The sequence below is a fragment of the Corvus kubaryi genome, unplaced genomic scaffold (genome assembly GCF_017639235.1).
Source record: "Corvus kubaryi isolate FWS band 111438036 unplaced genomic scaffold, C.kubaryi_AGA036_p1.0 76, whole genome shotgun sequence".
NCBI lineage: Eukaryota > Metazoa > Chordata > Aves > Passeriformes > Corvidae > Corvus > Corvus kubaryi.
The window spans coordinates 10214478-10329797 of NW_024582063.1; the positions used below are offsets into that span (position 1 = coordinate 10214478).

The window sequence follows — 115320 nt, forward strand, 5'->3', positions numbered from 1 at the left end:
AGCGGTCTGGCCGGCAGCCCCTCCTCTCAGGGCGGTGAGCGCAGCGCAGGTGCCGGGGCCACTGGCGGCGACCTGTCAGCGGCTCCCGCCGGGTCGGCGGGGTACGGGCGAAGGGGTGCCGCGGGATCCCGCCGCATGCCGCAGGGCGGTGGGGCCGGGGACCGCTCCCGCTCCCGCCCGGGCGGCGGCGCCGGGGGACGACACCGCGCCAGCCCTGGGGCCGAGGGGGTCCCGCCGCCGAGGGGCTGGGTGGAGGGGGTGCTCCCCTGGCGCCAGGGGTGTCATGCGGAGTGGGGCAGCCGTGTCGGGGCCGGGGGCTGCGGGCGCTGTAGCCCGGCCTCCCCCAGCCCCGGGGCGCCGGAGGGGAAAAGTGGCCGCGGTAAAGGCGCGCTCTCTCTCACCCGGGAGCTCTCCTGCCCTGAGCGGGGAAGGGCTGCTGCGCCTGCCGGGGCCGCCTCCGGCTCCAGGGCGGCTCCTCCGCTTTGGGTTAATTTAGAAGTTAATTCTCTAATACAGCGAGCCATGTAGGAACTTGCTCCTGTGGTCACTGATCGTTGCCACTGGTAGTCGTAAATGATTTTTTTTTTTAATTCTACAGAAATATTTTGGTGAAATACCTCATCGGTCCTGCTTCCCTTGGGCTCAGCATTTGCATTAGATTGCACCAAAATGTTCCCTCGCAGGGAAAGATTTTACATCTTGAGGACAGATATGTGATGCATACAGCTTATGCAGTGCTCTGTTTAAGCTCATGGACAATGACAGACTGTAAGAAACCATAACTGGTAAGAGAGAAACTGAAACGGGGATGGTTATAGGCCTACTTCTGCCTTCAAAGAGGGAAAAAAACCCCAACAGACAAAACTCTTAAGGGTTATAACTGGAACAGAAAAAGGTCTTTGGTGTTATGTTAGCATTTGTGATTCAGCCTTACATTATAATGGTTACCAGCAGCCTCATTTTCTTTTTATGGTCATCCTGGTTTCCTGGTTGCATGACACTTCCATCGGGCCACTGTTCTTAATAATTTAACCTTTTATGAGATTGTTTTGATTTACAGTGTAGATTAGAGCAAGAATGAAAAAGTATGATATCACCCATTGGCTATTAAACTTCTTTGAACTATACGCAAATGTGAGAAAGGCTTTTTTTTTTCCCCCCAGCCAGCTACTAATTTTCTAATTTTATTTTTACTTAAGTGAAAAATACCATTCAGATATTGTAGGTTCTCTGTGCTGAGCTATGCAAAATCTGTGCTGAGTTTTGGATTCAATGGTTGGCTTGTTTGCTTGCTGGAGTCCTAAGTCATATAAACTATGTTGCAAATAGAATTAAAACCACAACTCAACATGTGCCTTGCCTCTGTTTGTTTTTTGTGTCTAGTCTGAAACCCAGAATAGCCCATATTACTTGTGATTTCCAAAATGACCTCTGAAAATAAGCAATGGAATTTAACAGTCTTTCTAGGTTTGTCTCAGCATCTCTACTTGTCCAGTTAATCAATACAAGCAAATCCCTGTTGAATCAGCTAGGTGTTACTTGATTTACCTTAAACACAAGGGTTTGTGTTGTAACTCAAAATAGAAGCAAATGTCTAATTTAAATTTGAACAAAGAATCATTAGCTCAGTTTGTTAGAGCATGGTGCTAGTAAGGCCAAGATTGTGTGTTTTCCCCCAGTATGGGCCATTCACTTAAGAGTCAGACTTGCTGATCCTTGTGCATCCCTTCCAACTCAGAATATTCTGTGATTATCAAGCAGCTTTCTGACATGCTATAAATTGGACCCATCTTACTCTGCCATAACAAGTATAGCTACACAAAACTCTTAGCTCTGGACAACATTTCCACAAAATTGTGTGGGCTGGCTATAGCCAGACTGCATTCTTTGTGTTTATCCTGCCAGTTATGAGTTGGTCTCCATCAAAAGCACAAAGCCTTAATTTGTGTTCTCGGTTTTCCTGATCCTTCTTCTAATCTTTTAAGGATTTGAGTATCAAGCTTCCCACTTTTGAATAAAAAAATCAGACTGCTTTTTACAGTATTCAACCTCGGAATAATTCTATGAGCTTGTCGTGGTGTTGTTCAAGGATTTGGCAGTGATATCTGGCGAGTTGGTGAGCTGGGAGCCCTCAAGCCAGGGTGAGGTCCTGGCCAGCCCAGCCACCCGCTTGCTGCAGTCAGAAGAGGGAGACCTTGCCCTCTCTTCCCTGCTTGCCGAGCTGGTTCAGCTCTCCAAGCCAGAATACTCTTCCCTCCCTGGGCTAAGTTCCTGCCATTTTGGTGAGATCCCTGGGAGGTCAGCACAGGGGGAGCTGGGGGGCCATGGGATGGGGAGGGCCAGGGGAGCCCTGCAGCAAGCTGGCAAGGTGGCTCAGCTGCCTCCAAAAGCTCCCGCTGCTTACAAACACCACAAAAGCAGCAAATGTCTTACGGTAACTGCCATCACTCTGTCAGAGTCTTGTTAGCAATTAATGCGTTTTAATTTTTTTCTAAGTGGGGCTGTTTCAAAAATGAAAGCATTACAGAAGTTTAGAAGTGACAGAGGTCTCTGATCATCCTCCTGGTTCATTCTTTTCTGGCACAGAATTGCTGTGTCATTGTTTTCCCAAACGCCTTAGTTTTTATTCGAAGGCTTTGCCTTGCATTTGTACGCTTTCCAAGAAAGACAACGCTGAAGAAAACATAGTATGGCTGTAGGAGGCAACATATCTTTGTTCAACAACTGGAGTCATTAAAATAAAACCATTTAAGATACCTTAAAAAAATCACATTTATGCAAGTATCTTACTGGTCAAAGTCGCAGCAGCCAAAATACGGGTGTTCATCCAGTTTCTTGGTTTTAGATGCCTGCTTCCAGGTTGAATTTTGAATTGTGGGTGTTATTCTAAAACAAATAATCAGACCACAGTTATCTGAGTTCATTGAACAAGACTAATGACAGGCTTAGATTTGTTTCAAGGGGGAGCTTTTGAGCCATAAAGTGTACTGATAGATTCAGGTTTAAAAACAAGTTCAGTTTCAGAACCTGACATTCGACATAATGTGGACATTATATTTGTAATTGAGATTATAACCTTATTTTCCAGAAAAAATAAAAGCCATTATGGAAATTTCAAGAGATGACAAATATGCCCTTTGCTACCTGCTATTTTGGTGTAATTACTGATCCACCCCTTGGTTAAATGCTTGACCTTGATTTTTCTTTTCAATTTGTGAGTTTTCTAGCATGAAGTTGCTTGTTCTTTCCCTTCTAAATCAGTTTAGTATAATCTGAATCCCATGGATTTAGTCAGTCATTTATCACTTTCTTGTTAGATGCATAAGACACACTGGGGTCTTACAGGAATGACACTGGCAGGGCCAGAATAGTTTAAAAAGCCAAACGTGTCTTTTCTGTGATCACATTTCTGTGCATCAAAAGGGAAGTAGTCACAGCTTCCCATAACCCGAACACAGAAACAAGTATGTTACAGTTGGTGATGGGCTTGCTCAGAGAACAGCAAATGCATAATTCCAGCTTGTCCTTGTGCTCAGAAACAGTATCTCGGCTTTGTTTCAAGGTCATGTTAACAACCTTGCTCTCGCCTTGGTGCTCTTGCCTTCATGTATGTTGGGGTGTGGTGTTTCTCCCTCTTAGGTCCTCTCACCAAGGAAGCTCAGGACATGGAGAGCTTCCAGAATAAAACAGCTTGCCCTCTTCGTGTCACTTCTGACCACATCCACTGCGAGTTAGAAAAAATGGCCAAGGGTTGAAATGGAACTGAATAATTTTTAGTAGAAACGCACCAGGACCCCAGCTGCTGCAAACTACCACGCACTTCCCTTTGTCCACTTTCACCACGCAGGTGAGGAGCAGACCTGTGTCAGACAAGCAACATCCCAGCCTTGCTGGTCCAAGTTGCCTCTTGTCCAGTGAAGTGGCTGCTCTAATTCCAGACATGAAGTGAAGTCACGGATTTCACCAGCAGCCTAATCGGATCTCAGACCATGCTGCTGCCATTTGAAAACTAATCCTGGAAGTAAGACTTTTAAATTTTATTTTTCTCTTTCAGCCAGATTGCTTTGCTGATTGCAGAGCATAAGGAATGGTGCAGGAAATGTGCCAAGGAGGGAAGAGGATGAAAGCATGCTGCTTTCGTTCAGACTGCTGGTGAAAGCCCTGCTCACAGGGTCCCTCACTACAGGAAAAAACTGAGGTGCTGGAGCATGTCCAGAGAAGGGCAACAGAGCTGGTGAAGGGTCTGGAGCACAAGTCTTATGATGAGTGACTGAGGGAACTGGGATTGTTTAGCCTGGAGAAAAGGAGTCTCAAGGGAGACCTCACTGCTCTCCACAACCACCGGAAAGGAGGCTGGAGCAGGGTGGGGGTTGGTGTCTCAAGTAACAAGCAATGCAAGTAGAGGAAATGGCCTCAAGTTTTACCAGGAGAGGTTTAGAATGGGTATTAGGAAAAATTTCTTTATGGAAAATGTAGTCAAGCATTGGAACAAGTTGCTCAGGGAAGTGGTGCAGTTAATATCTCTGGAGGGATTTAAAAGATAGGCAAGATGTGGTGCTAAGGGAGAGTGGTGGATTTCGTAGTGTTAGGTCAATGGTTGGACTCAATGATCCTAAAGGTCTTTTACAACCTAAATGATGCTATGAGTCTTTCCATGAAGGCTAAAACAAAAGTGAGTTGTGATGGTTAGGGTCCTGCTATCCCTTATGCAAGTTACTGCCTCCAGCTGCATGGGTTTGCCTTCTGTTTGCACCCAAAGCTGACACTGCTTCCCTGGTGAGCCAGATCACCTCCCAGTGCTGGCAGAAATTCCCTGTCATTTTTCCCATAGACAGCTTCACTGAGTCAGCCAGACAAACAACAGAAAAGGAGGCAGGACTGTGTGCTCAAAAGTGGGATTTGCAGCCACACCAGTTTAAATTGCCTCTAATTGTCACAAAGCCACAGCTGCTATCTCATCTGGCAGATAAGATGCTCTCTAAGAAGGTCCGTCCAGGTAGTGGACAAAAAAAAAAAAAAAGGAAAACTGATTCTGCACAGCTGTTTGCACTGCAGTCAGCTCTGGAAATCCACAAGCACTAGTTTTCTCTCAACTTCAACCTCAGGAACCTTTTAGCAAAGCTTAAAGCTGCCCATCTATAAGTCCATCACTGAGCCACTGAGCTGCTCCTTCAGCACAACCTGCAGTAGGTGCTGGTGGAGCCAGGTGCTGCTGGATGAGGGATCATCCTGGCAGCTCGTGGTGGGACATGGCCTTGACCTCTCTGCATCTCCCTCTCTGCAGCTGGGCACACGGGAGATACAACACCACTTCATAGGGATGCTCTGAAGCAAATCAAACCATGTAAAGTGTTTAGGAATGTTTTGGTAAAGAAATTACAGATAGGCAAGTGAGAAACAGTGATGACTTCAAGACTTTTTTTTCAGTAGCATTATTAGTGTTTTGCAACTGTGTATGAACCCTAGAGAGGAAAATGAGCTAGAGACATTCTTGCTTCATTTGGTTTGTGCCAGTTCCCATTCCTCTTGGAAGAGTTGCTTATGCTATTATGCTATCAGGAATAATCTGTGGGCATGTACATTTGCACACAAGAGATGCAGTGACATGGGCCATCTTGCAAGATCTTGTCCTAGTGAGCAATGCTCCAGTTTGTGTGGCTTTTTCACATGCCAGAAAAGAGGAAATGTTTTATTTTATACAATAAACTGACATATGTATTTGTAAATTTACAAATTGTTTAATATATACATACTATGTAAATTATATTACATGGACTTGTAAATTATGAATGCATAAACATATAAAACTCACGTATCTTTATAAAACTAACATGAGTAAAAAGTTTTTTTCAATAATTTCCAGATTTCAAGTTGATGGTGTGGCTTGAGCTATTCTACACTTTAAAACCATTCACTGTGGATCTGAGCTGGAAATACAATCAGGGGCCAGTAATACTGTCCCCATTTTACAGATGGGTCAAGTAGAGAACAGAGGTGGTCCAGTGTCATCCAGGAATGTAGCTGCAGAGACAAGTATGAAAAACATTCCCCTAAGTCTTTGCACCTTGTTATGTCTTGAAGACTGACCAGTATTGTTCAAGTAAATTTTATGCCCAATTTGAAATGTTTGGAGCTTTGGCTGACATGCAAGGAGCTTTATCCCACTGGTTTTTATGCTCTCCTGGTGGTAACAGCTGAAAACCGCTCTATGAAGAGGCACACCTTACTCTAAATGTGCTGCTGTTGTACTACTGGAAAGAAATACGTAGTTCTGCTTGCAGACAAAAATTCAATTCAATTACACTGTTTGATGAAAACTGCCTTTACAGAGACACCATCAACTTGAAATCCAGTGAAATCCATGGAAATGACAGATTTAAGGTACTGTCTCCTACTACTTATGTTGAATGCCCCCACCAATCTTTCTGAATTGTTTTCTCTTGGCTTTAAAAATCTGTTATGTGGTAAAATTTATATATAAAAAAAGAGGCTTTAGGATGGCTTGCTAAAGAGAGTGGTAATTAATTTCTAATGTGTTTGTTGAACAAGAAAAATCCTATTTTTGAGTACGGGAAGGAAAAATGAAGCTGATTACAATAAAGAGTTTTCTAAAAATAAAAGTTATAGAGAAGATGTATGATGAGAGTAGAAGGAAGCTTGGCATATTAAGTTACAGTTAATCTAAATAACTTTCTGTAACAGAAGGATAATATCTAAACAGATATGATTGAGTCACTGTGGTTCTCTATTGTAACGTGCAATGTGTCTAAGTCCACACCGACAACTGAGATCAAGATTAAAGTTTTGTTCCTTTTTCAGAATTTTGTCTGTTGGAAGTGGATGCAATATTGGCAATAGCACACTGCATATTGTGTGAAAGAGCACAGACAGCCACCTCTGATCAGAACTATCCCTGTCATCCCGTCACCCTACTTTCAGCCATTTCTGTTTTCTATTTCTCCTCAGCACAGAAGCAAATTATTTTGCTGATTTAATTCAAAGTTGAAGGTACTCTGTGTAGGTTTTGTTGAAGGAGTTTAAAACAGCCATCCACATCTTCTGCTCTGAACTTTCCCATTCAGAACTGTAATCTGAATTTTTACACAAGTCTTTTATGGTCATATACATCCCAGTTACTTCAAGTTGTCACTGTGTCTTACTCATTTGTTTCTTACGTATGTGACAGTGGGCAGATATGCATTTAAACTGTTGGGATACAGCTGTCAAGATTTAAAAATGCTATTAACTCACATGGCTAGACTCATACTGTATATCCAATATATATACAGTATATTCTGTTTATAGTGATGTAGGGCACTTTACATCATCAAATAGAAATAAGCTGTATCGTTTCACATTTTTACACTGATGGAAATGCACTTACAGTAGAAGACAAGCTCCTTTACATTTCTGTGTCAGTGTTTTTGTTTGGTGGCCCCAAAACACTTGAGGAGGTGAGAGCTGCCCTGAAAAACAGAAAGCAGAAAATGCAGTGGAGTTACTGTACAGCTGCAGTGAAACAGGGAACTGCAAGGAACCCCTACAAAGCAAGTTAGCAAAATTAATAATAGAGGAAAAACAACTTGCTCTATACCCGACAGAGTTTTTCCAGCAGCAGATGAAGGGCAGCAGATGAAAAATCCAGGCATATGTAAATATGTGAAGTCTTTCTATGGACCAATTCTGCCTCTAGAGAAGAAGAAACTACCTCCATCACATTCAAATGGCCTGTGAATCTCCAAATTAATATGGAAGTTGGGAAATTAAACAGGGGATCCCCAAAACAATCTCCTATAATGCTCCTGATGCAAGCTTAGGTCTGTGAGACTAAAGGTCTCAGACTTTTCTGTCTGTTCTGTTGAGAAAATAGGCAATGGTGAAATTGGGCATGAGATTTTTTTCAGAGGTGAAAAAGAAGAGACCTTCTTCTGGGTCACTAAAGTGTGGAATTTTCCAAAAAAAGTCTCCAAAGGTTTCTTCTAGCTGTGGGCGGTACAAGCTGGTCCTCCCATATCTGAGAGCTCCCTGGGAACCCACCAATAATGACTGGACAACCTAAGGACCAGAAGGCTCATCTCTGGAATCTGCAGTACCCACAGTATTTCCAGCTTGCTAGAAAAGCTTGTAGGAATATGGAGAGGGAAAAGAGGTTTCTCAAATCAACTTTTGCTTTAGTTGATGTGTTGGTCTGCAGAATCCATTTCACTTTATTCAAAAATTCTAACAACAAAAAGGCATACATTTGTGTTTCTCTGGGTATATATTTTACAGCTTTTGTGTCCTCTTATCATGCCAACATATACTCTAAACCCACTTGGGAGGACAAGTACAGCTCCATGGATTTTTGATTCCCATGTCATCTGACTAATCTAGCAGCTAACAATAGCTGAAGATTGAGGCACTGATAATTCCTCTGCACCCCAGACAGGGGCAAAGGGGAGCTAATTATACATTGATTGTATATCAGTTGAGGAAATCCCCAAATGAGGAGCTGTGGGTGTATTTCACTTTTCTTGCACTACTTGAGTGATGTGCTGGGAACAAAGGAGGGCAAAAAAATAAATTCAGCCCTAATTACTCATACTGAACTTGTGGCCTTCTTAAAATATGCTCAACCCAAGAAGAAAACCCAGGGTCGAGTGAGACTTCTTCCAGACTTGTTTCAAGACTGCGCCATGAGAGGCTGTTCTCGCTGAAGTGTCTGCCAAAAACCTCTTGAGTCTGTGTTTAAGGAGCAGTCCTGCATGGAGGTCCTTCCCTGGTGGTGTGCCAGTGTTTTTCCCTTCCTATTAGAAGACTATCTGAAGATCTTGGAACTGTTCCACACTTAAACTCCAAGCATCTTTATTGTCTATCTGTCCTTGCAATATGATAGGCCAGAAACTTTTACTGGGTAGTACAAATTTCTCAGTTTCCCATTTCCACTTCTGTAATGTTTGTTATATTCAATTGTATGTCTGTCTTGGGGTTCATTTCTGCAGCTCCTGCCTACATTTCATGCAGTTCTTCATCTTATCTGCAATTGCTATCTGTGCTCTCAATCAGCTCATCTCTCTTTATTAGTAATAGATCCAGTCAGTTCTTATGTTTGCATACACTCTAGGATGGTAATGTTTTGTCTTGCCAGCAGACAGAGATTTTAAAGTTGTGATAACCTATATGCTTGTCTGAGGGATGTGAAAATAGTGTTATGAATGTTGTTTATGAAAACTGGGGTTTGCAGCCTTCAGTTGTTTTCACACACTGTAGCTGACTGTCCTCAAAGAAGTGACAAACAGAATGGACAGCATGGCAAGCCCATCATTCACATCTGACCCTAACTGACCACGAAAATCCTCAGCATTTTCCCTCAGTTACTTCTATGTAGATACCACTTTGAGGACAGATTTCTTTAAATCATTCTAAACTTTCTTTGCTCCATTTTAAACTCTGATTATACCTTATTTCCTCTTCTAATTTTTTCTATTACTGACCTTTCACTATGCGTAAACATTCTTCATAGGGAAATCAGTGAGCTATTTGTTGTTAATTTTTTATGTCTTAGATTTTTTGCCCAGTACATAATGATCCACTTACATCTCAACTTGCATGCTGTAACCTCTGCTTTCCACTTCTTCTCTCTGCTGCCAACAAAGCAAGTTTATTTTCTAATAACTTAAAGTACCTCCTTTTATCCCTAACTTTCTAAAGATGCTTTTCTCCTTCTTTTTAATTAATTCTCTCTGTTTCCAAGGATCCTCTGCTAGGATTGTGCCTGGCTCCATCTGTGCCATGTTCTGCTCTGAGATGGAAAGTGACAGGTAGCTGCTTCTGTCCCCCTCCCATTCCTGAGCATCGCAGTAGAAGGATGCCAGCTTGCCCAAAAGGGGCTCTCGGCCAGTTTTTGAGCAAGTGTTTTGAAAACTAGTTAAGCAGTTTTCCCACTGTAGACAGGCTCATGGAAGGACCATTAATTACTCAGTGCAGGCTTAACTATGGGCAGAAAAGGGGGCTTTTGTGCAATTGTCAAACCCTCACCATTATTTGTACATGTTGGTTTTGTATTTAATAGGATTACATGACTTCTTTGCTCTATATGCCAAAATTGATGGTTCCTTTCAGTAATAAAACAAAGCCAATAACCTGAAAGGAACCACGGCTCAAAAGCACAAACTTGACCTCTGAGTGACCTTGACATTTACAGACTAAAAAGAACTTTTCTTTGAACAGACAGAAGTCAGGGAGCCAGCAAGAACCAGGAGAAAATGGTTTTGTTGCTTTCTGATTACATTGTTTAAACCAACATACTACATGGTTTACAATACTTCATTACAATGTATTAGGGCCTGGAGGTGATTTAATGTCTGTTTATAACTGAGACTAATCTTGAAATAAACAAATGAATGTTTGGAAAATGGATGAAGCTGTTCTGCCGGAGACAGCGTTAAATGCATCTCTGAAGAGTAAATCATGGCTGTAGAGCACTTAAATGCTTTTTATTTCTACCTTCAGTTGTATTTCAGTAGTTTTATCTAACAAAATTAATCATGGTGCAGTAAAAAATTTCTAATTGGTTAGGACTGCCTAGCAGCCATACATTCTATAACAAATCCACAATTTAAAAACTGTTTAGCCCGTTAAAACTGGGGAAAAAGATAAACTAGAATATGCTGTAGCATTATACTAGGCACCATAGTGATCTAAATTAAACCTGTTACAACCTGTTCTAATTTAAAATTGCTCTGTTGTGTGAATGAAGGGGAAAAGAAGAAGAGTTAGTTCACTTGTTCAAAGCATTTTCATATTCCTAGATAAACTTTCATCCACCCTGCTTTTGCTTGTGGGCTGAATGTTCCCATTTCCTTTGTGCATCCCCTGCATAACGGCACATAAATGTGGCTTTAGATGGAGTCAGGAACTCTCTCTCCAGCGGTCCAGTATCAGTTCTGGTCTCCATCAGCCAAGAACAAGCACTATCACCGAGTGTCACCATCGGATACTCAGCTGCTCACGACACTCAGAAGCTCCTCTGCAGTGCTGTAAGCAGGGATTTTGCTACAGAAGGTTGCTCCAGTTTCTTCTCCCAAAGGATGACTGCAGCACTCGTCTTGCCATCCATCTCTGCAGGCAACTCCCTGGTCACTTCTGTTCTCTCCCTCTCCTGCCTCTCCTACCACCCAAAGTCCTATCCATGGACCCCATGCATCGCACAGCACATATCTCTTCTTCAAACATTTGACTCATTCCAAAAAATAACTTGCATTTCCCGAAGGATCAGCCACTAAGCAGTTAAAGCTTGATTTGAGACGGGGGGAGAAAAAAAAGAAAACAAAATGAAGTCGCATGGCTGCTCCAGCCCCACCAGCCACCCACACCCTTCCGGTTGCAGGCTGGAGGGAGCGGGAGCCGGGAGCGCAGGCTGGGAGCGGCGGGAGAGCGGCGCTCCTGCACCGCCGCGCCCGCGCCGCCTGCCGACACCTGGCGCCGACAGCGGGAAGAGCAAGGAGAACCGGGCTCTTCGCTCTCCTCCCGCCCAAGGCTCCTGCGGGGAGCCCCCACGGCGGGCATAGCTCAGGAGGACTGCTTAACCTGCCTACCTCACCATATCCTACACCCGCTGGAACGGCTTTGAGGCTGCGAACTTTGACAGTGCACTTCCTTGCGCTGCAGTGGATACTAAATACCGTGACCGCTCTTTCTTAGTGCAGGGGCTCTAAAGGTCTGGTCCTGCGGCAGCACAGCGTCACCAATTGCACTTCATACACTTCATAAGGCCGACTGCCTATCTGCACACCCCCCTTCCTGCCGCTTCGTTTGCCACGCAAACACAAGTGGCAGAAGTCTCAAGGACAATTGTTAGTCCAAACTTGAGAAATAGTCAACCACGTGAAAGAAAGTCCTGCGAAGGGGAAGGTTGCAACATAACCTGTATGTTCATTGGCATCAATAAGCGCAGGAGAAGGGCGTTAGCTACGCACAAATTTCAAGTGGTTCTTGCACATTCCTAGGTGTTAAAGCTGACCACCCCTGCACCACAAACATAGACTTTATTGGTACCAGCTCACAGACGTCTTTGTATCCTAAAATCATAGAATGGTTTGGGTTTGAAGGCACCTTAATGATCATCTAGTTTGAAACCCCCCAGTGTTAGTAGGGACACCTTCCACTAGACCAGGCTGCTCAGAGCTCCATCCAACCTGGCCTTAAACACTTCCAGGGATGGGGCATCCACAACTGTTCTGGGCAATCTGTTCCAGCGTCTTATTACCCTCACAATAAATAATTTCTTCCTAGTATCTAATCTAAACCTCAGTTTGAAGCCATTCCCCCTTGTCCTGTCACTGCATGCTCTTGTAAAAAGTCCCTCTCTATCATTCTTGTAGGATCCCTTCAGGTACTGGAAGGACACAATTAGGGCACCCCAAAGCCTTCTCTTCTCCAGGCTGAACAATCCCCATTCTCTCAGCCTTTCCTCATAGGAGAGGTGCTCCATCCCTTTAACCATCTTTGTGGCCTCCTCTGGACTCCTTCCAACAGGTCCATGTCCTTCCTGTGCTGAGAACCCCAGAGCTGGACACAGCACTGCAGGAGGGCTCTCACCAGAGGGGAGCAGAGAGGCAGAATCCCCTTTCTTGGCCTGCTGCCCAGGGTCCTTTCCATGTAGCCCAGAACCCGTTTGGCTTTCTGGGCTGCCAGTGCACATTGCTGGGTCATGTCCAGCTTTACATCTACCAGCACCCCCAAGTCCTCAGCAGGGCTGCTCTTGATCTGTTCATCCCCCAGCCTGTATTAACTGCTGTGTCTAAATACACACTAGCAGTGTTCTGGATTTACAGTGAAAACAGATGAGATCAGGCACATTTTTGCATGTGTAGTTTTTTTCCCTTTGCTCCCATGTTAATTTTCCCCCCTGTGCAACTCATTAGAGACTATTATCTTAGCTCCCATTAAATCTCTTTTAGAGGTTGGTGTTTTAACTTACCAGCTCGAGCTCTAGACTGTTGGCACGTTAAGCTGCAGGAAGCAGTGAAATTATCATGGACTGAGTTGGCACTGTATTTTTTCTAAGGCACTGCGTGATGAGAATAAATCATATTGTCACCCTGACCTGATCTACTAATGAAGATGCACATCCTCTTGCCCTGCCTTCTTACTGGATGTTAAGTGAGAGCCCTTCCTCCGTCTTTTTTCTTCATTTCCACTGTGGAAGAATCTGTCTGATTCTGCACATCAGTTTGCTTAGCAATATTGCTGTTGCCTAATGCAATAAAAATCAGTTATGTAACTGCCTTTGCTAGACTTGCAGAGAGCATTCACCAGACGGGAACATGGCCACAGTATCTTTATGCTTTCATTATGCCTCCTATGTTCGCAGTTATTATTCAATATGCTCTGCTTTCAGTGTCTTTTTTAAAATAATTTTCCTTGACATCATGTTTAGACTATCATACACCTATAATCTAAGATCATGCAAAGACAGAGCGGGGAAAAGAAATAAGCTTATTCTGATTTATTGCTAAAAGGGCTGATATTATAGCACTAGTGCCTCCAAGGAACAAAGAATCGCCTACAGTTTGTCAGATAGTATTTTTAATGCTTGAATTCTGAACTAAATTCCTAAAATAACCTGTGTTTGCAGATTACCGTGTGCTCTTTTGTTCTGAATAATGTCTTGCTTAGTGAACTATGTTTTATCAATCCACCGAGTACTGGGTGTCATTGTTCACCTCATTCACAATTCATCTTTTAATTAACATTATCACAGGCAAAATTCTATTTTGGTCAGCGTCATTTGTCATTGGAATTGGCAGTACAGAAATAAAAGAATTACCATCTGAATTTATCTGAAGACGATGAAGGAGATGGTGACTACAAACCTACCTCATCTGGCACTGAAGAGGAAGGGAGAGAAACCATGTAAATGATAATGGCTTTAAAAATTGTATTTGCTATGTAAAAATCACTACTTTGGTCATTCAGTATCTGCTAAACAAACAGTTTTATCAAAATTACTGTTACTGAAAATAAAAACCTGAATCCTATATTTAGACACATGCTTTATTTGGTGGAAAGGGTTGCTGACCTAGGGAAGATTTAAGAGATACAAATGTATTTTCAAAGTGATGTTTTTAGATACAGGTATGTATTATCAACTTCATGCAGCAAAATGCTGGTCATTTGCTTTAATAGTTAAAACTCAAATTAAGTTGCAACTGCACCATTGTTTTAGTGAACAGCCAAGGAAGTAAGTGATTTAAAAATGTTTTTTAACAGTACCAGGAAATCTTTCAAAGAGAAGAGAAACATTTCTGAATCCTTCTCACAAGACTCACCTTTCATAATGATTGCCAGAAAACTCCACTAAATGGCATGTTGTTTTTCTGAGTCTATAAGGAAGACATCTATCCCTGCAGTCTAGATATGCAGTATTTTTCTATTTACATTCAAATTAATACAGTGATGTCAAATCGACTGCATCTAAGGTACAGTGAACACACCAGCAAACCAGCTGCTTAAAAATTCCCTCCAACATTCCTTTACCTTTTGATTTCATCCATTTCTAGTTGCAAATGCAACAGGCCCTGAAGATGATCATGTTCAAGCAGTATTCAGCCAGGATGACAATAATTACTGTGTGCTGAGCCCTCTCTGGAGCATGCTTTACTGGAGGTCCTTTCTCTTCCAAACCAGTTGGGCTTCAGCTTGGCTGCCATGGGTGAGTTCTGGTGCATCGAGAAGCAGTCTTCTAGTGGGTGTTTCACTAGTACCTTCTAAAACAGATTTTAGAAAGGAACCATCAGTCTCCATTGTGACAATTAATATTACCTCAATCATGCCTACTGTGCTGGTTTAGGATGGGGTAGAGTTAATTTTCTTCACAATGGCTGTATGGGGCTATCTTTTGGATTTGTGCTGAACACAGGGTTGATAATATGGAGATGTTTTTTGTTATTGCTGAGCAGGGCTCACACAGAGCCAGGGCCTTTTCTGCTTTTCATACTGCCACGCTAGTAAGGAAGTTGTGAGTGCATGGGAGATTGGGAGGAGACACAGTTGGCATAGGTGACCCCAACTGACCAAAAGGATATTCCAGACCATAGGATGTTGTGTTCAGTTTATAAAGTGGGGGCAAAAGGAGGACGGGGGAACTTTTTGAGTGATGCTGTTTGTCTTCCCAAATAAATGTTACACGTGATTGAGCCCTGCTTTCCTGGAGATGACTGAACAGCTGCCTGCCCTTGGGAAGCAGTGAATTGATTCCTTGTTTTAATTTTATTTTATTTTTTTATTGTTTGTGAGTGCAGCTTTTGCTTTACCCATTAAATTTTCTTTATCTCAACCCACGAGTTTTCTACCTTTTACCCTCCCAATTCTCTCCCCAGTCCTACTGGTCGGGTGGTAAGCAAGTGGCTGTGTGGTGCTTGGTTGCTGGCTGGGGTTAAACCATTTAATGGATGTATTTAACAGATACAGCATTTATTAAAAATACTGGACCTCAATTAAGTGAATTGATCCCCAGTCAAAGTATCATTTAGGTTTTGGTTTCTTTTTTTTTTTCTTTCCTTTGTTTTTAATGGCAGAGGCAAGCAGTGCTTGAACAGGCAGGTCAGAAAGAGATATAGATGGCATCTGCATCTTTCATAATCATAGTCTGTAGCATTCTGTAGTCCGTTTTGCGTGTTGAAAGCATGATGAGACGCAGAAACATCTCAGCTAGAGCAGAGAAATGCTATGAAGGTTTACTGTTAACCCTGCTGAAATATTAGAATTGTCTAGATTTCTCTTTTTCAGTTTCTACCTGATAATAGACTTGGTAAGAGTTAGGCTTTTTGGCAGAAGATAAAGGCAGTCTCCTCAACCTTAATTATTAGTCCTGAATTTGAATAGTATCTTTGCTTATGAAGTAAATGACATAGGCTAAAGTTATGGAAAATTCTTCCCGAAATTGTAAAAATGATACTCAGGAAGTTGTTATGTTCATATTGAAATAATGGCTTTGCTGGCTGATTTCTGTTTGGGTTGACCACTTTGCTAGGTAAAATAAAATGCCTTTCACATTAATAAACTCCAGAATTCTTCTAACATTTTCTTCATGCAGCCCAGAAAGAGAAACAATTAAGTCATACAGCTTTCTTTCACCCTGTGCTGTGTTCCAAAAAAGATTCATGTTCTGTATTCCTTAGGCATGCACAGTGCATGAATGAGGAACAGTGTGGGCTTTGCTGATCTTCTAAGGAATATGTAATTATTTTCTGTGTTTTAAGAACAATTACTTAAGAAGTGGCAAAGGAGATAAAAATAAGTACAGTAAAAATATGTACCTTGCATATTGGAAGGGTACATACAAAAGGAAATTATGCTTATTCTTAGAATATTAGGAGGTGAAAGTAATATTCTCAAAGCCATCCTTTTACCATTCAGTGATTCCCTCAGAGCACTGGCTAAACCCATCTTTTTTAGTTCTTGCAGTTAATCTTTCCAGATGTGTGTGTTCCCTCAATCTCAAAATTCCCCAAAACTCCCGAACCCAATGTGTAAGTCAGTGAGATGATGTATAAATCCTTGAGGTTTCAGAGACAAGTGTAACACACAAGCACGTGGTGCTGCCCTCTGATGCAGGGAATGTTCAATCTCCACAAGAGGAACTGGATGATGGCATGCAGCCCACCTTCCTTCTTATATCAATGGATGGCCATAGATATATTTGCTCCTGCTTGCACAGATATAAGATAATGTATCTCCCTTGGGAAACTCAATATGTAAATTATTAATTGAGGGGAGAATGAGGAGAAGGGAGAGGAAAGGAGATAAAAAAGGGAAGAAGCAACTATGCATACTCACTATGACAATGCTTACAAAGTTTTAAGGAATATAAGATGTGAAGTGGCATTCACTTTCAATGCACAGCTTTGCTGTAACTCAGCACTGTTTGGCAAAGGTAACATAGCTGCCTGCAGCTAGTACTGCAGGCAATTACAACTTGCTCTGCCTTTCCTGCCTGCTTATTTCCCTCCCATGCATTGTCTAGATTTGGAAGTGTAAATTCTCCACAGCAGAGGCTTCCTCGGCAAAATTTGCTGGCTTAGGCTCCTGCTGGGTGGGTCCTTACCTCAGCCATGAAGGCTGACAGGAGGTGCAAGGTAGAAATAGTATTCAGTTTGTGCAGAAGTTTCAGGTCTATGCAGAAGTTGCCAGCAAGTGAAGGAAGGTGTGTTTTTAAACCTCAGCACACTCAGGTGCCCTGGCTGCATGCACGGCCAGACAGGTCTGCTTGGTTTGGGCCCAGCTGTAATTACAGAGGTGCAAGGCAAGCCCATGGGTACAGCAGTGGTACAACAGGTTTTCAGAAAGGCCTCGTAAGATGCTGAGCCTGTGTGTGCGGAAATGGAGTTATGGAGGATGATTGTTTGCTGGCTTCGGTGGTGGTGACTTGTTTTTGAGACTCAGACCTGCATCCCCACTTGAGTGAGCAAGCCACGCCTCAGCTTGGGTGGCCCTCTGGAAGCTGAGCAACCGAATTTATAGCTTCTGCTATTTAGTAACGTTTGTCTTAAAGCCATAGTTGCCCGGTGCATATAATTTACCGTCTTATTTTCTTTCCGCCTTCATGGGATGTGGGAGCATCCCAGGAAGCTCTCACTGCCCACTGGCAGTGTTGACAAGACCATTTCAGCTGAGGGGGACACCCAGCTTTAGCCAGCCACACTGGAGGTGCCCCCAGTCCCACATATTGCTTTGCACTGGGGGAGACTGGTGGGCAACAAGCTGGGGGTCAACAAGCTGGTGGTGCTGGTGTTTAACAAGCTGTCCATGAGCCAGCGGTGTCCTTGTAGCCAAGGTGGCCAACAAAATCCTGGGGTGCATTAGGTAGGGCATTGCCAACAGGTCAAGGGAGGTGATCCTGGCCCTCTGTTCAGCACTGGTGAGGCCACATCTGAAGTGCTGTGTCAAGTTCTGGGCTCCTCAGGACTAGAGAGATGTGGAGCTCCTGGGGCAGGTCTAGTGGAGGGGCAACAACAATTGAGAGACTCCGTTTGGGATCTCTCTTATGAGGGAGCTGGGCCTGTTCAGCCTCAAGAAGAGACAACTGAGAGGGGACCTCATCAATGTCTGTAAGTATGTGAAGGGAGGGTGTCAAGAGGATGGAGCTGGGCTCTTCTCAGTGGTTTTGAGCAATAGGGTAAGAGGAAAGGAGTAGAAACTGATGCAAAGAAGTTCCACCTGAACATGAGAAATAACTTTACGGTGCAGTGACCGAGCACTGGAACAGATTGCTTAGAGAGACTGTGAAGTCTCCCTCACTGGAGATACTCAAGAACAGTCTGGATGCAATCCTGTGCCACGTGCTCTGGGATGACCCTGCTGGAGCAGGGAGGTTGGACCAGATGAGCCACTGTGGTGCCTTCCAACCTGACCCGTCCTATGATCCTGGGATTCTGTGAGGCGAGAGGGGCAGACGGCCCGCGGAGGCGGCCGGGGGGCGGGTACCGACCGCCGGCCTGGCCCCGCAGGTCCCGCAGCGCGGCCCCAGGCACGGAGCGCCGTGTCCCGGCGGAGCAGTGCCGGGGAAGGACTGCAGCCCCCAGAACGCGGCGCGGCAGCCGGTGACGTGCGGGAGGCGGGGCGGAAGTGTGTGTTCCCCGGGCTGGGCGGCCGCCCGGGCCCCGTTCCGGCTGTCCTGGCCTCGGCCTCGGCGGCGCGGGGCAGGGGGCGGGAGAAGATGGCGGCGGACGTGGAGGCGGAGGTGCAGGCCATTGACAAGAGCCTGCTGGAGTGCTCCGCCGAGGAGATCGCCGTGGTGAGGCGGCGGGCCCGGCGTGGGGAGGGAGCGGGTGCTCGGAGGCCGCGGGAGGCACCGGCCTTGGGAGCCGTTCCCGGGGTCGGGGCGAGGCCGCTCCGCGGGACGAGCGGGCTCTCCGGGAGGGGGTGTCCCTGCCGGGGCTGGCTCTGAGGGCACCCCCGGCCGGCAGCGGCGTCCCGCTGTGCCCTGAGCCCGCTGTTGTCGCCAGCGTCGCTGTTGCAGCAGCCGAAATCCATGGCAGCGATCATCCAGCTTTTCCTGTTGTGCCGGCTGGCGCAGGTGGCTCCCTGGAAGCCGCCTGGACGTGGCCATCCCCTGCCGGGGGCGGCCGGGCATCTCGCCCCTTCCTTAACCGCTTCCTGAAGTTACGTTCCCCCGCCTCTGCTGCCCTTTCGCCTCTCTCTGCCGGCAATCACGCCTAGACCTGAGGCCATCCCCCCCTCTATTAATTTGGGTGGATGTCTGACCCCACATATGCTTTACAGTGTTGAAGTGCCATTACAGGATTTTTTCCTTCCTCCCCACTATTTAAGATGCTGTTCTGGCAAAAGCTTGCAGTAGTTAATCTTAGGATTATTAGAATGGGATATTTGTAGAGGAAATATTAGTAAAAATCAGTGTAACGTTTGAAGGAATCTACTTCTGTTTATATACTTTTCCTGCTCTTATAAAGAGTAGTTGGAAGAGGAATGTAGTCTCGAGGGTAAAGTCTTCAGAGGAACTTTTGTTTTCTGGCATAAATGCTTGTCCATTTAGACACTTGGGCATTTGAGGAACTGGATGCATATGTTAAAAGTATTGAGACTGCTCATGTGCATATCTGTAGGATAAAACCTTGAAGAGCTGTCTGTGTCTCAATGGGAATTACCTTGGCTGCTTTCCAAATGAAAATGAAAGAATGCTATAATTCAGATTATCCTCAGATTATGCTTGTGTATCTTCAATGCAGACAAAGGTATGATTAGATGGGCAAATGTGCACACTTAGCAATATCCTAGCTAGTTTAGCTCCAGGATTAGTCTTCCTTCCTCTCTACAGCAAACCAAATAGTACTATCAAACATTTGTAAAGTAGTCCAAATTGAGCCCAAATTATCTCGTCTGTGTGAGTAGCAGATGGCTTTTTTGGGTCACACCATAGGTAAACTCAAGGCAATCATGCACCCAGTGGAATGCATTTAGGAATTTGCTGTAGGTAGAAGTGCCAACTTAAATGTAGTCAATTCCTACTCATTTTTATTATCTGTCAGCACCTGCATAAGCTCCTATTCTGAAATCTATCATTCGAATCTACAGTGTGGTTTTTCTTCCTCCTTTGCTGATCGCCCAGCATTAACAAAACAAATGCCATCCCAAAGCAATAGTTGCAGCACTTAGGGCTTCAGCTTCTCATGGCAACAACTTAATGATAAACTTCCAAAGAACACAAATAGCAAAAAAAAGTTCTCTTTTACATAACATGAGCCTACATTGCAATTATTTTTTTGTGTAGCTAAAAAAAAGCCATAAATTGTACCTTTTAGCTTTTGAGACAGGGAAGTGAGTTGTTCTATGGCTTATTAGTATTCTGCGTTTTGTTCTCCTGGTATTTCTTACTTAGATGTGGATTTAATGGAAACCCGGATGATCCATTAGGTATTTACTTACGTAAGGTGTCGTTTGATCAATGCTTTGCACATTTTTTTTTTTCCCAGGGCAATTAAAGTTGGTACAGGAGAGTGAGTGTGAGGAGGGAGGAAGTGAAGAGGAATACACTTCCCTTTTTGATAAAAACCTCTCTTGGGAGAGTAGAATATTGGCTTTTCTTGTGTGTGATTTCAGGTTAGAAGATAGACAAATACTAATTGAAAACTTGCCTAAATGCAGAATGCTTTTGCTGAAGAAAAAATTCCAAAGTTCTGAGTAGTTTTTCTGGAGTTCAGTGCTCCCCAGGTAGCAATTTAGAAAGGCAGTGCTACATATGTATACCTATGTATATATTTCTATTAACAGACCTGTGAGTTGCCTTCCTGGCAGCTCTTAGAGTCACATCTGTTTCCTTGTCCTAGTAGCCTGGATTTCCTTCTGATATTATTTCATCCAGGATCTGATTTTCAAAACTGTATGCACAGTTATGTGTATAGAACTGCTCCACAAACGGATTTAGGTGTGATGACGTTCATCGTTGCCACACCTAACTTTCAGACAACTACTCCCAGGATTTTTGGGATGGGAAAGCCATTTACTCCAGGAGCAAGAATTTTCTCTGCCTAGGTATGTGTCTGAGCTTGTAGTGTAGCTCGTATGCACTGTGTATTTTTTAGACAGAAATTAGTAATGTACTGCTGAATTAAAAGACTGAAGTTAAAGATATTTTGCTGAAAAAATGCTGCAGTTTAATAACTAGTATTATGTCATAGTATATGCCATAGAAAATAATGTGAAAACAAGCTTCTTAAATGGAAATCATGGAAAAGATTAAGTCACTGCCATTGTGATTGGGTCAGTTCCTGGCAGTAGTAGCTATCTGGCAAAACTGATGAAAGGAGAGGAAAAGATGAATGAACTGGTGGGAAAAATACAGTTCTTGTTGATGAAAGCTATACATCTAAATTTTTTATTTCTGTGGTATTCTCTGAATCCTGATGGGAATGGTGAGATTATCTGGGAACTAGATTCTTGGCCATGGCTTTTTGGCGACCTTTTTCCCTGGACTTCCTTGGAAAAAAACTGGGCTTTGACCATCAAAGCTAGATGAATATAGAAAGACTTAGCAGATCAATCATGATTCTAAGTCAAACTTAGGAAAAGAGAGGTGAAGAAAGCACGCTGACAAATTAGGGTTTTTTAACTATCAAGTTCTACTTTAGAAAAACATAGCTAGTAAGCGAAACTACTACAATATATTAAAAAAAAAGGCAAAAATGCAGCCAGTCTGCACAGATGCTCAGCTGACTCTGAATGTCTGTATCCCAAGGAACTTAACTACAACTGTGTTAGCTCGAACATAAGTTCTTTAGAGTAAGTTATAAATAATTCGGAGTAAATCAAGCTCTAACATTTAATCACCAAATCCATTTATTTTGGTATAATTAATTCTGGGTTTTCATATACAGTTTTAGGGTGATTCTGAACTCTTTTCCAGAAGTTGCCGGGGGGTATCTGGTTGTCACATTTACAATGAGAAATGGCATGCTGAAGCTGTTTATGTAACACAGGATTTAATCAGTGGACACTTGCAGTATGTGCTTGCTTTCATTTATTATAAAAACCTTGCAGTCTTAATTTACAGTTTAAATCTTTCTAAATTTGTAATCCACAAGGCAGAAACAAAACAAATGTTGTCCTAGAGGATTTTTTTTATTCTGTGTGTATATACCAGGAGAAAAAAAACCTAGGAGAAGCTGTGAGTTTTTAAGTGGCTTAGGGCAGTTCAGTAGTTTGATGCCTTTTAAAAACTGCCAACGTTGTTTTTTACAATTGATTGACTAAAAGAATTGTAGTGAGTTGACTTTGGCTGGGTGTCAGGTACCCACCAAAGCTGCTCTCTCACTCCCCTCCTCAGCTGGAGAGGGGAGAGAAAATACAACAAAAGGCTTGTGGTAGAGATAAGGAGCAGGAGAGATCACTCAGCAGTTACTGTCATGGGTAAAACAGACTCGACTAGGGGAAAAATTTATTTAGTTTATCAGCCATCAAATCAGAGTAGGGTAATGACAGAGAAAACCAAATCTTAAAAACACTTTCCCCCCATCCTTCTCTTCTTCCCTGGCTCAATTTCACTCATGTTTTCCCTACCTCCTCCCCTGAGCAGCACAGGGGGTTGGGGAATGGGGGTTGTGGTCAGTTCCTCACATGTTGTCTCTGCACTCCTTCCTCCTCAAGGGGAGGACTCCTCACATCATTCCTCTGCTCCAGTGTGGGGTCCCTCCCACGGGAGACACCCCTCCATGAATTTCTCCAGTGTGAGTCCTTCCATGTGCTGCAGTTCTTCATGAACTGCTCCAGCCTGGGTCTCTCGCAAGGGGCGCAGTCCTTCAGGAACAGGCTGCTCCAGAGGGGGTTCCCCGTGGTGTCACAAGTCCTGCCAGCAAACTGGCTCCAGCATGGGCTTCTCTCTCCATGTGGCCACAGGTCCTACCAGGAGCCGGCTCTGACATTGGCTTCCTACTGTGGAGGCACAGCCTCTTTTGGGCATCCAGCTGCTCTGGCATGGGATCCCACACGGGCTGCAGGTGGATCTCTTCACGCCTCTGAACCTCCATGGGCTGCAGGGGGATCTCTGCTCTGGTGTCTGGAGCACCTCCTGCCCCTCCTTGGTGCGCTGATTTTGGGGTTTGCAGAGCTCTTACTCTCCCATATTCTCACTCACATTTCCCAGCTGCTATTGCTCTCTTTTTGTCCCCTTAAATCTGTTATCCCTGAAGTGCTGCTGCTGTTTCTGATGGGCTCAGCCTTGGCCAGCTGTGGGTCCATCTTGGAGCCATCTGGTGTTGGCTCTCTTGGACCTGGGGGAAGCTTCTGGCAGCTTTAATAGAAGCCAGCCTGTAGCCGCCTTGCTACCAAAACATTGCCACACAAACCCTCTGCAAGAATTCATGGATCTAACATCACACTTGAAATAGTAATTTAGATGGGTTATTTTGGTAGCAGGAGAAACCAAAACTCTCTCATTTTCACAGGTGATTTGTTGAAATTAAATTGGAAAGGGACTGTTACCTAATGCTGTGTTTGCTTTTCTCCGTGTACTTTTTGTCTCTGTTCCTTGCCAACTCCAGGCTCCTGCTGATCCTTTCTGTCCCAAGCTGGCAGCATTTGTCTGCACTCCAGAGCAATGCAACCAACATAGTCTAGGCCGTATCCTAAAAGTCACTGCCAACATTTTACTGGTCACTCATCCTGGAGGAAAATTTTAATGAATTTTTCTCTTAAATCTTGTGGTTTTGAGAAGAATTTTTTATGTCAAAAGGATAAAATGTGTGAGCAGGGAAACAAATTATTCCTTTCCTAATGTTTGTCTTTTGTGATCATTTAGATTTAACACTTAGAAGGAAGCATGACTTTCTAGTTTTGCAATGCTATTTTAGCTATTTCATTTAGAAATAAAATAATCTAAATGGATAGAACTGTGTTTGGTGTTTTTATTAATGAAGAATTTGTGTTCTCCTTTCTTCTAATATAAAAGAAATGGCTGCAAGCAAATGACCTTCAGAAAGAAGTATACCAGCATCTGGCCTATTATGTACCAAAAATTTACTGCAGGGGTCCCAATCCTGCCCCTCAGAGAGAAGACATGCTGGCACAACATGTTTTGCTGGGACCAGTGGAATGGTATCTTTGTGGTGAAGATCCTGCATTTGGTTTTCCAAAGCTTGAGCAAGCAAACAAACCTTCCCACCTCTGTGGCCGTGTTTTTAAAGTGGGGGAGCCTACGTATTCTTGCAGGTAGATCAACTTAACATTGTGAAGTATTTATAATTTGTGAAGTCATGGAACATTTTTCAGCAATAATGTAGTCCTAATGAAAAGTTAATAGCTGAAATGTATTTTTAAAGTAACCTTGCAGTCTTTCATGACAGGTGGGATCAGGGGAAAATTAACACGCTACAGATGTTTAAATGGGAAAATATTAATTAGTATAATGTACTAATTCATGTAAACTAATGTTTTCTGTACAAAAGCAATGCAAGATTAAGAAAGGAGTTGGGGTGACCTATCAGAGTGATTTAAGGGCATTAATCAGAAGTATGTGGGCATGTGTGTATATTTTGGATGTTTAATATCAGCTGTTACTGTTGATCCTTTATTTTAGACCTCTTTCTGTGACCTGCTAAACCTATCTATCAGATGCTTAAACAAGCGTACCAGCTTCTAGTTCTTCCCCTACCTCTCTATCTCTAGATCTCTCTAAAAATACTTTTACTTTGAAAGAGAACAGGAAGTTCCTAACCAATTACAAGTATTTAAACAAATCTTCAGTTTTAAGCCCGTTGTATTACTAGCTGTAGGTTCATTTTTGTCTTCTATTTTCTGAACTGCTTGCAGTTTGTTTGTGTCACAGATTCCTCTCATTTTGTCTGGTTTCTACCACTCACTGAAACACTTGGTGAGGTGACGTGGGGATAGAATGTCTCTCTAATTTCAAGGGTTTATTTATCTGGGTTTCCATCCCCTCATTTACAAGGAGAGAATGATTGTGGAAGAATTTTTCTTTTTAGTGCTCTCCTCTTCTAGAAACATAATACCTTACTGGCCTTTGGGTTTGAAAATGCTTTGAGACCTCTTTATAATTAGAGGGATAAGATTAAACTGGTGGGTACTTTAGATACGTATTGAGTTGTTGGTCTTGAAAAAGCGTGTTTAGAAGAAAATTACAGAATTCCCAATGTTTTAATTGCTTCATATGAACAGTATTTGATCATTAACATGCTAAGGATGGAGTCCCTCTCTTCTTTTTTTTGATCAGGAAACATTTGATTCTTGTTGTGTGTTAATTTTCTTTAACTTAGAGCTCGTAATGAAGAATAATGAGAGTTTAATTTAAGCTTTTGTGGAATACAGCAAAGAATTATTTTCCAAGTCCACTTTAAAAGCAGTGGATTTTCTGTGCAGTTGTGCCACTTACAGGTCTGCATCTGCTTTAGGTATAGGCACAGTTACTTGTTTAAGAAATTACTTGACAAGTGGTACTGAATTTGTAAGTACGCTGCCACAGGTTTAGAGCTCTGAAGAATCAACATTCAATATTGTAGAACTGATCTACCAAATCCTGCAGGCACATCAGGCACATTGTTGTGTTCAGTGGTGGCTTGGGGTTTGTTTGTTTGTTATTGTTTTTGTTTGGTTTGTTTTGCTTAATTAAAAAAAATGCCATGAACATAAACTATTCTAAAACAGTAGAGCTTTGTATAATTTTCCTTTGACACTTTCACCTTTAGCGGCTTCTCTGGAGAAAACAAATATGCATAGTAAGTCATGCATAGAAAGTCATAGTTGCTTGATGATCTTTCCATCATTTATTTGGTTAAATGAAATTAGGAGAATTTTTGATAATATGATTTCATGTGATCTCTAGTGTTTTCTTTTGAACAAAATAAGTTGTTTCTCTGAATTCTGGTTTTAGTAATAATCATGAGACACACATTCACCTGCTATTTATTTTTACATTGCAAAGCCTGGCTCCCTTAATCTTGAGGTGCCTTGAAGTCAGTTGCATTACATAAGTTCCTGTATTTTCAGTGTTTTTCAGGGAGACAGTTAAATATAATACATAATTGTCTAATTTGTTTAGCCCATTTGAGTAGAAATATTCCTTCTAATACAGCAGTCTTTGTATACAGGACCTTATTAGGGTCTCTGATCTCCTGGTTGAGAAAATTGTGTTCTTGCAGCTCTTCAGTGAGCTTGGAAGCAGAGGTTTGATTCAGTCTGTTGTGTGTGATCTTTCTTCCCAATATTCAGTTAAAAATGTCTTCTCTGATTGCTGGAGATCATTAGTGCTGGTACACTGTACTCGAGAGAACTTTCTTGGGTTTGTACTGTTTGCCTGTCCTGGGTCATGTGATTGTTCTGTTTACTTGCCTGTATACTTGTCTCACATCTTGAAGGCAATGTCTGTATTACCCAGCTAGGCCTACTACCTACTATATACCTACTACACAATATTTTAAAGCCTCTTCTCTTGTGATAACAGATTTTTTTCTATTTCATTTGTTTCGCCTCTTTGAAAGCCATCCCTTTCCTCTTTCAGTGTAATATATATGTTAGAAGGTTTATATTGGGGATATTTGAAAATTACCTATTATAAAATGTGTAATTAAAGGCAAAAGCAAGTGTTTAATGTTTTTTTTTTTCTTTCTGTTTTTGCTGTTCTCAGAGACTGCGCAGTTGACCCAACTTGTGTGTTGTGCATGGAATGCTTTCTTGGAAGCATTCACAGAGAGCACCGATACAGGGTTAGTGGTCCCGCAGGAGTGTATGACATATTCGTAATGACTTTGTGTGTGTGCGTGAAACAGTTTCAAGTGTAAGAATGTATACATTATTTCCAACAGCTGAATGAACACAAAGTCAAGAATGTCTGCAGTAATCCTATGTGAACTCGAGTGTTTTGATCTGAGTGTAATTTCTGGAAGTTAGCACTTTAAAATATTGAGCAATTAAATTTTATGTGCAAGACTTATGCTTACAAATGTATGTTATTTTTAACACATGCCCTTTAGTGAATTTTACAGCTTTAAACTTGGGTTTTGAATTGTTTTGACTTTTGTGTTTGACTGTTTTTAAAAGCTATTGAAAAACCTTTATTAAGAAGCCACTTCTATTTAAAGCTTAAACATAAAGTTAAAGTAGAAAGCTGTAAATGCTGCTTATTTTAGTAATATACTGGTATTAGTAGTACAGATTAGTTTAAAAGAGCCCTGCAAACAAAGTCAAGAAGGCCTTGGTGTGTTTTTAAACTAATAAGTTAATTGAAAACTACCAGTGCAGCCTTTCTGTAAATCTGTTTATTACAATACTGCACTGCTGTTAATGTACATCTGTTCACTACATGGTTACATTGAACACTAGGATTCAGGAAAAAACTCCAAGCACAACAACTTGCATCAAGAAACCCAGCCAGGTTTGCTGATATCAGCTTACTTCTTGGATGTAGGTTTTTACTTTTCAAGCCTATTGAATTAACAGATCTAGTTAACATCCAAAAGTGTAAGCAGATGTTCTTTCAAATGTCCATCAAGTTTAGTTGATACTGTAAGATGTGCCTGTATGTATAGAGTATATCAAGTATGCCAAAAAGAGGTGAAAGAAGAATTCTTCTATGAATCAGTTAATAGTTGTGATTCAAAAGGAGTATTATTACACTTATTAGCTTGAGGTGGTCTTTAAAATAAATTTTATTTTAACAGTGTAAATATATCATTAAAATTTTCCAATGCTTTTTTTCTGTGCTTACCTATGTGAAAAATTTACGTCTCTCAATTCATTTTGTCATAAAGCACATCTTTTACTCACTGTATGCCATGTGAAATGATTTAGCTTTGTTCAGATTAAAAATGTGAGAACTGGGCGTAGTACAGATGCCATGGCAAGTAATAGATTCAGAAAATCTGAAAACTAGGAAAAGCCCAGAGCCTTCATGTGGGGCAGAATGGAGGTGTTTGAGGATGTTTTGTTTAGGGTTTTTTCTTCTTCTTTCACACTGAGGAGGTAGACAAGCTTCCAGTTGTTGTGATAGTAGACATGGTTTCACTGTTATTTTAATAGGGTGCTGTCTAAAGCTATCAGGTGTTGTGATCGTGCTTTTGTAGTATAGCTGTGACTACTAATTTTTTAATGTGCATATATGTATATGCATATTCACATGAACTGCTTTGTTTTTAAATAATTTTAGATGACAACATCAAGTGGAGGAGGTTTCTGTGACTGTGGTGATACAGAAGCTTGGAAGGAAGGTCCTTACTGTCAAAAGCATGAACTTAACACTTCAGAAACTGCAGAAGAAGAGGTAATTACAGTTGAGGCATCATGTTTCAAAACATTGTTAACTGTGTATATATGTGTGTATATATAAATCATTCACATGAGGTTATTTTTAGTCTTGTGTACTCTGCATGAGAGGCTGTAGCAACTTCAATAGTAATATTTGAACCACAGTGTTAGACAAAAATCAGTGTCTTAAGAAGTTCCCTGGAATTTTATTTTCTGCTTAAAGGCTTCATTTTGTATGTTCTTGGTCACCTCTGCAGCTGTAGTTCTGTTTCATTGTTTTTCTGCATATTCTCAGAGGTCAAGGGATTCTGCCACATGCAAAAAGAAAAACCTGTATGTAATCATGTGCACCAAGAAGCCAAATTCAGCTGTCTGTGCAACAAATATTCTGATTCTTACCAAAGTAAAGTGCACAGATTTTAAAAAATCAAAATACCTTGCTGTCACAGGAAGAGGTCTCTAAAAGCTTGTTTGGTATGAAGAGGGAAAATAGAGAACACATCTTCACCACAGAATCATAGCATAACAACTTGGACATATTAAATGCAAGAAGACATGCCACATCGTACAGGAGGAACTCAAGCTCTTGGACTAACCACTGCAAAACACTATTGTTGTTAAAACTTTACATATGTTCAAAAACAAATTTAACGTGGTTGTGGAGGGAAAAATTACCAATGGCCATTTAAAATTGTAGGAACCATCTTTGATGTGGGAAGTGTTAGTGTCTTAAGTTTCTGGGGACTAGAGAAACATTCTGTCTTCTGCTTATACTCTTCTTACCTGTTATTACATCTCTGGAATGACTGTGGCTAACTGGGCTTCTGACCTAGCCACTCACATCTGTCCTTACATAGTATAACTTCTGTGAAATTTTTTAAAAGGGAAAATATAAGGAGAGCTTTTGTAGTAATTTTGCTGATCTGACGGTTTTAAGTGAAGCAACTGTAATGGTATTTTCAGTGACAATGGTCCTTCTAAAATCTGTTCTCACTCTCTCAGCCCAAAGACTCTAGCAGTGCTGCTGGACTCACCACTTGGTCTACATGCCAGTTTACATTAGTCAGCAGCCTTAGGAAACTCTTGTTGTGAAATCTTGAGTGGCCTGCTACTTCTGTGCCCAAAGACACTCACACAGCGAGTGTGCCTGACAGAGAAATCAAGGTTCTGGGCAGGCTTTGTGTTTATTCCCCATAAACCATGGAGATTGAGGTCTCTTACGCAGTGTTGCGTTCAAGGCAGATTAAGGATGATTTGTTGAGCATTATTGGAGCCTGTTTTCTGCCTTGCCCAGGTATGTGTCTTTGTTGAAAGTGCTGGGAATGGAGGCAGAGCTACTGCTTGTGGTTTGCCTTTGCTTTTGGTGGCTGATAGTTCTCCGTACCCTGGGTAACTTTTAAATGAAAGGAAAAATAAAAAGAGAAATGCAGTTGTTACCGCTCTTGTAAACCTTCCAAAGAGTCGTGGGGTGTAAGGGATAAACTTTACTAATACAGGTGAATTGCTGACTGTCAAAAGCCTCCTGTAGGTGATGGAGAGTTAAGTTGAGAAAAGATTATTGTGGCCATTTTTATACAACCTAAGCTGTAGTGAAACACAAAATTTAGTGTTAGGTAATCCTAAACTAGAAATTGGGCCACTGTTAAATATTTTAATTGGCTAACCATTACACATACTTCAGAATATCAAATGATGAATCGAGTCAGTGACCCAGTGTATAGTGTATGTCCAGGTGACCTGCAGGCCATGCAGTGTTCCCTTTCCTGGTTTGTAGAAGAGGAACTAATTGTTCTCAAAATTTTGATATAATAAAAGACAGCTTCCTTAAGAAAAGAGGTTTATAATGTTTTCTATTCACAATCCTTGAAATGGACTGGAGAGAAATGGCAGTGGTACCTGCAGTATCTTATTCAGAGGTGCCAGTGGTTCTCATTTGCCGCTCCAAAAAGTAGTCCATTCAGCTTGGCAGACTGAGGCAGCTCTCCTCTTCCTCCCCCTCCTCATTCCCATTCCCACACTGCAGCAGCCTCCATTCTGCTCTGGCACAGAGAGCAGGAATAGTTTGTAGGGGCTGTTGCAGTTGTCAAACAGAGAGCACAGAATGGGCACAAATGGGTGCATGGTCCACAGACAAAAGGGCAGCAGCTCTCTGTGAGCAAGACTGAGATGTGGACAGATCATTATGAAACACCTATTTACATTTCAGCAGTTAATTATTTATATAGCACAGCATAGGAGAGACGTGCATCATAAATCATGATGCCAGTGTGCTGCATGTTGTATAAGCTTGGATAGATAAGACTTATGCCTTTTAATGCATGCTGCATATAAAACAGGACAAGAGATGCATGGTCATTTGTATTCTGCAGTTTACTAATATTGATAAGTGGAACAAAAGATACAGGGATTTGAAGTTATGGTTTTGAAGGCATAGCAGAAGAAGCAGATTTTAATACAGCAGAGGTTAAAAGTTCTTTCAAAGATCTATCTTAAAAGGTGTGCAGGAGTGAGAACAAGGGGAGTGAGAATGGAAGAATGTGTGAAAATGTAAATGGGTGATCAGAGGCAAGTTAACATTCAGGTACTGTATGTTAGATTAGAGCTTTGGTGACTGTCAGTGTAGAACTGGAAGAAGAAAACAGGATGATTATTGACTGTTCCTTTCAACTGAAAAGTCATTTAAAGAAAGACCTCATTAAAGATGCTTACATCATCTTTGATAAGGAGAGGTGCAAATTTGACAGGTTGTTTTGAATGTCATTTAATTTCTCATTTGCTATTTATACTTACTTCCCAGGATCCTCTTGTGCACTTACCAGAAGATATGGTAGCAAGAGCTTATAATATTTTTGCCATCACATTTAAATATGCAGTAGATATATTAACATGGGAAAAGGAAAATGAATTGCCTGGACTAGAAATGATGTAAGTATAATATTTGTCTTCTGCCTTTTAAAGACTTACATATGTTTGCAGTTGAAAATGCAAGTTCTGATTTTAAGAATCTTTTCTTCCTTTCCTAAAATTGTCAGAAATATTTTTGTATACAATAATTGCAATAGACTTGTATTTCTCATATTTTTTACTTTGCTTTTGCTTTTAACATTGCTTCGAATGACATAAATTCAATCCTTGCTTTGAAGTGAGAAGAGTGACACTTACTACTGCATGCTGTTTAATGATGAAGTCCATACCTATGAGCAAGTTATTTATACCCTTCAGAAGGCTGTCAACTGCACACAGAAGGAAGCCATTGGTTTTGCAACAACAGTAGATAGAGATGTAAGTGAATGAATAGTTAGAACTTTTAATTACCTTGACCTAATGTTTGTTTTATGACTATACTTACTTTAGTCTGTTTTCCCAAAGCATGTGGTTAATGTGAGTCTGTGAGTCCTGTGTGTCACACCACCCTAGAATGTCTTAATACTAAATACTAAATGTCCTAGTGCCTAAATACAATTTGGCTAGTCCAAACCAGACCTGATACTGAATATATGTTTCAATGTAAATGTATTCCAGTAAGTCTTGTAAGTGTAAATACCTAGGTGTTTCTTACTCCTCTGTCTAGGACAGGCAGTAGCTTTGGCCCTTCCCTTACTGAACCAGGGAGCTGGCATTGAAAGAGCACCTAAATGTGCTCCAAACATAGGAAATGCTTCTCAGAGTAACACCAGTAAAGTGTGAGGGATAAAATCCATAACTGACTGCTTTTGTTTTGGTGCTCATGGAACTATTCATGGTTTGTGTTTTTCTTAAAAATTTAATTAATTTTCTTTTTCATAAGTGTCAGATTATAATGACAGGAAGAGGTAAAAGCATTTCACACAGTTTTTTGGAAGAGCAGTGAGCTCAGAATCACCATATGCTGAATGTAATTGTAACTAGTATTTCAGTTTCAGAAGCACTCTGTCAGCTGTGTTTGTATTGTGGCTCCTGTGCATTTTTTTGAAGAAAGTGACACTTCATTGGGCAACTGCACCTTGTTATCTTTGCAATGAACCTGTAAGCAGTTGACATGAAAAATGAGTGTCTTTTTTACTTGGCTTATTGGCTCATGCCTTTTTTGGGGGGGGGTGGTGTGGGAAGGAAATCTCTTCCAAAATGGCAGTGGGAATGTCATTTTGGATGGTTAAAGTACTTCAAGGTGGTCAGTGGAGCAGGAAATATAACCACTTCATATTACTTAACACTGAACTACATTTTGGTTTTGCATTATCACTGCTCTATTTTTTGTGATGCCAGTAACCAAAAGATTCACTTCTGATCCCTGAATATGAGGTGACATGAGCACATGGTGTGTACTGTAGGATACACTCAGATGTTTCCCTACTGTTGATCCTTCTATTTTTAAATACATCCATGAATGCATGTACATGAAAGAAATGTTATGCCTGAAGCAGTGATTTGGCATCAGATCTAAATTAACAGTGAGTTTTCCTGTCTGTATTATACTATAAATTCAATCAACTATCTATTTTGATGTATGGATTAACAGTACAGAAAGACTGAAAACCTTCCTTTTGGAATAAAACAAGTGCTTCAACTGTATGTTTAAAAGACCAATTAACTTTAATATCTGCTTTTTAAAAGGCACTGAAATATCTGAAATATCTTCAAGTTATATCAAAACTAATGATTAATGCCTTTGTACTAATGTTTTCAGTATTTTAATAAAAGCAGTGTAGTTACATCTTAAGAACAATGTTATACACAGAAAATTTAATGTAACAGGTAACTAAATATATTATGCAATTTTATCTTCTTTTAAAAAGTACATGGTGCATTTGGGAAATCCCAGTATGTAACTATACACAGTACTTTAAATAGTGAAAACGGCATGAAAGGCAGAGTAGTTAGCATGCATCTGAAGCTTTTACTGTGTTTTTTATACTAATATAAAACACAGAATCAGGACTTCTTGTTTAGGAGCTGGTGGTAATGTTACATCTTTCTGAATTTACAGGGCCGTAGGTCCGTTCGATACGGAGACTTCCAGTACTGTGAGCAGGCAAAATCAGTAATAGTGGTAAGTAGTGGTGGTAAGGGGTATTATCTGCTTACTTGCCTCATCTTAAGCAAAAAGAGGCTTTGCTACACAGTTTGTGATACTGTGATCATAATGACTCACTATATTTTAATGATACAAAGTGTTGGTGATACTATTTACAATATGCACAGTAGAGGTATCAAAATATTGGTTTATGGGGTTTTTGTTGTTGTTGGTCTTTTGTTGGGTTTTTTCTTACTATATTTCTAAATTTGGCCAAACTGGAACACCTACCTGACACCCAAAATAATATTCTAAAAAGAAGTTTGTAGACAATTTTTTCCTTCATAAAACAGATGTGTCTGGGAACTTTAAATGTAATCTTTTAGAATTACATGGCAGTTCAGATCAGTGAAGTTAAATTATTATAGTTTTTTTCCCATAGTATGAAGTTGCTTATGTCTTTCACAACAACAGTTATGGAGATTATTACTGATTGAATCCAAGTGTGAAACTGCAAATAGTTTCATTTTGCATCTATGTATATATATTAATATCTATATATTGCAAGATTCTTCCATGTAAAAACATGAGAATAATGTTTTCTGTTTAATTTTTCTTTAACTGCTGCAGTGCAGTACTTAATCACATGAAATAAATGGTTTATGTATGATACTGCAATCATTGAAAAACAAACTGCAACTAGAGTTACTGGTTTTTAACTATTCATGGTATTTTGAAAACATTGGCATATTTTTAAAGATAATGTTGTGCAATATTTTTAACTTGCTGCCCATGCATGCAAAGAACAAATGGCTTTTATATGTAGCATTTAATTATTATGCTTTCTAACACATAGATGAGGGTAAATTCTTCCTTGTTTTAACTTTGTGTATTTAATTTGTATTTTTGAAAATAGTCTGTGGACAGTCAGTTTCCATGAGGGGCTGCTGTGTGACCTGCATGTCAAGAGGGACAAACATGCATGGCTGTCTTGGGTTGATTGGTTATCAGTAAAATGCTGCAGATCAGTGTAAGCATTGATAACAGGGCAAGAGTGGAAAATGGATTGACGTAAATATGTTGATACTGCGTAATAAAGTCCTTAGAATATTAATAGGATAAACAAAGTTCAGACTTTTTTGGGTTTGCTATGTAGGTGATAGTAATTAGAATATTTATTAATATTATAAATTACCAAATTTGATCATAGAAATGCTGCATTTCTGTATAGAAGTATATGCCAGTCCTCACTTAAATATGCATTGCCTCCTTTTTCCTTTTCTTTTTAAGAGAAATACCAGTCGTCAGACAAAGCCACTGAAAGTACAAGTTATGCATTCATCTATTGTTGCCCATCAGAGCTTTGGTCTGAAGCTCCTAACTTGGCTTGGCAGTGTTATTGGATATTCAGGTGGGCAAAATTGACCTTTTTGAGATAAGTTAGAGAATATTTGTGAGAGGAGCTGATTTTCTGAAGCAATTTTGTCTACTTATTTCAGATATGTAATGTATAAGGCAAAGCTATTAATAACTTGTCAGACTTCATTCTATTTTCTCTTACTGGAGTGCTGTTCTGAATTCTAACTTGCATGTGGAAGTGCTACCAGTCTTACATAGTCTTTTCTGTTTAGTTGCTGTTGAACAGAAGCTGAGACTCACTGTCAAATGGAGTATGCCAAAAAGCTATTTTTTCAGTCCCTAGTTCTTTTTAAATGTATGCAGTAAGCTGAAAATAACCTGTCTGATTAGATAAAACAAAATTATTCAGAAGTAATTTGATGAATGATGATGAAAGTGATTGCTTCAGATTTTTTGCTAAGTAGAACAGAGAAAATGCAAGGAATTGTGGAAGGTTTTGGTAAGTACAGAAGCTGACAAAGTCTTGATCAGATTTTTTGAAAGAGGTTTCTTCAAAGGAATCAAGATGCACAGTATCAGATTTTATGGGAATGCTCGGTTTTTGTTTTGACTTGGCTCCCTCTTTGTCCTGGTAAATCATGAGATTGTGAAGATGTAGGATATGACGGGAAATAAAAGGAAAAGTGACAAACTGCTGATACAGAGAAATGTAGATACAGACCCCCTTGCAATTTGTATTTTATTCATCTGGAAATATTAGCAAGAAGTATTAACAAAGCACACTCAGCTGTCATATTGCACCTATGTTCTGCATAGGTGCAACCTTCCTTCAGGGACTCTATGTTTTATTAGACTGATAGCTGGAAAACTAGCCAAGATTTCAGGCACCAGGTCTTTATAACATCTTCTTGTTTTTGAAACATAAGTAGTTTAAGTTTTAAAGATAAGTAAATCAAAGTTTTCAACAAAAGTTATGGTAGCAGTTTGTTCAACTATTTGCTAGTGTTGCTGGTAAACAGTAGGTATTAATAGAAAGGAGTTATGAGGAGAGTTTCCTTCTGTGGTAAATTTTCCTTTCAGTGAAACATATAGGCAGGCATTGTCATTCTCATTTGAAGCCCAGTCTTGTGCCATATCATTTGTGCCAGGTGCCACAGTCATTAATTTTCAGCATTAAATGACAGTTTTAAAAAGTAACTTGAATATGTTAAGGGTGTCTCAAATTACAGAAGAAAGCGCTGAATTTTGTCTGAGTTGTGTGTGTAGTGTTTCTGAAGTTCTGAAGAGTTTGGCTCATTAAATGCTGAGTTCTTTATGATTCAGAAGGGCAAAAAGCGTGTTTGACTGTAAACAGCACACATGCACTTTGTCTGTGACCAGTGTGCTCATTTACTTGAGCTGCCTTCCATGTCTTGGGATGCAGTCTCCTACTCTGCAGTCTGGTTTTGTGAAATGCACTTCTGAAAGAGTTGGTTTCCCTTAGCTTTTTAACAAACACACCCAAACAACTAAACTGCTCAATCTTTTCAGCAGTCTGTTACCCTTCATCTGTAACATGGGGTAATACAGGTGCGCTGCTTCGGTGGTTACACTGAAATGTCCCTGAACAAAGGCTGAGTGACAGGTAGAGGGATCTTCTGCTGTGCCAGAGTTAGGTTAGATGTTAGGCTGGATGATTGCTGTGAAAGGAATGGCTTGTCATTAATGCTTGTCATTAAAAAAGAAAAAACCTCGCTGTGGAACTTCATCAGAAGTTTGACCACTATGTCCTTCCTAGCTAATGTAACTTCTTCAGGATTAAGTGTCTGTTTGACAATTGCTGAACAATGCAGTGGTTGCCATTAATTTGTTATCCTTCATAACAGTCGTTGGAATTGAACTCTGCAAGGCAAAAAAGGAATAACCCCAAGCTGCTGTAGGGGTTCTCAGAGTGTATGTTAACCAGACATACAGAGGGTAACCACATGCAGCATGGTTACTGCACCACGTGCAGCTATGTTACATGCAGGACACGGTATGGTGTGCACGGCACTAAGCCACTGCCCACTCTGCCTGAGGAGCTGTGATGCCAAGCAGGGTGTGGAAATAAGGACTCTCTAAGTCACATAGTTCTCCAGGAATATGCATTACCTCTAGTGCAAAGCCGGGTCGAACATTCTTAATAGGAGCATGTCTGGGTTGTGCTCTATTGCAGATGCAGGCTTGTCTGCAAGCATGGTCTTATAATTGCAATCATTGCTTCTTTCCATTAGAAAAAATATGCAGAGAAGCCTTAAAATGATAGCAGCTCCTAAGTGAAAACAAAAAGCTCCTACATGAATATATACGTCATGTCATATGAATTATATTTTCCTTTTGATAGGACTCTAAATAGGAGAAAGAAAACCTAGAAAATTAGTCTGCTGCATAACTTTCTTATTTTAATAAATCAGCAGCATTTTTAGGGAATTTTTAAACAACATTTTTATTTGATAACTTTAAACCAAATCATTGTGTTTGGCAATTTTCACTGTGTTCCTAGTGTTCCATAAGGCTAGTGTGAAACTTGCAAGGTGTGAAATATTTGTGTTTGTATCAGCAAAATACAACTGCTGTTATTCAGTTGTCACGGAAAAGAGGGCAGTGTGGAGGCTTCTGTGCTGTATGAAAATTTCAATATGTCAAAATAACATACTTGTGTTTGAGCTGTAAGTAACTTGCACCATTTCTCTTCATTAAGATGGCCTTCGCCGAATACTGTGTCAGGTTGGTTTGCAAGAAGGGCCAGATGGTGAAAATTCTTCCCTTGTAGATAAGCTGATGCTTTATGATTCTAAACTGTGGAAAGGTGAGTTTTCTCAAAGTTCTGGAAAATGCTAAAGAAAGCTATGCTTAAATTTTCCTTCTACTGTATCTGCTAATGTTTGATCATTTTTACTGTGGTGTATTATGGATAATTTTGCCTAATTTGTTATAATCTCTCACTTCATGATACACTCCCAAGTACATTTAAGACAACATACAGAGACTGTTTGGAGACGGGATTGGTTTTAGGTCTAATTTTTCTAAGTGGTTTGAAATTAAGACTGACTTGAGTATGCAAATGACTGTGATAGTTAAGGGGAATTGAGTAAACAATAGAAAAATTGGGGGTTTGTCTGCTTTATCGGATCTCAGCATCCATTTAATACCTACCAAAAAGACTATTTGTAAGGGATAAGGCAGAGTCTTTCTGCTTTGACTTACGTTTGTGTTCATGAGGTATTCTTAAGTGCTCTGAGAACATTCAGTGAAAACCCTGTTCTGTTGTTTTAGCGCTCTTGAAACTTTGAAAGGCTGTTTGATGTAATGGAATTAGCTAGAAAAGCTGTAATTTTGAGGAAAGGGAGGTAGTTAATTTCTATTCCCTCATTGATTCCATGTCTGATTTGATATCCTGAAAGGATGTGTAAGGCCAGGTGTAAGAAAGAGATGCACAAAGGACAGGTAGGGAATGATGCACTATGTCTGTCTGGGGAACTTCTTGGAGTACCAGTAAAATAAGTAAGAAGTAAGGTGGAAAGTGGATGTAGTATGGAGACAATGATTATTTTAGGTTTTGTTTATCTAATACCTTTGTCTTGAGAATGGAGTCTTAGCACTGCAAATTTTGTAATCTGAAAGGTACTGCTTTTGTGGAGCATTACAACATTTTTAATACAGGTTTTGTTAGGATAATGTCTTTCATGTAAGCAAGGAGTAACTTCTGCATTTCTATTTCAGCAGCAATATTTCTCTACTTTTTCTTGTATTCCATAGTTCCTCTCCGGTAAGGAAATAGTGTCATGGCTTTTGACTTAAAAGTGACCCACAGAAAGAAATGATGCATATGTGCATTTGTTTCCAAGCTACATAGAGATGAATATCATTTGTATTCATAATACTTTCTGGGATGCTGTCCAGACAGACTAGAAATTCAGAGATAGCTAAGCTGATTATTTATGGAGATGTTCATAACTAGGAAAATTTGTTGCAGTTCCCAAGAATTCTCATAATGGTGTTCTCATAATAGTGTTCTCTTCTTTTCCCTGGGCTATCTAAATCCCCTGTTTATCCTGAGGACGAACAGAGTTCTGTTCTTGTTTTGCTGACTTCCCTTATATTTGGTGATACACATTCCCATTCAACAGTATTATCTTATACAGGAGTAATAATGCCTCTTGAAGAATTTTGGTTTATGTATTCTTCTTCATCCTTTGCTGCCACCTGACAGACTTAATCAAAGCAGCTTCTACTCTGAAATGCATATTTACCTCATTCTGTAGAAGTTTACCCTTCTAAATGTTTCCATAATATGTTGATAGAAAATAGTGACATGCAGTATTTCATTCATTTTTCTTGACAGGAGCTAGAAATGTGTATCACCAGTTATTCATGAGCAGTCTACTTATGGATTTGAAGTACAAGAAACTTTTTGCTATCCGCTTTGCGAGAGTAAGTATCTTTCTTAAAAAGAGCCATTAAATGCTAAAACTGTCTAGTGAAGAGAGTCTAGTTAGCATACAGTGATTTAAATGAACTGTTACTCAATGTTTTTTCCTTTTTATGGAAGTGAAAACTTGAAATGAAATGCTGAAAATCTTGTTTTGCTCTTTAGTATATTAGTTATAATGGCATCTCATCTCCTGGGAAGGGAATGGCCTTTCAGATGCCCCAGAACTAACGCAGTTCAGATGTTTTTGTCTTCACCATCAGCTATGTAGGCTATCACTTCTTAAGAGCTAATCGCTGCTCATTGTTGAGGTGTAAGATGTTTCAGCACTGCTCAGAAACAGTGCTGAAATTCAGTTATGCTGATTAGTATTTCTGCAGTAACTTGTATTTGAAGTACTTTAAATCAGCACTGCAGAATTCTGCTCACTGCTGCAGACAAATAACTTTCTCAAGTAGAAAATAAAATACTAGCCTTTATTGTGAAAATGAGGGTGAGTAGATCTCACATGTGAGCAGATTAAGTTGTCATGTTCTTTGTACAGAATATCCATATAATAATCCATTAGAGCTACTCTTCCCTTTTTCATGGCATTAAAGTTTCCCAGAGCAGACATTTAAGTTAAAAAATCAGGTCAGTGTGGATTAGAGGTGAATTTCCCCTTGTTGTTTAGAATTACCGGCAGTTGCAGAGAGATTATATGGAGGATGATCACGAACGGGCAGTATCGGTGGCTGCTCTGTCTGTCCAACTCTTCACTGTACCTACTCTGGTGAGTAGTGCCTGTCTTTCTTTTAAAAACTGATAGTTGGCACTCCTTGCCTTTTTTTGCCTCCTTCTTAATAGAACTATGAGCGATTGCAGAGTGATTTTATGAAAGATGACCACGACAGAGAGTTCTCAATTGCTGACCTCTCGATACAGATATTCACAGTGCCTTCTCTTGTAAGTACTAAAAGACCAAAAAAGGAAATCTTTATTTGTTAAAAGCCTTTCAAGGTTCATAAATCAAGGCTGCAGATTTCTTTAACATTACTATGCAAATGCAGAACAGTCAGACTGTTTGCATACATTGCTGTGGGTTTAGAAGTTAAAGCATTCAACATCGGGAAGTTTCAGTCTGGCTTCCCAGAGTGGGCTGGGTGTTTCTGGTTTTTCTTTTTACATTTTTCTTTTACCTTTTTAAGAAAGGTGCTTTCAAATTTATTTAGAGATATACACACACATAACATTTAAATTCCTCATCATACTGAGCCGCAGTTACTGTTTGTAGAAATCTGTATTATGGTTTGCATATCATGGTTTCAGAGTGCCATTCTGGTGCAGTTTATAAGTGATCTGCTTCATGTTCATTTTCCAGTCAACACAAGTGCAAGCAAGAATTGTCTCATGATACTCCCTACTTCCTTTGGTACTTTGAGTCTCAAGACAATGCCTTCTCTCAGTTTTCCAGTTAATTTTTGTTTCAGTGCTTACAAGCACTGTGACTTCTCACAGCTTACTAAATCTGCTGATCTTTCACCAGCTTGTTTGGGAAACTTTTTTTTTTGTTCCAGTCTCCATTTAAATCTGTCTTTGCTCGTATTATGAACTAGACAAATTAAAATTTGGACCTGTACTGGAATAAAAGTCTGGTTTTTGTACCCAGAATTGTTTAAAAAATGAATGCTTCTGAATCCTCCCAAATTTAATAAGCTTAATTGAGCTCTAAAATTCAATAGTAGCATGGCAATCACAATACTGAGCAAACTTCTTCATTTTCCTAGGGATGGATGTTCATGGAAATTCAACAGGAACTCATGATGTTGTTCCCATGGTTCAGGACAATATTGTGTTGCTTCTTTTAATTTTGATGCTTTCAATAAGAATGTTGCCAATATTCAGACTTACAGTTAGACTTAAACAACTAATATTATTCAGATGGTTACGATATTTTTCCCTTTGGCAGATGGGGTGGTATAATACGTGTATCAACACATACTTACAAAAAAAGTAATTTCAAACATTTACCAGGGCAGAATAATTGCAGTGCCCCTTTTATGTGTGTTCTATTTTGAAAGCATTGGAAAGAACCAAAGCAAATGTATTTTGACAGTTTTGCGGAAGGATAGAATAGACTGACGACATGAAAGTAATTATGATAAGCTCCTATCATATGAACTAAGTATTACTTTTAATAGATTTATAGTCACTCATTCTTAACTAAACGAGTAAGTTGAAGAACGTAAACCACCCTACCATCCTCCAGTAACATTTTCAAACTGATCTTAGTAATGTAAGAGTTGGAGCTCTCAAGGAACTGAGGTTTTTTCGTTTGAGGGTGGATGGGCAGTTCTGTTGGTGATGATTTTTTGGGGGGGAAAAATGTTAATCATTAGATTCTTTTTCCCCACTGCAATAGCATTTTAGAAACTGTTTTGGATTATCATTAGCAGCTGTAAAACCTGGAAGCTCTAGTCAAGAGCCACAATGTCATTGTGGTAGATCAGAGTGGCCAGTCTTGTTGAGTCTACCAGCCGGATCCAAGAACTGCAAGGTTCATCCCATTTAACCTGCAGAACCAGCAGACTGGGGGAGTTGTGGAAGTGTTCATGAGTAGGAGCTGGCAGTAATTACTTAGTGCCCCCTCCTCTGTTGTGAAGTTGGGTTAGGTAAGGCTGGGTGTGGAAGACAATCTTTCTCAGACTTTGCTGATTTGTTTCATACAACACATAGATACATGCAGGAGACCTTGAGGGAAATTACAGGTAATTTCATGAAATTTCCATGTGGAAATTGCACATGCACTTCCTTACCAGTTCAGAAGAGGCTCTGCTCACCGCAGCTCTTGATAGTTTGTAAACAGAAAACAGAAGAGCTGTCACTCCCCTAAAGGGCTTGTATTTAAACTATCTGAGATAACACATACTTAAAGGGAGGTACAAGTTAATTATAAGACACATAATAAGATGTCTTGTGCCATAATTACATGGGTTAGCAGGAGCCTTACCATAGACAGACTTCTGTACAGAAAGAATCTGAAAAAAGAAATCTGGCTTATGATAATTTTTGACTAGATTCCTTTTTTTTGTCTTCTGTGATTCTGTGAAAAGAGTGCTTTTCCGTGTTCTGTGCTAATTGTTGATGTAATTACTTTGGATAAAAAAAAAAAAGTGTTTTATAAACTTCATGGTGCAGTGTGAAAATCTTGTTAGCTGTGTCTGTTAACTACAGCAAATTTCAATGTACTTTGGCATAGGCTCGAATGCTAATAACAGAAGAGAATCTCATGACCACTATCATCAAAACTTTCATGGACCACTTAAGGCACCGTGACATCCAAGGCAGGTTTCAGTTTGAACGTTACACTGCTCTGCAGGCTTTCAAATTCAGACGTGTCCAGAGCCTTATTTTGGATCTCAAGTAAGTATACTATGTGCTGATTTGAAAAATTGAGGAGTTTAAAAAAAAAAATCTAAAATGAACACTTCCATCTTCCTAATCTACCCAGGTATGTGTTGATAAGTAAGCCAACAGAGTGGTCAGATGACTTGAGATGCAAGTTCCTGGAGGGTTTTGATGCCTTCTTAGAATTACTCAAATGTATGCAGGTATGTAAATCTGTGAATTACAAAATTTGGCAAAATTTAAGCAGGAAGTTAGCTATCATGGTGTCAAAATAGAAGAAATTTGATCTACTCTTCATTTTATAGCTTCAGTGCAGTATCACTTTTGGAGACATGTCATGTTTTCCTGAAACATAACATCTTGCCTCTCTTTTTAAAAATTAAGTTTGTTCTAGATGACAATAAAAAGGAAGAGCAGCTCAAAAAGAGAAGTATGATTTGGGGCATATTTTGCATTTGTAGAGGCAGACAACACAATTAATTCTGTGGGCAAAATCTGGTTTGTTTTAAATGTCAGCAGAGTTGCTCCTTGTATTGAGGAATAAATTGTTCGTGACACACAAATAGACCTCTTCACTTGTGGTTTCATCCCTTTCATTCCCCCAAGGTTCTTTTTACCTGTTGCAGCAACAATATGTTTATAAGGATAGCTGACTACTATCTCACACTTCTGCTAATGCTGTCAGTGTATTTCTGTGATACATTGTTGAAATGTATAATTCTTCTTGTTCTAGGGTATGGATCCAATAACTCGTCAAGTAGGACAGCACATCGAAATGGAACCAGAGTGGGAAGCAGCATTTACACTGCAGATGAAATTAACACTTGTTATTTCAATGATGCAGGACTGGTGTGCATTAGATGTAAGTTTCTTCTGAATTGTTTTTCTTTGTGAAGAGGGATGAAACCCAAATATTAATACATGTAAAAATTGACCTAAACACAACTTCACCATAAGCCAAGAACATCTTCTATGAGCGAATGCAGATATTTTCTGTATTTAAGCACAAGGATGGTTTGTATTGACCAATTCATAAGAATGTGGTTAAGCCTTTTTTTTGTCACACATCTGAAGATTGTCACTACACTACCAGGTTATCATTTCCAGAGAGGAGGGAATGGAGGAGTAGGCCCTGGATCTACCAAATACTGCCTGGTTATAAATCATGTTTCTGCTCCATAGGTGTTTCAAGTTTCAGGATTAGAGAATTTAAGCATGGTAAAATATGCTGGTAGAATAAGTGATCCTGGAATATCTGAACATTTAGGCTGGCTTTAATTTGTTACTGGTAGTAAATGTGCAGGTTTTACTAGCCTAGCATGGTCATTGCTCAGAAAGTTACCATAATGTCAGTTACAAAAAAACCCCAAACCCAAACAACATACTAGTGGGTATTGTTCTAATCAGACATACCAGTACGAGTTTTGCAATTTGTGCCCTCCTTAATTTGGCTCTTTTGTCGGATTCCTTATCTTAATTTTGCAGGACTGTTGTTAAAGGTAAAAATCTCAAACCCGTCAGAGTCTTTCTTAAATTGTCTGTATTATTTTTCAGAGCTGTGGGGTTTTTTTCATAATCTCTGTAAACTGCAATCTTTCTTTTAGGAAAAAGTATTGATTGAAGCTTACAAGAAATGCCTGACTGTGTTGATGCAGTGTCATAGTGGATTTACTGATGGAGAACAGCCTATTGTCCTCAGTATGTGTGGACATTCAGTTGAGACCATCAGATACTGCGTTTCTCAGGAAAAAGTTAGCATTCATCTTCCAGTTTCTCGTTTGCTTGCAGGTAGGAGCAGCTGAAAAATACTTCAGGAAATGAAAAATGTTCTATAGATGCGATTTGTGTTTGTGTGTACATGAAGACGCGCACAGGCATTGTTTAAGGCCTGAACAGGATGAATTTTGGCCATTTTATAGCTGCTTGGTAGCCTCTAAGCCAGATGTTCCCTTGCACCAGAGAACTTGTTATCATTCAGGCTGGTGGAGATTGTCCCATGCCTCTGGATTTGTATTATAGACAGCTACTGCTGCTTTTGCTACATGAATGATGCAAAAGAACTGCAACAAAATATGGACTGTGGTTGACTTTTTTGGAATATGTTTAGCTGTCATATTGAATAGACTAATCAACATTCTGTTAGAGAACAGATTTATCAAACAGATGTGTCACCAGAAAATTGAGCTATGCCTTTCTCTTCATATTGTGCCTGTCTTGTTCAACAGTTGTGTTGAAAAAAGCCTTGTGAATTTTAGTTTACAGAATCAGAAAGATGTGATAAAAATAAATTCACAAGTAATGGAGTGAAAAAGATAATTCTTAGGTAAAGTGCCGTGCAGCTCAGTGTCAAGTAACTTTGAATATTTGAGTCTTTGAGCAAAGTCCTTGTAACTTCAAAAGAAAGCAAACCAGGAAACCCTCATGTATTTTGGAGGGGCCTTTTTCTAGTTCCTGAGGTATTTTATAAACCCCGCAAGGACTGTTAAAAAGGATGAGGTATCTGCTGTTGACTGTTTGTCCTGACAGACCAAGGACTCTTGGCTCTCACAGCGGGGACGTGAAAGAGTTGAAAAAAAAGGCAAAAATTGCGCTTGTACTGCAAGGTTTATGCAGATACAATGGGAAAACTTCTATTCTCTTCAAATGTATTCTTTGTAACATGTTTCTTCAGGAAATAGCTGTGTAGCTCCAAGGTGATAAATTTGCAGACCTGTAGCTGTGTCCAGAAAATGGTCTGAAAGTAAATTAGATGACCTTTTTTGTCCTATTTGAATTACATAAATATTGGATGTAATATTCTCTATGGTTTTTTTTCATGTCTTTATGTAGGCTTGCATGTTTTGCTGAGTAAAACTGAAGTGGCATATAAGTTTCCAGAGCTGCTACCCCTGGTATGTAATTAAATGTAGTATATTCATTAAATATAATTAATGCTGAATGTGAAATTGGTCATGTAAGTGTAGGGTATTATTAAATAAAACAAAGGACCTTTGTACTATGAGCTCTACTCAGAGAGAATATCTTCAGTACATAAAATTACCTCTTAAAAGATTAATATCTAGATATTCATGACTGGAGCATAGGCAATCAGTATTACTCTCTAAAGTAACTAAGACTCATGTTGCATAACCTCCTTTTTGTAGCAGAAACTGTTTTTAGGAACCCCAGGCAGGATCTGATTCCTTTTCCTTTGGCTGGGTTCTAATTTTCTTCCCCAGCTGTTTCTTGCCTGTTCTTATTGATATGCTATTTCTTTAAGGGGTAGTCAAAAAAAAGTAAAATAAAGGAGGATAAAACCTAACTGGGAGAAGAAATCTCAGTGTCTTTGGAAAGAAGTAGTACTTAACCTTTGAATAAAAGAAAAGAAATAATTACAGTGTTATTAAATTGCTGGTGTTGATGTTTTAAAGTATGAAAGCTGCTGTCTTTAGGAATAAACTCAAGCCCTTGTGCAGTAGTTGTGTGGAGCAAAGATAGAATGTGAGGGTGGTTAACAACTATTTGAAAGATTGTGAATAGGCTCATCTAACTTTTGTGTTAGATTTGCTTGTCTTTTGTAGTGCCCAAATATTTTAATGATCACAAATACCATCCTCCTTCATTTCAGTCCCATTTTCTTTTATTTTCTCTGTATACATAAAAATATTGCATTTTCTTACTGCAGAGTGAGCTTAGCCCACCTATGTTAATAGAACATCCTCTGCGATGCCTAGTCCTATGTGCCCAAGTGCATGCAGGGATGTGGAGAAGGAATGGCTTCTCTCTTGTTAATCAGGTAAGTGCATAGTAGCTGTAGAATCACTCTTTTCTGATAACTCCCTCAGGATAATTTCACAGAATCACAGAATCAATTAGGTTGAACAAGACCTCTGAGATCATTGAGTCCAACTCTTGGCCAAACACCACCTGGTCAACTAGACCATGGCACTAAGGGCCATGTCCCTTGAACACCTCCAGGGACGGTGACTCCACCACCTCCCTGGGCAGTCCATTTCTATTTTTAACAACCCTTTCCATGAAGAAATTCTTCCCAATGTCCATCCTGAACCTCCCCTGGCACAACCTGAGGCTATGTTCTCTTGTCCTGTCACTGGTTGCCTGGAAGAACCTCAGTGTATTTCTTGAAGTGAAGGGCCCACAACTGGACACAGCACTAGAGGTGGGACTTTACCAGTGCTGAGTATGGAGGGAGCTCTTGATCTTTCAAACCTCAAAACCTTCTTTTTCTGCATTGATTTGAAATTTTACTTATGTCAGTCTTATGGAAAGCAATGTGAGATAGGCATTTTTATCAGCACTAACATCATTTGACTATTTTGCTTTTAAACTGGTCTTTGATTTTTTTCTTTTTTTTTTTTAAGTCAGAAATTGTTTTTTTGTTTCAGGACTGCTACAGTAGTCACTGAACTTGGTGCGTGAAGTGCTTGGTGTGTGAAGAAGTTTTTGTTAATGCAGTTAATGACTCCTAGCTTTTTTACTGTGTACTTTCCAGCAGTAGTTGGAAGTGCAGAATTAGATCTGCACATCTGTGGTAATGCATTCATCACCTCCACATAAAAGTGTCTCAGATGTGAAAATATGCAGCATTATGATATTATGGCTATTTATATTTATAAAGTAATTAAAATCCAAAGACCCTGCAGTAATAGAAGCAGTGTAGAACTAAGCATTTCTTGGCTTTTAGCTCTCATACTTCTGGAGACTGGCTTCTTTCATCCCTAAACTTACATTCTCAATGTTTGTATAAATTAAGCGTTTCAAGCATAACAGCTATGAAATAGGTACTGTGGTGTCAGTACCACCCACCAGGGTGATTGTCTCAAGTGATTTTCTCAGCAAGACTTAAGATTACAACAGGGATAGGGTTTAATTCTGTGAGGTGTTAACTTGATTTATTTGCAAGAAAATCCTTTCAGTTCCCATCAGCCCTCATCTCCATTAGATAATTGCCATGTATATTTACTAGGAGACTGAATGAAGCTGCTCAAATATATTATATTCTGACACTTCTTGAAGGATCTTTATAAGGTGGTGTCCTTGTCATTAAAGCAAAAAGAGCTCTAGTTATGTACAATTATAGCAGTGCCCATAGTGCTATAGACACACATCAAATCTGGAATTTCAGCCTAGCTTTTGGTAGTGAAATAAGTCTCTGTGTTAATTTTCCCTGGTTGTCAGGATCTTGAAGTTAAGAGCTTCGTTTAGTTGAGATAAAATAACTCCCACAGTCTGCAAGTCCTTTTTCTTTACTTTGGCTATGGAAAGCTCATGTTCCTTTTACTTTGCCTATGGAAAGCCAGCTCCTTTTGGATATTTCCCAGAAAATAGGAGTGGGCATCTATATGTGTGGATTATAAAGGTGGGGAAGAAAGGGAAGGCATGCCTAGCTGTCTTAATGTAATTCTGGTGGAAATGGTATGTGTCTAGAGGAGACTTTAGCACACTGAAGTGTGTTCCCTGTCCTAGGTAGAAACTTGTCAGCCCTATTTATTTTTCCTTGATGTGGTGGAATCAAACTTTCCCACTTTTCAGAGCCATGCAGTGGTTGTGATGTTGCTGCTGCCTGGCTCAGTCCTGTTGAGTCCTTCCCAGGATGGTTGGGGTTAAGTATAGTTCTGTCACAATATTAACATTTTGCTGACACTGGCAATTCCTGAAAGATTGTATCTCAAATGATTAAAGAGCAATTCATGGAGCGAAGAAAAAACATTTCTCCAACTACAAGGGCTTTCTCTCCTGTGAATTTCAAACAGTTAATTGCTAAACAAATATATTAAAACATAAGCTAAAGAGGTCAAAAAGATTTTTGCTTCTAAGTTTATGCAATCCAGACATTGCATCGCTACAACCCAGCCAGCAACTATGCCTGTCTTGTGCTTTATAAAAAAGCTTTTTGCATACAGATAGAATGGTATAATTTTTTTCAAATTACAGATTCATTTTTTGTTTATGAACACAGTATAGCAAAGCTTATTTTTTACAGAAGTAAAATAATTCTGGATTAAATATTATCTTTGTTAATGATTGTGGTGTTTTGGGTATTTTTTTCAGATTTATTACTATCATAATGTGAAGTGCAGGAGGGAGATGTTTGACAAGGACATAGTAATGCTTCAGGTAACTACGTATGCTGGTTTGCATTTTTTCTAAGTATTTTCAGGATATATGTATGTTTGTTTTTATCTTCATCAGAACCTTTTTAAGGAAACAAAAGTAAATTTTTTTGTGGAAGGACTTCAGTTTTCTTACTTTATCTATATAATTATGGAATAATTTGTAAAGGAAATAACTGTTGTAATACTTGTTTTTTAATTATAATTTGAAAAGTGCAGAATTTTCTGTTCAGTGCATATATGCTGCATCTTCAAGAATGTAATATTTTAACTAATGGGTTATGCTGTACTGGCAGTTGCACAAGTCTCCATGTCTTCAGTAATGTACTCAGTGTATGTGTGGAATTTTTTTTTCCCTTCAGAAGAGATTTTGCAAATGAGTCTATTTAGCTGTGTCGAAGATACAATACTTCTACATTGAGAGCAATAGAATCTAAAATTTGCAGCTCGGGTCCATAGTTCACCGGGACAGCAAAATATTTTCTCAGGAGTCCCTCAAATCTTTTAGAGTTAGCAATACCCAATTGGAAAAACATGCCCCAAGTTACTTCTGCTTTTGGACATTTTTTCCCTGAGGCTTGATCTGCCACTGATTTTTAATGATCGTTTTCAGCTGCCCATTTGGTCAGCTATCTTATAGCTTTCTTGGAAGTTTATTCTGTTTTGAAGATGGTTCCATTATCAATAGTAAACCAACAACAAATATTTCTAATTGGCAAACTTAGATACCTTGTTTAATAAACAGAAAAAACGTCAGCCAGTAGTTTTCAGAAATGGAAATCTCTGAAAGTCAGTGTTTGTTCTGCATTGAAACTTCATTATTTTTCTTTCCAAGAAGGTTTTGGAAGCTTTGCTCTACAACCTTCAGCCTATCTTTTGACGATTGGAATTTGTTGTCAAAACCTTTAGTGGTATATGCTAAGTAATATTATGCCTGCTAGAAGATAAGCCATGAGGAACAAAGTTTTGCAGATAAAAACAACCAAACAAAAGTCTTTCATTGAAATTTATTTAGACTGTTTAAGATAGGAGTAACCCTGAATATTTTACATGATGCCCTTAAAAGGCCTTTAGAAATTCTTGATAAAGCATAGGATTCTGCTTGTCAGATGGGCTTACACTTTTGTTTTTGGCATCCTAAGAGAGTAAACTTAATATTTAAGTCTTCATTCATACCATTGCGAGAGGAATTAATTTGATAAAGACTATACAGTGAACATCATATATAAATATAGAAACATGCTACGATAACACCCAATCTGTCTTCTGTTTATAATCTTTTTTTTTCTTTAATAGACAGGTGTGTCTATGATGGATCCAAATCACTTCCTGATGATAATGCTGAGTCGCTTTGAACTTTATCAGATATTTAGTACTCCAGACTATGGCAAAAGATTTAGCACAGAAAATACTAACAAGGTATTTTATGTACTACTGCAATAGAAAATCTGCAGGTTTGATTTTCAAAATGTATCAGATGCTGTTGAATTGAGACAGAGCTATTTCTTGATTAAAAAGCAAAACCTATCCTGTTTTACTTTCATTTGGCCAGTTTGAAATATGCAGTTGAATTACCTGTCAAACTAGTAAATGTCAGAAAATGTCGCATAATTTTTGCACTTATGACTGTGTTTAAGCATAGCTCAATTTGGGACTGCTAAGGGTGAAAACAGGCAATGTTTTGAATCACTGAAAAAGTATTTTCAGCATATGAAATGATTATTGAAAAATGTAATTCTTTTTAAATTGTTTTACTTCAGGATGTTGTTCAACAAAATAACACTCTTATAGAAGAGATGCTATACCTCATTATAATGATTGTTGGTAAGTTCAGAATATACTTAATTAATTTTTAAAATTTAGACTCTTTAATGGTCTGGACAATTTTTTATTGTCATCTCAGGTTCAGTTCTGTTGTGAAGTTCCTGTAGCTCTGACTTCTTTCCTAGGAGAAAACCCTTGAAACTAGCTTAGATCAGTGTAATGAATTTTTGAGCACTGGTGGGTGAACACAGGATTTCACAGAAGGCATCTTATTTTCCAGCCTTTTAATTAGAGAAAAAGATTAAAAGATGTTTAAAATCAGAAAAAAAAAGGTGTATTTTATTTCTACAGGCGAAAGGTTCAGTCCTGGAATAGGACAGGTAAATGCAACAGATGAAATCAAGCGGGAGATCATCCATCAGCTGAGCATCAGGCCAATGGCTCACAGTGAGTTGGTAAAGGCACTACCTGAAGATGTAAGTAACCTGTCAAGAAGGGGGGAGCCAACTTCGACTTGATAAGGTTGATTGCTGAAAAATTTTCTTATGCAAGTTCATGTCACTTAATGTGGAGTGGGAGTGGCACGATTACGCTAAGAGCAGGGTTAGCATGAGTACAGATTAATAGTTCTTGTGGCAAGGTAGGAAAGAGGCAAAGAAGGAACAACATATGAAAGAGGCGGGAATCTGAGAGCTTCTTCAGCTCCTTTTTCTTTTTAATGCTGTTTCTAATCAGGCCATCTGGCCAGCAGTCTGTGCAGTATGGAAGTGGGTTGTTAGAACTATCCAGAAATATAAGCTGTTATATTTTAAAGCCTAACAAGAAGTGAAGAGACATGGAATCAGACGCTGTATTATGACTTGTGTAACATAAATGCTTCATTTACATGAACAGAATAATTTATCTGAATTCTGAGTACTTCTGTAGGACAGCAAAGCTTGCTTTCCTTTTTCCTTTTAATATTTTTGAAGCGATCTTTTAAAATTTATTTCTGAAGACAGTCAAAATTCCAATGTTAGTATTTTACTGTACTGATAGTAACTTTAATGATAAATTCTGAAATATTTTTCTTCTTTCTAAATATTTTAAACTGAAACAATTTGAAAAGTCAAATTTTAAGATTATTTAAGAATAATTTAGGGTTGCATAAAAGAGCAAACTGTGATTTAAGCTGGAGTTCTAAATTATATTGTCAGTCCTAAATACTTTTTCCCTGGCCTGTTAACTGCTGTGAATATGTATTGCAGGAAGGGGGTGGAAATATTAAAAGATAATTTGTGTATGAAGTATTGTTACATATTTGAGCTGATGTCTCATGCTGCCTTTTGTGGTTGTTTTACCATTTTTCAATAACTGGTCTTTTTAGCTTTCCAGTATTTATTTCAATTTAAAGACCTGGAAACTAGAAATACTAGCTGTGTATTCTAAAAATGTGCAGAGTTAGCTAACTTAAGAGTTTTCTCCTGCTACTGTTACATCTGAGTTTATTGTGACAGGGAGAAGCAGTACAAATTGAGCACTTAGAATGGCATGATTTTTTAAAAATACCTTTGCAGAGATGGTGTTCCTGAATGTATTTTCATGTTATGTGGTCTAGTGTTCTCTTGAGTGCCAGTAAAATGACTTTGTACTATATTCAATTTGCATGCTTACTCTAGTATGGTATGATATTTGAATGTGTTTATTCCAAGAACTACAGTAACACACTGTCTTGCCTTTTCACTCCATGTAGGAGAACAGAGAGACTGGGATGGAAAGTGTGATTGAAGAAGTGGCATGTTTCAAGTATGTTTCCATTTATTCTAATGATTCAACTTTAGAAATGGAATGTCTAAATTAGTGAAAATGAGAGAATGAAAGAAAGGGGGCTGAGTCATGGTGATTTCCCATGGCTTTACTCATGTGCAGAATTCTTAATACTGTTACTTATTTAATTTCTAGAATGCCTGTTTAAGCAGTGTTTGTTAGCTGTTCTAGTTAACTATTTATTCTCAGATGTTAAGAACCAGTGGACATAAAGTGTTTTGTTTGCTTTGGTGTGTTGTAGGAAACCTGGGTTAACAGGCAGAGGGCTGTATGAATTAAAACCAGAATGTGCCAAGAACTTCAATCTGTATTTCTATCACTTTTCAAGGGCAGAGCAATCAAAGGTAACTAGTAGTTTAACTTCCTGGGTTTATTTTGTGTCTCTTTTTTTGTTTGCCTTTTTCCAAAGCTTACTTCTGTGAAGAGCTATTACCAGCTGGATATTTGAGAATGTTAACAAAATTTGCCCAAGATTTTGCAGTGATTTCTGTGACACTGGATCCTATGCCCTATACAGAGCTCTTGAATCAATGAGCATTCAGGAGCTTGTCTGTGGGTTCCATTGCATCTTATTTTACTGAAAGTATTTAAAACAGTCTGTATTTTCCCTTACCTATATGGAAATTGCCATTTTAGCTCAAACTTGCCTTACAGTTTTATGCTAGGAAAAGAATCCAGGCTGGCTTAAGAGGGAAGATTAATTTTGAAGTTGCATGCCCTACTTTACAAGGAGAATATAAGACAAACTGAAAAGACATTAAAGCTTTCATGTTTATTTAAGGATGGGAAAAAACAGTAACAATGTAGTAAAGCATGAATGCTTTTTTTATTCGATTTATATTGGTACAGATTTTGAGTAATGCTGGCATTGTTCTTCTATTTCAGGCAGAGGAAGCACAAAGAAAGCTGAAAAGACAGAACAGAGAAGACACAGGTATTTATTTTTGAGAGGAGATGGGAGAAGATGGAATCACATATCAAGCTGTGTATTGCCGTGGCATTTAGACTAACAGCCTGTTCCTGGGCTAGAGTAGAAGTTGGTTAGAAATGAAGCAATTTCTCTTATGTCTCCCTGGCTATAGTCAGGGATCTGATTTGTCATGGAACCAGCTTTCTGAACAGCTTATTCCTTTGCCTTTTCTGTTACACACAAGCCATGTTGAATGTTGCAGCATGTATTGGTAACACTGTTTATCGAGCAGCTGTGTTCTGCCTTAGGATCATAGAAGGGTTTGGGTTGGAAGGAGCCCCAAAGATCATCTGGTTCCAACCCCCTGCCTTGGGTTGAGCTGTTAAATCAAACATTTTAAATGGGTGTTGCAAATTTTGGAGAAATGTCAAACACACAAATTTCCCTTTCAGCTCTTCCACCTCCAGCTCTTCCTCCTTTCTGCCCACTTTTTGCCAGCCTGGTTAATATCCTGCAGTCTGATGTCATGCTGTGCATTATGGGAACTATACTGCAGTGGGCAGTGGAACACAATGGCTATGCCTGGTCAGAGTCCATGCTGCAAAGGGTATGGGTTTTTTATTTAAAGTAATGCTCATGCTAATGGAGCAGTGCTCATTATAGCATTTTAACATGATTTTATGGATTTGAGTTGTTTACTTGGTGTCTGAAATATCCAGAATACTCTGAACGAGAAATAAGTGGTGTTTGCTGATATGCAAAACTAGGGAAACTCCTCTGCCTCTGATGCAATTTATTTTTCAAAGGAAATGGAAGACCCGGGTAGATTTCTAATGGGATGCACATGAGAGGGAAGAATTCTTCTTAAATCAGTGGCAGTAATGTTTCTTGTGGTAGAGAAGCCATTAATCTGAGTTGTTGCATATGAAGCAGACATTGATTTTTTTTTTCTTGATATTCCTTTGCTTATTTTCAGTCTAGGCTAAATCACTTTAGGAAAAAATCATGAAAGTGCACAAAGAATTTTCTAACCTGAAAATGTATCAACTTAGCTGAGCTGTTTGTTCCTTGCTATTTATAATGATCTCTAGAAACCTGGAGGGTTACTGTAGCCTTTGGTGTAATGATTGTCATTTCCTGGGGTGTGCAGAGGTGAATTGTGAGCTGCCATCCAGGAGCTGTTCGTATTGGTCAGGGCTGTTGGTTTAGGGTCCAACTCCAAACTTTTCAAAAATATTGATGGATTTTAAAATAAGATTTTGCAATGAAACCCCAGTTTTGAAACTGAGTATTAATTTTCTGACATCCAGTCTTATTGAGTGTATATTACCTTTTACAGCTAGGTTTAAATTAACATAAGCAGTTCTATAGAACACAAAAAAAGTTGAAAATGGAGCAATATATTGGTATTAAAAATCACAACAATGTAGTTATATTTAGGTAATGTAAGAATGCTAGACTTTTGAGTAACTTTGAATGAAATAAGATTTTTTTTATTTGGACTGAACTAAAATGTCTTCAGCCATTCTCAAAAATTCATTAGGGACCTATCACTTTTTCAGAAACTCATGGCACTTTGTCTGTGGTGGCATGCAGTTGGACTGCATCTCTCCCAAGTCAACCAGTTTTGTCTCGGGAGCACTTGCAGTGGTAGATATGAGACATCTGCAAGAAGTGGTCCATATCTAATGAGCTCTTGTTAAATAGATGTGATAGACTGAGGAGAGATTAACTGTTGTTTATTAAAACAAAATATTTTTTTAATTCATTTTGTCTGGCCAGTTTTTCTGTAGATACTTGGTCTGTTGCATTCCAGTTCTGTTACAGATTTTCCGGTGATTATTGTTTCCTTACATGGGGGTTAGTGTTGATTCCAGACATCAGTAAAGCTTTGTGTCTAGAGCGTCCTGCCAATTTGTGTAGGGTTGTGAAATGACTGATATAGCATAACAAAGTGCACCATCAAGAATGAAGTATTTCAGCTTCAAAATGCCATTCAGGCTACCATAGTGCTAAATAGGGTAATTACATTTTTTAAGTTCAAGGAGATTACAGCTCTTCACTGACCTAAAAATTAACATTATTTTAAAATGTGTTTCTAGAGAAAATAAATTTAACTTAAAATTTTTAACTTTTTGTCACTAAACTTTGTGTATAAAAAGGACTTGAAGTGTGCATCATGCTTCTTCTGTCTGGAGACTTGCAATAGTAATATGCAGTGAGTAGGGAGAGCGATAAGAGGTACCGACTTCTCACTCACTATTCAGGACAGCAAACAGAAAGATGCAAGTATTTAATGTGGATTTTATGTGACAAAATTTCAAACAAACTCTATTGCTCCTGTGTAATGTAGCTTTGAAATTCTGTATATAGAAATAACTTCAAATGTATTCTTAATATATAATTGTATTATATGAATTTCCTGTTTCTTAATGAATTATCCAAACTATATAACAAGATTATATGAATTATGTAAGAAAAGAACTATAATTTGTGATTTTTATCTAGGTTTTGCATTTGATTGGAATGGCACTGCAAGAGGAAAAACAACATCTGGAGAATCTCAGTGAGGAGAATGTTGTAACATTTACCTTCACTCAGAAAATATCAAGTATGCCTTTCTTTTCAAATGCATAGCAAATTTGAAATAACTGAAAATGCCAGGAACTCGTATTTTATTCTTCTGAAGCTGTATTTACCAGAAGAGCATATTTGTTTATCCATCAAGATGTTACCAAGTTGACTATGGATCCATGCTTTACACATGTGTAGATTCTATGACGGTACAATACTAAAGGTGTTTTCTAGAGGAGAAATCCAGAAGTTGAATAATTCCCTCTAGATCTGATTCTTAATATCTTTAAGTAGCATCTCAATTAAGATTGCTGCATATGATCAGATGCAATTGCAAAAATCATAATTACAGTCTTAAATAGTCTTTTAATCTGGACTCTCCTTTGTATTTTCTGACTAATGCCTCTAGTTTTGCTAAGACCTGAAAGTTCCATTTAAAGTAGTGGGAAATAAAGTATTGGAAGTTCCCAAGATGAAAACAGCCAGAGAGCACATACAGTGCATTTCTTTTGTAAGAAAATATAGTCAGTGAGCAAGACTTTTGAGGATTTAGAGCCTATTCATGAAAAGGTTTGCAGTGTGGGGGGGAATTAAAAGGTACATATTGTGCCTATTTGTTGAAGAAATTCTTCAGTTGCTGAGCAAGCATTGGGGTTTCTTGTTTTTAATGTTAGTGAATTATTAATTTGTCAGTAACATTATAACCAATTCTCATTGTAATTTTTCTCTCAGAACCAGGAGAGGCACCCAATAACTCCCCTAGCATACTGGCTATGCTAGAAACACTGCAAAATGCACCTCATCTGGAAGTGCACAAGGACATGATCAGATGGATATTGAAGGTAAATATATTTATATCACCACTGAAAATTATGGAAATCAGATTTTTGAAACTTCCCTAATTACATTGGGATGTTTTAGTTATTCCTGTGTGAATTTGTTGTACCTACAGTTTTACTCCTCTGGATTCCAACCCTGCACATTGTATGATCACTATTACAGTATACACAGTTACATTCTCACGTCACAAACAAATTAAAGGCTGTCTTTTTTCTTACAGACTTTTAATACTATTAAAAAGCTAAGAGAAAGCTCTTCTTCAAGTCCTGTGGCCGAGACAGAAGGAAATATTATGGAGGAGGTAAAAGCAATCTGTAACAGCTGATCTAGAACAGGTCTGGGTGATGACTAGCAAAGGACTGTATTTCTAATTGTAGCTCTGAATCAAACATGGGAAACATCAGTGACTTCTGAAAATTTGTCTCACAGTTTACAGATCAAACTCATTTGTTTGAAAAACCTATTGGTAGAGTCCCTAGACTGTTTTTCTTTGTTTCATATATTGTAATCTCCAAATCTTTTGCAATTCTACTTCATAGAATTGTCTGTGGTACAGTCACAGCATTAAATGTTTCTGCTCTTCCCATAATTTCAGACTCCATGGAAAGTTGCTAAAAGAAATGGCATCTATGTATTTTTACCATGCAGGTCATTGCAGATAAGCTCTGCTGATATGTGTAGCTTGACATGACATTCTAGGTACTGCACACTGACTGTGGAGCACTGTAGTGCATTTAGGAATGCAGCTGCTGTGGAGGGAGAGCAGCACCAGAGACGAGACATATCACTCTCTTAACCTTTTCTCCTATGAATCCTTAAAGGGAAGAGAAATACAAAACACAGTTAAAGGTTATGGGGAAGAGGTTCCCCTTCTGGATCTGCGGTTCTGCCTGGCATTGAACACAAGCTAAAGAAAAGAGGGCACAAAATAACTCTTTGGTAGTCTTTTCTTTTTCTTTTATGACAAAAGAGATTTTCATTGTTTGGAGGTTAGTACAAGTTACACATAGCAGTAGATAAAATAAATAATCTGTTGTAACAAAATTTTAAAAATGACTGAGTGAATGATACAATTTCAGAGTTCACGTGATAAAGACAAAGCTGAAAGGAAGCGAAAAGCTGAGATTGCCAGACTGCGCAGGGAAAAGATCATGGCCCAGATGTCTGAGATGCAACGGCACTTCATTAATGAAAACAAAGAACTCTTTCAGCAAACTCTGGAGGAGCTGGATACTTCAACCTCCGGAGTCCATGAAAATAGGTAAAGGCATCTTGTTTCAACTTTTTCTCGTTAATGTTTACATCAGATTGTCCTATTGGTACCACTTTAAAAAGCTCTTTTTTCTTCGGTCTTGATGGAAAACTGTTCATTAGTTTCTGAGACAAAAAACCAGCAGTAAATGGAATGCTTCCCTCCCCCCTCTGTCAAAATTGTGGCATAAATATAAATGGAAACAGGCAAATGATTTTTTGTACAAAATCACCCAGTAAATTATTAATAATGCTGAAGAGACTATGCTATTAAACATAGTAAATTTGAGCTAGCTGATTATATGTCTATTGATGATCTGGAAGAAAATCTGCTTGATAGTTGGAAATATGAATTGGAGAATGCTAATGATTTTGTGGGGAAGTGGAGAGTGTTTTCAAAATTCGTATCAGACACTTAAGGGATGGTGGTGATGGAGGGCTGCAGATTCTGTTTCTGTGTTAAACTGGAGTGGGTTATACTATCAGGAGGGTATGAATTTTTTCTGGAAAATACATGCTACTTCTGGGCACATAGGAATTGTTACATAAATGCCAAAGCTATTTTTTGTCAGCATTTATCATAAATTTAGGAAACTCACTAAACACACTCAAGTCATGATCTGAATTATGTTTTTCAAATAATTTGCTCACTAATATTCTTTGAATATTCTAGCCCTGTAGTTTCGGATGCAAAACTCACAGCCTTGGGTCCAGAGCAAACTAGAGTAACTGAACCCAGACAGGTTGTTATGTGTATATTGTGCCAGGAGGAGCAAGAAGTTAAAGTGGACAGCAGAGCTATGGTCTTGGCAGCATTTATTCAGCGATCAACTGTGCTGTCTAAAAATAGAAACAAAATTACTCCAGACCCTGGTAAGTACTGTTCATAGTTGTCTTAAATATTAAAGAATGTTGGGGTCACTGTGACAACAGCATTTGTTCTTCCGAGACAGTGACACAGCCTTCTTCTGTTAACTATTTGTGAACGGCTTCATTGTAATCAGTGGCAAAACTCCCATATTTTTAGTGAGGTAGAAATGTGTGTGCTGAATAATGTAAATCACTGTGAGGCATGAGCTAAATGTTCTGCCATTCATTTGTGACAAATTATTTATAAGTGTTAAAAAAACCCTTAAAATCAGAAGTGTTTCTTCTTAAACCATGCTTATAACATCAGAGAGAGGAGGTGTTAATGTAATGCTGTAAAAGCACAAGATGTACATTTTCTTCCTCTGTTATATCATCTGAAATGCCTCTTAGTGATAAGAAAAAAAAAATCTTGGATTTAGGTACTTTGTGAAACAGATCACAGCAAGCAAGGGCACTGTTACAAAGGTTTCTCTGGATTCTGTATGTGTAAACACAGAGAAATCTTTGCACTGAATTGTTTTGCACTCTCACTCTGAAGATTAATGTCCTTGGACTCATTGTTTGATGGTGGTTAACCACCAAAACTGCAGGTTGATCTTGGGGACTTTTACCAGGGCCCAACACCTCTGAAAACTTGGTTTGAAGCCGTAAGTACCTCAAACTAAAGTAAGGTGATACTTGCAAATGATTTAAACAGTTTAGGTTGTTGTGCATTAGTAATGTGTTTATGCTTCATCAAATGAATTACACTTCTGTGGTAAAGTTAAATAATGATGCAGATGTGGTAACATTAATCTGCATTCAAGTCTTTTGATAAATGTTGATTTCAGAGCCGTTTTTTTTTTTCTTTGAAATACAGAAAAGTATGACCCCTTATTCATGCACCCAGATCTATCATGTGGAACACACACGGGTAGCTGTGGACATATTATGCACGCTCATTGTTGGCAAAGGTAAAAGACTATATTTAAGTTTTTAGTTCAAATAACATATTATGTTATCAGTTTGCCTAATAGCACTAATTTTAATGGCAAAATTCCTGCCATGTAGTAAACCTGTAAAGGAATTTCAGGAAGTGATTAAAACAGCTTTCTGTTGGAAAAAAAGGAGCAGAAATCAAATGCTATAAACGTACTCAAAATAATTTTCATTTATTGTCATCTTGGTAAAGAAGAGTCTAAAGCCACACATGGCAGCTTGCATTCCCTTTGCTTGTTTATCCTAGTGCATAATTCCCTGTGGTGTACATGTTTCTGAAGCTCAGGTTTTTTGGGGGGTTTTTTTGCAGTTCACTGATAGACATGGTTTTGCTGCTTCTTCTGCTCTCTGCTGAGGTTTTAAATTAGAGTGCATCCCTTGCACTCTTAATTCCTCCAGCATGTTTAATTTGAAGTAGAAACATCTGTGACCTAGTTCAAATTCATCTTCAATATGAACTCAATTTTATCCTTTGTTTCTTAGCATTTTAATAAAGTCTTTTGCAGTTATTTTTATTCTTTGATTTTTGGAGGCATATAAACATGCTTAGTGCTGTGTGGTACCCATGCTATGTGACAAATTCAAACCATTCATGCCTCTGACTTTGATTAGGCCCTTGCTTTGCTCCTTGGCATGGCTTCTGAAGTGCCTAATTTCAGATTCTGCCTTGTGTGTGAAGAGTATTAGGAGCTCCCAGAGATTCTGTGGCTATTACCGCACACAGGTTTCAGTTGTGGTCTTTGATGTTACTGCTCACTGAAGATAGGTTCTTAATCTTCTTGTGTAGCTGGTGTACCGTCCTTTGTGGTTGTCATTATCTCCTGGAAATGCCCTTAGGTGCCTGTATTCAGATCATTTTGGGGTCATCATTGGGCATGCTTTATATCACATCAGAGGCTTCTGGAACAGCAGTTGCATTTAGCAAAGCAGCGAATTCAGTTCGTTTTTCGTAGAGGGTTCAGCCAACAGTTTCTCCAGCTACTGCTGTTTTGGTTGTGGCCAGTAATAGAAAATGCCCAAGGATAATGCTCATGGCATCTTCCTAAAAAAATTGTGTAAAAGCGAGTTGGGTTTTTTGGTTTGGTTTGGGGCTTTTGTTGTTGTTTTTGTTTGTTTCTTTCTTTTTTTCTTTGTGGTTTTTGTGTGTTTGAGGTATTTTGTTTGCCTGTGGTGTTTTGCTTTGTTTGGGTTTTTTTGTTTGGTTTGGTTTTGGTTTTTTTAATGCTTCAACTTTCTCTCAGCTTTTCCCTTTTTTTCCTACATGTAATGTTCAGACTTAACTGTGATTTTAACAGCCCAGTGAATTTCAGCACTTTGTAGATAGATTTTGGCAGCTAAAAGCACTAATACTTTATCAATCAGAGGGTAGAGCTTTTTCCTTCACATGATTCTCTTACCTCTGATTGGGGAAAGGCAAAACTGTGTCTTCCTGAGAATTCTTGAATTTCTATGATCAAGTAATGTTAATAGTTTGCCACTAATGTCTTGCTCTTTTCTAAAGGTATTTTGATGCAGTCCAAGCAAAAGAGCAACGAAGACAACAAAGATTACGAGTACACACAAGTTATGATGTAGAAAATGGTGAATTCCTTTGCCCACTTTGTGAATGCTTGAGCAACACTGTTATTCCTTTGCTTCCTCCACCAAGAGTTTTGTTTAACAGGTCAGTTTTGTTTATAAATGTCCTCAATAAATGTAAAAAAACAAGATCCCAAACCATCTATACCCCAGAAGACATTCCTGAATGTTTGTTGTCTTCTGGTTTGATAAACTCAAGTGGATTGCCTGTCTGCTTCTTTTGTATTACGGATTTACTTTACTGTTGTATGTTATGGAATTTATGAGTGTGAAAGGGCAGGAAACTGTAGGACCTGCAGAAAAAGAACTGAATGTAGAAAAATGCATGGGCAGCAGAGAAAGTCCATTGAGAAACAGATGAATGGTGTTGGAATGCCTATGAAATACTAATTCTGTATACAGATTGTTTTTAACAGTTTTTTGGTGGGTTTTTTTTTTTGACAGGTTAGACTTTTCAGGCCAACGAAACCTAACTCAGTGGATCAAAACAGTATCCCAGCAAGTAAAGGCCCTGCATTTACTTCGAAATGAAGACTGTGCAAGTAAGTCTGAAGAAATCTGTATATTTGTATGTGAAAATGCTATAATATTCGTGGAAAAGACCAAGGACCTTGGTTCTGCTACAACGGGGTTGAGACATGGTAGCATAGGTGGCAAGAACAGCTTGGAATTTCAGTTTCTGGTAATGGAATTTCAGATTCAGCTTCTGCACCTTTCTATAATGTAGAAATTACGTATAGGTGAATAATCAGTGATTTATTACTTTTTGTTTGTACAGGTCATTCTGGTCACTCAGAAAAAATGGATCAGCTGCAATTACCAGAAGGATTTAGACCAGATTTCAAACTGAAGTATGTATTTACATATTAATAAATTGTTAAAAATTCATCATGAAATCATAACGTGAAAATAGAATATAATTTCTATGCTAGAAGATCTCAATAATTAAGGGAAATATATGAATTTTGCTTTAATTAGAAAAGTTAATGTTATTACGATGATGGCATTGAAGTCCAGTCCATAAGTCCTAAGTGATGCAGTAGAATTTCGGCAGTGAATGTGCTAAGTTGTTGTGCAGAATCATGCTGCAGTTATGTAAATTATGGCATGAAGATTAAGTTTTGTACTTCTTGTAGCTGAAGGAAGGATTCATCATTATAGCCAGCACAACATGTAAAACATGAAGGAAGACTATGAAGTGGAGGGTATGTTAATATGTAATTTCAGCTGTAAGGGTGTACTTGTATTTGGGTCTACACTCTCTTCACTTCAGGAGAAAGTAACAAAACTTGTTATGTGGTACAGACATTAGTCTGCCAGCTGCACACAAAATACAAGACTCTTATTCCAGCTGATGACAGATTTAGCTATCAGTCACACACATTTCTTATAATTTAGCCTTAACTTTATTGTCTTTGAGGACTAGATAGTGTTAACACTAAAAATGAGATTGCTTCCAAACAAATAATCAAAAAATAATTGGGGAAGTATCTGTCACCAAAAAAATGAGGTTACAGAATACCAGATCCAAAGAAGGATATTGGAGTTGTCACTTAAAGTTGAAAACTCCAGTTGTTCACCTATGGGGTGAATGCTTATCATTAGAGGTACTATGGTGCCAGTGGAGGAAAGAATGAATTAGTAATACTGTTTTCTTTGTTTCAGGAATCCTTATTCTGAGAGCATAAAAGAGATGCTGACAACTTTTGGTACGGCAACTTACAAAGTAGGCTTGAAGGTTCATCCAAATGAGGAAGACCCACGTGTACCTATAATGTGCTGGGGCAGCTGTGCTTACACGATACAGACTATAGGTACTGATGTGTTCATTTGGCTCCTTTATAGGGGATTTTCAGAATTTGGTTAAACTCACAACAATGAATTTTATTTTTCCAGAACGAATTTTAGCTGATGAAGATAAGCCATTATTTGGTCATTTACCTTGTCGACAGGTAAGAAACAAGTAGCAATTCCTCCTGAACTGGTGGAAAATAGAGGGACTTGTGCTTCATTAGTGAGGAATATCTACATTTTAAGTTATGGTTATTGGATAGTTTTATTTGTTGGATCCTATTGTTTAGTCAATCTGTGTCTGATTATTAAACTATTTAAAAATCACATCTAGCAAAACTGTTACTTTTTTCCTATAAACACATAATTTATTAAGGCTGCAGTTTCTCATGGTAACAATCAAAATAAAAATGCCAAAAGGAACTTGCATATTTGCATAAACATAAGTATCTGTCACATACTTATACAGTCAAACTGCCCCCATAAACTGCAGCTGAGAGGCCTGAAAAAAATGCTGTTAAGTCAAAAGACCTTTTTATGTTGAGGAACTTCATTAACTGTGGCAGTGTCTCTTTTTCTTTGTTTTTAAAGGATGACTGCCTTACGTCACTAACAAGATTTGCAGCAGCTCACTGGACAGTTTCATCTCTTTCAGCAGTACAGGGTCACTTTTGTACTCTATTAGCATGTAAGTTTGCCACCTTATGCTGGGTTTTTTTCAAATATATACATACAGAAAAAGGCTTTCAGAATGACTGTTAGTATTGATTAGAAGAAAATTATTTTATGTAGTTTTAAGTAATAAACCAAGAGCTGCTATTTTCACCCGTATGTGTTATGTCAAGAAAAAAGACATTTCTTTTGGCCTGCAGCTCCAAGAGAAGCATAGATATTTTGCTGTGAAGGAGTTCTGTTGTTTATTCCTTAGAGAAAGATACCTAGAGCACAGGAGAAGGAAATGTGGTCCTTCACAAAAGTGATGCACTGGAGCTTTAAAGAGGAAGAAATAAGGATTAATGTAGTGTGGAAATGATATTTGCAGAGGTCTGTAATATATCTGCAAACTTTTCTCTCTTTGAAAAGTTGGATCTGTGGTAAGACAGGACTTACTATGTAATGTCATGTGTTAATTGAGAATTTTAATGAGAACAACCAAAATGTTCCAAGCTTGAAGCATTAGTAGATACAGATGAAAAGTCTGAAGTTCAGCCTAATGAAGTAATTGCCCATGAGAGGACTGTTCTGAAAGGGTACCATAAAATAGGATAACTTCAATATCTCCAGTCAGTAGAGCAGAGAAACTTTTAAAACGCATTGATGTACTGAAATTACTAGTAGATGGATACCAGCTACTTCAGCAAACAGTTGGCAGCTTTATGGGGAAAAACTTAATTGGCATCAGTTTGTAGCAGTAATGGTTGAGCTGTTTTCTATGAGAAGCAAAAGAGAAAATGCTGCTGGCTGTTTGACTGAAAGTTTGCAATATATGGTGTTCTGAGTGTTCTGCGTTTTCCTGAAAACTTGAATTAATATTTCTTCAAAGCTCTCCTTCCTTCCAACTGACAGAAGCAACTGTACTGCTTTTATTTTTATGAAGGAAAAGTTTCTGCTATTTTATTTTTCCTGGCTAGGAATCATGAAAGTCATGAGCCTTTGATCTGTCTATATTCTATAAACGGTACATAAAGATGGCTTAGTGAAAATATGTTCAGGTTTGGAAGTCCCTTGCTCTGGTCATGTTTTTGATAGAGACTTTTTTCACACTTTTGGATTGAGTTCTGTGGCTATATGCTGACAAAAGGAAAAGCATTTGAAATCTGAATTGTGGTGAAATGTTTGCTAATAGAAATAGCTTCAAAATGTCACATGTCTTCAGCTCTCAGTTTTTTTGGCCAGCAAGGCAGCAGTCTTCAACTGAAGTATTTTTAAGTTGTCATGATGAGACTATTTTTTAATGTAGTAGTGTTTCTAAACTTGGCAGCTTAATGCTTATAGCTACATTGTAAAATATACCCAGAGCTGCAGCTTTATTACAAATCAGATCTTACTGCTTGGAGTAAAGAAGTATGCATCTGTTCCTTGATTGTTACTTAAAATATCTTGTAACATTTTTCAAAACACTTAATTTGTGTTTGCTTTTAGATGAAGGTGCTTGCAATTCATTAAGTGTGTGAATTTCTGTTGTCAGCTGGAGTGCTTTGGTTAATACTTTGTGGTTACTGTAAATACTACAGAGAGGGAGAGACCAACACCTCGCTCCACCTTAATTAGAGATAAACTAATGAATTTAAGAGACTGTAGCAGTGCATTTTTGAGGCATTTGCAGTAAGGGAAGTTCAGGCAGTCTTGTGAAGTTAAGCAAATTGCAAAAGTTTCATTTGAGCAGCTGTCCAACAGACCACAGTCAGTGTTCCTGTTTAGTCACTATTGTTAGAGCTCCTTTCTGTATCAGAGCTTGAGATACTGTCTCATTTTGTCTCACACTGGAAAACCCAGGCAAGGAAAGAAAGTGACCATGGGAGTAGAAATGGCTACCTGGGTTTGTTTTGTTTTAATACAATAAAGTAGGCAAGGCTCTTTTCCAATAATGTTGGACAGTTCTTGAATTGACTCTGGCCAAAACAGCTACATTTGTATTTTAAGTTCTTTAAGAATGTAAATGAAGGAGATGGCTCTCATTTTGTAACTGAAGGACACTAAAATCTTTTCATGTATAAATGTTCAATTAATATTTTTTTTTCTCTCCAAAATACTTAGCACTGGTGCCTAATGAAAAAAATGGGAATCTTCCTTGCATACTTGATATTGACATGTTTCATTTATTGGTAAGTATTTCTTAATATATATTAATAATGTTTTGATCCAGTAGGCACTATGTAAAACCTATTGAGAACTTTCTCTTTACTCTGAGCTAGGAACCTTTCAAAATGTTCAGGTATTTTTTCACTACTTAATACGTTTTGAAGACTTTTTTAATTTAATAAAAGTATTCTTAATAAAAGTATTAAATAAAAGTATTATTTTCTATAAATAAAAAAGGGGTAAGATGAGACAGAATGCATACCCTTTGGCTGTTAAAAACCCCAAAATACATGAAAACCACCCCCCCCAACAAAAAAACAAACCCAAAAAACCCAGACAGACTCAAAACTCTCCTGATAGATAATTGTTGTTCTTTTAAATAATGTCTGTGTAATTAGCTTCAAAATTAGCCATATGTGGTATGCTGCCTTCAAGGGGTATAGTTGCAGCTTGAGCAGAGAAAAGGGGAAGATTAAAAAGGAAGAGGAATGTACCAACTTTCTTGTTTTCTTTCACAGGTAAGCTTGGTGCTCTCTTTCCCTGCCATACATTGTCAGGATTTTTCAGGGGTTAGTCTTGGCACTGGAGATCTTCACCTGTTTCATCTTGTCACTATGGCACACATAATACAAATTTTACTTACCTCATCGACAGGTAATGCCACTTTGTCTCAACAACTGAAAAGATTCCTCCAATCTTTACTTAGAAAAAAACTAAGGTGCTGCTGGTAAATGTGTGCAGTTTACAGTTACAAAATACAATTGTTGGTGCTGTCTTTGAGCCCACAGAGTATTGATAAATTGTACTCATCAAAGTTCAGTCATGTTGTCTTCATTGCTCTGCTCTGGGAGTTTCTTGGAGCATAGTCGTGAATCCTGGCTTTCCAGCTGCTGTAGCAGTGCCTGGAAGTGTTTATTGCAGGCTTGGCTTAGGCATTGCATGATGAATGAGTTGCAGTTAGCAAAGTAAGGAATCAATGTATCTGCTGACAAGAGGAGCTGGATAAGGCTTAGTTTGCCAAAAGCAAAGAACTTCAAGCAGGTATGTCAAGAAACCCAATCAACTGAACAAGTAAACCAACACCTCACTGGAGCTGACAATAGCACAAACTTACTACATATGATGTGCAGCAGAAAACTTCTTTCCAGTACATCATATTCCATCCCAGTGGAATACTTCACTTAGTTTGGGCATTTTTTATCAGAACTTGAAAAAATACATTCTTGTTGTGTAAACACGCATATATGGAACAACTTGTTAATTATTTATTTCTTCTTCAGAAGAGAATGGCATGGACCAAGAAAACACTAACAGTGAAGAGGAAGTAGCTGTGCTTACACTGTATAAATTTCTTTGCCAGTGTACGGGAAGGTAAAAACATGATCTTTTGATAAAATTTTATATTTTTCTCCCTCCTGAACTGAACATTGACTGGTGACTGAATTCTATATACTAGTGCTGTCAAAGATGACATTTTAAACTTGGGAACTCTTACATCTTTTTTCTTATCCAGCACTTCTAGATTCACTTCAGTAACTATTCCTATAAATTAATCTGTTATCAGGAAGATACCTGCTCATGAAGATTGTGCTCAGAAACAATTTTTTTCAGTCAGTTTACAAAATCTGGAATTGGCAGTGTCTGAGTACAGGAAGCTTAAGATGGGAATGGCTTTGAAGTGAAAAAAAGTAGGTTATAGGTGAAATTAGGTGTTAGGAAGAAGTTGTTTTCTGTGAGGGTGGTGAGGCACTGGAACAGGTTGCCCAGAGAAGCCATGGATGCCCCATCCCTAGAACTGTTCAACGCCAGGCTGGGGGCTTGGAATGAGGTAGTCTTTAAGGTCCTTTCCAACACAAACCATTCTGTGATCTGAGCTGTTTATGCAAAATCTCCTTAAATTACTGTCCCAGTTGGTTACATTTTTATGAATCTCTAGTTTGTTGTTTTTCTTGGAGTTTGCTTTGAATTAAACACTTCACATAGTGATTGTTTCAGCTGAAATCAGTAATTTAGTATGCAGTGTGACTGAAGACTTAGTAAATAGAGCTTTCAAACTGAAATGATTAAATAGAAATGAAGTTTTTTTATTTTATTCTCTAAAGTGCCTTGAAAGAAATTTCCTCAGGCTGGCACCTGTGGAGGAATCTAAAAGCTGGAATCATGCCTTTCCTGAGATGTTCTGCTTTGTTTTTTCATTACTTAAATGGAGTCCCAGCACCCTCAGAAATTCAAGGTATTGTCTGCTTTGTACTAAATGAGCTTTTCAATACATAAACATTAATGGTCAAAATAAATTACATTTAAACTCTCGTCTGAAGAAGCTGACTGAATGGATGTGGGCTTGTTACTGGTGCAGAATCGTATCAGCATAATGAAAAAGGCAAAATGATTAATTAGTTTGTTTTAAAAATGTATTTTTAATATAGAGGTAAATGCCATTCTAGATTACTTAAAACAGAAATTGATGCCCTTCTGTTAATAAGGGAAATTTTGATTATTTCAAAGCTCCTGTGGATTGCTGTTTTCAAAGGTGAGACCTGCTTTTGCTTGCATTGATTTCATTCAGTTAGCATCTGCTAACACTTAATATTAAGGCCAGGTTGGATTGGGGCTTTGAGCAGCCTGGTCTAGTGGAAGGTGTCCCTGTCTGTGGCAGGGGGATTGAAAGTAGACTGGTTTTGAGGTCCCCTCCAACCTAAACCATCCTCTGTAAATGCACTATGTTCTGTCATACCCCAGATAATTGATGTTAGTAACATACTTCACTGTCTTCCACATATGGCATATGTAGGGATAGAATGTTAATCTGAAAGTGGTCATGATAAGAATTTTTAAAATGAAGTTATGAGAATTATACCTTCGTTGTTTTTCAGTAAACGGAGCAAACCAATTTGAACACTTATGTAGCTATCTTTCCTTGCCAAACAACCTCACTTGCCTTTTTCAAGAAAACAGTGAGATTCTGAACACACTAATAGAAAGGTAAGTTGTATTTTTGTACTTAGTTTAAATATAATAAAGAATCCTGTACAAGACAGTAGTGTAAGTATTCTCCCAGGAATGCATATGGAAGTAAATTGTGGATTTTGAAAAGTGTTTGTGAAAGAAGTGTTTTGAAAGAAATAATTTTGGTTGTAGTGGTTTTTTAATAGAGGTACTGTTGATTTTTTTGCTGATTTCTTTTTCTATCATTTATTAAAGTTAAAAGCCATTTTTTTTTTTCTTGTAGTTGGTGCAGTAACAATGAAGTAAAAAGATACCTGGAAGGCAAGAGACAGGCTATCAGGTAAACACAGAGAGATTTTAAGCAGAGACAGGGGGAAAAACTTTAGTGTTGAAGCTTTCTCCAGATACTTTTTCTAATGGGTGTTTATAATAACATAATATCTGTTCTGCTTTATTGAATAATAAAGATATTAGGGAAGAAGTGAATTTTTAAAAATTTTGTAAGACAAGGAAATAATGCTTAAATGAGTAGATTTTAAAGGCAAAGTTTAATATTGGAGTTTTATTTAGACTGATGTGCAGGAATCAGAGCACATAAAATTTCATCTGATGTTTCCTATTGCTTTGTATCTTCTGGTGCAAAAAATATGCTGTCACTAAAAGATGTATATAACCTTTGTTTAAAAATACCAGGCATTGAAGAGCTTTCTAAACTGTCTTTTTAAAGAATCCAATTCCTTCAGTAAAGCCAACACCAAGTCAGCTGCTGAAAAGAAAATCAGCTTTTCATACATTTGTTCTTGCTGCGCAATTACTTCGAATACAGAACATGTTTAATACTTAGTGGGTGTAGAAAAGCATTTAGGGTGTTGTTCTTTCTGAAGTCTGGGTAAAAATAGTGGTTAACAATTATCCTAATAATTAGAAATGAATGTGAAGTTCACGGTGCTGTCATGAAGAACATATCCCTGCTTTTTAATCTCTTGTGCTAAATACATAAAGTCAATCTTTTAACATCGTGCATACAATAAGGCTGTGACAAAAATAAAAATTAATCACTTCATCTGTGAAACACCAGACTATTAACAGAATTTCCTACACAGTAAGAATATTCTGGTTGTGTAATTGATTTCCTGCCACATGTGATTGTTGGGATCTTTTCCATGTGTTCCTTTTGCTGATTCTTATCTGCTCTTCCCAAGCTTATGTCTAACTTGATGACTTTTTTTCCCTCTCATCATGTTCTTGTACATTGCTTCTGTTGCAAACTTCTATTTGCATTTCATCATCTAAGTTGTATTATTCCTAGACTTGAAGATTATTAGAATTAGTGTGTAGTATCTGTTACTTTTAAATATATTTAAAATATATAAGTATTTGATATTAAATTGGTCCTTTTCATTGCATGCATATTTCATTCTCTTCAGGATACAAGTTCCCTGAACTTGAAAGTCAGACTATTTTCCATTCAATGTTAGTGACAAAAAGAAAATACAAGGCAAACTGATACAGAAGAGAAAAAACATTTATTTAAATCTGTAGTGAGTTCATAATTAGGGTTGCTAAAAGCATACAAATGACATGTATTTTTCCAACTTTCCACCTCTGCGTTTTCTCAAATTCATAAGAAATAAGACTAAGAAAGGGGAGGTGGTTATTTGAGAGATGTTGTGTGTTCGTCTTTTTATGAGCTACCATTTTACTCAATGAGTGGCAGAGAAGAGGAAAACTTAAAAAAACTAATTTTTCACAGATGCTGTTTAGATGAGTCAGGAAAACATGAATGAGTTTGAATTTGCTTGTGTATTATTCATTGAAATATGAGTGCTGATTCGATTGCTTTATTCTAGCTATGCAAGAGAATCCAACAAATTAATAGACCTTCCGGATGACTACAGCTGCCTCATTAACCAAGCATCCAATTTCTCGTAAGTTGTATGCAGTTATAGTGAGCACCCCAAAGTCTGCTGCTCCTTCTCATCAGCTGGGAAACCCTTAACCTGAAAGTCTCAGAAAGTTGTGTGTAGAATCATAAAGCTAAGGGCACATAGCATTTATCAGCCAAACTGCCCTGTATTTCAGTGAAATACTGAAATAAAAATTTCAGCTGTTACCTGTTACAGAGGTACTTCTGAATCTTTTTACTATCTAGAGTTAACACATACAGTGGGTTTTTTTTTTTTTTTTCCCTAACAAAAGGTGTCCGAAATCAGGTGGTGACAAAAGCAGAGCCCCAACATTGTGCCTTGTGTGTGGGACCATGCTGTGTTCTCAGAGTTACTGCTGTCAGACTGAACTAGAAGGGGAAGATGTTGGAGCCTGTACTGCACATACATACACTTGTGGTTCTGGAGTAGGCATATTCCTTAGGTAAGGAGCTGAACACCTCTGCTCTCATTGCTGGGTTAGATGGTGTGTGTAGTCATTAAATTAATAGTTCTGTATATGTGATTGCAGGGGTGGTGTGTAAAGGCAGTGTTTTGTTAACAACAGGGTTGCCTAAAAACTAAAATGTATTCATCTTCCTATGCTTTGGTGTAAGGTTCAGAGGTTGCTTCTTTGAAGATAATATTTCAAAGAAAGTTCAAATTTCATTTTCAAGTGAATTTGTTTTGCCTGTGCGTTTATTTCTACTCAAGTGTTACAAAATAATGGAGGTAAATACTTTGATTTTGTTGTTGGTGCTGCTGTTGAAAACATGAAAATTCATTTTAGTTGTCTTCCAGCATATAGGAAAAGGTTAGATAATGTCTGTTTTCACTTTGGCAAAGATTAGTAAGAAGCAAAATTGTTTTGGGGTTTTTTTTTGTGGTTCTGTTGGGTATTTTACACAGCCTGCAAATAATATGACAGGGAACAACATTGTTTTTAACTGCTACTGAGGAGTTGTAACAGGGAGAGAATGAGAGATGTAGTTTACAAAAATGTGCCTTTAAAAATCTGTACATGCAGATTATACAGAATGAAAGTAGGGAAGAACTGAAAAGGAGTGTCTATGAAAGTATGAGAAACTGTTCACCTAAAAATCAATACCAAAAGATCTTCTCTCTGTTTCTCTCTAGAGTACGAGAGTGTCAGGTGCTATTTTTAGCTGGGAAAACAAAGGGCTGCTTTTATCCTCCTCCTTATCTTGATGACTATGGAGAGACAGACCAGGGACTCAGGTAAATATTTTAAAAATTGTGTCTTTTAAACACAGGAATTATAGAACTATCTGGTGTGAAAAAATAACTTCTTATGTTATCTTTTCATTTTAATTATATAGGTAACATTATATTTTGACATTGCTGCTGCATCTAGTATCTTCAGATGTTTGAATGTTAATATGTGGGTCTAGGTCAAAAATATTTAATGGAAGATCTTCCCCAAGTTAAAAACAGTTGTCTTGAAAATTGCTTAAAGTTAAATCTTTCAAGCATCTGTGAAGTTGATTATGAACTAAGGCTGAAAATTTGTATCCAGTGCATTTGTTTTTATAACCTGTGTTAATTTAATACCAAGTGAAAATACAATGAGATTATTTTATTTAATGTAATAGTTCTTTGTCTTAACTCCCATCTCTGCTTCCTATGCAAGAATATTTTGGGGACTTGATATTGTTAATGCTTGCTACTTCTGAAACTGGCCAAGACCAGAGAATGTGAGCTGGTTCAGCCTGGAAAAGTTACTGAATACTTGCATTAGGAGTTCTGTGGGCTGGCTGTGAGGTTCCCAGGCTGGAGAGAACTGTTGAGCTGTAAGGGAGGGGCACCAGACAAGGTAGCACTGCAGTTTACTTATCCAAATACCTGTTCATTTGCTCTGATAACAGAATAATATTAAAGGGTTATCTGAATATTGTAGTATTTTATGGGGTTATCTAATACTTAATATGTCACGCCTGAGTGTTTGTGCTTAGTTGCAGTGTTTTATCGTTCCTGATAAGTGTTATCTCCTTTTCAGACGTGGGAATCCCTTACATCTGTGCAAAGAGCGATTTAAAAAGATTCAAAAACTCTGGCTGCAGCACAGTATTACAGAGGAAATTGGACATGCACAAGAAGCAAATCAAACTCTAGTTGGCATTGACTGGCAGCATTTATAATGATTATCTGCTGAAGACTGGAACTTTATTAAAGATTTTTGTAATTCAGTAAGCTTTTCAAAGGAGGGATGAGGAAAAAAGTCTAAGGAAAAAAACCCCAACAAACTCAGTCCTGTTATTTAATCTTTGTTTTACAATGTATTTCATAAAGATACCAGTTAACATTAATCAAGTAAACTTCTTTCTATGTAAGCAAGTTTTATTAGTCCTATAATTTGCACTGTGCTTCCTTCACAGAAATGTCTTGGGTTATAAACCTGGGCAAATGAACTTAAGTTTCTGATAAAAAAAAGAACGACTCTTTTTGGAAGTCTGACTATGATTTTTCATATGAACTGAAGAGAAAAAGACTGCTGAAACAGAAACTAGATAGAGCACAATTCTGGATTGTGTTTTGCCCCTTGCTAGTAATCTGAGCCGGTTTATTTATTCTTCTGCATTTTAATACTTATGCTGTGTGTACATGCAATGGAATGAAGTAAGGAAGCAAATAATGTAGCAAATGGATGTTTCTGTCTGCATCAGTGGATAATTCACTCTTTCACTCGGTGTATCTAAAACGATTTTGTCATTTGTACTCTTGCAGCTTTCTTGCTTCCAGTTGTTTTTTAACTAAAAAACTAACACTAGCTTTACAAGTAAAATAATTTAATTTAAAGCTTTTTCCAGAGCATTGCACTCCTTAGAATTATGTAGTTTTTAATTTGAATTCAGCTGGGGAACCCTTTCACTTTGAATTACGTGATTGGTTATTGGTATCCAAGGATTGACATTGTGCTTTAGAAGTTATTTTAAGATAACAATAATATGTAAAAGTCATGAAAGCTAAGTTTATGTCAATTTCCAGAAGCACAGAGGATATTTTCTTCATTTTTGTTAACAGTTAAGTTTTAAGGTGCAAATCCCATCTTCTTTTTGTTGCAGATAAACTGAGTGGTTTCCTTTGGTTTTGAAGGGCCACCATCACACTGCCCACTTTTTTGATTTTTTTTTCTTTTCTTTTTTTTTTTTTTTTCAGTTGTCCCATCAAGTATATTTACTTTTTGGCTTGATTTAAAGCTCTGTAAAGATGTTTGCATATAGTATATTTTATAAATATATTCTATAACTGCGCAGATTTGCACTTGATATGAGGGTGCCTGAAGGCAGTGAGTTTTCTAGTTGTATGTAATTAGACCTCCAAGGTGTCTCTAAAAATCACATTATGCTTACTGATTTAAAATAAAATCCATTACCTTTCCCTCTCCTATCTTCTGACAAATTAGTAAAATCTTAATTTACATAGTTCTGTTTCCTTAATAGTCTGTGGTTCTTTTAGTTAAGTCTTAATTTCTGACTACGTCTCAGCCCAGATAAACAATTCCTTTCACTGTCTGCCAGGTCTTCAGTTACACTTGGTCTGACTGAATTGTTCCTATTTTTACAGATTTAATGCTTCAGATAAATTTTGTATATTCATGGTGTACAGGACAATTTTTCAAATATTCAGTAATAGTATTGAGTGAAGATGTGAAGTATCAAATAAAGAAACTTGGCCAATGTGGATTTCCTTTTCTTAACAACAGTACAGACTACTTTTGTCTTTACTACCTGTCATAGACTGGATCATTTATATATTGCTGTCACTTTTTACGGAGAGACATGGAGAAGTTGTGGGGAAAAATGACATTAATGCTTTATCTCTGCCCGTCCTTACTTAAACTGGTTGACATACCAACAATTTTCTGTGCATGGTACTTAGAAATCCCACTTTTTTGGTGATGTTACTATTCCTTTGTTTTTTAAGCTGTGTGCCACAGTTTCAAATAATGTGTAACTGCATTGAAAAACTCTTTTCCTGTAATCATCATATTAAAAAGATAATCGATGATTCTGACAGATTTCTCTGTGAAAACCAAATACTGACAGCAAGAAGGATTTTTTGTTTTTCTTCTGGGATCAGAGTCGGAGACTGCAACCACAAATAGTTGCTAAGTACACAGCTTATCTTTTTTTTTTGCAATTTGGTCATTCTTTACTCAAGACTTCTGTTTTCTGATTTGTTTTGCATGTGTTTATATTAATGTAGAAATATTTATATATAACATTGTTTCAGTATCAGGGAAATAATATCTGTAATAAATTGGCTATAACTTTAATATTTATGGATTATGTGTACAATCTAGAGTATATTATGTGTGTGGGGGGAGGAAAAAAAAACCAAACAAAACCCACAAAAATTCCCAAGTACAAAACCATTATAAAAAAATCCAAAACTAATCTGAAAGCATCAAGTATGTGCTTTTCATGTCAACATTCAATAAGTAATTTTTAAATGTTGTTTTTAGAGTTTTGCTGAGCTTGTTCCTTCAAGTGTGCCCCTTGTTAATCACAAGCTGACAGAAATACCTGGATGTGCAACATCTGCAATTCCCTGGCTAAAAATGTAAGATGATTATATTATTAGTGTCACTTGCTTCAGTCAGCTAAACCTTTCTTGACCTCTACCAAAAAGTCTAATCATCTTTTTAAAGGATTGCAAGTTACATTTTATAAAGGAATAAGAGTTGAGGTTCATATCAGTAATGTTATTTACTCTGTTCATACTAGAAGGTAACACTTTTTACTCCCCCCAGTCTGCCACAGGAGGCTCTTTTTTACTCTGCTGGAAGTCTGTAACCAAGATAACAAACTCCTGATGCCTTCTGACTTGTGCCAAGAGCCAGTGCTCCCACAGCTCTCTTAGCACTTCCTGTGATGTTACAGGGAATTTGGCTCAGATGAAGTGCTCGTGGATTCTCAAGACTATTGCCATTTTCAGCTCCCCTTTGGTTCTCTACAGCTTCCTCCCATGTCCCTCAAACTAGTCTGCAATGCTGATCACTAAGCAAGTAAATTTCATGCCTTCCCACTTTAGCACTGGGAAGAACCTGGACTTGAAGGGTTCTGTGTGTTCCTGCACTATACAGTTCACTCCTTTTCCTGGGACAGTGGACATGGAGTGTGTAGGTGCACAGACTCTTTTCTGTCCTTTCTCATTTGATATAAAGCCCTGCCAGCTCTCATGGTCCAGCCCTGGTGTCTCATTTTAAGTGCATTTTACTTTATTTTATGTTAAATGACAGTGTTTTGTTTCAAAGCTCTGTCATTATGAAAATTTTCTCTGCAGCCTGAACGTGTAGAGGAGAAGCTGGATGTTCAACCTACCTTCAGCATTAAATCCCAGTTGATCTTCTTTCTGGAAGATTAAATTGTACAAGGGGAGTTGCATCTCAAATCTCTTCACAGTAGTGTTGTGTCATGATCAAGTGAGTTTCCAATCAGCCTCGCTTCTTCCCTGGACTCTCCTTCACTCCTTTCTAGGAATTGCCTCCAGCAGAAAGTGGTGACCCTGTTATTTCCATTCTGCTGTTGAGATTATTGATTATAGAAGTGAAAATGACAGTATTAAACAGTTTGGGCTTGAATATCAGCCCCATGGGAATTCCACTTGTAATGGTTTGCTTCCAACTGTGCACTGCCACCCTCTGAAACTGAAAATCCAGCCAAGATTCTGTCCACCTTGCAGTCTGCCTAGTTTACATCTCCCCAAATTGGTTATGAGGATGTCAGGAATCATACTGAAAGTTCTTCTAAAGTAAGCCATCTGCTGTACAGAGAAAGTGTTTTACAGCAGCAAAATATATAAAAATACACACAAGGAGGCCACCTCTGGTAATAGCAAAAGATACTGGGGTCAACTTTATTGTGCTTCTATAGGTCTTGGGATCTGAGTATCTTTGTGTTGGAATCAGCTTGGCTTTTGTTGAGCCAGTCCTGCATCATAGTGGGAATGGAATGGTGCTTTTCATACCTTAACTGGCATTAAAGGAACTTTCATAGGGAGGCCTCTACTTCTCTACCATTTGCTGTTCAGCTCCTTAGCTCTGTACGGTGATTGTCCCAGAGTTCTTCTTGGTGCTGTGTGGAGAAGGTTGCAGACTTCATGGGAACAACACTGGATTCAGTTATTACCCAGGCTTGCCTTCTGCAGGACTGCTGCCATGTGCTGAAGGAGTGGTGCAAGCCAGGGAGCCTGCCAGCCACCCCTCTGCACACACAGCTAACACGTTGCTGTCTGACTCTTACTTCCTCGGGGTAGCTGGTTCAGGCTCTATGGAACGGCTTCTATGGATCCTCAGGGACAGGCACACAGAAAGGTTGCTTAGCAGCGGTGGGAAGTCTTACAGGCAAGTTGTCTTTAGGGAAATGTCTCTCTTACCATGAATTCTTTTGGGTTTGGTTCTTTTTCATCCTGGGATTTGAATGTTGAGGAATTAGAAAGAGTAGAGTTGGCTTTTAGTTTTGGGCTATGTTCACGCAAAAGTGGGAATAATCTCTCAGCACACACCACAGGCAGCTCTAGAGCTTGGAGGTGTGGCCAGGAGGAGCTGGAGCCTCCCTGCCTCTCCTTGCTGCCACTCAACAGTGCCCATGGAGTCTGGGGGTTCTGCTGTTGTGGAAGTTTGAACTGTTGGGACAGAGAAGAACTCATGTCAGTGGGGTGGTTGGGGATCCCAGCCTTGGCTGAGGCTATTGATCTGTCAGTGCTTTCCCTCAGACCGGGTTCTGGAAGTTCATCCACTGGAAAACTCAAGAGGCCTGACTAAAAGTCCCACAGAGCTGTGCTTTTCAGACAATTAAGCAGCTTTTTCCAGTAAGGGGAAGAAGAGGTTTCATTATCTGTTTTATTCCAAGGCTAAGGGTCAGGAGAAATAGTGATTCCTGGTTCTGTTCTGGGAGAATCAGCTCCAGGCATGGCTAATTCAGGTGTGACTTTTATGCAACAGTATTGAGCTAGTTTTGTTGATAATACTATTTTTCACCTTGTAGTAGTCAATATGTATTAGTTAAATGTGTTACAGGCTGATAGAGGAATATAAGCTGCAGTAAAATAGTTCAGGTTTTTACAAAGCAGAGCCCTGTGAATCCCACATGTTGGATGTGCATTGTCCCCCTCTGATCATGTTGGGAGTGTTTCGGTGCTGCTCAGTGCCCCTTATCACCAGCTGGCTCTGAGAAGTAGCTGAGCATTTAATGAGTAGATGAGTATATGATGTATTTATTTATAAAAGCTCAGTACTAAAACATCCTCTCATTTCAGCTTGAGACCCTGCGGAAGGTTATGGTGATTTTGTCTTGTTGAAGTTCATTGTATCCACCCACGCACACCGAGGTGGGTGTGTGTGTCCCAGCAGTCTGGCCAGGACTAGGTGCTACAGAGGACAGGAGCAATGGCTTCTGGAAATGTCTTTTATATTCTTTGGGATTCAGTGGGACCTGTGGGGCTATGTTTTGCCTCAGTATCCTGCTTCACCCATCCTAAATCTTAAGTAAAGCTCCCGGTTGTCTTTTCCTGTTTCGGATGCCTTGGCTGGTACCTAATAATGTGAAGAGGAGTGGCACACACCACACACTCTCCCTCTTGTTGCCAAAGCACAGGTCTGCTGCTGAGAAGGCGACTATACCACGGCCATTTGGAGCTCAGGCTTCCTGGGCTGGGTGGAAACAACACATTTCTCAGCATCTTCCCACTTTATTGCTGTCAGTCACATCCCTTGTTATCCATACATGCTGCTCTTTAAAGACTTGCTCAGTTATTTCTTCTGCTGTTTCATACATGTACATTTCTATTCATACTTCATTCGTGGCAGTTTTAACATTTCTTCTACAAATCTTTGTTCCACAGATAAAAACTGCTTTGCATATTTTTATCTTGAGGCTTTTGCATATTCATCCTCTTTTTTTTTTTCCTGCTCTTCTGCCACCTTTCCCCCTCTCCTGGCATGCAAACATTAGATGCCCAAATCTTACATCTTTGATGGAGACATTTGTCAAACACTCCTCTCTTGGAGGAAAAAAGAAGAGGGAGAGTATGAGGAGTTTCGCAGTGCGCCAGGTGTAGGAGCTACGAAATGGCAAGTACTGATCTTCGTCTCCATGACAGCAATGATTAAATGTTACTTTTTCATCAGTTTGTGAATATATATTTTCACAGTCTCTTTTCAGACAGCGTGAGCTCGGAGGTGGTAAGTTTTCCAGCTTGTCCTTTGCGTGGGATCCTGGAAGGAAAGCCAGACTGGGTAGAGAGCCCCGGGCAGGGTGGGACAGCTGAGCTCAGGTTAAGGATGATGTCTGTGCAGACCACTGCGAAATATTTCAGTGACTTATAAAAGCAAGGTGTTGATTTGAAATCAACCATGTATTTGAGGAAAAACGTGTGAAACATATTTCTGTACTTGCAGTACCCTTAAGTGTGGAGGATGGTAAAGTGTGTTAATGAATAGGAGAGAAGATTATATAAAAATAACGAGGGTGAGGGGATCAGCAGTGTGTTCACTGATGTAATTCACTGGTGTCCTGTAACTAGACATGCCTGCTTTGGAAAGGTAGTGTTTGCTCCCTGTAAAGACAGCTCCAAGAAGCCTGTGTTTTCTTGCAGTGATTGTGTCAGAGTCTTGGAATGAATGTGCAATTTAGCACAAAATACACTAGGAGAAGAAAAAAAATCTGCAGTAATTGCTAGGCATCTACTTAATGCTGTTGAGCTAATCAGGTGTCTCATCTGTGTATCCTTCCAGGTCAGGTTTTGGTAATTCATAAAGTGCTCTAATAGCTGAAATCTTGGAATATGGCATGAACTCTGACACAAAGAACTTTGTGTTTTATTTTCTTTTTCTGTGTACTGCTTTGTAACGCAGGCTTTAAGCTCCACTCTGTCAGCTTGAACAGGATGGAGCTGAAAACAAGGAATTTTGAGGGTTTTTTTCCTAATGGAGTGGTAAATGCTCTACACTATCAATATGTTTGTCACTTGGAGCATGCAGAAGCACAGTGTTCAGCTGGGAGGCTGGGGGTAACTACTTCTAATGCCAACATGTGTGAGACAAACATTTCTGTGTGGGCAGCGTTTCAAATCATTGGGCAGATGTGGAAGAACAGTTATCCAGACATTGAAAGGTGTCACATCCATTTAGGACAGCAAACCCAAGACCCAGTGTGGTTGCTTCATCGCCCTGGAGCACAGTGGGAGCTCAGGGTGGGATGCCCTGCTCCAGGCATGGCTGCTGAGGTGCTCGTGGTTTCCAGGGCTGCCATAGCAGTGGTTGTGGTGAAAGGAGGATGGGGTCGAATCCTGCTCTCAGAGGTTTGGGGTCCACTTGTAAACCTTCACCAGTGACAGAGACCTAGCTGTGAAGTATTTGAGGAGGATATGTGGCACTGGGAATGTCTACCTGTGTAAGCTGCGCTCCTGGTTGAGTGCCACCGTGCAAAGAGGGAGGGGACAAAAGGTTGTTTTGTCCTACTGGAGTCAGGGATATAGTGTAGTAGTAATTATTTGAAATCTAGACATACCACTGCAAGTTTTTTCCTGAATAAAATGCTTCCTGAAATGCATTTAATCCATTTTTAATATCACCTAATCTCAAAAATAATCTAAAATACTCTAAAATGATAAAAGAAGTTAGAGAAGTAGAGAATAAATTTGAATTTTAAGTCCTAATTACATTTAATGTTCTGGGGTGAAAACAAGAAATGCTGTCATAATTTACTTAAAATATGCCAACAGCAATGTTACAGAATCACTTTTACTTATGCTGTTGATTAATTTATGTAATTAATGAAAGATTCATTCATACCAAGTTGTGAATTCACCTTGTTGGTATGTCCCCCGTGTTTTTGTAATTTTTAACCTTAGCCTGTTATTTGTGCTGGAGAAAACACGTGTGTAAATGGGAAAACTCACATGCATTTGGAAAAGTGTTTGTCTGAGGCAGAGCTGTGCCACCCTCTGGACAGCTTATTTGGGCAGCTGGGAAGGCAGGGGGTGATCTGTAAGAGGAAAACTTTGTGTTTGGGAACTGTGTGTGTCCTGGAACTGATGAACACAGCCAGGGTCTCTTTCCAGCTTGGGTATCCTGGCATTGCTGCCTGGGAGCATGGGCTCTGTGTGTCTCCAGGAGGGAAAGACAGCACTTCTTTGGCGCTGCTGTTTAATTCTGTATCATCACGGATTTCGAAGTGACTTCTGTGGGGTTTTTTTTCAAGAATTAAACATTTTCACCCTATTACCAAGGGAGTCAGTCTGGGGAATTCTGTGCCTGAGGATTAGGGCTTTGTTCTCTTCCTTTCATCACCCTCTAGCTGCAGTTGTGCCTTTCCAAGTTTCCTCACTTCTGCTTTGCAATGCTTGACCCTGTTTTGCTCAGGAATGTGGTGCTTGGTTGCCTGGTGCAGGAGGTGTGCATCAGTCTGGTGGCAGGCTGCAGACCTGCCCTTTGATCCTTGTTCCACTGTTTGACTAGTTCCTCCGATTCCTGAACCACCCTTTGCTCTGGAGTGCTTTGAGAGCAAACTGTGGATATGTACTTCCTCGTGGTTTATGGACTATCCTCTTGATGGAAACAATCAGGCAAGAGTGGTTGTTTGCATGTGCTTTGTGGGGAGCTGGCGGGATGGGAAGTGGGAGTCCTGCTCCGCCTCCCCCTGGCACAAATGTGAGGGGGGGCTTCAAAAAGGGGGTGTTCCCCAGGGCAGGGTGCTGCAGAGACTCTGATGGAGAGTCTACAAAGCTGAGCTCCAGGCCAAGGTTTCCTCCAGCTTTCCCATCTCACAACTGTGCTTTGGATCCGAATTCAGATGTACCTATGAAATGACATGGGAACAGCAAATGCAGGTGCTTTGAGAGAGGCATTTTGCTACTTCAGTGTTTCAGTCAGTTGCTGAACACTATAGGTCTGATATAATTCAAAAAAAGTTCCATGTAGGCATTACTTCAGATTTGAGATAGCTGCATTGCTGTTGCCAGAAATAAATTTGCCTAAGCCTGTGTCTTCCCCACAGGGGGCTATTAATCACATGGTTCCATTCTATTTTTCTGGCCTTATCTCTTAATTAACTAATCTCCAATAATGCTCTTTCTTTTTTTTTTTTTAATAAGCATTTGTGATCCGTCCCCGTTTTCCATCGATTACACTAAAAGCAGCGTTGGCTTCTTTTACAAAACAAGCCAGTTGGGTGTGAATCAGTAAGTGTTTTGCTGGGATCCCTTTTTCTTTATATCAGCCTTGAAAATCTTCCCAGCCTATCAGGTAGGGAGTCTGTGGTGCCTGTGAGCCTGATATAGCATCCCCATGCTCTTTGCTAAGCTGCACACTTGTGTTTGTGTGGTATTACAAAATGCCCAAGCTCATGTAATGCATGGAGGCTAATCTTATCAGTTGTATTAAGGCTACTTAAGAACTAATAGCTTTAAGGAAGCTGTTTATATTTCCTCCTTTAAAGCACTTTAGTCAATGTTCTGTGCCCCTTCAAATAAATGTCATCAGTAAAATAGTGCACTTTTTGTCATTTCTTTTAAATGTGATATTTCTTAAGAGTTGACATTTCAAGGCCTTGGGCTGGCTCTCATATCTGGGTACTTGGATTTAAGCCACTAATCCATATGGAGGTACCTAAAAAGAAGTGGCCTGGTTTGCATGAATTAAGCTCACATCCTTCTGAAGTTTATTAGTTTGAAAATCAGGGCATGGCTCTGGAAGTCGTCAGATTGCTGCAGGGAGATTTGACTTTGTGAGCTCTAGACTTAAATTTAAAATAAGAACAATGTGTTCTTTTGAATGTCCATTGCAAGTTAAACGGAGAGAAAAAGAGGTTATAAACCCAGCTGATTGTCAAAGATCCTGAGGATGCCAGTGGTTTCACTGGTTCAGCGTGACCAGAACATCACGTTTGTGGCTGTGAATATATTTTAATTCCTATGTACTACAAGAGGATGCTGTTAAAATAGTACAGCAAATTCTGTTTCTAGTAAGAGGCAGGTGATTTAGGGGTCTGCTTGCACATCCTGAGCTTAGCTGGGCACATGAAATGAGGAAGGTTTGCTTTCTCTCAGAGCATTATATAGAGGTGGGGAAAACCTTCCCACGTATAGGGACACATAAAACAGATCCAAAAAATGAATTCAGAAGGAAAAAGTCAGCAGTAATGCAAATTAAAGAAATCTGTATTAAATTGTATATATTTAAACATTTTCTTTAAAGAGATCTTTACTTGCAATAACATTTTAATACCTAAATTTACATTTGCAGTCAGCAGAAATATCTTTATCTAGAACAGCATTTGCAGTATCACAAGTAAGTATGTGTAAGATTGGACGAGTGATATATTACATGTAATATTTTACAAAGCAGTCGTATTACAATCCTGTGGTAATCATAAGATGTCACAAAGATCTTCATCAGCCAGGAGGCTTTATTTTAGACAGCATTAGCCCATATACTCCTTGTTCCCTGGTTCCAGCACTGCTCTTCATAAACCTGTCTCAGATGGTCTCTTTACCCGCCTGATACCATTGCTCTGGGAACTGGCTTCTCCAGTGTGGCATTGAAAGAATGGTTTGAGAATTTGTTACATTGGTTTAGCACTAATCTGGTAAAAAAGAGAGACCACGAATAATTGGAGAGTCCTGACTAAATTAGTGGCCTAAGCCAGATTTCTAGAGCAGCAATACATCTAGATCTCTTTGAAAAGTCAGTCTAGTCAAATAACTGGTATAGATCACAGCTCGCTGAAGCCTCACAAGGAAAGACTGTAATTAATCCTTGTAACGCAGCTCCTATCCACATGTGACTCCTCTGAGAAGTTCTTCTCTGGTACATGTGGGCACATTGTGTGCCATCCACAATCCTGTTCTTCCCTAATGGACCAGCTGAGAGGGGCAGCCGGTCCCAGTGACGTCCTACTGAGCAGGGAGGAGCTGCTCTGGCTCGTACAGTTCTGTCCCTCAGCAGAGCAAGAGACGATAGGCTGTGGTGAGTAGCAAGTTGGCCTTTTGTCAGTGCCCTTGTCCTAGTCAGTCTTATGCACACAAGAGGAGAGTGACTTTTAAATTCATTGTTGTAACTAAATTCATGATGATAACTAAAGTTAAAAGCTTTGACCAGCTTTGAGAAAGTGAAAGGTCACCACAGACACCTGTCGAAACCAAACCTTGCGTGCAGGTGGCCTGAAACAGCCTGGGCATTGAGATGGAAACCATGGCTTGATGTACAGACACATCCCTACCTGTCCTGCCTTGAACTGATCTGTCCATCCTAGAAGGAATTTGGACAGAAGCCGGAGGAGCTGAGTGCTGCTGGGGCAAGTGCACAGGTGATTAAGAACGAAAACCAGTGGGCTGTGCAATGGTTACGCAGCGGCAAACACTGCTCCCTTTGAGGGCCGGCCACCAGCCAGGGAGAAGGGACCCTCTGAGAAACCTCTCCCAGGTACATCCCTGAGAAGTAGAGGGTTTGCACAGCCAGGGTAAATATAATGTGGTGCCTGGCTTGCAGGGAGGGACTGAGGTGTCTGCAATCGTTGGTGCAGGAGGCTGGGGCTTGTTCTCTTGGGTTTCTTTCCCTTTAGCTGAAATTATCTGGCAGCTGAAAATAAACTGAAGATGATGCTCTGTTCCCTTATTAGAGGCTGCACACCACAGCAAACTCTTTCCATATTTTGTTCCAACTTGGTATATGAGAACAGGATCCTCCAGCTATGACAGTATGTTTGGAGAGATGCAGCATATGCAAAATCTGCCTTCTCTTTGATTTAAAAGATATAATGAGGAGTACCCTTTCACTGATAAAGAAAAGTAAAATTTGCACATTGGGGATTGATTTAAACTTAGTTTTCCCTGGCCTGAAAGGGTGAGGCTTGATGTACTTGTGGATTAATGATACCCATTTTCTAGGACCCTGGAAAGCATTTAAAGTGTGAATTCTAAGTGGCCTGTCTGGCTTTGGGTTTGTCTTTTTCTTGCCTTAAAAATAGTTGGGCTTGAATATTCTGGAGCAAGTTATGAGATGACATACTCTGTAAAATGTCCAGAGTAACCATAACTGGCATGTGCTCATAGCCTGGATTCCACCCACTACAAGACTTCTGCAAAGAATTTAAATACAAGGTGAAGCGTAAGTCTACAACACATGCATTCAAGATATACAGCCTGCAAAAAAACCCTGAGAAACAAACCCCATGAATCTCACCTGAATGTTGTTTTCAGCATGCTTGGCTCCCTCATTTAATTACAATTTTTGCTTAGTACATAAATTCTCAGCATAAGTTTGCATTTTGTTCTATGTACATCTTAAGAATACAGCAGAAAATACCATTGCTTAGCACATTAACAAAAATCACATATGAAAGGTTTGTCAAAATACCTGTATACTAAGTTATATACAATTCTGGAAATCCTTCTGTCTTTGAATTCTATCATGTTTTTCTCCAGAAACCCAATCTGTTTGTTCTTAAAAGCTGAAGTACAGAAAGTATGCTGATGAAACAACTTGAGCAAAAAATACTAATTTTTCAAATTCCACTTTAATTTCAAAGTAAGATGGGATGGATCACCATGTGATGCCAGCAATCTTTTTTTTTTTTTTAATTTTTTTTTTCTTAAACTAACTGTCTCTGATAAGGGAACACATGAATATTACAAGTCGTAGTTGTGGTCATATCCCCAAAAGGATATGGGTATGGTGTACTCACATTGTGGATAAGTGTTTTATCCCAAGGTGCACTATGTTGTATGCTCCCATGTACAGAAGTGAACATGTGTAGAAATGTGTATACGGTGGTTGATACGTAGCTTTTAAAATGTAGATATATTCACGATTCTCAGTTTGTGTTATTTTTATCTGAGAAAAAGTCCACCTCAGTGAGCAGCTCAACTGACCGTTGTGATGGCTGGCGTCTTCCCACCTTCCTCTCCTTCGGCCCCTTCGCCTCCTGCTTCCACCTGGTTGAACTTACCCAGCTTTTTCAAATTCTCCAGCGCAGATTTGAAAGTGTCCTTCAGGCTGTTCTCCAGGATCCACCCTTCGCTTTCACATTCGGGGTCTTCGGGATGGGCAATGCTTTCCAGGGAGGTGTGCAGCAGGCGCAAGCCAACCATCACCGACATCTGTGCCAGGCAACGGGAAAGGCAGAGAGCGTCAGCCAGACCTGGACGCTCCCGTCCCACCCCCGTTGTCCCCTGCTCTGGGCAGCCTGGGCTGCTGGTGTGAGCAGCAGCTCTGAGGCTCCGTGTGCCCAAGGGGCCTCTCCACGTGCCCCGTCAGTATCGGTGCCTCCCGGGAGGTTTTAATGCATCCCCGGCTGCTGTGCACGGGATGTCCACAAAGCAGGTTGGATGTGCAACAACGTCCTTGGCCACCACCCACTTAGTTTTAACTAAATGTTTTGACTTTGCATTGACCTTAATATGTTTGGTGAGTATATTAAGCTGATCAAGGAGATATGAATGAATCAGCGTCTCTGCAGAACGGAGCAGCATTAGGATTTTAGCCACCAGTTTGTCTACTTCAGATTCTGATTTTGTTTTGATATAGGTATGTGCAAATAAGGAAGCCAAGGCAGCAGGTGATCTCTCCCTGGCTCCATCTAGAACAAATTTGTATTTCTGATTAAATATTACCTAGTCCCAGCAGCCCTGATTGAGACTTTTTCTACTGTGCTGTGTAACACTGCTGACACTGGCAACACCCTGCACCTGCCTGCAGAGAGAAAGTGTGTATTTAGCCAGTCTCCTGCCTTCTAACACCGTTCAGAACAATCTGACCTCATGCTTGTGGTGCTTATGGAGAAAAGCAATTGATGAGTGAAGTAGAGAAGGAAAGAAGAGCAACTCCCAGAAGAGCCAGCCTGGTGATGTGGTAGGGCAGGTGGTTGGGATGGGGCAGCAGTAAGACTGGTTGGGTCCTTCACGTGCTGGGTAAGGCTCAGATGGAGAACACTTACTGCTATCAGGACCTCACAGGATTTGTTCCCTAAGGGAAGTATGATGCCTCTGTTCCCCTACCCAATTTCCCAAGGAACTGATTACCTTTGGTCCTCCTAAACCCTGATGGCTAAAGAGGCTGGCAGATTTGAGGTTGGGCTTCAGCCACATGCCATGGCCAATGGCAGAATTCAGCTCTGGCTTTTGGGCTCGAGGGACTGCCCAAGCATGTGCTTCCATGGACCATCCATCAGCCTGTCTACTGGCATCATCCCACTTGTGTATGATCAGTGTCTCCGAGCTCTTGGAAGACTAAACCTGCACTTGGCTACTCAAACTTTGCAGATGTTCGTATTTCTCTGCCTTCACTCAAGATCAGAAAGGGAAAAACATTGGTCAAAAAACAAGCTTCATTAAACACTTCCATATCCAAAGGCAAACGTTCAAACTGCTAAACACCGGAATGTATGACGAGCCACACTTTGATCACTAAGGAAGTTTCCAGTGGGTCTGAGTCTGGAAATAGTCTCATCTAGCCAATACCATGATGACTTAAATCAGTTAAAGCACTATTCTATAAAAGTCACAAGAAGTGACAAATCCCATCACGTTAGTCTTGGGATTTAATGCTTTTGACAACTTCCTTCCACTCTGAGTCCCAGTTTTGCTGCTCTCACTCATGGGACCAATATCTTTTAAATCAATGGCTGTTGCAAGTGCAGATTAACAGGACTGGGTGCAGGAAATGGCCTCCACGTTGCTCTCTCCTTGTGCTGCCTTGCTGCATGTCAGCAGGAGCTTTGTTTTGTGATTGACTTGCCAAGTGCCACTCTTTGATAGCCAGAGTAGGTGGACTGGCTTCCTGGATGGCTCTAAGTCACTAAATATTATCATGCTTTTAAAAAGGAAGGTGCCTGTGCAGTACTGAGCATCTGACCTGTCCTTGGATGAGATTTTGTGACATTTTCTCTCAGTTTAAGACTTTGTTTTCTCAAAAACTTTTCTAAGCAAGATTTTGAGTCCCTGAAGCTGAGATTGCTTAAAAGCAATGCAAAATGTCTGGGCTCTTGTCACCTCCACTGACTTGAGCCTGCCTTCTCTGCCAGATGAGAACAGAGTCCAGGAAGTTTGAGACAAGTATCTGGTAAATTAGTTTATCTCCTGTGTGATCACAGAGAGTCTTGGAACACCAGTTTAGCTGAAGTCTTGCACCAGGGAAGGCCTAACCCCACGCACCAGTATGTGCTGGGCGTGCCTGGCTGACAGCAGCTTGGAAGCAAAGGGCCTTGGGCTCTGGATGACACCAAGTTGTCCCTAAGCCAACAATGTGTCCTTGTGGCAAAGCAGGAAAATGGTATCCTGGGCTGCATTAGGCGAAAAATTGCCACCAGCCTGAGGAACGTTGTCCTTCTTCCCCTCTGCTCAGCCCTGGCGAGGCCACAGCTAAACCTCCAACCTTAACCAGTCTGTGAGCTGTAGATTTGAGCTTAACCACAATCCAGCACAGAAGGCTGGGCTGTCAGAGCCCTGGAGCGAGACCAGTCTTGCTGTGTGATGATTTCCCTGTCATGGAAACTCTTGTCATTTTACAGCAACTTTAAAGTGCCAGGAAGAACATGGCCACAGTGTTCCTCCAGGGCTAGGGCTGCGCAGGCTGGGCTGGTGTGTCCCCTGCACCACAGCATGCTCAGCCTCTCCAGCTGGGCCAACAGAGCAAACTGTGTCCATCTGGAGGGTCCCTGCTGCCTGTGGGCTGGTTTTGGAGATTACCAGGAGGTCACTCCTACTGTTCAATGCATCAGAGAGTTTACTCTCCAGCACAGGACATGCAATGTGCCTCCTGTGAATGTCTCCGTGCTCTCCTGGAGCTCAGTCTGGGCCTGGTCTGTGGCACATGTGGGGTGAATCCCAGGGTCTTGGCTGTTGCAGCAGCTGTGACCCATTGAGACCCACATGTTTGCACAAGTGGAGGACCTGAAGCATCTCAGGAACCAGCCTCAGCCCTCTATTCCTTTTGAAATGCTGTATTCAGAGCACCCTTGAACCCCTCTTTTCCTCTTTGCTGGCTGAGGCAGGTCAAGAAGACATCCAGGCTTGCTCTTCTTGACCTTTTGCAGCGAAGCCCATCTGTTTGCCAGGGTTTAGCCTGAGGCGGCTTAGCCAGAGCAGGGTGTGATCTTTTTTTGTCATCCTCATGACCGGTTGTCACTCATGGGAAGCCTACAGCTTTTGTTAGGAAAACCAGCTTCTAGATATTAGCATCTTTTTCAAATAGAAGTTTTGATATTTCAAAATAGGTTCATTCTTCCTTGTGCCTAATATAGGAAGGTGGAACAGAAATGACCTTCCCTGACATCCCTACACTTGTTTGTCACGTTACCTTTTTCTACAGCTCAGAATAACAGCTGTGATTAGTATTTCCCTCCGTCTTCTTTCCCCCTTCCCACATCCCAATTCCACCAACCCAGCTGGAAGAGTCTTCCACGGCCCCCAGCAGGGCTTTGGTGGAGAAGTACTTGGTTTGAGTCCACAATGGCTGCAGGTGTAAAGCAACCCAGGATTTTGCTTTTGCACTTTGCTGTGACTTCCCAGGGAGTCAGTCAAAGGGGAAATGAGAAGTGCAGAGCCAGCACAGCCACTGCCCCCTGGGCTCACCCTGCTCAGACCCACACTTACCTTGGCCAGGAGTTGGGACCTCTGCTGCCCTCCTACTCAGCATAAAATTGTTTCCTGACTGGAATTTAAAGGAAGTGGTTATATCTCAAGGGAGACTAAATTAATGTCTGCTTCCTGCTTTGCTTCCTCTCTTCAAAGTTTGCCTTAAAAGCAAAGGGAATTTCAGACCCAAATCTGGGCCCTTTATGGCAGAATATCAGGCAAGTCATAAATATTCAGGAGGGCGAGTTATTGTAACCCAGGATTGTGTTGTTTCTTTAAAGTTTTGCCCTAAAAGTCCTCTGATTGCCTGAAAGAAAGTCTCAGCTTCTATTTTGAAAAAGACAAAGAAAATAAGATCTTATTTCTTATTATGCCACAGGCTGAAAAACATACCCAGGTGTACTTTAAAGAGTTAGACATAAAATACTGCATTTTTATCACTGCTACTAATGTTAACATATCACTGTCATTAATCTCCTGTAAGTTAGCAGAGGTAAGTTACAGGTTGCTAGTCATGATTTTTTTGCAACTGGCATTGGTATTTTTGTGCTTTTTTCCCCTGAGTTTTTGAATTTCTTCATGACTTTCAAATACAGTTGAAATTCCCCTCTCTTCAAGAACTTTGCACTTGAATCTGGGCTAAAATAAAGACCTTCTCTTTCTTTTCTTACCAGAATAACAGTGCAAAGAAGTTGCACATTTCTCTGCAGTTCGGAGCAGTTATTTTTAAAACAACAACTTAATGATAGTTTTTTCAGTTCACAGATTTATGTAGGTGTTTATTTTCTAAAAAGCATCTTCATTCCTGGAAGGCTGTAGGCCAGTGCTTGTATCAAAATGTAACTCATCTTTTTTTAATTTGCATGCATCTAAATCTTTTAAAAGGCATCAGAATAACTTAAAATAGGCAGGGCCATTTGCAGCAGCCATTGCAAGGGTTGAAAGGATCTGCTGCACCCCAGGGAGCTGCACCCTCCCTTTTACCAGCAGGTCCTGCCTGATCTCCAGCACTTCACGTGCCAGCCCTCGTGCCACTGCCAGCCCACGCTCCCCTAGCATTAGTGTTGATTAAGCACCCTGGCTAGAAAACTGGCCACGTCCCAGAGGCAGGAGGATGTGTTTTCCTCACGTTGGACCAATGGTACTCGAACTGCACTTTGGGTTATGGTGCCCACAAACACCTGCACTGGGCAGTGTTGGCGCCTGTTTGCATTCACATCGTGGTTTTGGGAAGCAGAATAAAATAAATTTAATCCACCTGCTCCACCTAAACCACTTTTTCTGACCAAAAACCTCGGTGGAGCTGATGAAAGTCCACATGCTGCCTTGAAATTGTTCCACCAATGTGTGTGCAGCCTAAAGTCTTCTTTTCTTCAGTGTGTAAACCCTTTAACTGCACTTTCTGTCCCACTAATTGCTGTCATACCTTTCTGATGTGCTGCTTTTTTGTATTTCTCATTCCCTGCAAGTGGTAACACATGTAAAATTAATGCATCTGGAAGCAGAGCTCTTGCACTCTCTTCCCTACTCAGCACCTTGCCTTTGACAGAAAATCACTCCCTTTTCCCCCTCTTGCTGTGGGATACTCGAAGCTCTGGCCCCTTGCTCTGCAAGAGGAGTCTGTGATCCCACACTCACCCCAGCTCTGTCTCCAGCCTGGGACCTTTTCGCCCTTACTCAGTCGTTAGCTATTAGATATTTTCTCAGCCAAACAACGGGGAAATTTATTTTAAATAGATTTGTTTTTCACTCAGAAGTCCACGCTGAAAGATGCCCCGCTCCTGCAGAGCTGGTGCTTCCCTGAAGTGTGTCTGAGGGGAGAGGGTTACCTCAAAGAGCCAGACGAGGAGGGTGACGGCGCCCATGGAGCTCATCATGCCGCTGTAGTAGTTGAGGAGCGCTTCCCGGCAGCCGCGGCGCCACAGGTTGAGCTCCTCGGTCTGGTAGTCGTAGCTGTAGTGGGCAGAGTTGTTGGTGACCTGGTACTGGATGCAGGGCCTGGGGGAGCTGGGGTTGCAGCAGCTGAAGGGGACACCGTCCACCAGGTACCTCCCGTCCACGTTGCTTTTGATCCGACTGCGGGCAAGGGCAGAGGGAAGTGTGAATACTCAGACACACAGACACAGAGACACACACAGGGATACCCAGGAGCAAATTTGCACAAGGAAGGAAAGCAAAAGCAAGGAGGATTTTCCACCGTGCCTTTCCTCCGTGTCCCCTTGTTCACATAAGGGTGTCTGTCCAGAGCTTCCTTCCTCTCCGAAATCCTTTTCCATGTCAAGGCTACACTGAGTCTGTAATTAACTCTTCCTGGTGGAAATGCATGCTCTCGGGTCACTTCTTCAAAGAAATTAATTTTTAACAAAATTAAATGGCAGGGAGAATTCAGGAGGGGCAGTCAGAAAAGAGTGATCACAGCATAGTTAGGGTGGAAGGGAGGTGCTGGAGCTGACCTGAGCTTGGAAAAGAACCCAGAACAGCCTTAGGATGCACCATATCCAGACAGACCATTGATCTGGAAGCAAATCTAATAGCTTCTTTTTGATGACAATAGCTCCAGGGAGGGGTTGTGCATTTATTCTTGGCTTGGGAAGGTAGCCAGCATTGAAAACATGAAATGTGCTTCAGCAACAGGATGTTGCAAAAATTTCCAAAGCCCTTGCAGGAGCTCCCCAACTATTGCTCATCTGACACTGTGGTTGCTCTCTGTAAACAGTCATTTAGCCTGGTGTCTTAGGAGATGTTTAGATGAAAGATAACTTAGAAGGCAAATAGTTCCACTGACTTTGCAAAAAACTATAATGAAAGGACTGCAGTTCTAAACCAGGCCATTTTGCTTAGAAAATGACAGAATGGAGAGCCCCAGTGGTCTAGAGAGGCAAAAAAAAAAAAAAAAAAAAATCTGAGTGTCACTTGTAGCTTTCTATGTGGATATTTTAAAATCGTGTCATAGAGAGAGAGGTGATTCCAACAACCTGATGAAGGAAAATTCCACTTTGCAGTCATGACCTAAATATATCTAAACAGCAAACGCAGTTGAGGTTTTCTCTTTAAATGTAAAGTGTGCTCTGGATTGGGTCTAATTCCCATTCATGTGTAAATGCTCCATCGGTTTCAGAGAGATTGGATCAGGCCTTTGCTCTACAAATACTATAAAAATTCCATTGTGGGGGACAGACTCCCACCTTCCCTGGAATTAAGGAGAACTTTACTATTGGCTTCAAAGGGGCCAGGCTATCCTGCCAGGAATGGGAGCAGAGATCGTGCACCACCACATAGTACAAACCTTGAATTCACAAACCCCCATTTGCAGATTTTTAATGCCCTATTTCCTGCCTCAGTAGTACAAAGAAATTACCTTGAGTCTCTGTTCCAAACAAGGCATCAGTTATTAAGGACAGTATAACCTTGTTTTCCCTCTGTGCATTGCCCTTCCACTGCTGCTGGATTAAGCTACAGCTCTCAAATCTCCATATGATGCTGGCAAGGTTTTTTTCAAGTAGTTATTTATATCCATGGGCATAGCTTTGCAATGGAAACACCCCCTTATTAAATAGTGAATGTATTTGCTATAGCCCTGCAGCGCAATGGGTTAAATCTGGAACAGTTTTCACTAAAAAGTCCTCATTCAGAATTGCAAAAACAACCAGACCACCCAATAAGTCAAAAGAATATGCAGAGAGACACACACAAGTGAAATACCACTTACACAGTCAGGCAGGGATCCCAAGAGATCCCAAGAGATCCACAAAGCTTTTTTTCAAAATTACTTCAGACATTTTAAAATACAGGCAGTGTATTTAAAAGGCAGATTGCTTCCAGTTTATAGGACCCATTATGCAACCACAGAGGATAAACGTTAATGAATGATGTTCCCAAAGAACTTGGAATAACCATCTCTTTCCCTGGTGCTTAATTTTTTAAAAGGTTGTGGGTATTTATGCCCAATGCTATTTTTTTAATTTCAAAGGCTCATTTTGTTCTCATGTTTATTTTCTGCTTGAGCTTACTGCACCTAACCTGATTTTGAGATTACTGCCTCTTTGGGCACTGACATCAAAGCCATTAAGGTGTTTCTGGTCAACAACCTGGTCTGTTTTGTACAGAAACAATAAACTAGTGCTGGTTTCATGTGAGGTTTTAAAAAATTAGGCACACGAGAGAACTTAAAATACATATGGCTACAAGGGCCACTGTGTAAAGCTAGGAACACCAATAGATGCTCAGTATTACCACAGCACTGAAGCAATCCATTGAGTGAATATAAAAATAAAATTCTAAATCTTAAGGATCTAAAACACATGAGTTATTGGCAAAGTGTTACTGCCTCTATTTATTGCCATGCGGCTGATTAGCTGCCAATATCTAAGTGGAGTTTGAAAAGTGGTATCAACAGTATTTCTCCAGGGAATTCTTTTTTTAGGAAATTAATAAATCACATTGACATCTTCTTAAGGATCAGTAAAGTTCTGATACTTTCCTGTTGATTTTGGGAGTATGGCTCAAGGTAATGGGTTTATAGAGCAGTAAAAGACGGTAAAAAATATTGTCTGTTTCCATCACATTGAGTAAGAGTGAGAATTGTATTTGGTGCTTTATATTTTACGTTATGGATGAATTTAGAGAAATTTGCCAGGGGAGGAAGCAATCTAGCTGATGATTTGGGATGCTTTATTACACAAGATCCCATTTTATACAAAGCCCCCTCCAGTCAGTGCCTGTTGGCACTTGAGCATTACACTGATCAAACATCGATATTACACGACACAAACCCCAGTAAGTCACTTACTCTTTCACTTCTTTGGAGCTGAAGTCCAGATATCTGTTGCTGATCCACTGGATTTCGAACCAATCTTTGTAGCCGTTGTTGCCACAGCACTTGAACTCAATCTGGAGCATGTCGATGGTCTTCTTCATGAAGCACCTTCCGGGGGTGTCCGTGTCCCGGTAGAACTTCATGCCGTTCTTGAGCCCCTGGGCCAGGGTGCTGTCCAGGGAGCCCCGCATGAGAAAGCACATCAGAGCAACGAAGAAAATGAGTATGTTAAAGACGCAGCATAGTGCCAGGTAAGGTTTCAGCAAAGGCTTCCACTTGGCAAATTTAGCGGGATCCAGAGAATCGTAACAAATTTTGCCAGCAAAACCATTGAAGGCGCAGGATAATATACCCATCAATATCAAAGAATTGGGCACAAAGTGGCTTTCAGAATTGTCCATCACTTCGCTTCGCTTCCGGAGCTCAATTTTGAGGAACAATCCCATGCTAAAAACAAGGATTCCAGCAAAGACCGAAAACCAGTTCATGAGCCATAGTCCCTGTGCTAGTTTTACCCGTTTCTTCTGATTGAATTTGACTTTCAGCAGTGCCATCTTTGTAGTGGGAGATGTTGGAAGATTTCACAGCCTGGACCCCTCTTCTCAGCGTAAGCAACTCGAGGAAGAACCATTCAGGCGTCGGAAGAGATCCCGAACGGCTCATCGGGAAGCGAGCTACTGCACAGTCCTTCCATCTTGAAGTCTCCTGTAAGGATTCAAGCAAGTAAAATATTCAAAGGTCCCAATTAACAATTTCACATTAGTGAGAATAATGGGCAATTAGGACCCACAACTATTTCTGGTGGTTTCTTACAAGCAAAGGAGAAACACTCTCAAGGTTTCAAATGATTTGATCTGGATCTGCAAGACGTCATTCTAATACCTTTAATCATTTGATCCAATTTGAAGAAATGTCTGTCAACAGATGAGAGGAGGTAATCCCTCATTTTACTATTTAGTAGATTTGTGCTCTCCTATGATAGGCTGCTGGGCAGAATATGAAACCCCAGAGATATAAAAAGATCTTTGTTGCCAGATGAATATGGAACCTTTAAGGAAAAAGGAAGAGGGCTCTGGATTAAAAAAGGCTGCTTGTATACAAACATGCACTTCCCCACCGTGATCCTGATAGATTCATATCTACAGCCAAACCCACGTTCTAGTCCTTATCCTTCTGTGTTGACTTGAGATGACGTCCTGTGGCTTATGCATTCAGAAAGCAGATAAGTGTGTAGTTTACAGTGACCTAAAAAAACTAAGCTTGGCATTTTCTATTTACTTCCAAGGCTTGTACCATCTCTGGGTCTTGGCAGGAGAGGAGGAGAAAGGAAAAGTGCAGAGAAACTCAATAAATAAACCCTGGGCTGAAATCTAGAGATGCTTTTATAAAAAGTGAGCTGGCATGAGCAGCTTACTGGATAATCACCAGGTCAGGGAAGGGAGCAGGGCTGCCCAAGGAGACCCACCAGGAAGAAATTCAACTCAGCAGCTGGAGAAGGACCCTGGGGATGTTGTATCTGAGTGCAAGGGAGCATCCCAGCGGTCGTCATGCTCTGCTGAAGGACCTGCAGCCAGCTCTGCTTTCATGCTCTAGTGGGCAGAAAGCAGGGTACAAGCCCCTCCTGTGGCCGTGGCCTCCTGCTTGCACCACACAGCTGTTTCAGGCAGGCAGAGGTGCTGGGCTTTCACTCTCTCCACTGCTTGAGGAGTTCTGCTTGCTTTGAAATACCATCTCCCACTTTCCCCACAGAGGTTTGGAGCTACTGGGAAATTCCTGCACTGGCTCACCCCTGCCACCAGAATGCAAAATTAACCTCAAGCAACCTCCAGCAATGGAAAATTCTCCTGCAAGTGTGTGAGGGCATGGGTCCTAATGCTGCAGGGGAGAAAGGAGCAGCCCCAGAAGAGGGACTGGGAGGATTCTCTCTTGCCTGTCAACCAGACCTGCTGCTGCCACCACCCGAGTCCCTGGGGGCATCCTCTAGTGGCTGCCAGGAGCATGGCCGCCAGCCCTCAGGGACAGAGAGGGGAAGGGATCTGCTAGGAGCAAGGCAAGTGTGAAAAATAATAATGACAATAACGAAAAAGCCCAAGAACTGAAAAACAGCATTTTGGTGTTCTGCAGCTCTGTGGTACCGTGGATGCTGCTCAGTTGCCATTTGAAATCCTGGAATGCTGAAGGTTCCTTCAGGAAGGACAAAGGCTGGCAATTCACTATTTCTTCCTGTCCTAATAGAAGGTTTGTGTGGTGAACCTTTCCCAGCCCATCCTGGCGCTATTGCAATGAGCTGGAGGGCAGCTGGTAACCGGGATTTTTCTGAAGCAAGCCTGGTTGTTTGCATTGCTGCTGCCCCTGCCGGTGAGTGTGTAAGAGGAGACAGGGAAGGTGATTATCCATCACGGGCTATTCTCTCCTCTTGCCGTGAAGTGAATGAGAAGTGCTGTTTCTGAGAGAGCCTATTCGTGTTTTTATGCAATAAGTCATGGTGCTGAAATAGCATCTCTCCTGGCAAAATACCCCACAGCCAGTGCCGCGCATGCTGCGTTTCACTGACTCTTTCAGGGCTCAGCTAAGAGACTTGAGTTTGGAAAGTATCTGACAGCCTGGAGTTAATTCTAGATAAAGGAACTTGAAACCATTTCCTTTCTTGTCAGTGATGACAGTGAAACTGTAATTAAAGTGGAAAAGAATTCTCTATGAGGTCTGTGGGTCATGAGGATATACAATGAAATATTTCCTGCAGAACAAAAAGTAGTAAACCTGCCCACAGATGTAAGCCTAGTGCTGCTCTGGATATGGGTAATTTAATATTCAGCAGATGAGTCTGAACACCTGTCATCTTAATAATTTAACATTTAGATACCCATGATAAATCTGATGATAAAATCATGTAGGTGTATACACTACGGTGCGTTCTCTAATTCAGGAATAAAAGTACTTTAGTAGAACATGCAGGACATCCTTCAAGGCTCACAGATCCCTCCGAATTTACTTTCTGCCTATAAAGAGAGGAAACGGGAGGGGTCCTCGTAAATCAATGCTAAATTGCTAGTGTTAACTGGGGAATGATCAGTAATTCACCTGATGTTCAGAAAGGGACACTCACGTACTAATTAGACCTTTGAGACTTCGGGTGGTACCCTTAAAGTCATCACAGAGGGCAATCAGCACTACCAAAACAACCCAGATTAGGAAAAGTGCTGTTGATTTAAGTAGTTTCAGTAGTTCAGTACCAGCTGGGGACTTAGAGTGGCAAAAACTACCCCACCCATCAACTTAACTCGCCATGCTTGAGAGTTTTAAAGGGGACTGGTGAGCAGTACTCTGACACTTCCTTCAAAAAATGAAGTTAACACTTTTTAAAGTGGGAATTAATGCTTTCCCATTATTCCAGACACGGAGCTGACAAACCCTGGGCAAGCATCGGCACAAACCTGTCAGCTAGGGGCTGTCTCTGGCAGAGCAACCTAAGGGAGAGGAAGGTGATGGGGGATCATCGAGAAGCGTTTTGGGGTGTGGACAGTTTAAAAAAGAAGCCCCTTTTTGCCTGGCATCTGCTTTTCTTAAAAAGCTTTTTCTTGGCTGTGATTTGTCTTTAGTTTGGCACTTACTACCGCTTTCTATTTCAAGTAGAAAATGCTGAAATTGATCCATAGCAGATAAAAGCTAATTGCTGCAAGAATGTTTGAGTTAACGGTCTCCTCAGAGGTTGTCTATTAAATTCAAATGTATAATTCATATGCCAATATTGGAGGAAAAAAATGGTAGAATAAAATATTCAAATTATTATTGATCTCACCGTGAATCTGTTCAAATTCAAAATCTAGTTTAAATTTATAATGTGCATGTATAACAATACAATATTGATACCTTTCCAAAAAGCTATGCCTGTTAACCTACATATAAGCTACACATTTATCAGTTAAGAGAGAGGAATCTAAACAATTTAATCTGGTATTTGTTAAACAGTCTGGTTCTCAGGCCTGGACCAATCTTAACCTATCTTCGGGGGCAGAAGATATAAAATACATATACCCCTAAACTATGGAAATACACTCAGTTGGTAAAAAGAATAATTTCCTGGCCCAATCTTTCTTTCACACTGCTCTGTGATATGAAATGTGTGCCTTTCTGAGGCTTTTTTTCTTCTTTCCTTTCCCTAGGAGTGGTTATATTTCACTGCAAGAATAATGATGTCTGGTTTTACCTTTGATGGGAAGCTATTGTGTAGAGAGGTTTGCTCATGTACCCTCACTTACGGTTTTGCTTTCAATTGTAACTCTGTGGTGTGAACAGGGCCACTCCTGAGGAACAATGTGATAAAAATGCTGTACCTCACTGTACGATTATCAGGTGGAGAAAGGTCTGATTTATGACTTTTTTTCCCCTCCTTACACAGGTAACTAGGTAGGCTACTGTTTTTGTGGCATGTGAGGTGACTGCAGGTTCTGAGGCTGGGAACAGAGGCAAGTACTAAATTCACTGCTGCGATTGTTGTAAATCCTGGGAAGAGTGATTTGACCTGCTGGACTCCGTAGCTCCTGAACTTTGCTGGGGCACACTGTGGAGGTTTTGGTGTGGTTTTGCTCTGTGTAGTTCCCAGGATTTCAGCCATCATTCATGTGGTGTGTAACATGTTCAGAAAACACAGCTTTTTTGGAGCCCCGAGATGGTCATTATGAGTATTTGTTTGTATTATTGTGATGCCTGGGGTGTAGCATTCACTGCTGAAAAAGTAAGAGTTAGAAATCAAAGTTTATACTTGCAGAAACAGGAAAGAAATATGTTGGGAATTAAAAGAAGCTCACAAAAAGCTCATGATAGTCATTACTGCTGGAAAACATCTCAGCACAACAGGTGGATCCTCCAGTCAGTCAGATAAATCAGAGCATGATGTGAATGGAAATGCTGAAATTTCCCCAAGTTGCACAGATCCTTTTTCTTGCTATTCCCGTCTTTCCTTGTATGTGATGAAATTGGCTGTTTAGTAAAACCTGAAGCAATTCCAGGTAAAGCCACTGAGATTTGAACCTTGTCTACATGCAGCTATTGCTTAAATAAGAAACTTTGAAAAAAGAAATCCAAGCCTTCAAAAATACAATTCATAGAAGTGTGTAGGAAATTGTCTTATGCATGTATTTCTTACCCGTTTTTTCTCACAGCAATTCTACTACAGCTCACATCAGAATCTATTGAAGTGAAGGAGGGCTGGATAAAGAGAGAAAGCAAGTAACTCCATTTCTGCTCTTGTTATTCAGAGAAGCCGGGGCAAACAAAGGGAAATGCCTGGAGCCGAAGGGTGTTGATCCCTCTCGGGACAGGCCTCTTGGTGAGGTGATGGCCCCATGGGAAGCAGCAGCAAAGCTCCTGGCTCCTTCTCTGGAGGCAAGTTTTGGTCTGTGCTACCCTGCAGTGCCTCAACAAATGGCAATGCCCAAAGCTCTGTGTGGCCTGGAAAATGGCCTCAGATTTCTCCCATGGGTTCGATGCTGTGTGCCTTTGCATAGGATTGTTTTATTTCCTCCACAGACACCTAGGAACTTTAAAACACTGAGTAACAGCCCTGTGGTGAACTAAGGAAGTTTCGCTGGCTTTAAAGATTTTGGTGAGGCTGCCGACTGGAGGTGGGTTTTCCAATCAGGCTGTCTTTCAAACATGTTTGAAACAGGACTTTGCTTTCCTGACTCGATGTGGAAAATGGTACTGCAGCTCAATGCCCTCCACTATTTTTATAAACTTTCTGCCTGTTAGCCTCTATTCAGGGCAAATTTGCACCGGGTTTATGGTGCTGATGTTTCTGTTACCCCGTGTCTCTGGCAGTCATTTGTTTTTCAGCCCCTTGTGATGTCTAGCATCATCAATTTATTTATACTACGTGATTTTTAAAGAAGTTCTGGGTTATTCTGGTGGCAACGAGATGAAAACCAGAGCTAGAGTTCTTGAAGAGACTTTGCTCACTTCAGTTGTACATTATGCAGGGTAAGTGAACCCAGCCACTGTGTAGGTCACACTGACAAACTGGTGCTGGAGGTGCTCTTAAATGGCTGGGGAATTACTGTCCCTGGACATCCTCATCCACTGGCCTTCTTTGAACAGTTTTCTCTCTTACTTCATGTTTTTAGTCCATCTTGCTCCTAGGCAAGCTGGCTTGCAACTAGCTTGTTCCCACAGCAGTTCTGACTGCTTCTGCCTAGAAGAGGCTGGCAGGTGTTTTCTTATTTCTCTGAGGGAAGAAACCGAGCATACGTGGCTCTCCTTTCTCCAAGCTGCGATCAGCGGGAAGACAAAATGCCTCTGACCAAGCTGGCATTGCAAGTCTCCTTGACCCAAGAGGATGGAGGCAGCCTGGCACATCTGAACTCTGTCCAACCTTCCCTCTGAGTATTTCTAAATTGCAGGCTTCAGAAGGGGAGTCCAGGAGCCTGGACACCTGCAGCTGGCAGCTCAGAGCACATCATGACACACTCCTTACTCTCTTAGAAGGAGTTTTGTTTCCATGTGATGTAGGAGATGCTCCATCATCAAGTCATCTAGAGACAAGACAGGACAAAATTCCTTGCTTGTTGAGGCCAGACACTCTCAGTAAAACCGTTCCATCGCTTCCATATTTAAGGTATGTTTTTGACCCCTTCAACAAATAGCTTAAGTGAGGAAATGATTTTTCTGATGGCTTGTCAGTTGAAGAAAAACCTACAGACATGATTAAGCTACAAATACTGTGGACTAGACTTTTAGTCTTTTCATGTTCAATGTTTACTTTGTAATTAGATTGAGCAAAATAATCTAGACTCTATAGCATAAACCTCCCAAAATATCCCCAACACCTTATTTCCAAAACTTGCGCCAACATAAAAAACTGTTTTTCCTTCCAAAATAGATACTAAGAAATGTTGAGTTTTAAGCAATAGCTGTGGAATTTAAAATACGGATTTTTCTATATCTGTGTCTATCCAACCATTCTGTAAAACATATATACTTACTCCTACCATGCTTTTAAATACTTAAAATTTATTGAGAACATAATTCACAATGTATCCGAGTTGCCACTTTCCACTAGATTTGACTGGAAAATGGATTCTCAAAGAACTGTAATTTGGGGGTATCAAGCAGCATCCTCTCACTCACATGGCTTTTTACCTCTTTCCTACCTAGAAGGCCTTGCAGAATGCTGGGGGTTATTGTATTGCACTGTCTGCACCATGGTGTCAGAATGGAACGTTCTGGGACGCGTAGATGGCAGCCTGCCAGTGCTTATACTAACAGTGACCTTTTTTCCCATATAAAATAATTTTAAAAATTAGTGTTGCTAGCTGACTAGAAATACTTAGGGGTTTGGCTTCTCTCCCTTAGAGACCCAAAAAAGTTGCAATTTCTATACTGAATAGCTCATGAACATACCAGCAAAGCTTTACTAGGGCTGGAGTTCACATGCTGCACTAACATACTTCTGTTCCAAAATAGTTTTGAATTTCTCCTACAATGATTCTACATTAGAAAAGTGTAATTTAAAAAGGTGTATGGAAACATGTGCAACTGTATATATATAAAGGGATACATTTAGAACTATAAATCACATTTAGGTATTTGCCTGACCAAACTTTTCTGGACTTGCTACTCTGAAATGGGATTTCCTTGTTTCATGCCATGCCTGACACCAAGAGCCAGTTACCTGTTTTGTATTACAAGGGTAATGCTAAATCTTTAAGGGAAAGTAGTTGAGTGGCACCATGTTCCTGAGGAGTATTACCTGCTAACTGTGGTTTGACCAATGTGTCTGGAGGAAAGAAAATGGTAAGAGCTGGGATGTCAATAACTGACTTGTGAAAAACATCCCCAAGGACGCAATTTCAGAGAGAAACTAAACTTCCATGTTTTGATTCCTGCTCTGTTTATTCAGGCACTACTGCATGCCATGGGCCAAGAGCTGGAACAGGACATGGCACTTCCATGTGAAGTGCACTGGGAAGCCTCAGTGCAGCCCTGGTACCTGCCACAGCCTGGGGTCTCTCTCCCTGCCTGGATCTGCCGGGATCCATCGCCACAGGAAGGACGTGTACATGCTTAGAGCTTTGGGCAAGTAGGACAAAGGCGTTACTGTAGTTCTTACAGGCTGAACATTTTGCAGTCTCAAGGCTAGAGGATGCTAACAGGATTGATCTGTCTCTACTGGGATCTGTGGAGAACAATTAACTACACAATCAGGTTCTGTACTAAGATGGATGGGTTAAAAGATACTTGAGAGCCTCAACTGATCACACCCCTCTAAAAAAGGATATAAAATATGTACATTAAATTAAGACTGAGGGTGTCTTCTTTAAATCATTTTATGATGCTGACAGTGCAAGGAAGAATCATTAGTAAAAGGACAACTGAAACAATTCAAAACAAGTATATTTGAAATGCAAAATCCAATTCAGTCAAAAATATACGTTAACAGAACAAAACTGAAAGCTGTCAGGAATATAAAAAAAAACCCTTTTCCCCTCCCCCTTTAAATTAAATATGCTGAAAACACATTAAAAAAATTTCTGCTCAAAACCAGTCAAACACCCAAGTGAAGTTTCAGGTAGTTCTTCTGGCAGTGGTGCAGTTTTTGATGGTTCAGCTAGGATTCAGGGTCTGTTAGAGGCACATAGATGATGGCTGCACAGCATAAACAATTTGCAGTTTTAAAATAAAGCTTTTTGCAAGGCAAGAGAAACAATTATTTCTTGCAAAATGTCACAAGTTAAAGAGGGGTTTTAGAAACCTAGAAGTGCTATGTATACTTTATGTATGGACAGTGGTCACTTCAGCACCACTAACAGGGCACTGGAAAGACATTGCATTCCACAGTGCTGCTACTTTTTTATTATTATTTAGCAGGAGTGAAGAGACTTAAATTATTCGGCACTTTATGCAAGATAACATGCAATTTTGGAATTGGAATATAGCACCTCATCTTTCTGTTTTGCTGACTCCCTCTGTCAACACCACACTCATGCAGTAGCAGAGTTCTGCAAATTAGGATCACAGCACAAGAAGCCTGTTGTCTGGTAAACTAGTGGGACATCCCTGAACACCTCTCCCCTGAAGCTTCAGATTGCAGAGGAACAATTAACCCAGCTTCTGTGAGGTTCATCAGCACTTGATGGATGCCTCCGAGTTGCTTACAGAAGCAGCACCCTTTCACATAACATTTACAGATTGTGAAGCTTTAGTATTTATACAAACTCCCTAAGTTTGTTAATCTTGGAACAATCAATATATTAGAAGAGCATTAGATGTTTATTAGAACACTTTTTTCCTTTAGACTTATCTCACTTGAAACAAAAGCCTAAAGCCAACTTACAGACTTAACCCGAACCAACAGAAACTGGCTCATCATTGCATCATAGCCTAAGATGCATCTCGGTCTGCTGCACTGTGCAGTTACAAACTCTTCCTTTAAATTAACCTTTTTTTCCCCCACTACCTCACAGCAGTACCGTCCTGCACTCCCCATAAGATACAGTGTACTCTTGTCAGCAACGGGAGAACCACAAAAATATGAAAAATTTGGTATTTGATCTTTTCATTCCAGTACAGTTTGTACGTCTTGCAGCAAATTCATATTCTGCCTGGGTGAGTGAAAACAGCACAACAGCTCTAACGGAGGCTCACTTTTGTTTGTGTATCAGTGGCCTTTGCCCCACCTTAATTATGTAAAACTCACAATGAGGTACTTCAGAGTTCGCAAATCCCACATACAGATTATAGCAGCAACTTGTGTAAGAACAGTAAACGCTATGACTGGTATTCTTCAACTAAGAAATCCAGCCATATACTATAATTAAAAATTTAAATACTGAATGGAATCACTTAACGGCATATCGGGGATTAAGTCCCATAGTTTGTGGATCAATGCGTTTACATCTCTTGCACAGCAGAGCTGCCTCCGCAGTCAGTCCCAGCAAGTGATTCTTTCCTGGTCGGGGATCAGACTCCAATTGGGCGAAGGCTTGTCAGTCGCCAGCCAGTCAAAGTCATCCACCAGGTTCCAGTTGTTACTGTTTCTGTCCAGCCCAGACGACTCGAAATCCCCCTCGATGCCAGGGTACCTCCAGGAGTAGGGCGCGAAGGAGAGCTGAGTGCAGGCCTCGATTACGGCCCGGCTGGTCACCTGCACGTAGACCCGGCAGTCGCGGGTGCGGTGGGTGCGGAGCTGCTGGCAGGCCACCGCCAGCAGGCAGTCGCTGCAGCCGTCCACCAGCACGGAGGTGGACACGGGCCCGCAGAGCACGGTGCAGCCGCGGCAGTCGCGCACCCGCAGTGTGTTGGGGTTGCCGCGGAGCCGCACCCGGCAGCCGCGCAGCTCCGACAGCAGCACGTCCCGCTGCAGCAGCTCCGCGGGGCCGAGCTCCAGCTCCTCGTCCTGGGCGCCGCTGAACCCGCACAGCGGCGGCCCGCCCGATTCGCCCTCGGCGAGACCGGGGCCGGGCGCGGCGGGGGCCGGCGGGGCGGGCTCGGTGGGGCGCGGGGCGCTGCCCGGGGCCGCTTCTTTCTTGAGAGTGCGGAAGGCGAATTTCTTCTTGGGCTGCAGCTGCTGCCGCCGCGCCGCCAGGTCCCCCTGCAGCCGCGCCACGGTCTCCTGCCCCTGCCGCACCTCGTAGGGCGCCAGGAACCGCACGCTGCCCGTCAGCAGCTTCTGCAGCGCCTGCAGGCGGGCGGCCGCCTCCTCCAGCGTCCCCGCTGCCAGCAGTGCCTCCACGGCCTCCCGCTCCCGGGCGAAGGCAGCCAGGAAGAACTCGCTCTGCTCCTCTTTCACTACCTGCGCCTCCTTCTTCTGCCGCTGCCGCTCGACGCCCTGCTGCCGCTCCGCTTCCCGCCGCTGCAGCCGCTCCGGCAGCACCACAGCGGAGGCGGCCAAGCCCGCGGCCACCTCAGGCTGTGAGGGAGCCGCCACGGCCGCTGAAGCTGCCTCTCCCGGCGCCGCCATCTTGCCGCTCGCCTCCCCTGCGGTCACTAAGCGGCGCGCCGATTGGCTGCCCGCAGCCCTGACTGCGTCGCCGCCGCCGATTGGCGGCGCGGGAGACGCGCGGCGGGGGAGGGCGGGAGGGCCGGAGGGAGGGGTCTCCCGCGGTCTTAAAGGGGCCGCCGCCTCGCCGCGGGATGGGGTGAGTGCTGGCGGCAGGTGCCGCGCTGGGCGGGTTATCCCGCTTCCCAAATTAGCGCCCGGGATATAAATAAGCTCCCGCCCCGCTCCCCCGCTGTGCCCGCGCGGAGCTGTCCGCTTTTTCCTGCTGCTCTACTTAACAGCCCCCGTACCTCGGGCCGCGCCCGTCTCCACCGACCCTGGGCGCAGGGCTCCCGCGGGCGGTGGGGCCGGGGCGGGCGAGGAAAGGGGCGGCTCGGTGCGGGGCCCGAGCGCGAGGCGGAGGGGTCGCAGTGCAGAGCTCCACCCGCCCTCCCGAGCGGGGCCGGGGCCGCCCCGAGCCGCCCCCATGTTGCCGAGGCGCCGGGCGGTCCCGGCCCCCTGCCCGGGTGGGGTCCCCTGGCAGCCTCACGCGGCCGGCGGCTTCGGGAGGCTCCGTAAACGCCGTGTTTTAGTAAACGTTCCCTGCTGCCTCCCTCTCCCGCAGTGAAGTGGCTGTGAAAAAGGCTGCTGAGCCTTGCAGGTAGCTGCAAAGGTGCTGCCAGGTGGATCGATGTCTTCCTAGGTGGTTATTTGGTTTCTGGAGTGTTTTGTTCCATAAGAGAGTTCGGTTCTTGAAGGAAAATGTGGGAGCAGTGCCAGTGGATTACTGTGCTCCAGAGGGAGGACTGTATGAGCAATCCACAGAGGCCTATATGGAAACATGGGAAGGAAGGCTTTTATAATTCTGAAATGTGTTTTAAGTAAATTTGCAGCGGGAACCAGAAATTAAGTACACTGGCTACAAAGTAAAAAAGTGACTGTCGTTGTGCTCTATTCATTTGAGAATTGTTTTTCTATTCATTGTATTTTAATTTGTGCAAAGAAAGTTAACACTAAGCACTCTTTTAGAAATGTGAAAACAAATTTAACTCCTGTTCATTTCTACAAATACCACCTCCTTTCCCTTGTCATTTCGATGTCAGTTGTAACAAATTAACACAGGACCTACGACTACCCATTGAAACAAAAAAGTGGTAAACCCAAAGTAGATAATCTGAATTATCCGTCCTCTGGTAATAGCATGAGTTTTTTGCCTAATGTTCCTGTTTGGAAGTATAAGATGTTATGCCCCTTAAAGATAGCATTTGAAAGTAGCTGTTTCCTGAGAAATGTGGTTTAATTTCTGTATTAGAAACGGTATAATGTTAGAACGTATGGAGTACCCAAACCTTATATGTGATAAAGTCAGTCCAGTTGGGATGACAGAGGAAAGGCAGTGAAATGCCTTTAACCCTTGCAATGTACAGAGGACTTGCACTAAAATAGAGAATATTCTTTCCTTAACAGTGTTAACATAAAAGCTAAGGGGATTGCAAGGGATTGTTATGTAACAGCAGCACTTTGGAGCAGGTTGGATGGACAGTGGGATAGGTGAAGTGTTTGATGCATTACAGCTCTTAACGCAGCATTACATCTGTTGCAACACTGGGATGTTCAGAATTTTGTTTCTGAAAAATCAGATTGAGTCTTAAAAATTAAAACCTCTTGGATTGTAGAAGAAGAGTGTGCTCAGTCATGAAAAAGGAAGGGTACTGAAATATTCTTGCTTGATATTTTTCCCTACCAGTGTGTTTAAATGATACATTTAGTAAGTCTTAGGCATTTTTTCTAATAAATAGTCAAATCCACTCCTGCAGTTATTGCAGCAATGTTTCATTAGGCAGGAATATGGTGCAATTAATTCTCCGGAAGACAAAAATCCTTATTTCCATGTTGTTGAAAGATGTGGTAGTTTAGTTTTAGCTAGCAGGCTCTTTTTGCCTTATGTTCCCATGAGTCTAGCTAATACAGGTGGTAACAGTGATGGAAGTGCTTATCCCATTCGTGAGAATATTGACAGAAAAAGGTTTTTGCTGTTTTTCATAGGCACAAATGTTCCTGGAGTATGGCTTTGGTATTGTTACACAGATGTGAGCCAGTAGATGAACTGCACTGGGTAAAAGAACTTTATATATGGAAGGATTGCAAGCAAACACTACTGTACACAGCACAGAATAAGTGCTAAATATTTTATGCTGTAGTATAATTACTGCTTATTATATCTGGACACTTAGAATGCTAGATATTCTGAATTGTTTTTTCTATAGGCAGCTGGAGGTTTAAATTAATGAGGACCAAATAACCTTTTGAATAGAAGCTTCTGGGAGAGACTGGAATATTTTTACCTTGCTAATGCATACAATTGTTTTTTTGGTTAAAAGCAAAAAAAATCCAGATGCAAGAAGGTGAAATATATGACCATAATGAAAAATGAAAAAGGGAGCTGTCAAATCTTCCAACTATTTCATCTTGATGTTCCAAAATTACTTTCCACACTTACAATTTGAGGTTTTGGTATAATTGATATTGGCATGTATATATATATATATAGATATACTTTTTTTTTTTTAGTGGTCATGCAAAGACTGACAATTTTCTTCCTGACTGCTGGCAGCCACTTCTATGTTTTGAGGCTGCTTAGTGTGCCAAACAGTAACCACTGGAATAAAATGTAAGCCTTCTAGCTCAGGCTTTGGACTCATTTGGGTAAGCTGCAACAAGTAGTTTGGCTGTTTGAGGGTATGAGAAAAAAGTAAGGTACATAATTCTCTGTGTTATACGTTTTTCCTGTTTCTCTCCTCTTGGATGTGCTTTCTTTCCTCTCTGGTTTGAAAGTAGATAGCAATCATTTCAGTAAGACCTTTTGCCATTGTTTGCACTGTACAGTGTAGTTTGTTTTATGTGAAGTTGCAGGTTGCACTTGTTTACTTTGATCCAGTGCTGTGAAACTCCAAAACATGAGCTCTGTGCATGCTTCCACATTTAAATCTGTGTCCCATGGTTATCAGTCATGAATGCTATCTACCTGAAATACTTCACACTGATTTGCTATAGCTCGACAGCATTACCTCACAGCCTTTTAAGTGAGATGTATTGTGTAGTTCAGCTGAAGGTTCAAGATCCTGTCTCGTTCCATCATTATTTTAAGAAGACTGGGCAGTAAAAGAGAGATCCACAGAGGCAGCTGGGTATTCAGCCTCATAATAATGGATTCTTACACCTGAGGTTCCTGTGCTTGTAAAAGTCAGGAACCTTATCGTTGTGGTGTGATCTCGAGATGCAGATTTGCAGTCTCTCAAGCAGAGGAAGGAAGGAAGGGAGTTATTGCTTATCATCAGTACGTATTCCCAACACTGATAACTCTTATTCCAAAGGGCGTAATGCGTGTATGTTGCACTGTCACACACACAAAATGCTATGTGTGTTTTCAAGAAAAGCAGCAGCCTCTGTGCCTTGCATGGAGCTCTTATCTGATAGATGTGATCTCTGCCTGTTAGATTGAGTTTCTGCAGAAGAGATTAGCAGAGCAACGTAATTACTTCTGGCTACAAAGTAGGTACTTCAGCGGCTTGTGCAACCAGCGTATTCTGCTGATGGTTTTAGTAAGGGCTCTTTGAACTCCTCTGGCACTGTGATCAGGCATTAAAGATGCAAGCCATATTATGATTCATTTAAGATACTGTAGGCTGCACATTTTTCACGGTGCAATGGGGCTTCATTAAAAGTGAATGCCGAGTTACTGTATCTCGGTTCCTTTGGAAAAAAGAAATTCTTTGAACATTACGTTTGGCATACTGATTGTTTCTTGAAAAGCTTTGGTTTGCACTAAAATGTTGTGCTTAATATATTTGGCCATATGGAAAACCAGGACAATGTAAAATACATGTTTTTTTAAATCACTAATTACAGAGTTAAAACTATGAAACTTATTTGGTGCAACTTAATTGCTGTGAGTAATGCAAAAGCTTTGAAATGTAATCCTTAGGAATGCTTAAGATACTAATTATATTCCAACCAGTCAAGGTGCACTTGTTTTGAAACTAGTCTGAGCTGGTCCCTTCTGAGAACCTGGTATTTCCAGTGCCAAAGGTGGAGAAACAGATTAAGTTCTATGAAAACGAGTTATCTTTCAAAACCAGGGACAGACTTCAAAGCATAACATTTTATGACAAGAGGTACTTCCAGGTTAACAAAGCAAGGCAAAATAAGTTAAACACAAGAGCTCAAGAGCAGAAACTCACTTAGGTTTGGTCCAGGCCTAGCTGCTGACTGCTATATAGAATCCTAACTTGCTAACTGACTGTAGTTAAATTCTGAAGAACTGGTATGTAAGCTAGAGATACTGCTTTATGGACTCTTCCTTTGAGGCAATTGTTCTATTAATTATGGAGTTTGAGAGATTTTTTTCATTGCCTTGCTTTATACTTCAGATAGTTTTACAATTTTTTTTTTAATGCATTTCAGAAAACTATGGTTATTGGACTAGCCAGTTCAATGGACCACCTAGGTTCAATAGCATATCAAAGTTTTCTGTTTTGGAATTGTTAATCTTACTTGCAAATATATTCCATTTATCTTTCTCAGTAATTTAAATTGAATTAACTCCAAGTCATATCCAAGTTTTCCTATTAGCTCTCCTGTAGTATACTCCCTCGTGGATAAAACTATACTTGTATTCTTTTTACCATTTATTCATCAAAAAAGTCTGTCAGCTATCATTTTGAAGGAGGGTTCCCTCCTCCTATAATTAGCATTTGTTCTTCAGTCTAAATCTGAGAATAAATTCCATTCATATTGATACACTTTCTAGTGATAACATGAAAACTTCTTTTACAGCAGTCTTCATTCATATCCAAATCTTACCCAGTTGGTTTCATAGTAGGGACTCAGAAATGCCCAAGTAAAACTATTCTGTCTCAAAAGTCGTGACTTAGGTGATGCTTTATTAATAATGTCCCTTCTGTTCCTCCATTTTGTCTTGTCCTTATACAAGTATAGCTTAGCATGTCTTTGTTTCTTTCAAGAAAACAAATGCTTTTGGTATAATTTATTATTCTACTGTATTTCTATATCCCTGTATCACCTAATTTCATGTTTTAGGCCTCCATTTTTTGCTTAAATTCCTCCTATTATTTGTTTGTTTTTTTTTTAACATCTTCCAGAACACCTCAGTTGTATTAGGAATGGTTCTTTTGTTAGTTTCATTGCCTGGCTGCTGTTTTTAATTACTACTACATTTTAGAAAACCCCCAAACCCTTGTGTCCATCTATTCATTAATATACTCCTCTGTGTTTCTGTATCCTTACTTACCTGATTTTTCTCCCATTCATCTGTGCTAGCCAAATTAACGATGAATATCATAGAAGGTTGTCCCAATTCCTGCCATCATTTTTAGTTTAAACTCTTCTATAAATTTTGGCAGTGTTAGTTGTGGAAGATGACTTCTCCATTATTTCTGTAGTAAAGTTCTGTCTCTAGAGGTGAGTTGTTTTTTATTTTTTTTTTCTGATACATTTCTGTGGCTGAGTATCTTAAGATTATTCTAACTTGGAAGTGAGAGCTATTAATATTTCAAACTTAATTCCTCTTTTTAAGGTACTCTAAGCTGAAGAATATGAGACTATATTTAAATAACCTAGAGAATGATATAGTTATTCTTGATCTGTTCCAGTAATAATTTTGAATTGCCATTTGTTTCAATGGGACCTCCAGTCACCATGTTTTCTTTGGCTCTACTTAATTGTCTGCTGTATGTCAGATCCCCATCTCAGAGAAGCACAGTTCTCCAAAATCTGCTCTTTAGAGTCATCACAGACCAGCCCTGTTGGCCATCACACCATCTCCAGTCATAGAAACCTGTCTGTCTTCTGGTATTGGTGTAAATCTCTTGTTCTGAGCTTCACTCTTCATTACCTCCTCTTACTACCTACGTCCTTACCAATCACCCCTTAAGATACCCTTGGTTAGGTAGTCCTGTCTTTGGTATGATGATTGATAACTGGAGTCATACAGCTTTACAAATTACATCATGCAGTTATGACCCAGGTTTTGTAAGTACTGTTTTGTGTAAGGAAGGCATGGTATCAAGCTGAATGTTGTGATGTTTAGGTAATTTTTACTGGTGAGTCATCAAAATAGTGGTGCCAATTATTCAAAATTTGGTGGTTAGTATGGATATTGAACTAACTTTTTCATGTGTTATGTTACGTTTATATTCCATGTTAAATCCTTGTCTGCCTTCATTCCACTGTATTTGCATGCCCTACTACTAGAGGTAGACCTCTGCCTCTCTATTGCTTGTGCCCTTTAATGATGACGTATTTGTTTCTGTACCTTCAAGCTTAGTAATTTGTTCTTATTTAAATAATTAATTAATAAAGCAGTGTGTAGAGGGATAAAAGGTGTGAGAAACATGTTAATGAATGGAGAGAGAAAGAAGCATGGGAGGAAGAAGTGCCATCAATAGATCAATAGAGCTGAAGGATTTGGTCTGAGGAAGCAAGGCTGCAGTGGAGTAAATGGCATTCTTTTCCATCCAATATATCTCTGAAAGGATGCAGTGAGTTGAGGTTACAAACCATCTATTCATGCAAGAATCTTGGGATGGCTGTGGAATTAATTCCTTTAATGCACTAGCTTAGTCCTTAAATTCTTCATTATGAATCTACTGCTGCTTTATCTTCTTTTGGGGTACTAATTTATGATTGCACAAGAATTGGAATGTATGTGATGCAGACCTGGAAAAAGGGGCCGATTATCAACAAAGTGACTTAATGTAGGAGAAACCTGGAGACAGAATGAATGCGGGTGTTTCGTACCCCCTTATTTTCTCCCTCTCAATATCTAAGCATAGTTTTCAGTTCTTCACAGTCCGTCATTTCAGGGCGATGTATCAGACACTCCAAATGTCACTCGGTGTCTTTGCACACCTATGAGAGTGGTATTTGTTAAACAGCATGGTCACAGTTTGACAGCTGGTGTCAAAATACAGCCAAGTAGTTTGTTGTGTGATGGCTGCACATGATGTTCCCAGTAGCTGTTTTTACACCAGTGTCTGTCTTCTAAAGATTTACCTCATTCCTTTTGACACTGGTCTTGCCTTCCTTCTCGTGCTTATTTCCCCTTGCTCCTTATAAAGCTGCTGCAGGAAAATGTATTAATGTGATTGTGAAAGCTCAAGAAAGACAGCAACTGATTATGCATTGTACATAATTTGGAGAATAGGACTCTGGTTGAAGATGACAGCTCTGAGCAGGTGACCTTGAGGTAGAAGAATGCTGACATGCAAGGGTCTTTTGTATTAATGTAAGGCAGTGAGAAGAGGGGTAACCTTCTGGGGCAATGACACCCAGTTCTGAAACACCACATGATGCTCTTAAAAAAGCATGAGTACCTGCCAGCAAAAAGCAGTAGTTCTTTAAAACATGGTCTGGAAAATTCTGTAGTACACCTGAAAGTGGTAACATTACAGCTGTTGACTGCGTTCAGACCTCTTATTATTGAAGGTAACATTAAGTGCATACTTCAGTATGACCTATACAGTTACATCCAACCCTTGATTTTTTTTGGTAACCATTTCTACCTGAGCCAGGTTTTTTTGGAAACAAATGTGTGTAGATGTGAAGAAATCTAGTTGCTGCAGGGTGCTTCATTGTATAGATGATGTTAGCTCTCCTTCCCTTTTTGTACTGTACCTGCTTAGTAATGCTATTGTCAATGCTGCTTTGAAACATCCTTCAGGGAAAGTTAGTTAGGGCACCATCATGGAAAATTTATGTAGGATTCCTTGTATTTCTTATGATAACAGACTCCATTCAAAATCATTTGTCTTCCTTTCTCCAGTTCCTTCTTTGTATCATATTGCCTACTTCCTATTTGTGGTTTCTGTAGGGCTGGGAGAGTGATAATACACTGATCAAATGTTCTGCCTTGTAACCTCTGAAGCAAAGTTCCTTCCTGTTAAGCAAATCAGAAGAATGCTGGTGGTATCCCTCCATACAAGTTGAGCAATATTCTCTAAAGCCAGTGATGCTGAGTAGGCTTGAATTCAGGGCAGAGTTTGGCCTTGAAGCATTTGCTGAAGTTAGGAACCTTGAAGTTTGGCCTTTTGGATTTTCTAATGCTGGTGTCAGGAGTCAGGCTGGTGTCAGGTGTCTGGTGTCAGGCTTACAGCTCTTCCAGAGCTCTTTGGCGTGTGGTGTTTCCGTCCATGCTGTGGCTGTTGGGGTCCTTGCTGTACTCATGAGAAGGGCAGTTAATATTATATATAATATAATGTTATATATTATATATCTTTAATAACACACTGCCATGTGTGGGTTCAGTCTGGGCTACACAAAGGATCTGCTGGACTCCTGCAAAGGCTTGTTTGCTTGGGCCCAACCCTCCCACTTAGGGATGATTTGAAACTTCACCTCAGTTTTCTACTGTGGGCATGCATGTAAACAAGGTTTGTAGAAGAGTCTTAGCTTGGGGGAAAAAAAAAGTTTGGAATTGGTTGATTACTTAAAAAAATAATATAACAAGATTCAAATTGAAAAGCAATGCTGAGGTTTTTCTTCGTACAAGATAAGGAATCAGGCCAACTTCTTTGAGAAGGTCCACTTAGTACGCTGTCCATAACCATTTTGATTGTATTTAAAAACCAAAACCTTTTTAGGAGTTTGAGCTGTGTAAACTAATAAAGAAGGATGTGCTACTAAATAAAGTCTTCAAATCCTCGTCTCTAAGGAGTAACTTAACAAAGTTACTTAGGAATAAAATAGAAAAGCCCTTGGGAATTACCATTACTAGCAAAATAAAGGTCTTAAAGAGTTTTTTTGTTGTTGTTTTGAAAGCATTACTATACATATCTGCATGCTAAGAATCTGTTTTCAATCAAAATGTGTTTTTTTTTTTTTAAATAAACCAGGCTTCTCTGAATTATCTGCAAAAATAATTAATTTTTTAGAATTATTTAAATTACGTTCAGTGAATGAATGAAATGAATACTGTAAGCTGGGTTCATTTTCTATAATGAAAAAGCTTTGAATAAAGTTATTAATGCTTTTAGCACAAGTGAACTGTAGAATAGCATCAATGAACTCTCAGTGCTATAACCTTTGACTTCAAATTAACATTTTTAGGTTACCCAAAACTTTTTTAAGTAGTTGAAATTAATGTAATTTGTTTCCAGCAAGGCTGATAAGAATACATCTAAAAATACTTAAAATTTTGTAGCTTGTCAGGGGATCAAATCTTATCTTTTTCAAGGTGACCTCGCATTTATTTTTCTGGGGAGCCCCCTGGTCTTGCATTTATTTTTCTGGGAATCCCCTCCCTCCCACAAAGCTTATAGTGGCTTACAGCTTTAATATGAAGGAAATCAACCAAATTGTTGACATTAACAGGATAAAAACTTTAGTTTATTTTCCTGTAACCCCTAACACACCCCAACTTTTAACCTAAAGCAAACAGCTCGCGCTAGGTAGCCGGACCTACGGCTTTCTCAAAAGCAACCCCCCCCCCCCCCCCAACAAAAAAAAAAAAACAGGAGCTAAAGTTTTTAAAGGGCCTGGCTGTAAAAACGCGGAGCGAGGATCGCGCTGGGGCTGGGGACTCATCATGCCAGGGCGGCGGTGCGTGTGCCCGGGCGCCGGTCTGCGGCGTTGTGTCCCGGCGGAGCTGCGCGGCCGTGCCGTGCCGGGCCCGGCGGTGCGGTGCCGGTGGCGGTGCGGGCGCGGAGCGGAGCCGAGCGGAGCCGCGCTCTCCTCTCGCTCGCTTTCTCTTTCCCCCTCTCTCGCTCGCTCCCTCTCCCGCTCGCTCTCCCCCCTCCCTCCCTCGCTCTCTCGCTCTCCCTCTCTCTCTCCTACACTGCCAGCCCCTGATGTGATGGCGAAGAAACCCCGTTGACAAGGCACTGCTTTTTCATGACGGTGAGTTTCCCTTTGAGTGTATTATAATTTTGTGATAAAAATTTCAAGGAAAAAAAAAAACACACAACCTCCTTCCTCCCTTCCTTCGGGGAGGGAAAAGAGAGGGGGGAAATCTATCTCCAGACAGACAGAAAAGAAAGAGGAGCAAATTAACAACCAGGAGTTGCCAAAACCAGGATATTAGGTTTCAGCCCAGAGAGCTATTGGCTCTGGGGCTATGTATATAAATATATATCTAGAGAGAGAGCGAGCGAGAGGGGAGACGAGGAGGAAGAAGAGGGATATTTTGTGGGTGGCTGTTGTTTGGGCAGATGTGGATTCACATGGAAATGAACTATATATATTAATTTTTTTTTTCCGCGAGGCTGGTGGTGGTGGCTGCTGAGGGCACTTAAAAAAAAAGTTGTTTCTTAAAATAAAGGCGCGGGG

At 40.2% G+C, this 115320-nt stretch overlaps 4 protein-coding genes across 10 annotated transcripts in view; 2 read left to right on the plus strand and 2 right to left on the minus strand.

The window, feature by feature from the left end:
- The first annotated feature begins 18604 nt into the window (after nucleotides 1-18604).
- UBR2 (ubiquitin protein ligase E3 component n-recognin 2) lies at nucleotides 18605-74286 on the plus strand. Of its 4 annotated transcripts, none has more exons than XM_042051540.1 (47): nucleotides 18612-18778; nucleotides 23945-24204; nucleotides 26636-26714; nucleotides 28154-28267; nucleotides 31049-31176; nucleotides 31395-31533; nucleotides 33218-33280; nucleotides 34535-34655; nucleotides 37323-37430; nucleotides 38967-39055; nucleotides 39727-39825; nucleotides 42292-42455; nucleotides 42544-42643; nucleotides 43174-43302; nucleotides 44045-44228; nucleotides 45270-45331; nucleotides 46105-46215; nucleotides 48492-48557; nucleotides 49850-49972; nucleotides 50314-50377; nucleotides 50669-50793; nucleotides 52050-52102; nucleotides 52365-52467; nucleotides 53009-53057; nucleotides 53486-53640; nucleotides 55542-55644; nucleotides 56340-56449; nucleotides 56668-56748; nucleotides 57527-57708; nucleotides 58372-58571; nucleotides 59428-59521; nucleotides 61048-61209; nucleotides 61569-61666; nucleotides 61903-61975; nucleotides 62790-62938; nucleotides 63021-63076; nucleotides 63507-63603; nucleotides 65673-65740; nucleotides 66236-66371; nucleotides 66998-67088; nucleotides 67820-67950; nucleotides 68591-68699; nucleotides 68947-69003; nucleotides 70514-70591; nucleotides 70863-71033; nucleotides 71726-71827; nucleotides 72606-74286. In XM_042051540.1, exons 1-47 carry the CDS (start codon nucleotides 18701-18703, stop codon nucleotides 72745-72747), a joined length of 5256 nt encoding a protein of 1751 aa, XP_041907474.1. In that variant the 5' UTR covers nucleotides 18612-18700; the 3' UTR covers nucleotides 72748-74286. The 4 variants fall into 4 exon arrangements, 3 of the variants coding, with proteins under 3 accessions (XP_041907474.1, XP_041907473.1, XP_041907475.1); XM_042051539.1 differs by lacking the exon at nucleotides 39727-39825 and adding an exon at nucleotides 39900-39998; XM_042051541.1 differs by lacking the exons at nucleotides 18612-18778; nucleotides 39727-39825 and adding exons at nucleotides 21016-21033; nucleotides 39900-39998.
- An 8464-nt stretch (nucleotides 74287-82750) lies between these two features.
- On the minus strand, nucleotides 82751-95171 carry PRPH2 (peripherin 2). The gene is made up of 3 exons (XM_042051550.1): nucleotides 93975-95171; nucleotides 91015-91261; nucleotides 82751-85711 (listed from the first exon to the last, which is right to left on the minus strand). Exons 1-3 carry the CDS (start codon nucleotides 94553-94555, stop codon nucleotides 85475-85477), a joined length of 1065 nt encoding a protein of 354 aa, XP_041907484.1. The 5' UTR covers nucleotides 94556-95171; the 3' UTR covers nucleotides 82751-85474.
- A 7203-nt stretch (nucleotides 95172-102374) lies between these two features.
- TBCC (tubulin folding cofactor C) lies at nucleotides 102375-105010 on the minus strand. Its single transcript, XM_042051551.1, has one exon. It carries the CDS (start codon nucleotides 104956-104958, stop codon nucleotides 103924-103926), a length of 1035 nt encoding a protein of 344 aa, XP_041907485.1. The 5' UTR covers nucleotides 104959-105010; the 3' UTR covers nucleotides 102375-103923.
- A 98-nt stretch (nucleotides 105011-105108) lies between these two features.
- Nucleotides 105109-115320, plus strand: part of BICRAL (BRD4 interacting chromatin remodeling complex associated protein like) — a 46201-nt gene continuing 35989 nt past the window's right edge. For 3 of the 4 annotated variants that reach the window (XM_042051544.1, XM_042051542.1, XM_042051549.1), the window contains exon 1: nucleotides 114671-114891. The gene's annotated coding sequence lies outside the window, so the exon portion shown is untranslated. Of the gene's footprint in view, nucleotides 105137-114670; nucleotides 114892-115320 lie in introns of those variants that run through there. The other variant, XM_042051547.1, reaches the window with a different exon arrangement.

Excerpts from the sequence above, each read along its gene's own strand:
- UBR2 (XM_042051540.1), top strand. The coding sequence starts at position 18,701 with ATGGCGGCGGACGTGGAGGCGGAGGTGCAGGCCATTGACAAGAGCCTG. Across the intron at positions 46,216-48,491 it reads GCTTCTCTCTTGTTAATCAG|ATTTATTACTATCATAATGT; the intron begins GTAAGTGCATAG and ends TATTTTTTTCAG. Across the intron at positions 58,572-59,427 it reads CAAAATTACTCCAGACCCTG|AAAAGTATGACCCCTTATTC; the intron begins GTAAGTACTGTT and ends TTTGAAATACAG.
- PRPH2 (XM_042051550.1), bottom strand. The coding sequence starts at position 94,555 with ATGGCACTGCTGAAAGTCAAATTCAATCAGAAGAAACGGGTAAAACTA. Across the intron at positions 91,262-93,974 it reads AGCTCCAAAGAAGTGAAAGA|TCGGATCAAAAGCAACGTGG; the intron begins GTAAGTGACTTA and ends CCTTGCCCGCAG. Across the intron at positions 85,712-91,014 it reads TCCTCGTCTGGCTCTTTGAG|ATGTCGGTGATGGTTGGCTT; the intron begins GTAACCCTCTCC and ends TGCCTGGCACAG.
- TBCC (XM_042051551.1), bottom strand. The coding sequence starts at position 104,958 with ATGGCGGCGCCGGGAGAGGCAGCTTCAGCGGCCGTGGCGGCTCCCTCA.